This window comes from Brachyistius frenatus, unplaced genomic scaffold (assembly GCF_029030835.1).
Source record: "Brachyistius frenatus isolate BFR_SWC_R1_liver_20210118 unplaced genomic scaffold, ASM2903083v1 Contig_57, whole genome shotgun sequence".
NCBI lineage: Eukaryota > Metazoa > Chordata > Actinopteri > Embiotocidae > Brachyistius > Brachyistius frenatus.
Window position 1 is genome coordinate 47,809 of NW_027210656.1, and position 144,179 is coordinate 191,987.

At 41.2% G+C, this 144,179-nt stretch overlaps 4 protein-coding genes across 6 annotated transcripts; 2 read left to right on the plus strand and 2 right to left on the minus strand.

The window, feature by feature from the left end:
• Nucleotides 1-8,685: 8,685 nt before the first annotated feature.
• Nucleotides 8,686-54,887, plus strand: dok6 (docking protein 6). 2 transcript variants are annotated; one of them, XM_069705479.1, is made up of 9 exons: nucleotides 8,686-8,982; nucleotides 31,588-31,695; nucleotides 36,407-36,521; nucleotides 41,405-41,524; nucleotides 44,335-44,524; nucleotides 45,056-45,194; nucleotides 46,332-46,437; nucleotides 52,750-52,782; nucleotides 54,065-54,887. In XM_069705479.1, the coding sequence occupies exons 1-9, from the start codon at nucleotides 8,917-8,919 to the stop codon at nucleotides 54,217-54,219; spliced, it is 1,032 nt and encodes a 343-aa protein (XP_069561580.1). In that variant the 5' UTR covers nucleotides 8,686-8,916; the 3' UTR covers nucleotides 54,220-54,887. The 2 variants fall into 2 exon arrangements, with proteins under 2 accessions (XP_069561580.1, XP_069561581.1); XM_069705480.1 differs by lacking the exon at nucleotides 52,750-52,782 and having other exon boundaries at nucleotides 8,690-8,982.
• Nucleotides 54,888-56,957: 2,070 nt separating this feature from the next.
• On the minus strand, nucleotides 56,958-64,084 carry cd226 (CD226 molecule). Of its 2 annotated transcripts, none has more exons than XM_069705476.1 (7): nucleotides 63,354-64,084; nucleotides 62,288-62,611; nucleotides 61,661-62,068; nucleotides 61,042-61,147; nucleotides 60,758-60,812; nucleotides 59,898-60,037; nucleotides 56,958-57,326 (listed from the first exon to the last, which is right to left on the minus strand). In XM_069705476.1, the coding sequence occupies exons 1-7, from the start codon at nucleotides 63,415-63,417 to the stop codon at nucleotides 57,155-57,157; spliced, it is 1,269 nt and encodes a 422-aa protein (XP_069561577.1). In that variant the 5' UTR covers nucleotides 63,418-64,084; the 3' UTR covers nucleotides 56,958-57,154. The 2 variants fall into 2 exon arrangements, with proteins under 2 accessions (XP_069561577.1, XP_069561578.1); XM_069705477.1 differs by having other exon boundaries at nucleotides 56,964-57,326; nucleotides 61,042-61,144.
• A 100-nt stretch (nucleotides 64,085-64,184) lies between these two features.
• On the minus strand, nucleotides 64,185-95,782 carry rttn (rotatin). Its single transcript, XM_069705475.1, has 49 exons — nucleotides 95,639-95,782; nucleotides 95,174-95,361; nucleotides 94,384-94,558; nucleotides 94,092-94,178; nucleotides 93,896-93,986; nucleotides 93,491-93,605; nucleotides 91,695-91,845; nucleotides 91,121-91,289; nucleotides 90,299-90,489; nucleotides 89,919-90,034; nucleotides 88,850-89,017; nucleotides 88,551-88,763; nucleotides 88,297-88,409; nucleotides 88,062-88,188; nucleotides 87,608-87,733; nucleotides 86,906-87,022; nucleotides 86,228-86,367; nucleotides 85,420-85,591; nucleotides 85,233-85,332; nucleotides 84,298-84,383; nucleotides 83,505-83,622; nucleotides 82,858-82,954; nucleotides 82,697-82,762; nucleotides 82,383-82,574; nucleotides 81,149-81,391; nucleotides 80,333-80,489; nucleotides 79,030-79,196; nucleotides 78,390-78,609; nucleotides 77,235-77,363; nucleotides 76,921-77,031; nucleotides 76,210-76,368; nucleotides 75,658-75,735; nucleotides 74,757-74,955; nucleotides 74,525-74,622; nucleotides 74,340-74,427; nucleotides 73,797-73,998; nucleotides 73,320-73,410; nucleotides 72,869-73,019; nucleotides 72,470-72,607; nucleotides 71,499-71,701; nucleotides 71,227-71,332; nucleotides 70,922-71,019; nucleotides 70,581-70,658; nucleotides 70,016-70,142; nucleotides 67,129-67,322; nucleotides 65,913-66,186; nucleotides 64,852-64,955; nucleotides 64,483-64,552; nucleotides 64,185-64,352 (listed from the first exon to the last, which is right to left on the minus strand). Exons 1-49 carry the CDS (start codon nucleotides 95,667-95,669, stop codon nucleotides 64,273-64,275), a joined length of 6,714 nt encoding a protein of 2,237 aa, XP_069561576.1. The 5' UTR covers nucleotides 95,670-95,782; the 3' UTR covers nucleotides 64,185-64,272.
• Nucleotides 95,783-102,347: 6,565 nt separating this feature from the next.
• On the plus strand, nucleotides 102,348-109,604 carry LOC138624911 (suppressor of cytokine signaling 6). The gene is made up of 3 exons (XM_069705481.1): nucleotides 102,348-102,406; nucleotides 102,919-102,988; nucleotides 104,144-109,604. Exon 3 carries the CDS (start codon nucleotides 104,270-104,272, stop codon nucleotides 105,878-105,880), a length of 1,611 nt encoding a protein of 536 aa, XP_069561582.1. The 5' UTR covers nucleotides 102,348-102,406; nucleotides 102,919-102,988; nucleotides 104,144-104,269; the 3' UTR covers nucleotides 105,881-109,604.
• The last annotated feature ends 34,575 nt before the right edge of the window (nucleotides 109,605-144,179 follow it).

Consider the following 144,179-nt stretch of genomic DNA (forward strand, 5'->3'; position numbering starts at 1 on the left):
GCAACCCACTGAGACTGTTCATTGGACCCACCAGACAGAGGCGGATGCATTAGGAGTAAACTGACAGAGCGACAGCCATAGGCCCATTAGGACCAAGGAGATTGAGTGCCGTGAAGACAGATGGGATGAAAGACAAGCTTGCAGCTAGCAGGGTCTGCATGGTGCCACGAGTGTTTTCAGACTGTCGTTTAAAATAAGGAAGGCCATTAATAACCTCCTCACTGTGCTCTGCTCTGCTGCAGTCTGGCGCTTCTTGCAGAGCTAAATGTGGCGCTGCATGGCAGCAGACTGGCAGACTGTGTCAAAGAGACCATATATACCTGAGGAGAGGGAAAGAGAGTGGAGAGAGGCAGCCAGACAGAGTTTGTATGTGCTTTGTGCTGTATATGTGTGTGCATGTGCTGTATTTTTGGGTATTTTTTTTTTCTTTTACCCAGTTGTTTGTTTATGTGCTGTGTCTGCGCTGCCTGGCCCACTATAGTTGGATGAGAATCAGATAGCAGTGATGCAGTCAGGGAAGCCGTCAGCACCGAGGTGAAAAGTTATGGTTGCCAGTGGTAATGACTGTGTTCCTTCTTGTCATACCTTTACTTTGGCAGATGAACAAAACATAACATTTGACAGGGAGTGGGTTTTTTTACCCGCATGATCCAAAAATATTACATGTACATAGCCACACTATGAATGAGTTTTTGCAAAGATGGAGTGGGTACTTTGGTGGAGAAAAAAATAAGCTTTTGAGTGGCAAGGTGACTCATATAATTATTTAGTTATTTTAGGCCTCTATGCTTGTAAAACAAACCTCTGACAAATCTTAGACATTTGATTTATAATAACCATTCATTACCAAATGGCTCTCCTGTGACCAATCCACCCAACTTAACTGAAATTGGAAATTGTTTTACATGTATTGCTCAAATTGCAATAAAACTGGATTTCTGGACATCCATTTGTACATGTTTTCATGCTTCGTATTCTTATATGAAACATGTTTATAATGATGTCACCTTGAAACATAAAACAGGTTGTCCATTATTTATATCCTCACAAAAGCCAGAGCAGTACGTGACATGTTGGGGTGCAGGCAGTGTGACTCAAGTGTCAAACTAACGGCTGCCTGCATGTGAATGGCCATGGCATGCAGCTGTATATTTGCAACATAAGCCGCAGTGGCGCTTATTGAATCCCAGAACAAAACAGTGCCATTGGAGAGTGCTTTAGTTACAGCAGCTACACAATGTCAAAAACTCAGACTTGGCTGATGTGCTGTACCAGGTTAATTGCAGGGCACTTTAACAGATCAAATCCTGCCTGTCTTCCAATCCAACACAAATAAAAGAGGCTTTCCACAAGAAAAGGTTCCTTTGTTTGATAGAAAATTAAGAATTGTGAGCTTTTGCTGCAGCAAGATTATTTTGTTCATGTATACCCAGGTGAGTAAACCCAGTTAAGAACATCTGGCAGAGTTATTCTTTCCAAATTATGCTAAACACATATTTCCCATCTGCATATTTACATGTGCTGTCTGTCATGGTTTTCTTCTCTCATGTACACTGGCATCTCTGTCTCCACACAATGATGAGCATACATTCATCTTACTTCTGTCATGACAAGGCTACAGCTTTATTTTTAAGTGGTTCTTAGTTACTGAGGTGAAAAAAACCCTGCACATCAGATGATTTATTGTCAACAATTTGCACACATTCGACACCAAAACGGACATTTGTTCCTGTGTAAAGAGGTGTCAGTGAAGCAGTTTTATGCTCTGAATGCAGATGTGAGCCACATGTAGAAGTATTCCTAAAACAAGCACAAGGGAAATTTGTGCTTACGGTACCTCTCCAGGAGGGGCTGGCTGCCTCCCAGACTGCACTGCTGTTAAACGGCTCCTTCGAGCAAATAATGACAGTCTGCATCAAATCTGGCCATTTAAAAAACTCATTAATATGTTTCCTTTTGAGGAGCATAAGTCATATTTTGTGGAACAATTTTTAAGCCTGTATTTTTTCTCCAGATACTTCAAAAGCACAATCTTTAATAGCAATCTTAATTTTACAGCGGGTATTGTTACAAGTGAGCAGCTAAATGGGCCGAGGTTTCCTGTTTATTCTCCAGATGTGAGTCAAATGAGATTACATTAATAATAACAACAATAATAATATTGTTGCACGGGATGTGGCATCAATCTTCACACACAAAGCCATGGATAATAGAGGAAATGGACTGAGTTTCAAAGGCCCAATCTGACTACCTGTGAGTAAAACAAAAACTTGTTTGCAAAGAGAAGGAAAATAAAGTTTGAGAAAGATTTGGAACAGAAAGTAAGATCCCTGCCAGTACAACAAAAACAGTCTGAACAGCTATGCAGTCAAGTTGAGGGTCATGGCCAAACAATAAGGCCATGCATGGCAGATGGGCACACACACTCCTCTGCAGTCAGTCATAATACAAGAAAAAAGAAGTGGGAGAGTCTTAGGCCAAGGCTTAGAGGGCCCAGAGGTAGTGGGAGAGGATAACAGCATGAAGAGTGAAAACTGAGAAAACTCATTAAATAAAGCAACAACAACAACAGCTCATTGTAAACTACATCAAAAGGAATCCAAAAATAAGTTTGATTTCAAGTTTTTTCTGCAAGTCAGCAAAATTCCTTTTGTAGCAGCCTGCAGCACATTAAACACTGTGAGCAGTGGGCTACCATAATTCTGTGACAGTAGTGCACTACTATGTCTGTGTTGGGATCGTGGTCAAAGCTGCACAGAGTGCAAAATATAAAGAGTTGCAACGAATCAACCACCGAAGATGGGCCGCAAAGTCATGGACGGGGCTGTCCCTGCACTCTGACGTCATCGTTGACCTTTCATGTATTTATGGAGGAGGTTTGATTTCCACTCTTTTTCCATGCTCACACATGAGCCGTTGTGAAGCGGGCCCTGGAGGTAAAAGAGTAGCTTTGTTCCAACCTGGACGCTGAGTCCTGCAGTCCCATGTGCCTCTGCCAGTCCCGAAGAAGGAAGGGCCCACAAGCCACGGCCATTGAGGGAAGCACAAGGATAACCTGTTTTATATTAAACCTGTCAGATTAAATACGGAAGTCAATAACCTGCAGTGCTCAAGGCAAAGTTTTAGCCAAATCTGCCCCTCAGCTGCTCTGATAATACTTGTTATAACTGCTTTTAAACTGAGTTGTGGGACAGGAAAAACACCTCTTGTAAAGAAATGCATGGATCTGCACTTAAACAGTGATTCACTTAAACATTAAAGCAGATCCACAATGATAAAGAGCAAGCACAAGCAACAACAGGCCACAAAGCATCTTTATATATATGGATTTAAAACATAAATGACAAATCACTTCCTCTGTAACTGACTGATATTTGCTTTATGCTGCAATATAAATGATTTGTGACACAGCTTATGTTGCTTATTCATCACCTTATAAAATTATAGCACAAGGAGAGAGATCTCATTGTCATACAGATGAAACATGAAGACATTTAAACAGCCCTTTCAAAGTACTCCTAGCGCTGCAGACAATATTGCCCTCTACAGGGCATACACATTAGTCACGCTTGTCTGTCTCCACTCATTTCTTTTTTCAGTTGGGGAGGCTATGATGAGTTAAAGAAACTCAGCACCACATGAGCTGATGAATGTATAATTACAGAGTGTTTACAGAGCTTGAGGACCAGCGGCTGTGGGGTGGCACACTGAGGAGGGAGAGTGTGATCAGACCTGAAGACCTTGGATCACACCCTCTTGACATGAGCATCTGTCCTGCTGGGGTGTCCTCCAGCAAACATCCCCACTGGCTTAACGTGTGGTGCTTTGTAGTTGACCTTGACCTTTGACCTCACTGTGGAGGGCACAACTGATGAAGACATGGATAGAATTAATAAAACTGAGATTTAAAAAAAAAGGTGACCAAGAGTAAGAAAATGCACGACAAATATGATGTTGGCATTGTAACTTTAAATGAATTGATTAACATAAAAATAATAATGTTTTGAGAAAAATGATTAGTGACATGTTAGAATAACAACTCTAAAAAGTCTGCTATAATTCAATTCCAGTCTATAATTCATCATCATTCTTGTCTGAGTATGAAACACACAATCAAAATTAATGAGATAGTTGCATGAAGGACCCGGTCAGTGATCCAAGACCAGCCACTCCTTTACTTAGAAGGTTGATGAATCCGACTTTGGGTCCCTACATTAGCTGTGCAGTACCAACAACATCAACAAAAACAAAAAAGACAAAACAGGCGTCTCATCACTCTTGTGGGAGTGTATTGAGGCAGCTATTTTACTCCTCTATCTTCCATGAGTAGCTGAGTCTGATGAACTGTGGATTCAGCCTCCCCTGGTCGTTTTTCTCTAAGAAATGCCACAGCAGCAAAACGGCTAAGTCTCCAGAGATCCAGCCCAGAGTTCAGTCCCACTGTGACACAAGATGGACCCCAATTTAGGACACAAAGACTAGGTCAAATCAACAGGAGGAATGGTCCTTTCTGTCCCTGAGAGTGATCCATTCCTTTTCTATTCAGGTGTCCATGCCCTTGCCTCTCTTCTTCATTTTGTTTTGCATTCTCCCCTCTGCTTCATCCTCGTATGTCTTTTTCTACACTCACTTTATTTACCAGCGTTCTCTTTGTATTTCCATACATCCTCTCCCATTAACATAATGATCATTGGTGTACCTGCAGAGTTTATCTCCAAAGTTCATTTTCTGACTTGTGCACTCATTTACAATTATAATTCCTGTCTGAATGCAAATGCACTCTTTATTTTATTTCATTTGAGATGGCTGGAATTTAAAAGGAAAGGTGTATCTGATCACTTTGCAAATTAATTTGTAGAAGAAGACATGCTGCTGCAAATTAAATCTTATCCTGAGCTCTTCTATTTTTTTGGTTAATTTGGTAATGAGAGGATCCCTTGTAAGAGGCTTATATACTCTGCTCGAACACTCATCTGTGACTGAAGTAAGGGACCCTCTTGATTCGCCCACTCTCATGATTCACCTTCTATAGAAGGACAGAGAAGCCCTCCAACACTTCTTCCTCTAGCTGTTATGGAGTAAATCACAAATATGTCATGGCCTGCTCCTCTGGGACTACATACAACCTTTGCTGTCCAATACTGTGTGGCTGACCAACCTCCTCCTTGCTTGGCCAAGGACCCACTGAGCTCAGAACAACCTACCTCTCTTATTCTGAGAAACTAGCTTTTTTTTTTTTTCTCTTTCCACACTAGCTTTTCTCCTCCAGGCATTGACATTTAATCAAACCCAAATCCCATTGTGCCTATTAACATATCAGGCTGATACGAGTTGCTGTAAAAAGCTTGAGCACAAAAACCCGGAGCAGAACATTACCATAACTCTGCCTGTGTGATCTCTATTTTCTCTCCTCCGCCTACGTGCAAAAATGCTTACCTGGCAAACAACTAAGCAGTTTGCTTTCACGCTCCCTCTCTTCTTCTCATTCACCCTGCTTATCTTTTTAGAATGTGTTAATTATTTAGCTGTTTGTGCTTGTGAATGTTTGCCAAATAGCTGTGAGACAAACTAAGCATTTAATGAAAAAGGCAATTTTAATATTTCACCAGACCATCAAAACCATCTAAACTTTGCTTTTGCCTCGGCGGTGACTGAATAAACAATTCGGGGTAGTTTTTTGGGGGAATGCTTAGCACTTTAATGGATGATGTTGGTTTCTCTGCAAGCAGCTCAGTCTACCCCGTATTAATCATCATAGACGTGAAGGGAGTTGTGATGCGAAACGTGTATGAAAAATGGCAATGATTATGAGGTCAGTACCTGATAAGTTGCCATATTGAACTAGAGTTGTTTTCTCCAGCTCAGCACATATTTGGCTGCTTTGCTCCTGACCTTGGTGAAGGTCTCTGCTCTTGAGTGAGTCTCACCACATCTGACCCCGTTGGCAGCCGTTCATGTATGTCGGAGCCATATGTTGGTTTGTGTGGCAGCACTACACGCTGAGCATGCAGCCTCGCTACCTGAGACCAACATGAGGCCGAGCCGGTTGTTGGTCCTTGTAGCACGGCAGGCAATTACTTCCCCAAAACTAGGACAGTTCCTAGTAATGACAGTCACCAGAGCACAATGTTTAGTGCCATGAAAAGAAATTGTTGCTGTCAGCATTGTTTTCCTAGAGAGGGGATGACAAGGCAGCGGGAATGGAACAGGGCCATGTTGTACAAAGAGGATTATGAAGACAAAACAACTTTGACAAGTCTGAAATTTGAGGACACATCCAGGGAGATATGAAGACTATCAAAGTCAAGCTGTTTGTTGGAGGGGTGGCAGCTTGCTGTTCTGTGTGCCCCTGTGAATGTGATGAAAATACATTGAGTTTTACCTCCGGACTCAAAAGCTGACGCTTGACAGAATAGCACTCCTCAAAGTGGCAGCCATCAATGCCGCGCCGAACAAAGCCTCCCCTCAGCAGAGGATATTTCATTGCAGAGAAAAACAACAAATAAATAAATTAGTACGAGCAATAGGATAATGTGCGGAGAAACAATAGACAGGCTGCACTGGAACATTTGTGTCCTCATTTGTCAAATAAAATATCTTCTCTGTTGCTTGTTGGACTTGAAAGTGATAAAGAAAGAAAATCTGGAAAGATGTATTCTGGGATTAAAAGACTCGGAGCTTCACTTAATCATATTGTTATATGCACTGTATAACTCTTTACATAAGCCACCTCTCTTCTTCACAGTTTAAACAACAGAAGTAACAGCAGCCTGTCATAACAACGTACCTGAGCCATCTGCTGTCTAATACCAAGGATTTGACACTGCGATTGCACAACCCAAGCTACCCCTCTCACTACATCCTGATTTGGATTAGAGCTTTGGCAGGGATCAAAATTTGCTTCTGTGCTTTTTTTTTTTTTATTGCCAATCTGCAGCATTGTATCCACAACATACAAGCAGCACGCTGCGGTTGTATGCTTTGTACAGTCTGCTTTGCTTACATCTCATTTGATCCTTTTATAGGGCAACCGGACAATCTTGTTTTATTATTCAACAAATCAAACAACATCAATTCAAGGCCACCTAATCATGACAAAAGACAGCGCTAGCACACAGGCAATCTAAAAATGTATTTCCTTATTAGTGGGCTGTGTGGTGAAAAATATGGAAATTATATTCATACTCAGACAGGTAATAACCAAAAGGCAAGGTACAAAGTGTGTTGCCAATTAGCCTGAACACTGAGCTCTGTTGTATATTTGCATACTTTCTTTGAACATATTGTTTAGGGGAAAGAGCGGAGGACTGAATTTGAATGGTTACTTCAGGTTTCAAAAGTTACATACAAATTTACAAAACAAGAAGTAAATACATCGAGTGTTGTAAATGATCAAAGTGAGCACCTTGATTTTGACCTTGAGCACCAGCTTAACAGGAATTTAGTGGTCAAAAGGATGAACGACAAACTCCTGAGCTAATCTAAAGAATCCACGTTTGTATTGGTTGTACAGCAAAACATAAAAATATGTTGCTTTAACTGGTTCACTGCCGATATTTCAAATGACATGAGCGTGTAACATTATTATTGACCACTCAATGTCAACATTTACAAAACCGAGTGCCTTTAAAAATATAAGGTTTACAACAAACATATAATTGTATTATTAGTATTGGTCTGATAATTGTTGTAGATTTTTTTAACTGAGAGGCTAATCTATGAAATGGTAGGATCATTTTTTATCAAACAAAATTATGAAAAGTGGCAAATTTTTCACATCTGACAAGCTGGAAGCAGCAAAAACTGTAAATAAAAAGCTTGAATGATTATTAAATTAAGTCCAATTAAATCTCTGTCTTTGCTTAATCTATTAATCAACTAATTGTTTCAGATTTAAAAAAACAAAACAAAAGAACAACTATAATGAGAAGTTGGGAAATTTCAAAGTGGCAACATGTAAAAATATACAACAATGTATTCTGTCTTAATGACCCAATATCTTAATATGTTTGGTTCTACATAGCACCATTTCAACAGCTTACAAGTCAGCAATTTAATTCAACTGGCTGTGATCAGCAAAAACAAAACTGTTTTCATGCAATGCAGTTATAGGGCAAAAATCTAAAGTAATTAACATTAGTTGAAATAATAAACTCGTAATTAATCCACAAATTGAATGAATTCAACTGACTAAATTTAGCTTATTTATTTGTAGGTGAAATATTGTTATTTTTCTCATTTAAAAGTTACTTATACAAATATTTGATCATAGCCATATGACAATAATATTATGACCGAACTCGGTCCTCATAAAATGACTGAAATAATTAGAGTGAAATAATCAGTCCACCAATAAGACCAACGCCGGCTAATCCAGTAGACAACCTTTAACCTATAGGTTCAATTGATTCTTCGGGGAAATGAGTCATTGTAGTTATCAATCCAGGTGCACAGTGCTTTTTTAAAAAAAAATTTTTTTATAATAATAATATTATAAAAGAAAAAAAGAAAGAAAATATCCAAGTGCGAGGATATCTGAATGAGTCGGTGGCTTTTGAAAAAAAAAAAAGAAAAAAAAAAGTGCCCCCCTCCTCAGCAGATATCCCCCACCCCCTCGCTGTTCCGGGGATGGTGTGGTCCAGGAAGCGCGCCTCTGCTCTGCTCTCCTCTCCGGTTGAAGTGAATCAGCTGACGAATGGTATCTCCCTCCTCTCCCGGATGGATCGCGCCGCTGAAGCCGGCCAGCCTGAGCGCTAGCCGACACCGGAGCAGGTTGCCCACGGCTTCGCTCTCCCGCTGCTGGATGTCAGACGGACCGAGTCGCCTCAAAGTAAAAGACTTCGACACTCAAAAAGAGGTCACTTTATTTTATTTGCCCCCTCATTTCGGACAGGAAGCCGCCCGCTTCCCCTCACCATGGCTTCCAACTTCAACGACATAGTCAAGCAGGGATACGTGAGGATACGGAGTAAGAAACTGGGGGTGAGTACTGTTGCACTTGCTGTCTGGCGCGTTGGAGGAGAAATAGGCGGAGGAGGAGGTGGTGGAGGAGGAGGAGGAAAAGGAGGAGGAGGAGGAGGAGGAGGAGGAGTGGGGGAAGAGGAGTTCCAGTTGTTTGCAGTCAAGGGCAGCTGGATTAAGAAAGAGGCTTTTATTGCTCCATCGGCAGCCGTCCTGCTGCGAGCTCTTCAAGAGGAAAAACAGATTAGAGCAGCGCGAGCAGCAAGTTTCTCTTGGTGCCTCGTGCACAAACACTTCTGCACACGCTGAGATGTTGGTGAAGTCTGAATGATTGACAGCTGATGTCATGTGCATGTGGATAGAAATCATACCCCCTTTTTTGTTTCCAGTTTCTGAAGCCTGTAACTTTATTTTCTTTTAGAAAGTTAAGGCTGTAACTAGTTTCACGACTTTCAGGTAAAACATTTTTTTTTAACAGGTAACCAACTTTACAAATTTCATCCCATAACTTATAATAATAGGAAATAATAGAGATGTTATAGCAAAGACACAAATACTCCATACATGTATTGTGACATACTGGTGGGTCTAATAAGGTAACTTAAGTCCTTTTATTATTGTGGTATGATGACTGTAAGATGGACGACAGCAACGCCGAGTGTTGTTTGTAGCATTGGGGATTGTCAGTCGGCACAGCCTTACTATACTTTAATTCTCTTTCAGCCTCGACGAATTGTTCCCATAATTGTAAAGTCTCATTGAAGTGCAGCTGATTCAGCTCCTCAATGCCTAGATAATGGATTTCCATTGAGGTACAGTAGGGAGGAAAAAAAAAATGCCTCGACTGCTTAAATTGAAATGAATGATATATATTCAATTATGAGCGCCCTATTGTCTGACTCATAAAGCCATCTGCTTTTGTTCATACTTCCAGCTCATTACGCTAACAGAGCGGCCACACTTCCTGTCCTCTGATGAAGTGTGATGATGGGGGCTAATGATGTCTGTCTCTTCACATCATCACCTGGCTTCATCAACACTATTCTGCCGTTGTTTGCCGCTATTGAGGCTATTTTTGATTACTCTTGGAGATTTTGAGAGAAAGAGAAGCAGCCAGCGAGGGACGTGAACAAATGGAAGCACAAGACATCTCTTTGTTGCTGACATGCAAATTAGCTTGCTCATCTACAGTTGACTCTTGTTTATTTACTTGGTGCATATGCATTAAGGAGATGTGGATAGCCTGTGACTTTGCAAAGCCAGTGAGGACGCATGCTGTGTTGGCTGCGCTCGAGGTATGGATGGCATATCGCTGCCAGCTCCGCATCTCATCCTGCTGTTTGTGGAGAAAAAAAAAGAAAGAAGAAGCAGTTTGTGTCCTGATCGCCCACTCCCTCAGCCCTCCACCGCTCGCTTCCGTGTCATCATAGAAAAGTCATGCTGCGATAGCCTCAGAGGACCCCAGCGTGGGCAGGCAAAAAAGCATTTATCCGTCCACGCTGGGGTTAGTTATTCCAGGACAATTTTCATTTTGAATCGGACAGAACAAACCAACCAAACTGAGGATCAGACAGCCGTATGTCTGAATCAACAGGCACCGATACATCTCTGTGATTACCCTTCATTTGTTTCTGCAGGGGTAATCATCATCATTGCGAAACTGGATCATTTCATTTGTTATTTTTGAGTATTATGAGAGATAAAAATCCAAATTTGGGACACGTGTGGGCTGACCGGAAAGATACACGTATGGTTGGAGCGGGATGATTCACAGTTGGCTAAAATCCAAAGAAAGTGTTGTTTTGCAGCCCATTTGCATCATATTAACTTTATTTTATTTTTATCCTAATTTTTTCTTGTTATTGATGACTCAGCAGCTCAATAATGTTTACGGCTGTGGAGCCAGACTGGAGGCATCATTATTCTCATACAGTATGCTGTGGAGAGATTCAGACCAGAGGGGTAACTGAATACGCTCATATTCAGTAACATGGACAGGGAGATGCACCGACTTCTTTGCTTCTTTGGATTTTTTATCAATGATTTGCAGGAAAAAGTGCAACACAGCGATCCAGCCATCGATCCATCCTGTCACTGGGGTCTAATTTTAAAATATTTCAATACATCTGATTTGCAACCGGAGTTTTGTTACTGATATGAAACCAATATTTTTCTTGTTAACTTATTTTTGACCATTTTATTTAGTAAAAATGCCCTTTTTTTCTTTGATAAAATCATATTCTCAAATCTTTAGTCAAGTTTTGTCCCTCAAATTTAAAAGAAAAAAAAAGTTTAATATTTAATTGTTAAATATTCCCATTGCGAGATTACAGAACAGGTGACGTCTTCATCGTCCGTATTTTACTCGCCCAAACTGTCCAAAACTCAAAGATATTAAATTTATTATCGTACAAGACAAAGGAAAATTACAATCTTCACATTTAAGAAACCAGAACTAATGCATTCTAGGCATTTTCTGCTTGATCACCAACGTTTTTGTGGATACATTTTTCATCATGTCAAATCTATTCAGTGCAACAACCAAAATGCTTGAACATTGAATGTATCAACACTAGCAGCATTTCAGGAAAGTTCGTCAAATCAAAAATCCCCTCAAATTGGCAACATTTTAATCTAAATTAGGAGCTATTTGATTAAAAAAAAGAAGGAAACAATATGGATTTATGACTCGAGACTTGATGGCTTTGGTTCTCAGATTTTGCTCTTTTCTGAAGAAGTATTGAGGTTTCATGCCCGGCCTGTCACAGCAGCTGAATTCTGTGTGAACTGTTTCAACTCAGCTGGAGTTTTAGGCCAGAAAGGTCCTTGGTGCTTTCCTCCTCTTGTGATGGTTATTTAATGTTTTTCCGGTGCCTTAAAGGTCTCTCAAATATCACATATCAAGACTTTGCATCACAGCTGACCTTCTAATGCTCCCACATTGGTCTCTATTGTAATGCTGTGCCATTTAAAATGTATTATACATTATTTTTTATTAAAAAAAAAAAAGTAGTAGTTGAATGGTTCTCCTTATGTGATATGTATTAAAGTGGCCACAGCAACACCAACAGCTTTGGCTGAACTCATCAGCATCACTCACTATGATTGGCTCATTTCCAGACCCCATCATGTGTGAAGGTTGAGGCCACGAGGTCAGACCTGTGTTCTGCAGAGTGATCAAAATTACCGACTGGGGCACTTTCTCTACCCGTTTTTTTTTTTTTTTTTTTTTTGAGGGGGGACGTTTGTTTTCCTTTTTCACTGACATGAATGTCAGCGGTTTACTACATTTGCCAACTTCTTTGTCTCTTCGTTGGCTGAAGAGACAATGCAAGTGTTCTTGAATGCACAAGTAGTCTCTCTTTCCGTTGCTTTCTCACATTTCCCTCCTCTTCCTCACCTTGAAACCCATTCTTCTCACCTCTCGTCCTCCAGCTCTCACCTGCACTCCCCACATGTAACCGTGTCGCTCTCATCCTCTCTCCCCTACTTTATCTCCCTTCCTCTTTTCTTCTTCTATATCTGGCCATCTCCCTCACCGTGTCCCCCGTTTCTCTCTCACCTTTCTTCTCCTTCGCTGGTTTGTAGACAGCTGTGGGACCGAGCACAAAAGCATCCTATTCATCACCCCACATTGCACCCTCCATAACCCCAACAGGCTATCCCCCCCCCCCCCCCCACCGACAGTGCAAAGACACAAATACACACATACACAAACCAGCTTGGTTCAACGTTGAAGAGTTGGCACGCACATGCGCCCGACAAACAAGTAAACAATCTGCTGCCAGAGAACAGTGTGTGGATTCTCAATTAATTTTAATCCTCTGGCTTTGTACCGTTGAGTATTTTTTTTTTTTTTACTACATGAAGACAAACTACATGAAACAAGTGAAATGTCTCTGTGCAAAGAAAAACAAAATCCGGCTGTGTCTTGGAAAACAGCAGAAGTGATATTGGCGTCATCAATGCAGGCTCTTTGTTACCTTTCAGCAAAACCAGGCTGGTGCTATCAGTGGGATGGACTCCTCTTGAAAGGCTGAATAACGTGACCTTTTAGTAATTTGTGTGACAGTCTCAGTCCAGGTGCATGTTTCGCAGCTTTAGGATCACGGTGGTAAATAGAAAAGGTCACTTGTTGAATATTTTCTCCCCCGTCTCTCCAACTTTTCTTTGAGCCTTGACAAAATTGGTCAGTTTGAGTTCACTGTAGGTGAGTTTGTCTGCCATTTTCTCACAAACATGCTTTGACACTTCAAAGGAGCTGCAGGTCAGATGCTGGCTCACAGGTACAGTAGGTACGTAGTGTTTTAAGAGGAAAACAGAGGAATTCACACATGGACTTCACACTTAGATGGGTTTTTGTTAAAATGTTATTGATACAAAATGATACAGAATCATAATTCTTTGTTGCTAGGTGACAACAAATAACCCCTTTGATGTTACACATATTTTGAGCTGTTGTTATATATAAAAAGTATTGATTATAGCGCCTTTAAAAATAGGATCAGTCATATTTTATAAGGTAACACCACCATAGCCTTTACAAACCCTGATACGGAATTTAATTTGCTGCCAGTTAAAAGAACAAATCCCACATTTCCCCACCTCTCGCTCAACATCTTGTGAACTGTACTGATTTTCAAAATCAGTTAGTGAGCTGGAATAAATTCTTACGATTCGGAGGTGCTTTAGACCATCAGGGAGTCTACCGCCATTACAGTTGGTCTAACTTTCTCCTTTAAATTCAAGCACAACTAAAAGTAAAATCAACAAAGTAACATATTTTGTAAAAATATACAAATACAGCACATAATGTACTGTTAATGCGAGTCACAATAGAAAGGGACAACTCCACTGCCGTATGAGTGCAGTTTTGGGAGCGCTCTGGTCAAACTGCAACATTAAATGTCAAAGCAGAAAACACATTAAAAAGGCATTATTTCTGGTCCAGAATATGGAGGAGTAAAAATACAATCAGCCAAAAGTCTGGCTGTAAACAAATAATCAGTAAACCAATAATCGGGGCTGCAAGCTGAGAGTTTAAGGTATTCATCATCTTAACACAAGGATATCATTTGCAAAAAGACCACTACAGTCTTGTTGATAGGTTTGCAGAAGTGATTTGGGGCCTTGAAATTATTTTTTTATGAGTGTTGTGTATGAGTACAGTTAGTTTTGTTGCAAATAGCCCTTTGCAATTAAAGGACTTAGAACATAAACAACTCCTGCAGCTGAGTGTGTGTTAGATGTTCACCAGCTCTGGTCTTGTTGGGAGGTATTTTGCAGGTTTCAGTGTTTGACTAAAGAAGTACAAAACAAAGTTTCCCCCGCAAAGATTTGGCAGAAATTGACAGTGAGGAATAATTTGTTGTGACTGTTTGAACACATCAAATTACATGGAGTAATACTTCAATCAGCCATAATGGCTCAGTGGTTAGACACTAATCATGAATGTTTACTCATGGGATTAATATAAAATGCATGAATCTATTCGTCTTTGCACTATTGGGAAAGAAATTAGGGTTGTAAATACTCCAGTCGAAGTGGCACTTATTTGATTTATAAATCAATCAACTGAATAGGAACAACCTGACCTGTGTTTTTAAGCAACGTGACAAACATTCTCCAGTTTCAACTTCTCGGTTAGGATAATTGGACAGTTGATCGGTCAACACCAATGTGTTTGAAAACATCAGAGTTCTTAGTCATGCACATTCAGACCTATTGCTGTCCCACTGTCCCAGCGCTGGAGAATGGTCTTTAAACCAATCACAATGGTCTTGGGCGGCTCTAAGCACTGGTTACAGTGACAGCGCCATTGCAAAGCAGCTTTGGCGGGAACTTGTGTTTGTGGAACACTTTCCCGAAGGGCATAATGAATGGTTATAATAAAAGACCAAAAAGCAGTGAGCTGGCCGGTCTTATTGCTTGATCCAAATCTTCGTCAAACTTTTCCTCTTTCAGGGTGTGAGTTGCAGCCTGGATGTTGTTGATGTTGTTTCCCATTTGTGATGGGGATTTAAAAAAAGAAAAGACAAGGGAGGGGAGGGGAGGAGAATGTTGACTGAAATAGTCCACCATTGGCAGGTTTAAAGCAGCATTCTATATCCGGTGAGTCAGACTACTCTATAAGAAATTATGAAGAGCCTTTTTTTTGTTTGTTTGTTTGTTTTTCACATAGAGATTATTTTAATTGAGAATTAATTAATTGAAAATGAAAATAATTATTTCTTGCATTCCCGATTCTCATGTCTTGACCACATAAAGAAATGTAGATAAATTCCAATGTAACTTTAATGTTCATCCTCAACCAGTTTCAAGCAACACAGGGAACTTCCAAATCATCAAATGTATTCAATAAACATAATCTACCACTTTAAAACAGCCATTTCAGAACAAACAATATTTTCCTCAGCTTGGACTCCAACAATGTAGACTCTTATTGGGAAAAACATAACAATGGTGCATACCATTACATACTATTCATGACTGAAATTGGCATGAGTAAGATTTCTTCGGTGATTCTAAAACGCACATCTTTAGAAAGAGATACTAAAATGTTCAAAAGGCTTGGCTATGGAGACCTTTGGTGCCCGAGTCTGAGACTTAGCTGACTGCTTACACTACATAGTTACAAAGACATTAAAAGCTCAAATAAAGTAGGTTTTTGTCTTTTTGGTCATTAAATATAACCACAAAATCAAGAGTTATTACACTTTAAGTACTTTTTTGGACCCAGTGCTGCTCTCTTCCCGTCTGTGTACAGTAACTCCCTCCATTAGCCGTTATCAACAGTTTTTATCCCTCTTTTGTCTCTCTCAGCTGTTTTTGACTCACAAGTGGGTATTTGTGTCCAGCAACCAGTGGCCTTTATGAGGACGGCATGTATTGTGATGGTGTGTGGGTATGTTCCCCCTGTGTTGGCACACAGGCAACCACCCAAAGCAGAGGCAAAGGAGTGCAGAACAATGTGTCTATTGTCCAAGATGGCACAGCTATTTAAGATAGGATCTTGCCACTTCCATGCACTCACTATTAACAATGACAGGCTGTCCAGAATGGTGGATGTCAGGAGATTTTTCATCGCAGGAACTGTACTTGTCAGTGGAGCGTAGAAAATACACCGTCAGCTGTGTTAGACGTTCAGCAATTGAGACTTCCTAACAACACTGATAAATGTGACTGAGGTTGTGCAATGAAATCAGAATAGATATATATTAGTAAAACGCTTGTTTCTTACCATCACTGGCTAAAATGATCTGCATTCTGCTCTTCTGTGTTATTACTAACTATATAACTGAAGCAAATAGAGGATTTTGAATGTAGCTTTGTTCATGATTTTATTTGTGCCTTGTGGGCGATTGCATAGCTTACTCTTAGTTCCTCTTTTTGTGATGGATGTTTTTGGGCCTGGTGCATTAATTCACAGATATGCAGAGCTACACATTGTTTGGTCATTTCCTTTGGTGTTCATCAGCTTCCTCCATCAGACAAAGACCTGAAGACAAATCGCCAGCTCTTATTGGCCCTGATGAATTACATTTCCAGCAGGACATGGGGACAACAGCCCAACAGTCGTTATTCATGGTGAAAAATGAACCTCTATTATATAGTCACTTTCACAAATAAATCTCTGCCTTCACCTCACTCCAACATTTCACCTCATTGATTCCCGTTGTTCCTAATTATAAGAAAAGCTTTTTGTCGTGAACAGGGACAGATGTTGTTATTAGTAGTTAGTAATGTGCAAAACCCAGTTCATTAAGTAATGCACCATGAAAAGGCTTGTGGTTAATAAAGCCTCATTGTGTCAACACTCTCTTTTATTGTCCCTCGTATTTTTTCAGCCGTGGTGGTATTGCTCTGTATGAATGGCTGACAGTCTGTTGGACAGTCTGCCCACCACACTGGTCCAGACTGAAATATCTCTTCATTGAGTTCTATAACTATACGAATAGTCATGATAATTTGTACATTTGACATTCATAGTCCCCAGAGGGTGAGACGTACAAACTTTGGCGAGGCTCCTTTCTCATAGTACCACCATTCGATTCACATTTGTGGTTTTGAGTGAAATATTAGATGGCTTGCTATGAACTCTTTTATACTCATGTCCCCCATTAGGATGAATTGTAATCCTTTGAGTTTTTTCTCCAGCACCACCATTAAGTCAGAACTGTAATTTGTCCAATACTTTGAAGTACACTAATAAAATGACCTGAGATGGTGAATGGTGAACAGTTTGTACCTGCTAAATATAAATGCGATCTTCATGGGGTTGAGCACAGCCACAAAGCCATACAATATTAAAAATGCAATCAAGAAAAAGATAATACATTAGCACAAAATACAGTAGGTATTCAAACTAATGGTTTCCATTTCTCTCAGATTCCTGTTCTGTTCTGTTGGTTCATGTCTGTATTATACTGGACAGTCTTCTAAAACTTAAAAAATGGACAACATCAATAAAATATATCAAAGCCAAATCTCAGAGATGAATTATACCCACTTCTCTTCACAGTAAAGTCTATTTTAGACAAAATATATTTATTTTAGATGAGCATTACCACTTTCTTTCAAGTCAGCGAGTACTCTTAGGGAAAGACTATTTCTCTTTAAGACTATTTTAATACTGTACTTCTACTTCAATGAGATTTTTCTCCACCTGCCTGCAGTCATGAACAAATTGGATGTTCCCGCAGTCACAGTTTTCGTGAAGTTAGTTAGCAAAGGGTCTGTTTCCTTATAATGTTTTACAAGAGAGCCTGGTTTTGGTAGAGTTGTTTTGGATTTGAATCTCTTATTTTGTTGCTCAAAAAAGTATTTAAATAATATTCAAATGTTGTGATTTCAAAAGGTACGGGTATTTTTCTCCATATCTGCCTCTGTCTGATTGACATATTTCACCTCCCATGTCGGGCTTTGGCTTTACAGTTACATTGCACAGATACACTAGAGACTCACCTATAAAACAACAGGCCAAGAGGAATCTATCATAGCTCCATTAGCACTTCTGCTTCATCCTCCTCTCCTTCCCTTCCTCCCCTCATTAATCAACAGACCAGCCCCTTGGGGCCTCTACTCTGCAGCTAAGCTCACTTTCAGTTTGTGTGCCTGCGTACAGTATGTGGGCGATGTGTTTGTGTGCATTTGTATATGCGCACACGCTTGGGCGATTTCATGTGTGTGTGTGTGTGTGTGTGTGTGTGTGTGTGTGTGTGTGTGTGTGTGTGTGTGTGTGTGTGTGTGTGTGTGTGTGTGTGTGTGTGCAAATGATTTGTATCCAGAGCGATTGGCTTTCTGTATCAAAGTGCGCTATTTCATTTTGTTTTTTAAGAACCAGATACAAATTTGAGATTTTTCAGAGATTCTCTGAGATATCTGTGATCAGTCAGTCATCACTCTGAAAGTGTTGCCAAATTCAATTTAGTCGCGATGTGATCCGGAGAAATTGTCTCAAATCCCGATGAGTTGTCATGCCCAGAAGTCAAATGTGTACATGCAGTTTGAAACGGGAAGCAGATGAAATTATTCTTGGAAAAAGGCCCCGCCTACCTTTTATGTTTGAATCACAATCTATAAAGAGTTCTTCTCCTGCAGTTACCTTTCATCGGCCTGCTTGCCAAGCACATTCAGTGCAGCGCGCAGCCAAAGATAGCCTCCGCTGTGTGTCTATGTGCGTTAAGGGGCTTGTCTTTGTGTCTGTGTTCTTAATTCGCTCAATGCGGTGCATAGGTAAACATTATTATGCTCTTGCTTAACAAATAATTAAATATTGCACCTCATCTGCTTTAAATGCAGGCAAATTGCCTTGTTGAATAATGTAAATATGTCCAAGCTATCAACTGAGCAAGGCATTTTTATGTGGCACTAATTGTTAGACGCTCTATTATTAATGTGTTGTTGAGAAAGGGTTGACCTCAGAGTCTTGTGTAAGTGGGGGGAAAAAAAGCAAGCGGTTCATGTCGCCCGTCAGTGTGTGAGCTCTGTTTGTTTCTGTTTGTTTGAGGCTGAGTTTGTACACTCCACTCTCATTCCCTCCCTCTTTCTTTCTCAGGGGAGTTCTTTTAATAGTAAGAAGCTGATAGTTTACCTCTTGCTGAGCACTGGGGTGACAGTTTGGTACCTGCCCAGCTCGGCATGAAGCTCTACTTTCATTGCCCCCATTGCCTGCAAAAGCTGCCTGCATTTTAAACTTGCACTCCGTCCTAATGAGCCGAAATGACCTCAAGTCTAGGCTACAGCGATCTGATCCCCTTTCTATTAAACAGCTTTTAATATTTCCCTGAGAATTATTGTTCGGGGAATGAATTTTGGATAAGGTCTGCCAAGGGAAATGGAGCACACAATAGTAGCCTTGGCAGTGTCAGTTTGAGCGGATCATTTAACGGTCATAATGGAGGAAATAATGGCTCTTAAGAGTCATAAAACAATCGAAAACATGCGGTTATTGGACAAAGTTTGAAAGTGAAATATGAAAGAAAGAGAAGTTAATGGGGCAAACTTTTGACCCATCGTGAATTGTAAATACGCCAGCAGATTAGGATTTAGCTAATTTACCAAAGGGAAGTTAGAAGTTCAGTCCAGGCACTGGGGTCGACATTAACTGGTGTTACTGCTCCTCCCCGCTCAGACACATTACCTCCCTCCCTCCCTCTCACACCCGCCTCTTATGCTCCCAATTGTTCGCTCTCATTTCAGAGAAATGTCTGTTGGGCGAAGTGATAATTGCATTCCTCAATGATTTCATGCTGAGACACAGAGTGACACTGAATCACAGCCCACTTATTCCAAGGGAGTGTGTTCTTTTGGAGGAAATGAGACAAAAACAATATGACAAACTCCATCGGACCCTGTTCTTTTTGACTAGAGAAGTCCACATCTCCCTCGCGCTCGCGCCCTCACACGTGCATTCCCCCAGCGTCCTCTTTGATTCGCAGACCGAATGTGCCGGAGTCAAGTTAGTTCCAGCGAGCACAAATCTCTGCTTTCTGATTGTAAGGAAATGGTTGTTGCAGACACAGAGCCCGCTGCTTTCACAGCTAACCATATCAGAGAAGCAGCCCGAACATCAGTGAGCGAGTACCTCTTTAGAATTAATCCTCGGGGGGTGGAGAGAGAGAGAGGGGGGGAGAGGCGGGGGGGTGGGGGGGGGGTGACTGCACCAATGCATGAGGATTACTGCTTTTAGGGCTTCTGATGAAATTCAAATAACAAACGCTCGCACAAAATGTCCTGGAAAACACTCAGCGTTTCGTAATATCCTTCTAAACATGCAAATATTTGCTGGAACACTGCACAGTGGTTCTGTGCCTCATTCAATTTCACAGTCTTTATTGATATGATAATCAAGCGGTCAGCTAATGGTAATTAAGCTACCCAATTGTTGGAGTCATATGCAAGTTGTGGGCAAGAGCACCTTTCATCCTCTTACTTTATATTCTCTTCCCACAGAGGCTAGTCGGTCACTTCTGAGGCACTGGATTTGGTTTCCATGTAACAACCCCTCACCTGTTGGCCTAGATGCTAATTTTGCTGGTCTGGAAGCTGCCGGCAACGCGAGCACCAACATACTAAAGCGGAGAATGAGGCTTTGCCTACATTACAGCCAGACCTAAATGGAGTTTTGTGCATTCAGACCGTACTCTCCTTCATTTATGGATTTAGTTCAGTTTAATATTCCGCTTGGCTCGAGGATACACAGTGTTGGACAACTCATTCCAGTCTTATAAAAGAAAATAACACTGCACCGTATTGTTGCCCTCTGTCTGTGGTGGGCTCAGTGCGCTTGTCGGCGAGGGCATCCTGCCATAGTCAAATTCTTCTTTGTCTGTGTGTTATTGTCTGTGAAAGCTCCAGCCTTGTACATGGATTAAATGGAAATTGCAGTGTGTGTGTGTGTGTGTGTGTGTGTGTGTGTGTGTGTGTGTGTGTGTGTGTGTGTGTGTGTGTGTGTGTGTGTGTGTGTGTGTGTGTGTGTGTGCGCGCGCGCGCAGAGGATTGCTGACTAAAGCTGTAATACATAAAGAGGTTTGGGTGAGGGATGGTTTAAAGAGCACACAATCGTCATAATGAGGGCTAGAAGCAAAACTGTTCCGCCGTAAAAATGTTTTACACGTGCACGCAAGTCCACCGCAGCCTTGTAGCCAACTTCCTGCCAACCTCGGCGTCATTGAAATCGATAGCGGTGTAAAAATACCATAGTGAACAGTAAAGTAAGCAACATTATGAAACTGTATTGGTAGATTATGGGATTATGATTTCAGTGTAATCTTTTGTCCTCTCCTTTCCTGTAAAAACACTGTTTCCTCTACTTGTCTCCATGCCCAGTGCCCTTGAGTAAAAGCCGTTCTGTAAAACGACACGAGCAACGTGCCGCCCTTTTTATACAATTTCCCTAAAAAAATCCCCACTCTACTTCTCCTGGCTCCCTCATACCTGAGGGAGAAACTTCAATATTGACCCACATCTCCTTCAGAAGAATTTGGGTGCTATTTTTGTACTGTGCTTTAAAAAAAAAAAAAAAAAAAAAAATGTTCCGCGATGCGTGATGGCTGGATCCACACAGTGTGTGACATTTTAACTAATGTTAGTTCGCTCAAGGCTATAGTGCTCAGCATGGGTCAAACATCTCCCTTGTCTTCCCCACCGTAATAAGGAACAACAGCAGAAATACTCTCCCAATAACCAAATAACCAATGCAAATAACCAATGTTATTTGCATGTGAATTGGCCGGGACTTTATATGGTTGCTGGAGAAAGTTCCGGCCTGCAGCTTTCCAGATCTTGAAAAATGTATATTTCTTGAATCCTAATGGAGGACAGAAGCCAGTTGCCTCCTTGGCTCTGGCCTGCCGTTTTTCAGTTGCGGCCCTCACCACTTCACGGCCATTTAGACTTAAATTTATTCAGCTCTCGTTTGGACTCGTATTTTTGTCTCTTTATTTACTTTCTTATTTTCCCTTCTCTCTGGCTTTCTCCCCTTTTTTCCATTGCCTTCTCTTATTACTGTCCATTACATGGTCATTTAATACCGCCTGCCCCTGCGCTCTTTGTCATCTTGGGTAGACGGACCCTTTGCTTTTGGCAAGGAATCAGCTGGAACCTGTTGTCCATCATATTTCATGCCACGTTGTGACCGGGATCCAGTTTTCTGCTATGAATACTCGACTATGAATACTGTGTGTCATGCCACACAGTCACAGCCAAGGCCTTAACAAATGAAATAAGGGCTGCTAATACTATGATATTACATTTTGGGACCAGTTTGGCTCATGAATGTTTGATGAGAATGTCCAATCATGCATAGACAGAAGAAAGAGATGAGGAATGGGAGAGGAGAAATTTAGAAGAGAGAAGGGCAAGAGACAAATCAGACTTGGAGAGAAAGTGAGGAGGGGGAGAGTGTGTGTGTGTGTGTGTGTGTGTGTGTGTGTGTGTGTGTGTGTGTGTGTGTGTGTGTGTGTGTGTGTGTGTGTGTGTGTGTGTGTGTGTGTGTGTGTGTGTGTGTGTGTGTGTGTGTGTAGTGATTACTTGCTGCTGAGGTAGCACTGCATTACACATGAGGATTTGGAATGGCCCAGATAAAGTAATCTATGATTAACTGGGGCGCGGCTGGCTCGCCACCCTGCCAACAGCTGTAGTCGGGGGCGAATTACAAAATTATGGGATGTCCAAACATTTTAGATGCGGCGGGAAATATATTTCCATACAAGGCAGGAGTAGGCTGGATGGGATGAGAGTTATGTATGAAGTCAAAGGTGACTGCCGGCGGCAAGGGAAGAGAGTGACAGAGGGAGCGGTGGTGCAATTAACACAACATTTTTTTTTTTTTTTGTGACCGTCGCATTTGGCAGAGAATTGTGAAAATGGTGGAAGAGTCTTGGGAGGATTTGGGAAGGGGAGCCGCGGGCTGTGGTCGTGGCTGGAGGAGTGATCGCTGCAATGATTGCTGTAACAACTGTCCGACGGGATAACAAATCAAATTATAAAGATGGACATCCCAGCATAGACCCCGCCGCCTTCTGAAATTGATTGCAAGCACCAGGAGCTGATATTGCCGGGTCTGGTCTGTCATAGTCCATCAGGCGTCATTATCACCAAGGGAGCACTAAACCTTATGCAGAGCTGAATGAGGAGGAAGACTTCATCCACACTACTGGCAGGAATTTGACAGAAAACAACAACACAGACGGAGCCGTGCGTCACATGATGTTTTTAATGTGTTCTTTGTCATTTCAAGGTTAAACGTTTATCAGTTTCTTCAGAATACCGTTAAAAATAGCAAATTATTCAGCAGCCTAAGTACTAGCTTAATTCAGTGAGTTAACATCATGTCTGAGTGTTGCAGGACTACCTTGATTGAAGTGCTCTCATGTCTCATATTGCCTCCAAGTACAGCAGCAATCATCTTTAAATCAGAATTTGTAGGACATGAATCATCAAGAGGTTATAAACCTCCCACATCTGTCCCTTCTTTTTTTTTATCAAATATCTGAGGAGTAATAAATGCTTTCGTGCCTCTGAGGTATTGCGATTGTGTTTCAATATTCACCAGTTCTCCTAATCCAGCAGACAGCTATTTTTATTCTGCCTTGTGATTAGTCATTTAGCTGAAGCGAGCTGTCATAGGAAATCATTTTCATGTCTTTAGACAGTTCCTCACTTCATCCAAATGACGAGTGATTTTGCCTCTGGGGGGAATAGGGCCCATATTTTATTGAGAGGCAAGACAGTTCCTCAATAATGGCAGAAGTTTGATAATGCTCCGTGAAGTGAATGGACTTTGTGTTTGAGGCCACTTACAGAAAATGACTGTGGCTTCAAAGATGGCTCATTACTTTGTTCCATGAGGTGTCTGAGTCCTTAAATTCTCTAGCAGACCTCTCAGTCACGGTTGTATACTCTCGTGTTAGGAACCTAAGTTGAACTTTAAGATATTTATTGTCACATTAAATGTCACTCCATCATAAAACAAGGTTATTTTCTAAGTCGACACATCTGTTTTGAGCTTCCCTTTGAACCTTAGAGCCTTTTGAACATTCTACTTCCATCTGTCTCTCAGCGATCATACTTTGACTCATCCTTCCTGCAGTCCACCTCGTACAACAGTCTCTGCTGTCGTGGTCAAGCTCACAATGATGAACTAACTGCACCTTGCCAAGTACCTCCTGAACTGTTATCCTTGCCACGGACAGACCTCCCTAAAAGTGACTGGATTGTCCTTGAAATGTTCTCTCTGTTTTGCTGCTCTATTATACACAAGGCCTGGATGTGTGGTGATGTGCTCCTCATTTTTGATCGTGTAAAGATGCTCTATAGAACTCAAGAATTGTCTTTTTTTTCATTTTTTTCTTAAGAATGGATTCAACCTCTTGACTTTTCTCACATTTTTTAGTATGGAATATAACATTTATTTCATCTGCAGTCAGCCTATACCTAAAAATACGTGTTGAAAATGACTTACATTCTTTGCTCAAGGTCAGTCAAATTGAATCGGTGATGTGAGTGGAAAGCAATTTTCAAGCAATGCTATTTTCAGTGAACATAATTTCAGGCAGGACCACTCGACAGCCAATTCATTGTTGATTTCGCTGGTTGCTAAGAGTCATTCTAATCAAAGATCTTGAGCACTCTGAAGCAGATTCTTATCAACGGCTTACATGATATGACTCCATTTATTCTTTTCTGCATCCTTACATGAGAATACATGACTGATGTTGCCACCAGTGTTCTTCATGGAAGAAAGCGTACATGGATTAGGAGCTTAGCCCTTCTTTTTTACAGATACAGTCTTGCACTATAACTGAAGAGTTTGGTCTTTTTTTTTCCCATCTGACTTCAAAATATGTTGCTTTAGGACTCTTACATGGCTTTTTGTTCTGCCTCTAATACATGCAGCCTGGTTGTGGCTCTTGTTTCAAACATTGTTAACTCCATTAGGTCAAGGTCACTGTTATTTTGTTGCTCAGTTTGTTGGGACAAATGCACTCGGAAAAGTCATCACAATAACTTTAGTCATGCTAAAGTCATTTTGAACCTACAACAGTTTTAACTTTAAACTCATATATTTAAGTTGTCCATTTGTATGTGTCTATTTTGCAAAATGGAAAACACATTGTACAGTATTCCATATTATTGGAAAATGTAGATCATCTTGTCACACTTGTCCTGGTTAACAATGCAGGTACTATTTACTGTCACTTTTCCCAAAATATTCAGGGTTTAAAAAGCATTTATGCACATGCAGAATGACTCATTATTTAAAAACATGTTTTCTTCCTTAGTTTTTGCTTAAATAATTGAGACAGCACAAAGACAGATGCCCTCATCCCTCACTGCAAAGAAGGGTCAACCTCTAAGCGGTTGAATATGTTTTGGGTAATATTTAGTTGATGAGATGTAAATTAACACAAATGTACATACAAAAACATGCCGGACATTTTAAGATTTTTAACTGTTTTTAGATTAGCTTCTGGTTTTGGTCGGTTCAGTTAATGAAGAGGACAGTTGCACACATATTATGTAAAATCATGGGCAACTTCTGTTGAGAAAAATCATTTTGTTTAATACATCTTTCTCAGATCATCTTAATGAGATGTTAAATTTTAATGACCCTCAGGCCCTGTGGGTTCACCTCGCCACCCAGAACTTCACTGAATACACAATAAATTGACTGCTTTTAATCTTCATGAACGGCTTTTCATGTTTTCTGACCTTAGTAACCTGCTGGATTTGTTGTTCACTGAGAGACATTTTGACCAATGGATCATACAAATATGAATGAATGTCTCAGAGAGACTTGGCAATATTTAAGCCTTCTGACTATTAATGACATATCCCTCGCTTATTAAATTAGACTGAACAAGAACTGCCAATCAGCACTATGGGAAATGTTCAGACATCAGAGCTGTGTTTAATCTTTATGAGGACACCTGCTGATGTAGAAGACGCAGGCGATAATTGGAGCTACTGCTTCATATCGTTAAATTAAACAAATCCATTCAGAATTCAGTGTTTTCTCTGAAAACTGTAAGTGAATACCAGTAGAACCACTGTTACTCCAGGCATGTTTAATGTCATCCAAACATAGTTTTGCAAGACTTGGTGTAAATGCTGCTTTTGAAACTGCTGATCATCAAATTCTTCTTACATAACCTAAACTGAGTCGTCTAACTGAGTCTCCTTCAATATGCAAATCTATGCTTGTCTTTTTTCAATGGATGATTATTTCTTAAAACACAAAAAAATAACTTGTGGGGTTTCTCAACAACCTATTTTGGGACCAAGACTTTTCAGTCAACAGACATCCCCTGGTGGAGTCAACAGTGGACAGGCTATCTCTCGCTATACACTGATGACACGTTGCTATATGTGGCTGCATTTTCTGATGACAAACGTCCAACTGATATTCATTTTAGATGTATTTCAGTGCCTGGATGCCAACAGGCATGAAACCTCTGTATTATATGGGAATGCCACCACATCTGCTTTTTTAGGATTAAATTAAAAAAATAAATTAAAAAAAAAGCGAGGGTCGATTTATCTTCTTAAGCAACAGATACAGAGACAGATATACAGTTAGCAGGCTTCTCGAACAGGCTTGACTATTGCAAGAATTTCTGTTCTGGCTTAATCTTAAAAAATAAAAAGGCGCACTAATTAGGCATTTCACGCAGGTTCAAGCAGGAAGACAATTCATATTCAAATATCTCTCAGTTGATATTGAATAATTTCACTGGAATCTGTTTCTGGGCTTTTCTATGAACCAATGAGCATCTTCACAGAAGAATATTTAAACCAGATAATCTACTTTGTTTCTCACCGGCAGCACCGGCAGTTCTATGTACATGGTCCTCCTCTTAAAGGTTAATGTAAGTGACAAGGTGAAGCTAGAGTCTATTGAATAATTCATCATTCCTGCTCACTTGTGGTGTCTTTCCTAATTGAAATGAAATTGGATTGATTGGAGTAGATATAAAGAATAAAAACAAGAAGTACAATGACTTGTTAAAAGTAAGATTCAAAAGACTTAGTATAAAAAAAAAAAAAATAAAAATAAAAATCATGACATTGTTAGTTGTCATTGAGTTTCAGGAGCAGCACGAATTACTGAGGCTGTGGAAACGAGGCCGGCTGGCCAGCACGTTGCAGTGATCAAAGCCAAAGCTGGAATTGTTTTTTGGTCACATGCTTGCCATTTTGCCAAAATCTGTGTGTGAAAGTTTTACGACTTTGTGTAATTAACCAAATGTATACCGCAGGGTGGGAGGAGGCGGTACTGCTTTCACACAAGTGTAATCAGAGAACAATTCAAAGTAAAAACTAGGACAATTTATTTTCACCAGAACTGTTATTTCATTAATACATTTTTTTTTTTCCTGGAACTGGTGAATTCATCTCTGGTGCCAAACATTGTATTCTTCACTGTCCTGGAATAAAATGAGTCACACCAAACTAGCAGTGTCTCATTCACGTCTATGTAATTACAATCAGTGTAAGAGCGACTCTGAATAAGACCCACCAGCAGCCTGAGAAAAGAACTGCCTCGACAAAGCGACAACTGTGGAACAGGCAAAATTAAGCCCTCTCCATTCATACCCCCTAGTTCTTATTATGCAGAAGCTATCTCACTGAGCTTGCTTTTGTGCTGGTATAATTACTTAATCTGAGCACTCCTAGGGTGAATTACTTTGTGTGCAGCAAGCAGGCAGCATTGCTTTGACTCAAGTTCCCAAAGGGGAATTGAGGCTTGCTTTAATTTTACTGTTTTAAAGTTGCAAACATAGGAATGTCCATTGTCAAAAGGGATTCACATCGATGTGTTTTTCTGTCAAAGCAGCAGTTTTGTTTTATTTCTTATCGCCATAATTATGGACTTAAATACAGTATGTTCAATTTGGATGAAGATTTTTTTTTTTTATCACCCCTTTGTTTTGTTTTTTCCTTCTTTCAAGCATTTTATAGACAGTGTAGAAAATGATCCACAGTGCATTGGAGAGCGAGTAGACCCTTACTGTTGTTTGCTGTTTATAATGGGCCTGTGCTACACTTAACTAGAATGGAGGCCAATCAAGGCAGACTGATAAGGACCTAGGGATCCACTCTCGTCAATTACTGCAAAATGCCAAGTTCAACTCAGTGGGCCTTTTATGAAGTACACCAGCTGAGTAAACAAATTAATTGTACAGCCGTGGTTCCCCAAAGCAACCATGCAGCCCACGGCAATCATACATCAGACAGAGTGATAGCGACTGTCTCCCCCAGCAAGCAGAAGGGTCCTACTGTTAAAGATGGGCAACCACTTAGGACTCATTGGCTGTTGGTCTTCACACATATTCTGTCTCTCAACTGAGCTGTGCGGTTTCTATTGGCTTTGTAAAGACAGAGATTATGTTTTGGAATTCTGGCTTTTCCAAATGCCTTGCAAGCATTATAAATTGGAGCAAATGCCCAATAGCCTGTCCAACTAAAAAAAAAAGCAATAAACAGGCAAAAATAATAATCTCCGGAGTTCTCTGTATTGATTCATATTTAGAGACAGTAATAAATATCAGGGTTATAATCAAATGGCAACCAACTGTGACATCCCCCACTGGTTTGTGAACTGAAGCTGTGAAGCCTCGAATTCGGACTTTGATTGTCGCCTTCTTGCTCATTTGGAGCCAGATGTGACCATATTTGGACAAACTGGGGAAGAGTGAGTGGGTGATCCGACTTGGTTTTATTGGGCACGCAAGGATTCGTCCACTTACAGCAGAAACCTGTCAATTCAACAGAAAAAAATTCCGTTTTTTTTAGGCCTGATATCTAACTAATGATGGAATTTATTTCAGATGGACCACCAGAAAACTAATGAGGAGTGATTTTATTGAATGACATCATTATGACATTATGAAAAAAAATGTTTTGCAGTTTAAGGCAAAACGTTGGCCTCAATTTTCAGACCTGGAAGCTGCATCCACTTTCATATACAGTCTGCGGTTGCAAAAACAGATTGATTAATTTTTGTGTATTCATGCATGCGTGTACTCTGTGTTATTTTTATAATTAAAAAAAAAAAAAAAAGGAAATAAAATTGTACTGCACTACGTACTGTAAGTGTGGGTGTGACTTTTTTATGTTCCGCCTCATGATTGGATCTTGAAGTAGTCCGATATACAGCAATCCTGAATTGGTGTTATCCTAAGCTGGTCCTTTGGTATAATCAGCTGCACCAGAGAGGAAAACAGTGTGTGTCTCCACGTTTATGTGTGTCTGTGTGAGTACGCGTGCACATTGTATCACAGGAGAAAGAAAGAGTGTGTTTGTTCCCCAGCATCTAAAAATGGAATCACGTTACTCCAGGTCAAAACTAAGTTATACATTTCTTCGGTTTTTACAGTGACGTGTCCAAATCTCTCAGGAACACGAGGTTCTTTTTGTTGATTTTGAAGTGTTTTGAACACATCAGCTCTAATTTCAGGTTTTGGGACAATATTTGTGTCTGCGTGTTGTCTGAAATGCAGTTTTTATGCTGCCAGTTTCAGGCCGTATTTATAAATAAACACTGCACTGTGCCATGAAAAAAACGAAATGAATTCATAATTGAATTAAAGTGAAATATGCAGAATTTAAGATATCAATTAATAACTAAGAAAGATCTGTAAATAAATCAAGTGATCTTTTACTAACTTGATTTCCTCTCGTGAAATATTTTGATAAATATGTACATCATATTCCCTTTAGCATATGCTCAAAGTTGTTTTTTTTTTTGGGTGGGCATGGCTTTTATATTTAACATTCAGGACAAAACTGCGGGTGGGGATTCTGCCATTTATGAACACTGTGAGGGATCAAACCCAATTATTACATAATAATCTGTGCATGCGAAGAAGCAAATGGGGCATGAGGGAAAGTCTCCTGCTTTGGTTGGATTCAGTCTAAGGCTTGCTTTCTTGACGCTATTGATGTTTTTTGCATAGGTTAGAAATGTATTTGTCCCTCTATCAAATACTACATCTTCAATGTGAGTTTCAGTCTACAAAAATACAATGTGGACAATGAAGACTTTACCCCTGTGTGGAAGAGGCCTGTGCTCAGCTGGGAAAAGGTTATGTCACATCTATGCAGGATTTAGCAACATTTTAATCTGAATCTGATGACAGCTGGAGTTTTTTTTTTTTTTTTTCCTCTACTGCCAGTCAACATCAATTAAATCTGATGAAAACCACACCTTCACAAACCTGATGAAGCAGGTTAGCGGGAGTTCGGAGCGTTCAACGTGTGACAATCTAACCTTTGAAAGAAGAATAACACTTTCTTTCTCTTCACTTCAATAGCGATGCATTGCGCCTCAGCACCTCAGTGGCTAATATTAGAAAACTTCAAGTTGATGTTGCTATGTAACTGTGGTTTGATACTTACTTCTGCTGCTGTTACACTTTAGTTTTTACAATTATCTTATAATAGTCACTGTTTAGCTAAAGTTACCTTTCTATAAGTTGTATAAGTAATAACTGAGGATGCTTTTCCTGGATTTTTTTGTTTAAATTGTTGCTTAGTTTGTCATGAATATTTAATGTGATAACACAGAGACAATCCTTAAGACTTCAAGTGTCCTGGCACTGAGAGTAGATTGACATTTTTTATTTTTTTTATTTTATTTTTATTGAAGTCATTCTAAAATGTTTGATTTCAAGATTTGGCTTTGCGGAATTTTTTTGTTCTGGTCCCAGAACTACATTTTGACTTTTATTTGTCGATGTAAATCCCTCAACCATTACCATACAGATAGTTCGTCCATGGTAGCCTATTTTTGTACTGGCAAATACAAAACAATATTGTGCTCGTGCCTTCGAAAATGATTTCTTCAAAAAAGTCGAAAGAATTTCAACACACATTTAGATGTTTTCTAATCATGCATCTCATCAAAGTACTGAGAGTAGCAGGTTCTTTAATGTTGCAGGCGCATGTCTGAATGTCCTCTGAGTCCACAAAACGTAAGCGTCACAAATCCATGCATTCAATCAAAAGAAGAGTAATTGGAGACGCCACTGACCTAAATGAAACCTCAATGTGCTAAAACTCATAATAATGCACAATCAGCTATCATAAACACATTTATGAGCAAAATTCATGAAATACTGAGATTTGAATGAGATGTATTCCAAAAATATAATTGCAAAAAGTTTTTATTTTCATATTTTATTATATTTCATATAAAAGTATATTCCCTATTGCTTGTTTACTGAATTAATCAGTGTAAAAATCAGAATCATTGACAATATATAAGTGCTTTCTCATAATAAACTACATGAAAGAGCCCTGGGGCCAATCCATATTTTGATCAGTGGAAAAGCATACACACAGTTGATTTGAATGTGTTTATTTGCTTCGCTGTTTGGAAATTTTGCTGAGGTGGTGTTTAGTATAGTTACAGTAATAATATGGTTGGATCGTAGGATGGTAGTTCTGTTTGTTTTGGTACAGCAGGAATTTTTGTGTCTCGTGAATTTGATGTCAAGTTGATCTCTCCTGGTCTGTTATTGAGTGGTCACTGAGGTCGACCTCTCTGGACGGGGTTTGCGTTTTGCCGTGTTTCTGCAGTTACTGTAATGTATTTCTCTGCTCGCTGTCTGTTGTCAGATCTTCCGGAGGTGTTGGCTCGTGTTCAAGAAGGCCTCCAGCAAAGGACCCAGACGGCTAGAGAAGTACCCAGATGAGAAGGCAGCCTACTTCAGGAGCTTCCACAAGGTAAACAAATGACTGAGACACATCATTAACTTCATTCTTCTTTTATTCAATCCATGGTTTTATCTCCTTTGGAAGATGAGACGATTAGTCAATTATGTGATTCATGATGAACTGTAAATCAACCGGTAATTATTATGATAATCAGTCTGAGATAAGTGTTTTCATCATTGATTAATCTGCTAATTATTTTCAGGATTAATTTAGTATATAATATATGTCTGACATATTTTCCCAAGTTAGTTGGACCAGCCACCCAAATTTCCAATTTACTAAAAGGAAGCAAAAGTGGAAAAAAAAAAAAAAAAGTATTATATTTATAAATATAAATAATTCACATTTCAAACGCTGAAGTCTATGTTTAGCATATCCACTGCTAAAAATGTGTTAAACAAATAATCCACCTGTGAGGATTTTTTTGCTTTTCTTTGTCATCTATGATTACAAACAGTATATCTGTGAGTTTAGGACTGTTGGCAAAACTCAAAAACGATTTTCATTATGTCTCCCGTGGCTTTGGGAAGCTGTAATGGGCGTTTTTGAAATCATTTTTTGACATATTGTGGACCGAACAACTGACCGATAAAGTAGTTAGTAGATTAATCACAAACATTTGCAAAAGGGTTCTGAACAAATAGCTTACCAGGTAGTGGTAACTGGGAACAGATTCTCTAAAATATAAGTTTTAACAGTGCTTTACAACAAAAGCAAATAACACAAAGTATATGAAGATTGTCTGACGCTATATGTATTTTTTTTAATCAATATTTATTTTTTGTGTTCTGCACCATGCTTCAGTGAGCCAAGTCAAATGAGCATTTGTTTTAAAGCAGTGAGATTTAAGGATGCTGATGTCAGTCAGTTCATTGTTCGATCAAGCTAATGCAGCACGTATGACCACATCTCCGTGAAATTAAGAATCAATATTCATAATCTTGTGGTATGATTCTTAATGATTTGGTAACACTTTTACCTTTTGTCTAACGCTGTCATCAGACAGCCGTTTCCATTTGACAGCACTGAAGCACTGAACTACGATAACCAATATGATGAACTGTATCCTGAGGATATTCGTAGTCCTCAGAAGACCACGAAGCTTAAAGTTTGTTTACTCTCCGTCTTCTTGAACTCCAAAAGGAGATTAAACCTAGTGTCACTCCTCAGGGTGCAGCCTCTGGCCGAGCCTAAATGCTACTGACATCGACATGCAGAGCACAATTACCCGACAACAGCCAAGAGTTTCATCCTGCAGTTTGGCCAACTGCTGGAATTAATTAACTTCGGCTGATAAAATCTGACGCCATTGGTTGGCCCTGAAATGATAAGACAGGAAGTGTATGTTGGCTGAGGATGTGTTCTCTTTAAAGTACCTTTTCGAAACAAGTGTTCTGTTATAAGTGTGATATGAGCTGATTTGAAAGAAAAAAAGGTTCTCAAGGATTTGTTAAAATGTACTTCTTATTGTTTGAGATTCTGTAACTCATGGTGTTTTCTACACATTGCATTAAAGGAGAAAAGGTATTAAACTTATGGAATAAATGATATCATTGAGCACGAAGCTGTTTTTAACACAAGATAAGAACCTTGTTTTCATCTTCATATAAAAAGTTCTGTCCATCGGCCACAGATGACAGAGTTAAGGATCTATTAAGGCACATTTTGCAACTTTATCTTGTACTATAGGACCTTTTTCCTCCCTTTTGAAAGTAATAATCCAGAGTATAATGTCTCTATCCCTGCCTCTTAAATCCTTTGAAATACTCCAATTATAGCTCATTACCATGGTGAGTGGAAATGATGTTAAAGGAGTAGCACCGTGAACAATGTTTTATCATAATGAGAGAGATAACAGCAGATAACAGGGGACTGTGACATCAGGTTTCTTATGTGCCTGTGGTTTGAGAGACGACTTACTCTTTCTACTATCTTGTAGATTGGGGAGTTTTCATTTCTGCTGGAAATGAAGCACCCCCCCCCCCCCCCTCAGTTTCCCAGAATGCTTGTAAGCACGAGCTAGCTGGTGTTTTGATCCAGTTTGTCTGCACGCCGTGCTGCTACACTATGAGCCATGTATTGTGAATGAAGCGTCTCTCTGCCTACTACATCATGCTGTCACACGGGGCGTCCTGTGTTGCTGTAACCCCCCCTCCCAGAGGCATCTCATACACCCAGCGCTGGAGTGAGCGATGAGTGCGCACATGCACCAGTGCACCTGGTAATGCATCGCCACAAAGATCAAGAAAGGTCCCGTCTGAGGGCTTCATTCAACGCTACGGTGCTTTGGGAGAGGGAAATAGGCTGCACTGGTGGCTGATTTACACAATCAACACAAAGAGGATTGGTTTTTGTTTTTTTCCCCCCTCCCTCACTTTTTACTTTTTTCTTCCTCTCTCCATTTCCTTCTCCTCGCTCCCACTTTTTTTCTCTCTCTCTCTCTCTCTCTCTCTCCTTGTGCAGCTTTCTATGTCTGAGGAGCACTGGGCCACACGGTAGAACAGTCCCTGAATATTTTTTAGCAATTTCTTTTAACTCTCTGTAAAGTTGTTTTTCTGGGTGCTACACTTCCCGAGCTCCCGACAGAGACATCTAATATCAAAAGATGGAGCTGTATTTAAATGCCTAGAAACAATTTGTAGACGAGGTAGAAATAAATCAGTTAAGTAAGGGGGGGCCGGTCAGTTTGTTATCACACTGGCACAGTTGGTTGATCAAGCACTTTGGTCAAGATTGAAATATCTCAACAGCTATTGGATTGATTCCTTTTTAAATTCTGTCCAGAAATTCATGGTCTATAAGGACGAGGCTAACTCATGGTGAAAACTTGGTGACCCTATCAGTTTTCTTCTCACCCCCCAGGAGGTTGGCACTGTTTGTTCGGGTTTGCCAGAAGGAGCAGAGCCCAAAGGTACCACACTGAGGCAGCAAGTCAAGGCTAAACGAGGTTTTTCTTGTAAAAAGGTTGATTTACCAGAAATATAGCAGGCCAACAAATGCATAGGATGCAGGCTAAAGCGCCACCCTAAAGCACAAACAGAAAAACTCAACCGAACTCATGCAGACTCAGGTCCTTGCATACACTACCCATGGACACTGAAGGTGGATGATTTCCAAACATTCAGTCCAAACATTGTGAAACTTTTGGCCTCTAGTGGCATTTCTCAAAAGGAATTAGATGAAATTCTGTGAAATTTGGCACACAAACCTGTGTCATGATGCAAAATACTTCAGCTTGTCCAATACATGCAAAATACACTGCATATATACGACATTCTCATCAATCTCAACTGCTCTATGTATTTAGTGCTAATTAGCAAATGGCAACATGCTAACAGGCTGAACTAAGACAGTGAACATTATACCCGCCTAACATCAGCATGTTAGCGTTGTCATGGTGGGATATTAGTATGCAGCCTCACTGAGCTGGTTGGAGACTCTTTGTTTTCTTACACGCTGAATAAAGGAAAATAAAGATGAGGAGGTAAGAATAGGAGAGGAAATGAGGAATATGTCTCATCACAAATGATTCACTTTGCTCGGACTCGAGCGCTTCAGGCCGGGAATGCACCCAAATCTATCCCTCACGCACACACACACACACACACACACACACACGCACACACACACACAAAGACTAAAACAGGCACATTTACGCACTAAGCATAAACAAAGAAAAGGATGCGAGGCTGGTGGAATTCATGGCTCAGACATTCTCACTGTTGATGCTGACTTTGTGTCAGTTGTATGTATGAATTGCTTGCCTGAGGACAAATACATACTGCATACCATATTAAATATTTAGATTCTTTGAGAGGGGATAAGAAATAACAAATGAAACATATCTGCTATCTTCCGGTATTGTAGCCTGTGCTCCATTCTTTCATCTGGCATTGTTGTTGAAACGCTTATGAAAAACCCTCTGTTGAGCTCGAATGTTGAGCAGAGGCGATCTGACAGTAGAGGGGAAATTCATTACATGTGATGTTATCGAACAACGAAATCTGTAGTCCACATATGCTGCGCGTGTCATAAGGTCTGGTCTTTTAACCTTTAACAGTCAGGCTTTACTATACGGGCAGAGAGCCCAGCTAATTCATTCCCAACAGCCTGGCAAAGGGCCCACGGTTAGCACACAATGGCCTACAATAATGTAATGGGCCTTATCTACTAGGCAGAGTGAACGGAGGGAAGGCTGTTGAGCAAAATGGCCTGTAAATGCGGGTGATATTCAATTAAACGTAATCTTCTCTTCTTTTTTTCCCCCCACTGACGATCAATCTGCTGGTAAAGTGATTTAGATACTTATGATCGCACTGCTCTCTATTGACTAGAAGAGCTGTTTCAATGAGATGCACTTGAACAATGAATGTGCAGCGTATGCAGTATGAGCAGCAGGTCGCATTTATGAAAAAGGCTGCTTTTAAAATAACATGTGTATTACACACACTGCAGCCACATCATATTGTTGATGATTTCTTACTGTTTGAAGATGCTTTTTGTAATCAGCAGAATAACTACTGCTATTTATTTTTTTCCCCCCCTGAAGATCACCCCAAATTCTGTTTTACTCGACTCTTTATATGCTAAGCCTCCAACAACTTTTGCACTTTCAGCAAAGCCGTGCAAGATGGCAATTAAGCCTCGCTGCTGCTGTTGCAGCTAGAGGCTGTGTTCACTCAAGGTAATGTGCTGCTGCCACTCTCGCCTTCCTCTTTAGATCACTGAGCTCCATAACATCAAGAACATTACCCGGATGCCACGGGAGACAAAAAAGCATGCCGTGGCCATCATCTTCTGTGACGACACGTCCAAGACATTCGCCTGTGAATCAGGTATGTGCCTTCTCCTCCATGCAAAGTTAAGATTAGTCTTTTTCGGTCCCAGCACAGCAAGGGAGGGAGTATGTTTTTTTCTTCAAAAGACAACCCATAAAATGATAATACATATATATATATATATACACACAAAACTAATGTTTTCGCTCCCATCTTGTATGCACACAAAATGTTTATTTCTCAAATTCTTTTTACAGATTAGTTAAAATTCAGATAGTGAACACTTAACTTTTTTGCCAAGACAATCCATCCACTTGACAGGTGTGGCATATCACATGATGACCAAATATAAACTACAATTTTTTTTTATTTTTTTTTATTGTGACTGGTGCAAGGCACAAACTACACTGTGCAATAATAATAGTGTCTAATCAGCATCTTGATGCGCCACACCTGTCGGGTTGATGGATTATCTTGGCCAAGGTGAAGGCTCAGTAACACAGATTTGAACAAATTTGTGAAAAAAAAAAAACAATTTGAGAGAAATAAACATTTTGTGAGCAAAAAATAAGTCTTAGATCTTTTACGTCAACTCGTGACAATTGGGAGTCTTGAGTTTATATTTTTGTCGAGCTTATGTTCGTAAGTGTTGGACGAAGACTTAAGGTTTTTGAAAAGTTTGAACAGAGGTGGAGGTAGAACAACAAGTGAGAGGCTGAAGGAGAAAGAGAAATAGAAAGAATGAAATGAGGGCAGCGGTGGAGGATTGGACTTTAGCCAAGTGATGCTCATTTGCTGCTATATTAAGAAGTGGGAGGATCTGTTCCGAAATATTGATTTTCATAGTGCAGGTATGAAAACCGATTTTGGGCATAATTTGCGGTTTGTTTCAAACCAATTATGAACTGTAACAATAGAGATTGGCTTCTAATACGTGGAGAGGAAGCCGAGGAGGCACGCGATCTGCACGTGGCTGGTTGAGACGCAACTGTCTTTAAGTGCAAAGCTGGACATGGAGAAAAGGCGAGGGCACGATAAGGTGAATGCACCTTAATGCACTGCTGTTATCAGATAATAACCAATGTATCAGTCTTAACTCCAGCCTTGCAGGTGTGCATGTGTGTGCGCATGAGATTTAGAGAGGGTAGATTATTGAACTTCGAGCGGCGAACTCTCTCTTGTCTTGACTCCCTTTCCCATGAGCTTTCTTCCTCTGCGTTGGCTCGTTGCCCTCACACCACCATATGGATGTCTTTATCACCCTGTGTCCACTGACCTCCTGCAGTCCTTCACTTCCTGGAACACCTTCAGATGTTCACCCTTCACTCCACAGTACCTCATGTGAGCTTTTACATGATGACCATATCCACTATGAAGAAATACACACGATTAATCATTTAAATTACCTGTAAAAAGGTAAACATGAATGCTTTAAAGCTAACCTATACCACATTCTAATTTGACACGCTGCGACTTTTCACTACAGTGCAATGTTAGGGCAAACCGCAAGCGTCTTATGAAGACATTTTGGCTGTATAATTACGCCCAATAAAATCAGAAGTGTTGACTGTTGTTTTGAAAGAAAGTAAATGTAATTAGGCCTCATGAAGATGTCCTGATATTTCATTTTTTAGAAAAAAATCTTTATGATTCCTCCACCCAAGCAGTGTTATGTGTTTAGTTTGCTGTCAATGAACCAAGGAATGGAACAAAAGGATAAAATAATAATAAAATGTCTTTTTGACAGCTTTGGGTGCATCTGATAAATGTGCTTATGAAGAGAGATGAGAGTGACCTGGAGATTGGTGAGAGATATGAATACTATCCAGTGCGTCAATTCCTTAAATGTCACAGCTGAATTGGGTCTGAAAAAATTTAAATAGAACTGAATACACAACCCCATTTCCAAAAAGGTTAGGACACTGTGTAAAATGTAAATTCAAGAGAATGTGATGATTTGTAGATCAGGTTATACCGTACTTAATTTAAAATTGAGCAAAGACAAATATATGCTTACTTTGAATTTGATACCAGCAACACATTTCAAAAAAGTTGGGACAGGATCAACAAAAGACTGGAAACGTTGTGTAATTCTGAAAAAAAAAAAACACCTGGTGTAACATCTCACAACTGAAAAGGTTAACTGATCAGTACAATGATTGAGTATAAAAAAAATAAAAAAAGAAGCATTTTAGAGAGGTAGCGTCTCAGCAGTGAAGATGGGAATGGGTTCACCGCTGTAAAAGACCTCAGGGGCAAATAGTGCAATAATTTGAGAGTAATGTTCCTTCACGTAAAATTGCAAAGAATTTGGGGGTCGGTCACGATCAATGATACATAAACTCATTAAAACATTCAGAGAATCCGGAGAAATCTCTGTACGCAAGGGACAAAGCTGAGAACCAATATCGGATGGCCGTGATTGTCGGGCCCTCGTGCAGCACTGCATTAAAAACAGATGTGATTCTGTCGTGGAAATCATCGCCCGAGCTTAACGGCATTTCAAAATGAGCATACATTTTCAAAAAGCAATACAATTTCTCAGCTCCAACATTTGATATGTTGTCTTCGGGTCTATTTTCAATAAAATATAGGTTTAAATGATTTGCAAAACATCACATTCTCACTTCATTTACATTTTACCCAGTCGAAAGAGGGTGGTACATATTGTATTTGTTTGTAGAATGACACTCGCTGCTGCCCTGACTGTTCAATTCAGTTGTCACATATACTCACTCCAGTCACTCCAGCGAGCTAGGACTCTGCGAACCCAAAACCCCACTCCATATTTTTTCCATCACACACCTCCACGCACACACACGCACACGCACACGCACACACACACACACACACACACACACACACGCAGTGTTACCATGCTGCCTCTTTGGTGATGAGGTGTTTGTTTAGCCGATTTTCCACTCAGTGGCCTTAAAAAAGTGTGGGAGTTTAGAGGCACTTGAAGGCCATAGTAACTCTGAATGAGAAAAGCTGCATTTGGGGAAGTATGAGGAAAGGAGCTAAAGTGCAAAGCAGCTGCTGCCTATGAATTTGCGTTGGCTTTCTCTTATGTGTGAAAGAAGTGCTTCAGGCAGCAGCAGACCTTTCCTTCACCCCGCAAAGTAGAATAGATCTGTCCCTTCTACACTTTTTGCTAAGAGTGCATCTGACAAACACATCTTGCAGCCTGACTATGCCACCAATTACACAAGATAGATTATGTAAGTATATAGGACAAAGTGTATGAGCTATCCATGCACACAGACAATATTACTCAAGCCCGTGATGATTTTTGATGAACAGACACAGAGACATGCTGACATTCCCACACTTCCACATGTATTCCTATACACATGAATGGCCACAGTTACATATCCCAGAATTCCCCAGGGCCAGGGAGCTTCACAAAGATAAACAACTCTGGCGTCTCCCTCATTTCGCACTTCAGTGACTTTGACCAAAAGCTCACATAAGACAATTGGAAATCCTCTGCATTGTAAACACAATTTTTTTTCTGACTTAACAGGAAGAAAAAAAAATTGTATTTACAAACAACAGACGACCACACAGACTTCTAGATTTGATTCATGAAATGATTTGTCCCCCCTTAACCTCTAATTAAAAAAAAAATCTGTCTTACAATGAATGCTCTCCCTTTTTTTAAGTGCCAGCTGTTATGCATAAAGCAGACATAACTTCCCACTCCGGGATCAGTTCCTAAGACCAAGGCTGTCGCTTTGAAAGGAGTCATCGTCATAACTGTCCTGATTTAGTCCAGAATTTCTCAAAATTACTATTACAACAAATCCTTCAAGGAGTACTTATCTACTCTGTTGCTGATAGTTCAGAGAGACAATTGATACCACTGTGACACCATTAAACAGCTGGTAGGTGGGTTTTGTTTGAGCGCTCTTTTTCTTTTTAAGCAGCCCTCAAAAATCAGAAATTCTGTCCGTTTAAGCTGAAAAAGAATATTTCAGCATTGTAGGAAACGTCCACATTTTCTTGCCAAGAGTTTGATGTGAGGATCGATACTGCTGTCTTGCCTATTTACTCAATGCGATGTGGTAGCCAGTAGACTGTTAGCCGAGCTTAGCATAAAGACTGAAAACAGGGGGAAACATCTATCCTGGCTCTGTCTGAATGTAAAAAAAAAAAAAAGAAATCTACCCACCAGCAGCTCAATTAGGCAAATGAGATAAAAGTGTTCAATATTCTTCCTTTGGGTTATCAGTTTCCAGTCTTTTGATCTGAACTAACTTAACTGGCTGCTGGCTGTAGTTTCCTATTTAACATGAGAGTCGTACTGATCTTCACATCCAACTCGCAGCAAGAAAGCGAAAAAAGCATATTTGTAACCACTTGTTTAGGTGAAATATCCATTATTTAGTTTCCCGCATTCATTTCCTTTCCAGTTAACAAGCTAAAATAATTTCTTCAATTTGGAAAATAGCTTATTGATTGTCTGAATAGTGACTCTGGCCGTACTTATATTGTGCAGCCTTTGAACTGAGTATTGGTAAAGTCGGGAGGAGAAACCCGGCCTTCATCTGTCGTTCACCGTTGCTGAACCCACCACCTCTTTTAATCTGCACCGAATCGATCAGATTGATTTTTCTTACACTCTCCCCCCAGGTTAATGTTTGCTGTAATCATATTCTGTACATGATATATTTTATTCTGAAATTCCTTAGGGGGGGATTTATGTGCATATGTATGTGTAAACACACTAACGGCAACAGAGTTGTGGTTGTATTATCTGGACAGCATCTTTTATGATGTATGCAGTGGTGGATTTTGGAGGTGTGTGTGTGTGTGTGTGTGTGTGTGTGTGTGTGTGTGTGTGTGTGTGTGTGTGTGTGTGTGTGTGTGTGTGTGTGTGTGTGTGTGTGTGTGTGTTTGATGTTGGACATGCCTTAACGCTGTGCCGCTGTGTGCAGAGCTGGATGCAGAGGAATGGTGTAAGCTGCTGTGCGTGGAGTGCCTGGGCAGCCGTCTCAACGACATCAGCCTGGGAGAGCCAGACCTGTTAGCAGCGGGGGTGCAGCGGGAGCAGAACGGTGAGTGCCCAATTAGTCCCTGCTAACACAGACAGCCATTCAGGGTCAATCTCTCTCACTCCGCCCGCCACCAAGCAGGAAGCTATTGCAGTCCGGCCCTCTATGTGTTAAAGCAACTGAGACCTCAGAGGGTTAGGGGAGTGGAACAGCCACTGTCCAATTAGGCCTGGCTAATAAAGGCTCTTTTTTTTTTTTTGTCAATACGTGGTTCGAAGTCCCCCGTTACAGTCTTTGGTTACACTAGCTCAACTTCAGAAGTATGTTTGGATGTGTGTGTTGAATGAAACCTTTGTGTGTGTGTGTGTGTGTGTGTGTGTGTGTGTGTGTGTGTGTGTGTGTGTGTGTGTGTGTGTGTGTGTGTGTGTGTGTGTGTGTGTGTGTGTGTGTGTGTGTACAGGTCACAGGCTGTGGCCGGGGCTCTGTTCCAGGCCTAATGAGAAGTGCTGTGCATCACTGGCTTCCCTCATAATGAAGCTTGTCATAGAGATGGATGAGATTATGGCTCCTAAAGCCGTGTGAAATAAATGTGCCTCCCTATATATTCCACTCACAGGAAATGGAAAAGAGAGGAGACAACGTCGCTCTGCTATCACAGCAGAGCTCATTCTCTGTAATTTGTAAACTCACGGAGGAAATCGAAAAGGCAACAGGCAAAAAAAGAAACAGTTTAAAGTTGTAAAAGGGCGAGTAATTGAAAAGAATCTGCCATCATTTCAACCCATTTCATTTCACTGCAGCTGTAAAGTGAAAATGCACCCCTCAACGTAACTCATTTATTTAAGATATCAATTCACACGTTTTTGACGGAGCTGCGGTGAACCAATTGAACTGTAACAACACAATACCTTCTGTTGTGGCTGAAATCCTGCTGTTTGGCATTCATACAAAGGTTTCAGCCGTGTGTTATGGAGACAAGCTGAACTCGTACCTCTCTGCTGCCACTTTCAGTGAATGAAACAAAAGGCAATTTCAATTAGTAGCCCTCCCCAAACAGCAGGGGCCGATAATTAGATCAGAGTTCATTTTCACTGTCCCTAAAAATATGCCACACCGTGACATTGCCATTTTCTATCCACTGCAGACACGAGGCTTATTTTGAATCATTAAGCGTAATTAGTGAGAACTAATTTAGATCCGGGAGAACTCTCTCTCTCTCTCCCTGCCTCTCATGCTCGCTCTGTCTGCCTCAGAGAGATAGTCTAATGTGAATGAGCAGATTTGGGTCCTTGATCCCAGTCCACCTGATTAAATGGTTAAATAGACTTGCTGTAGTTGAAGTCAGGTGAAGTATTCTATTTTGGATGGAAACCACAACGTAAAACTGAGACATGGGTTGTAGCAACCTCAGTTTTACGTTGTGGCTGTATCACTGGTTGGACATACAAAAAAAAACCCATCCAAACACTGTTGTTTGTTTCTTTGTCCGTTTGTTTAATTCATTGCACTGTTGTTTAGTTTAGTTAAATTTAATATTACTCTATTCTTATTTGTATATAATGTGCATTTTTAAATAAAATGTATATTTTTTTACTACCTCTTATTTTTTATTTGTAAATTGTATTGCTTTGCCCTGTACATGCTGCTGTAGCGTAACAAATTCACTTTGATGGATTAATAAAGTATCTATCTATCTATCTATCTATCTATCTATCTATCTATCTATCTATCTATCTATCTATCTATCTATCTATCTATCTATCTATCTATATCTATCTATCTATCTATCGATCGATCGATCGATCGATCGATCGATCGATCGATCGATTTATCGATCTATCTATCAAACTCTTTTCATTTGTCTCTGCATTCACAGTCTTTCCATTTTTATATAAACATAAAAAATTGCAATGTGAAACCAAAACTAACCAGATCCGATGTACACGATGTGACAACAACGCAAACCTCGGTCTGGACCTTCGGGTGTATAAACGCCCTGAGTTTCACTGGAGAAAGAGAGGAGCTAAATGCACAACACAAGAAGCCGAAGGCTCGAGCAATCCAAAGCTTTACTTTAAAAGCCAGCGGTGTAACAGGTGGTTCAGCACAGACAAGAGGAGATGAGCACTGTTACACAAGGAAGCAGCTGTAACACAGGGAGCTGGCTGGGACATCTACAAAGGCCAAGTCAAAGAACACAAAAGTATGAACAGGAATGGAGCCAAACTGACACAAAGACAGGGGAACACACACAGGAGAGGAGGATAATCAGGGACAGATGAAACGAATCAGTGCATGGGGAACTAAACACACGAGCGGGGAAACACACAAGGACAGGAAGTGATGTAACCAGGAACAACAAACCGTGTGAGAATTACAAAATGCAACCGGAGACACGGGAGAAAAGGGAAACATCAGAAACACAAGGAGTCATGACATGGACCGTGACACACATAGCACACGGGGAAGAATAATCCATGACTGGATAAGAATGCTTTAAAGATTCAAACAAAGCTACACACCAGAGTATTCACTTCATATGACTTACTAATTGTCCACCTTTTTTACTTTTCTACAAATACGACAGAAAGGTTTCAAGCACACTTTTGTGAAGCTGCTGTGAATTATACTTTTAGTTGCCATTGTGGTTTCAACGGAACGTAACAACATCAGAGAAATTACTGCTCCAAGTTTTCTAACTATCTGCGCAGCTAAATACCACCAGAGGTCAGTGAGATTATGTTTTCTTTTCTCATGAATTACACGAACCACCTCTTCGACGCCGGCTGGCCAACGGAGTCTGTGCTCAGTTAAGCAGCGTTGTTCACTGTGAGATCCCACTGACCGGTGAGTGCACTTGTGAATTCTTTCAGAGCGCTTCAACGTGTACCTAATGCCCACGCCCAACCTGGACATCTACGGGGAGTGCACCATGCAGATCACCCACGAAAACATCTACCTGTGGGACATCCACAACGCTCGCCTCAAACTCGTCATGTGGCCTCTCAGCTCCCTGCGCAGATACGGCCGAGACTCCACCTGGTTCACTTTCGAGTCCGGAAGGTGTGTGTGGGCGCGCACGCGGGTGTAGTCTGCTCGTGTTGTTCTTGTGTGTGTGTGTGTGTGTGTGTGTGTGTGTGTGTGTGTGTGTGTGTGTGTGTGTGTGTGTGTGTGTGTGTGTGTGTGTGTGTGTGTGTGTGTGTTTGTGCGGTTGAAATGTTAGCAGTGGGAGGGAGAAACTTAGTTTTAGAACTGTTTACAGAAACTTTTGCAGACCCAAAACATCCCAGGATATCAACAGCCCTTCAGGCGATGATGTGACAGGTCCCTCTGTGAATGCGTGTCTTTCTTCGTGTACTGTATCTGCTGACGCATTTATGTGTGCGTGTGTGTGTGTGTGTGTGTGTGTGTGTGTGTGTGTGTGTGTGTGTGTGTGTGTGTGTGTGTGTGTGTGTGTGTGTGTGTGCGCGTGTGTTCGACTGTTGTAGCAGTGCGCCTCTGTAACTGAACATTCAACCGTGCATATTTGTAAATCAGCAATCCAAGAGTGAGCGCGGATCAAAGTGCATCTCTGTGTGTGTGTTCCTGGCGCAGGATGTGTGACACAGGAGAGGGTTTGTTCACGTTCCAGACGCGGGAGGGGGAGATGATCTACCAGCGGGTCCACTCGGCCACGCTGGCCATCGCCCAGCAGCACGAGAGGATGATGGAGGAGATGGAGAAGAGCTCCCAGGTACATTTGCGGTTGTTTATCTCTTAACCGCAGCTGCTCATGATAAGACCGGCGACTGTATGCTTGTCCTGCCAGCATTACAAACAGCTAATCACGAGCGCGAGTGTCAACACGCCATTGTTTTAGGAATAATTACAATACTTACGTAGCGTGCGTCGCTTTCATACACACTAAAATATCCCGTGTCAACTGACGCCAGAAAAAAAAAAAAAAACAGAGCACACACACTGTGTCCGTACACACACACACACACACACACACACACACACACACACACAGAAACACATTTTCATTTGAAAAATGCCTTGTTTCTCTCGTATTTCAATGGTTTCTTCATTGCCTGTTCGATTTAGGCTGATCAAACAAGCATTTCATCGAGGATGTTTACGGAATTATTTTTAGAAACCGGCGAAGGCAAGAAATCGTGATTTTCACACGAGTTGTCCACACGCACACACGTGCGAGAATACACATTTCTCTCAAGCTACCGCTGCCTGGTCTTTCCCTCAAGAGTGCTGCTTTGGACCAGGAGCCCTCCGACACCCCGTTGGTCTTGGCCTCAGTTCCCTCCTTCCATCACAACAGCCATCCATCCCTTCCTTCCTTCCTCCCCGCTATCATCTGTATTCTTTATTTATGTAGGCCTGCCTAGTGTTTGATGAGCCTTGACCATATGGCCGTGCTCTTGGACCCCACCATTCAGGAACATTTCCAAATGCAGCTACCCTCAGCTCTATGAATTGTCTGGAAAGCCACACAAAATTGACCATTCATGTCGCAGAATGGGTAAAACAACATGCTCACTACTGAGAACATGTTTATTTTTTGGTAAAATATCAACATACTGCACATATTTTAAGACGTTTTCTGACTCTTAGATGGAGCTCTTGGTTTCACATTGCAAGTAGAAATCTAAAACAGATCATCCGGTGGCAAAACAACATCATGATCCCAGATGAATGCTTAGTTCACCCATCAAACAGCCATTCAGGGCGGAAACATGCCATTCAACTTGTAATGTAGCGTACTATTCACTCGTTTTGTTTACCGACATACGCGGAGCAGTTCCCGCTGCTGTGACTGAGTGAGAATGACAGAAAAACTGAGAGACACTGAGCTTTCGCTGTCTTGTTTCAGATCCATTCCAGAGAGACGTTAACCAAGTCCATCTCCCTGCCACGCAGCGCCTACTGGCAGCACATCACGCGGCAGACCAGCGTGGGGGATCTCTACAGTTACCAAGGTACAAACAGCAAGTTGCTAATTATCATGTGCGTGGTGTTGCTATTTCTTTCACCCGCTTGTGAAGGGAAGACAAGGGCAGAAACAGGAACACAGCGAGCCAATATTGTACAGTGCTAATGAGGATTTATACAACAATTCTCAATTTACCAATAGTCAGCCCAAGGGACTTGATTTCCATTAATAACAATGTCATTCTGTAATTACACAGTGGCAAGAAAAACGAACTGAACCCTTTTGAAATATTGTAGCTTCGGTCCAGATTTGCCTTGAAATATGGTCAGATCTTCTTCTTAGTTACAATTATGACTAAACACAATTCAGTGTTTTAATAACACACGAATGATTGTATTGTTCTTGTCAATATTCAATAAAGTATTGAGACATTCACAGTGTAGGCTGGAAAAACATTGTACCTCTCGGCTAACGACATCAGCAAAAGTTGACTGGTGTCAGGAGTTTGATAATCTTCAGTCCAATCAATGGAGCACGATTGGCCGTGTGGATTAAAGCTATTAGAGACTTAAGATCAAGAGTAGTTGATTTTCATGAAGCCGGAAAGTGTTACAAAGTTATTGCCAAGAATTCAGATATTTATCAGTCCACAAACAAATTAAGTATAAATGGAAACACTCTTTCTGTAGCTACCCTCCCTGGAAGTGGGCGCCTGGTTAGACGACTCCAAAAGCACAACACAGACAAGCAACAAGTGAGGTAAAACAAGAACAACAAATAACAGCTGTAAACTGTTAAACAAAAAAGGACTTCATTTCCGTGTTTGAAGAGCGAAGCCAATGCAGAAGTGCCTTCAAATGCAATAAAATCAGAGCCGCTAAGGGCTGGCTCCAAAAAACATCTGGTTCCAATAGACTCCCATTCACAACTTCTCCAATGAAATACTCAATAAATCAAGTCAATTAGCTGATTTTTTTTTTTTTTTTTTACACTTTCAGGGGGTCCTTCTAAATATAATTACATAATTAATTAGGTATTTGGCCTAAGATACAGGTAGGTTTGGGGGAGTGCCTGGTTTGATTGACATGGCTGGGGTGCAGTCAGGTTTCTGGTATAGCTGGGCAGCGGTTAACAGATCTGTTTATGACTCTAACATACACAGACCGTGCTGCAAGGTTGCATGGAGCGTGGTGTCCGTGGGCGGGGCACAACGGAGGACGCCACTGCTCTTCAAGAAGAACATCGCTGTACGCGTAAAGTTGACCAATGAGCACCTCGAAACTTCGTAAATGTTCAATGCCTCGTGAAACTGAGGTTAAATTGTTTGGAAAGAACACACAGCGCTATTTATGACATAAAACAAGCAATGGATACCCACAGGTGAGGTACAGTGCGTGGGGATCATTGCGACATCACGAACAGCTTTTCTGTTTCTGGGCCGGGACAGCTCGCCGTCGTCGTGGAGAAAGCACATTCCCAAGTTTTATCAAGGTATCTTAGACGATAAAGTCAGGGAGGCTTTCCAGCTGAGGCTCAGTGGAATCAGAGCGATGCAGCTGGACAATGACATCAAAGTAAATCTTCTGCAGCGAGGCCGACGAGGAGAGCCTGCCCCCGTCTGAGCCCAGACTTTAACCCGACGGAGATTCTGTAGGACGACCGCAAGTCCTACCAACACACCAGACAAACCGCAAATACGGCTGAACTGGATCAGTTCTGGAAGAAAGGCTTATTGTTTCCTTGATGACCAAAAGCAGACACACAAACAGACAGAGCTATAATCTAGAAACGACATGACGCAAGACGACAAGTTACTTGCGAGTGTGGTCTCGCAAGGAAACAAACGGGTTCATGTTCCTGACGGAGGGAGAGTCGCCCTACACACATCAAAAATCTAAAATGCAGCAAGTGGTTTACAGCATCCAAACTCAGCTGTGCTACTTGTGTACTTAATGTACATGTCTACTTGTGAGTGAGAGAGAGAGAGAGAGAGAGAGAGTGTGTGTGTGTGTGTGTGTGTGTGTGTGTGTGTGTGTGTGTGTGTGTGTGTGTGTGTGTGTGTGTGTGTGTGTGTGTGTGTGTGTGTGTGTGTGTGTGTGTGTGTGTGTGTGTGTGTTTCCGTCTAGATGTAGACCAGAGGCAGAAAGGTGATTAGTGAGCTGATGCGATTATGCTCTGTCCATGGTATTAGTTGATTAGTAGACTTATCTGAGGATTATGGGCCTTTTGGCTTTCACTGATAGAGCAAAACAGAAAGCCAGGCAAAGATGAAAGTCCCTCTGACGTCATCATTTTCTTTAAAGAAGCTACGGCTGTGTTTTTTTTTTTCTTCTTTTTCTTTTTTCATTATCATTTAATTGTGGCCCGATAAGCTTAAAAGCAAAAAAAACAGGAGAACCTCCTTTCCCAACGTCAACATGTTATTCCACATATACACTAAACGGAGAAGGCTCCACCTCGGGGTCATTATTTATAAGCTCAGTCTCTGCAAAGTCTCCTTTTCAAACTCTTCCTCTCCAAACTCCGGTGAGCAGAGGAGCTTCCCCCTCATCCATCAACCTGGCGTCGCCACTGGTCCTCCCACACTCCCGCCGTGCGTCCGTCCGGTTCGGGAACAACCCTCAACCTTCTGCTGCTCGTACACATTCAGCGCTGCCATTATCCTCCCCTCCTTTCCCATGAATAAATTGAATGCATCGGTGTGTCCGAGGACGGCGGTTGAAGAAGGTCTCGTCGCACAAGCGGGGACGACAAGGTGATTCTGGGGAGTGATGGGAGTTAACGTCCTGTTGTGACACGCGGTGGCTTCGGCCTGTGAAAGGCGCGCGGGCGGCCGGTGATGCCTCTTCGCGTGACCGCGTGCCGTTCCGAGACGAGCGCAGAGACGTCGATTCCTCGTCGGCAGGAGGTCTCCACCTTTCTGGAAGAAAAAAAAAGTCGTATGCTGCGTTCAAAGGGAGTCCTATTTATTTACCGGAACTGGAAGAGTCCAGATTAACACCCCCCACCCCCTTCCTCCCCCTCCCCTCCAATGCGGTATTCACGAAGTCGTAACTCTACCTTTTCGATTAGCCCAAAGTTCACGAGTTATGACGCGTTTTCTGACGTTTACCGTGGAAATTCATTTTCCCTTTCTTGCATTAAATTGCCCATTCTGTTAGCTTGCTAAATTGTTCCCCTCTGCGGCTTCTGGGTGCCGTCTACATTGCTGCTGCCGGGCGCTGGCGTTTTTACGACTTGAACCTGTTGAAAACCGAGCGGTCCTCTGTTGTAACCAGGAGCTCACGAGTTCCATTCGAACGCGGCATTTGACGTGTCATGCGCGCACACAGGGAGGTCCTCGCCGGTGGCATTTGGGCTGGGTACTAAACTTCAATACTTTGACGCTGTCTAGTCTTTCCCCGGTAAACCGCGACAGTGGACCTCACTTAAGTGGGCCGCGGCCCTCGTTAGCGCACCCGAGCTTTTTCCCTCATGCCGGCTGGAACGAACGTCCACTGGAGGGCTTCTTTGTGCGCAGCTGGCTTGATGGCATCTGCTGACAGCATGTGAGGCGTTTAGGGAACGTTGGTAAACTACAGTATCGAGAAATAACTACAACGCGAGACATTTAGGGAATATCTGCAAGTTGCTGCTCGATAGAAATCAACCCGGGCTACACTCTCACCCTCTAAAGATTTGTATCGGAATATGTTATGCATATATGACATCGGATATTACCTATTTTTCTCCTACAGCTGTCAATGTTTGGTCACGTTTCAGCTGTTTTTCCAAATACTTTGTAATCTGTTTGAAACCATTTATCAATGAGCTGACTCACCACTCTGATTGATTTCTAACAGGTTTTTGACACGTGGGAAGGTGTTAGGTGGTAGACTCAATATGTAAATACATTTGAATTGTTTTTAATCAAGTCATTACTTCAATTTTGTCATATTTGACGAGCTATTTTGCAACCATTTGCATTTAACATTTGTGATTAACACTGGGAAAATGACAAAATACACTTAAAATACATGTACATACATATTGACACAGTCAGTTGACATAAATGCAGGTTATGTTTGTTTGTTTGTTTTTTTAGTAATAATTGTACCTACCATTAGTTCCCAAAATAACAATTTGGATCTGAATAGAGGCAAGAAATCAGGTTTTTGGACTGTGATGGCTGGCTGTGTTTGCTCGCTGGCTGTATCACTGTGTACATGATGAATATCCAATCAGCACAGTCAATTTGCTGAGTCATGCTCGGGTTGCTTTCAAATACCCTTCGGGTGCGGGGGAATAATTAAGGAACATAGTCTCTTTAGCCCGTTGAGGTTTAGTCACCTATTTATTTATTTCTTTTCCTCAGTTGACAGGGGACCTGGCAGTGGAGGAGTGCAACTCTTTCATTTGAATATGTTGCACATCTGCTTTTTGTTTACCTGGAAATGCCTCAAAAATACCTCCCTGAAGCCTCGTTTGCTATAATTGAAAATAATAATTGTTAAATGTGTTTCATTTAAAAAAATAAAAATAAATAAATATATATATATATATATATATATTTAGATGTGGCCTAAAATTCAGCCCCCAAAGAATTGAGCTTTTTGATAAAGCCTAAGCTATATGGTTTAATCTCCAGAGACCACAGTATATACTAAGACAATGCATCTACTTTCTGCTGTCTTCCACATCTCCTCTCCTAATGTTATTCACTCTTTTGCATTTCAGTGAAACTGCTGTGTTCTCTTGAGTTTGCTGATGCATTGAAATAAGTGCACTTTAAAGTTTTCGAGTTGAAAGCAAGGCGCCGCGCCTGTCGGAAAGGGTTCAATTACCAACTTTAATATTGGAATGGAGAAGGGACTTGCATATTTTCGTGTACCCATTTTTGTGTTTTTTTTTGTTTTTTTTTTTGGTCCGTTTCACATGCACTCTCTCTTCCTCTCCCAAGCACTCTGTGTTTTATTGTGCTCCACAGTTAAGTGCCTTAGAAATAGCCATTATAATACTTTTTTTTTTTTTTTTAAATGGAGCTCTGTTCATAGTTTGATCGGCCGGGAGTGATGCGAGCGGATCTTACCGAGAGGTAGCAAGTATCAAAGGTGCCGGGGCAAGATGACAGAGGAGCAGGATGATAACGCTGCCTTATCTGCAACAGGCAACATGGAATATTGTAGCTGTAGATGCAAAAAAAAAAAAAAAACTGAACCCCATGAAATATTCATGCAGGTAAAACTCAGTTCAACTGTTTCAGGCTCTTCCTGGTGGATGCCTGGAAAGTTTCTAATCTCAGTCATCAGCGCACTGCAGCTGAATCCAAATTTAAATGAACTGACCCAACGTTTAAGGTGCATTAGATTGATGTTTTCTTTTTTTTACCTGCAGCGCATTGTTGCTCCGATGTCTTCTTCACGACACAGACATGCATGTCAGCAGTCTCGCATAATCTGGAGTTTGAGGCACATTCAGCCTCCATTTCTCTGGTTACAGCTGTTACTGGGATGCCATCTGCGTTGGTGCACTTTGAAGAAGGAAGGTGCAGACAGGTGTGTGTGTGTGTGTGTGTGTGTGTGTGTGTGTGTGTGTGTGTGTGTGTGTGTGTGTGTGTGTGTGTGTGTGTGTGTGTGTGTGTGTGCGTGCGTGCACGTGTGTGTCAACATGCGTGCATGAATAGCCGCTTGTGTACCCGGGTCCGCTATTCTCCCTCTGTCAGGGTGTGTGATTGCCCTCCCTGCCTGTCCTGTCTGCTCCGGCCCAGCAGCTGCCACCCCGGGCCAGATAGGATGACATGACCTTCCCTGGTAATGAAAAGGCACTGACAAATCACTGTCTGCTTCTCGTAGGGATCGGAGAGAAAGAGGAATGCTGACACCATCATCTCTCTCTCTCTCTCTCTCTCTCTCTCTCTCTCTGCCTCTCTCTGTTTTTTTATATTATTTTTTATTATTATTATTTTTGGGGAAAAGTTGGTCTGCATTTGTGTTTCCTGTCTGAAAGCGTGGCTCTCGTCAGGGCCCTGGCACCACAAAACAAACGCCACTGTTTATGACTGAGGAGATGATGAGATCTGCTTCGCCCTCCCTCTGTCTGCACTGGGCTCCCTGCCTCCTTTTTTTTTTTTTTTTTTTTTTTTTTTTTTCCCAGCCTAAATTGGCCTTGGTTGAGGAGAGGGATTGTCTTGGCAAAGATGTGAAAAGGATATGCCTGGTTGCGCACCAGTCGTTTCAGCAATCAATTAAGTACAACGCGGAGAGAAGAGAAAGTGTCCCTCTTCTTTTTTTTTTTTCACCTGCACAATTTTTATTCTTGGACTGAGAAGCATTTTTAAAACGTGGAAGCTAGCGCCTTATCGTATTTTTCTTTATTTCAAGGAGTGGTGGAGGGGAAAGACTAGCAGGCAGAGGTGTGTATGTATGACTCACCTGTTCTGGCTGACGTTATTTTGGCCTCATCCTCAACCTCATCCTCATCCTCACACCGGTCCCTCTGTGTTTCTCCCTGAAAGCTGCTTCACACAGGAAAAAAAAAAAAGCTTTTACTGTGTTTTTTTTTTCCCTTCTCGGTGTCTTCCTTTACTTGTGCACCGTGTCTCTTCACACATTTCTTTTTTTAGGTTTTTTTTTTTTTGTTCTTTAACCAGACTTCTCTCTCTGCGGCTCTGACACGCTCTCACGCAGCCACTTGACATTGATTGCCAGGCTGACTGGGTCATGTTTTATATTCCACGTCGTGGTGAGCTTGCAGTGTCTCTCGCGGTCTGAGCCCTGAGCCCTGTTCCCTTTGGTGGCACATTGACTCGCGCTGCTGGCCCCACACACACACACACACACACACACACACACACACACACACACACACACATCGACTATATTATGAATGATTTGCACTGCTTAAAATCCTATTTGCTAATAAGCATTTCAGCACAAACAACAGTAGCAAAAAAAAAAAAAAAAAAAGATCTCTTTGTCAATTTCATCCGTATGGCCCTGGAAGAAACAATCCAATTTTAATTTCTTAATCAAATTTCAATTAACCTCTGCAGGTGAATTGATCCAAAACGTCTGGAATCTATCGACGTGCGCCTCCTGGCCCCGCTGCGTCCCGTATGCGCCGTAGGTTAGAGTTGACTGCAGTGCTGTTTGGGTTTTGCACCTCCTGAAATATTGATCACTGGCCACTTCCTCCTTGTTTGGTGCATGATCAGCAGGCTGCCAGCCACTTTATCCTCAACCTACCTCTGCGTGCACATTTCCAAACAGCATTCTAATGTATTATTAATGGTCTCACAGTTGCACAAGAACAGCCCCCCACCCACAAGTATCCATTACTCCCTCTTCAGTGCACTTAACCAACATGAACTGCAGAGCAAATTGGTCCAATTAATTTAAATGAAGGTGGAGAGCAGGAAGGAGAGACGGAAGAAGAAGAAGAAGAAGAAGACGAGCCTGTGAAATAAAGTTGTTTTTCTCAGATGAAATGTTGCTTTTAAAAGATTGTTTTACCCGAAGTGAAGAATGCTGGGGTTATTACTGTGCGCGGTAACTTAGCAACAGTTGTATCACAAGTATAGTGTAAGAAACAATGTTGCATTGTTTCAGTTAAATAAAACGCGCCTTATTTTATTCCTGTAAAAAAAAAAAAAATTCTCCACCGACTATTTTCCACCTTTTTTTTCCCCGGCACAGGACCCGGCCTGACGATGACCTTTATCCCTCGAGCGCAGACGTTCCCCAGCTTTCTGTCCGACCAGCGCGAGCAGGAGGAGAGCCGGCACCACGAAGAGGCGCCGTCGCCCTCTAGTGGCTGTGAATCGAGTTGCAGCCAGAGAGCCCTTCAATGACAGGGAATTTGCTCTACCGACACCGGACACTTTTCCCCACCCGCCGTAGAGAGGATGTAGAAATATGTATAGTGACATGTGTAACATATCATTTCCCGGTGATACTTACAAACAAATAGTGTCAACTGTAGAGCGAGTGGAACATGAAAAGGATCTCGAGGAGGATCGTATCAGTTCTTGTGTGTTGTGTGACAGCAGAGGTAGCTTCAAAGATTGCACCAAACTTTTTTTTTTTTTTTTTTTTTTTAGTGTAGTAGGAAAGTCCTTTATGTTGTTATTATCCTGTTAAAGCCAGCATGATTACCTTCTTTTTTTTTTTTTTTTAAAGCTATTACTGCACTACACCTTACAGGAAGTGTAAGGTACTAAACCACCGAGGTCCACTGTAAAACAATGTTTTAAAAAAAAAAAAAGAAAAAAAGAAGGCTTTCCTTCACCGAAAATTGATGAAATCGCATCAGGCTCGTTCCAACAATGTGCAGCCTCAGCAGCCAATTCAAGAACAACTTCCAGCGGTTTTGACACGTAATCCTCCCACACTTACTTTGCTTCCTCTCAAGAAAGTGAAATTGATCAACGCCTCACACAAGAACAGCTCGACGCTTGACGGCGGTGATGAATCAGCCGAAGCCCTTGATCGGTTACAACCGGCGAAAAGGGGGGTGGGGTGGAGGGAGGAGAGAAAAAGAAAAAGAAAAGAAAAGAAAAAAGTCATTCGGAAATGTGCTTCAAGGATACGGGAGCGGACTGTCGCGTCAGAAATGATGAAACGCAACCTTCTCGCAGCCTCGGCTTTAAACTGCCAACCTTACCTTTCACTAGAGCGATTTGATTTTTTTTTTTTAATAGCTTCCTTGCTCTGCTCCGGCCTCCAGACACAGGGAGGAACCGATAACTCTGTTCATTAGCAGGAGGTGGAGAGAGGGTGACCTGATGGTGGTGGGTGGTGGTGGTGGTGGTGGGGGGGGGGGGGAGTTATGCAAAGCAGAGATAAATTTGGCATTACGGTTCAAGATGGGCACTGATGATAAAACATCGTGGAGAAAGTTTTCAAATTCAATTAAAAAAAAAAAAATGGAATCCCATATTTCATTTGAGAAAAAAAAAAAAATGCGCTCAGTACATTTGACAAAGAACTCAGAAAAGGTCAAGTTTGATATTTTTGGGAAATATGCTTATTTGCTCGATTCTTGATTGGAGTTAAATTAGGAGTCTTGAATCTTGTCAGGAACCCCCCCCCCCTCCACCCCCCCCCCCCAAAAAAAATAAATAAATATATATTTTACAAAATGTTGAAAATAATAAAACGACATTAAAAATCGAGCAACTTCCCGACAAAACTACAATAACGACTTTATTTATTTATTTATTTTTTTAAAAGAGCGTCAAGATGCCCTCCGGTTTTCTTTCCCGCTCACCACCGACGAGCACCGGCTGGAAGGCAGCGACGTCGCGGTCACCGAACGAGCAGCGAGCAGCAGCAGACCCAGAAATGATGCTCACGGACGCCTTTCCGTATCCCCGAGCAACGAGCAAGAAGTGCCTTCTGACGGACCGCGGTCGGTTCCGGATCGAACCAAAAGCAGCGACCTTCGGGGGCTTTCTGGTTTCACCCGTCGCCGACGGAACGGTCCCGGTCCGTCCCTTGGAAACGGTCCGCGCGGAGAGAGAGGAGAGTCTCGCGTCCTCTCGCCCCCCGCCCCCCGGCGCCCCCGGTTCCCTCGCGGTTCTCGGCCGGAGAACGTGCGTTGCGGTAAGTTCCGCCGCCGGTTGCGTCGGTCCTTTTTGCGGTGTCCGCGGCAGCCGCCCGCGCGCTCCGCCCGCAGCGTGCCGCCAAGATTTCCCGTCGCCGCGCGTTTGCGTCCGCCGTGTTTCGTATCGTCGTAGGTTCACGCGTCAAACAGCACTTTGAATACACGAGTGGAGGACTGCAGTTTTCACTGAGTGTACATATGTCGTGTTTTTTGATGATTTAAAAAAAACAAAAAAAACAAAAAAACAAACAAACAACAACAACAAAAAAAAGGTTAATAAATTGAATGTTCTATCACGCCTCGGCGTTTTTCTTGACGTCGGCGGGCGCGTTTCGGGTCGGGGGGGGTTCTCGTTGAGAGTTGCGTCAGAAGACCGGTACTTTATGAAGCTGGACTCGCCCCAAAAAATAAAAGTCCACTTTTCACGGCTCCGAGGAGTTTTACAAACATGGCTCCTTTAGAAGAAGCGTGCGTTGGTCGCCTTTCACGCTCCGTGACACGCTTCCCCTTCTCCACGCCAAACAGAGACGCACAAGAGAACTCGCGAGTTCACTGGAAACAGCGACCCTTGCTTCAGTTGCATTGTATTGGTATTGTATTAAAAAAAAAATAATAATAATAATAATAATAAAAAATTAAAAAAAACCTGTTCGTTCGTTAAATAGGATTCTCCAAAAGACGGGCAAATGTGAGACTTAGAAGTCCCGCCTGTTAAGAGGACCCGATTCTAAAGGACTGAGACCATCAGGATTTATTGAAAAGAAAAAGAACAAAAAGATCGACTTTGTATTCAAAAGGGAGAAGTTGAGCCTTTTTTTTTTTTGTGGACGGGGATTTTTTTTTGGAGCCGGTATCAAGGGAGGAGGAGGAGGAGGGGAGGGGAGGGAGGAGGAGGGGAGGAGGTGAGGGGAGGTCTCGGCGTCGCGCTTACTTCCGCTTCGCCGCGGAACGACGCGGTTTCCGCAGCGGGTCTCCCCACTTGGCACGCGACAGGAAATTCAAGGAGGTGGAGGCTGCGTGTGGCATTGGCTTTTATTTTCTGTCACATTGGGTCATTTACCTTTCACACACACACACACACACACACACACACACACACACACACACACACACACACACACACACACACACGGGTTTCAGTATTTTCTCGGTCACACGCGGCACCGCGAGCGTCCTCGCGGTCAAACGTCCTCCGCCGTCGCGTCGGGCCCGAGCGAGATGAGAGAACGGAGGCCGAACCTTTTTTTGGACGCCCAAAACGACCGTCCCTTCACGTCCCGCGCGTTTCTCCCTCCCGTCCTCGTTTCCGAGCGGACCGGGCTTCGCGGTCCGTCACCGCCTCCGCCACCGTTTCTATGGAGACAAATGAGGTAGATTACACAAACGGCACGGCGACAGGGAGCGCCGTCAACCTGGGAAAGGTTCCCGGAAAAAAAAAAAAAAAAAAGGAGGCTCGGAAAAATGCGGGAAAAAAATAAATAATGGACACAATTTGGTAAAAGTTTTTGACCAGCTCGTTCACAGAAAAGGACTTTTTTTTGTTTGTTTTTTTTAACAAAAGGTTTTATGAAATGGAACACAAACACTCCTCGATGAACAGCAGACAAAAGTACAATGGGCTCTCGGCCGCGGCGCGGGACGAGCTAATTCAAGTCGAGGGAGAGCGACGGTCTCAAGCGAGCGACTGCTTTTCTTCCCCGTTAGATGATTAGTCAGGCTCTGAATGGAAACCAGGAGGAATGAAAGTAAAAAAAAATAGGGCAGTTCCACAGGCTATTGTCAGTGGTTTTACTCGGGGGGGGTTAGAGAAGCCAACGGGACGATTCTGCGGGCTTTTTGTCCGCTCTCCTGCGCGGCGGGTGTTTATCCCGTCAAATATTTGCTTCGCCCAAAACAAATATTTCCTCGACGGTAAATTATTATGCAGCGCGTACGACGTTTGATTGGCGGGAGGGGCGAGGCCGCGGCAAACGAAACACCCCCCCCCCCGTCGAGCCGTCCCGACTCTGAAGAAGAGAGCCTCGGCTTGTTGACGAAAACGGCGGCGGGGGACGTGAACCCGCGGTCCAGAGAGAACCGCCGCGTCTGATTAAAACGAGTTCCCGACGAGTTCGTTGTAAATCCGCGCTCGTCGCCGTGTGCCCATTTCTGCTCGGGCGCGCTTCGCTTTGCGGAAGGCTTTGAGGGCCCGGCGACAGCTGTGACAGACGTACGGTGGGTACGGGAAGTATTCAGACCCCTTTACGTGTTTCACTCTTTGTTTCATTGCAGCCATTTGCTAAAATCAAAAGAGTTCATTTTATTTCTCATTAATGTACACTCAGCACCCCGTCTTGACAGAAAAAAAACAGAAATGTAGAAATTTGTGGAAATTTATTCAAAAAGAAAAACAAATATGACATGGTCATAAGTATTCAGACCCTTTGCTGTGACACTCATATTTAACTCACATGCTGTCCATTTCTTCTGATCCTCCTTGAGATGGTTCTACTCCTTCATTGGAGTCCAGCTGTGTTGAATTAAACTGATTGGACTTGATTAGGAAAGGCACACACCTGTCTATATAAGACCTTACAGCTCACAGTGCATGTCAGAGCAAATGAGAATCATGAGGTCGAAGGAACTGTCCAAGGAGCTCAGAGACAGAATTGTGGCAAGGCACAGATCTGGCCAAGGTTACAAAATAATTTCTGCAGCACTCAAGGTTCCTAAGAGCACAGTGGCCTCCATAATCCTTAAATGGGAGAAGTTTGGGACGACCAGAACTCTTCCTAGACCTGGCCGTCCAGCCAAACTGAGCAATCGTGGGAGAAGAGCCTTGGTGAGAGAGGTAAAGAAGAACCCAAAGATCACTGTGGCTGAGCTCCAGAGATGCAGTAGGGAGATGGGAGAAAGTTCCACAAAGTCAACTATCACTGCAGCCCTCCACCAGTCGGGGCTTTATGGCAGAGTGGCCCGACGGAAGCCTCTCCTCAGTGCAAGACATATGAAAGCCTGCATAGAGTTTGCCAAAAAACACATGAAGGACTCCCAGACTATGAGAAATAAGATTCTCTGGTCTGATGAGACCAAGATTGAACTTTTTGGTGTTAATTCTAAGCGGTATGTGGAGAAAACCAGGCACTGCTCATCACCTGCCCAATACAATCCCAACAGTGAAACATGGTGGTGGCAGCATCATGCTATGGGGGTGTTTTTCAGCTGCAGGGACAGGACGACTGGTTGCAATTGAAGGAAAGATGAATGCGGCCAAGTACAGAGATATCCTGGAAGAAAACCTCTTCCAGAGTGCTCTGGACCTCAGACTGGGCCGAAGGTTCACCTTCCAACAAGACAATGACCCGAAGCACACAGCTAAAATAACAAAGGGTGCAGCTTCGGAACAACTCTGTGACCATTCTTGACCGGCCCAGCCAGAGCCCTGACCTAAACCCAATTGAGCATCTCTGGAGAGACCTGAAAATGTCTGTCCACCAACGTTCACCATCCAACCTGACGGAACTGGAGAGGATCTGCAAGGAAGAATGGCAGAGGATCCCCAAATCCAGGTGTGAAAAGCTTGTTGCATCATTCCCAAGAAGACTCATGGCTGTACTAGCTCAAAAGGGTGCTTCTACTCAATACTGAGCAAAGGGTCTGAATACTTATGACCATGTGATATTTCAGGTTTTCTTTTTGAATAAATTTGCACAAATTTCTACATTTCTGTTTTTTTCTGTCAAGATGGGGTGCTGAGTGTACATTAATGAGAAATAAAATGAACTTTTTTGATTTTAGCAAATGGCTGCAATGAAACAAAGAGTGAAAAATTTAAAGGGGTCTGAATACTTTCCGTACCCACTGTACACACATATATATATATATATATATATATAAATTATTTTTTTTAAAAAGCACTCGCATTATGCAGTGCATCATATTTACGTGGGTTCATTTATCACGAGGCTGACGTTGGGCTTTGAGTGATCGGTGCGCAGGTTGGCATAGATCGGGCAAGTTCTCGTCTGCCTGGACTTCTTTGCGATCCTGGGACGCCACACGGAGACGTTCTCGTAGTAGTTGAGCTGTGAGGGATGAAGGAAGTGTTAGTAGTCTTCGGGCTGTTAGGCAAAGACATGCGATGATGGCGTGAAGCCGCTCGGCAAAATGCGATAAAATACCCATCCGGCCGGGTCTGAAATATGCTTTTTAATGAACTAAAAATCACGCGATTACGACACATAACTCATCCTGAATCAGAAAAGGTGCAGTAAGTAATGTGAATTTAGAAACTATTTGCAAAATGTGCTGTAATTAAATCATTTTATGTATTTTATTTGTATTTAATAATCAAACTGTTTGTAGGGAATTAGGAATATCCTTTTTTTTTTTTCTTCTCAATATTATAATTACATTATCAGGAAAGACGTGTCCCCATCTAAGAAAACACCGTGACACTGTGTCTATAACCAGCAATGAAGCTAGAATATATATATATAAAAAATAAAAAAATAAAAAAGATAAGATATAACACAGTAATAATAACATTTTCACGAGCTGCTCTTCTCCATCGTCCAACCACCGCCACCCTGCCGGTTATGTTAAGGCAGCATCGGTTAAAGTCAGCGAGCAGAATCCGGTCAGCTGATGACGACGACGACGGGACGTGGCCGTGTCAAGCGAGATTAATCGTCGCGCGTGACGGCGTTGTAACGAAGTGCGCGTCCGATGAGAAGGTGAGGAAGAGTCCTGAAAGCGTCGAGTGTGAAGATGAGAGTGGACAAAATGAATAACCCGACATCTACCTGTGCCTGAGACGGGTGCAGCTTCACTCGGTACTCCTCTCTCCTGTTCTTCTTTCTGTGGCCATCGTCAGGCGAAAGACAACAAAAAAAACAAAAACAAAAAATCACACCGGATCTCCATAATGTAATGTAAGTGAACGCCCAAATCGCATTTTCTTATCAATACGTTCCTTGTGAAACAGCACCAGCGCACGTTCAGTGAGCCGTTATTCAACGCACAACGGTAATGGATATTTATCAGAATGAGGTTTTAGTTCTCTGAAAACACGGCGGGGTCTCCTTACCCGCGCCTCACTGCCAGTACGAGGATGACGACGAGTAGAATAAATCCAGCAGCTCCGGCCCCGATGTAGATGTACATCATGTATAACGACAGGCTGAATCCACCTGCTTAGGAAAAGAGAACAACAACAACAAAAAAAAACAACTGAAATAAAACGAGGACCAAACCAGCCTGAACTCAAGAGCTTTCTCGTTCATTTGCGATGATAAAAGCAGTTTCACTTATGTTTGTGGTGACATATATTTGTTTCGTGACACGTACATCACACTAACAGCCTGCGCGACAATAACACGCCCGCCACACAAACCCACAATCACACACACAAACCCACACACACACACACACACACACACACACACACACACCAACCCACACACAGAGCTCAGTGTTCAACAGCAGTGAGACCCCGTGTCGCGGGAATTTGCCCTTTCAGCACATTTGATTCCGTGTCGTGGCGCCGAAAGCACGAGGCCCGACGCCACGCGCTTTGTTGCGGTTTTCTGCGTTCGTTGCTCCGCTGCGATCTGCGAAGCACCTCCGCGTCCCCGACTCATTTCAAACACGAGAAACTGCTCGCCACGCGGGCGTACGTCTCGGCGTACGACGTCCGTTTTCCGCACCTGGAGCGGCGACGGTGAGCTGCACCGTGGTGGTCTTCGTTCCCGCGTCCGTGCTGAACGTGCAGCGGTAGAAGCCGCCGTCTTCCCGCAGCACGCCGGTCAGGTGCAGGCTGATGTCGACGCCGTCGTCGCAGCCGACCCGGCCCCTGTCGCTGTAGTCCTCGCCCACCAGGCCCCCCTCCACCTTCTTGCACACTCCGATGATGCCCCAGGGCTGGCCGTGCAGCATCCGCTCCAAGATGACCTGGTGGACGGTGCCGTTGTGCCGGCGGTTGCATTTGATGGTCAGGTTGCCGTTCTGCTCCGCCACCAGGCGCGTGTCGGCCACGGCCCCCCGCGGCGGGGGCGGCGGGGGCTCCGTGTCGCCGCCGACGCCGCCGTCGTCGTCGTCGTCCTCCGGCGGATCGTCTGCAAGAACAGAGAGGAGGCGCTCGTCAAAAGAAAGAAACCGACACGTGGAAATGACAGAAACAGTAAACTGTTCCAAGTTTCATTTCCACCGTCACTTCGTTCTTAAGTCGCAGAGCGGCCCGGGGGGGGGGGGGGAGGGGGGGGCGCGTCCCATCATTTCTTTTTTTTTCAGAACTCAAGAATTTCCACCTGGCTTCTTCCCGCCGTGGTATTTACCTAAATCCTCCACCTGAATGTTCCTGGTCCAGGGTCCCTGAGGGAAAGTCTGAACAGAGCAGTGGTAAAGGCCGATGTCCTGATGAGTGACGTTCTTCATGGAAATACTTCCGTCCATCGGCGTCGTCTTCAGAAACTCCACTCTCTCTCGGTAACGGCGAGAAAAAAACACTCCGTACTCGGGATGGAAAACTGCCACCGGATCCTTGTCTGGTACTTTAGTCCAGGACACCATGCTGAGGTTGCCGTCCCAGGGGCACGAGCAGCCGAGAATCATCCCCTCCTCCAGTCGGACCGTGACGACGTCTTTCTGCTGGACTGCAACTGGACGGAGGGATTACGTCTGTTAACGCCTTCGCCCCGACACAATGTCTATCATTACTTCCACAGAATTACAAATTCATTCTTAAGATTAAACTCGGGGGTGGGGGTGGGGAAGAAAGAAAGCAAATCTAAATTTCACGAGTTTGACACTATTGATTATATTTTGATAGATTGGTTTTTTTACATTTGTTTTTATACCTCCTCAGTGTGGCATAAAAGACCATGTTTTTTTTTTCCTCCCAAATCTCCCCTACTTGAAGACTTACACAGCTATTCACAGCTTTGAGGCCATCCCCGGGGTAACGGTAATTAGGCTAATTTCAGCCCGTACGCATGAACACAATTGACAATAGTTGGTGAGGAAGCATCCAAAGTTTTCAAAGGCTTTTATCCGAGCTGAATGACAGCTGATTTCCAGTCTAGTGAAGCCCCCGGGAGAACTGAGGCAGGGTTAGAATAATGTCTTACAAAACTTAGGAAAACAAGCTTTCCCATCATCTCACAATTCACTAAAATAGGATGCTTATTTTGAATTACCGATTATAAGATATAAACATATCAACTTATTAAAACTACATCACAAATAGATTTAGGTCAATTCGTTTTCACAATAAACTGGAAGACATCAGAGGACATCGCTTTCAACCCGGTCAGTAAAAGTGCTGCCATATGAAACAATACCATTCAAGGAATAAAAAAAATAAAAAATATATATATATATATATATATTTCAACTACATACCTTTAAGAAAAGGGAGAAAAATGAGTACCACGAAGTACCAGTAGTCCTTCTGTACAGCTTCCATCTTGCCCCACCGACGGAGAATGAAAGCTGCATTGATGAGACGAGTGGAGAGGCACCCGAGCTGCACTTCCTGTTAGCTCTCTGGCTACAGACAAACACTTGAGCTACTGGTCCACACTTCACGGTAGCCCACTGTTGGCTAATTCCACACAGAGGCACTTTATAACAAGGACTGAGAATGGACGGCAAGCCTATGACATAATAGTGCAATAATAGAGCATTGGTGGTTTTTTTTGTTTTTTTTACAATTAAGTTTTATTAATACAAAATGAAAACTGAGCACTTTTTTGTTGTTGTTGTTGAAGTATTACATTTCAGACTGCAAATCTTAACCCTCCTGTTGTCTTTGGGTCAAAACGACCCTCAGCTGTGTTCAACCAAGTTCTCTTTTATTTTCATATTTTTTGGGGGATCATTGGTGACGAGGAGGCTGTGAGGGTTTCTTTAAAGAATGACGACCAATGATCCCCCCCAAAAAAATATAAAAATATAGAAATAAAATCGAACTTGGTTGAACACAGCCGCGGGTCATTTTGCCCCGAGGACAACACGAGGGTTAAACCGAAGCTGGATTCAGTGCGTGAGAAGATGTGCGCTTCCTCTCAACACAAGGTTTTCTGCGGAAAGATCTGGTGGTTTACAGCAACGAGCTCAAAGGCAGAATGGTGCAAACGCAGCTTGGCGTCACCGTCACCGCACGAGCCGTGTTCAAAGACACAACTGGTCAGAACGCCGCTCTCTCAGAGTTGAACGGAAATCACAACATACTGAGCTGAACTCACTTTAATAATATCCACGTGAAATAATATTTGTTGGATTTAAAACATGATAGAAAACATTATAAATAATACTACATTCAGCTATTGAGCAGCTGGGAAAGGTTTTCGAGGCACTTGAGCAGGTAGCTGCTCGTAGGTTCCTGCTTGTTCTCTGCATCTGCAGTTCGGGAAAAAAAAAAATTGAAACAAACCACAAATGTTAACAATGGAACAAGGACAACCTTATGTTCAAATGGAGTGCCAGGACAGATGCTAATATGCTTTCATCAAAGTGAATATATGCATACCCTTCTTAGAGATGGCGTGTGCCTCCTCAATTCTCAATCGAACGGAGGGACACTTCAAAGTAGTCTTGGCCTTTGAGAGCAAATTAGAAAAACAGATTAAAGGGAGAATTTTTGGTGGGGGTTTTTTTGTGTTTATATTCAGGAGATTCAAAAAGTAGTCGTCTGTACTGCATGTGAGAGAACGGTGAAGCTTTCAAACAGAATTATCTGCTCAACTTACGGGCACAGAACAAAGCCGAGAGAGGACACCGCAGGATTTCATTTGACATGTATCACCAATAACTCCCAACACCAGCCAATAAACGCACACAAGTACTAAAATCAAGTTTTAGTACTTGTGTGTGCGTGCGTGTGTGTGTGTGTGCGTACCCTCTGATTGTTATGGACCAGCGCCCAGAGTGCAGCAGCTCCCATGCAGCGGGTTTCCATCTCTTTACTTTCCAGACAGCGTAGCAACACTTTCACTGCTTTGTCTGGAAGAGAGACATGCAGATAATCAGCGGAGTTCATCAATCATAAAATATGCAATGATTTGCAGAAAAAAGAAAAAAAAATATATATATACAGTATATATATATTTTTTTGTATTCAAAATGACAAGAGCAATAACCTTTAGAAGGATTCTTGTTATCACACTGCTGTTAACCAAATATGTACTTAACAGAGAATTCGGGGAAAATCCAGGTAAGATATTAGCATATAAATTATTCACATAGACAACACAACATTATTATATCTTAAGGTGCAAATACAGTAACTGATAAACTGAACACTGGAATAAAGTTTCACCAGGCTGTCATTATCTCGCCCGTATTTTCAGAATAAATGTCACAGCGAGGTCTGGGGCATTTATTCTAAATTGTTGCTCATGTGGTTGATATCGGATGAGGCAATGAGAGGGTTTTTTTTTCTTTCTTTCTGCAAGCTGATTGACTGACTGAGATCGTATTGTTTACACAGCATGTGAAAGAAATGTGACCTTTACACAGGAAACACAAAGTTTCCTGTGCACCTGGTCCCACAACTAACACCCACAGCTCGTATTGTACGAAAGCGCGTGCAATGGGGCGTGTGGTGGGCACGGCCGGTCTTCCACTCTCAGCAGCTTTCATCGTCTCACGTGTCAGAATCATTCATCTTCATACATCTGCGGTGTCTGTCCTACATTCTTAACACGAGATGCAATTCGTTCTACAACGTAACAGATCAACATAAAATGTACACTGAATTTCTATCATGAACAACAAAAATCTGGGGGGAGGGTGGGGTGTGTGTTAGCTGTCAATAATAACCGGTGTGCACTGTGGACGCACCAAACACGGGCAAATCTGCCTTTTTGTGCTGGTCCTGTTGTACTTCGCTGCTTTGGCACTTTCACATCTCCCTGGCTCAGATTAATAACTTCTATTTCTGCTCGGCCCCCTCCGTACCGTTGGCCATGACGTGTGACTTGTTGGCAGGGCAGAAGCAGAGGTTGTGAAGGGTGAGCAGCGCGTGTCGTCGATGCGGTGCCAAGTCTGCCAGCAGGTTCAGGGCTCCGGTCACCCGGAGAATACTTTGCTGGCCGTCCTCAGCGAACGAGAGGCTGACCAGCAGTCTCAGCCACAGGCCCAGGAGGTTCCCCCCACCACCGCCTGCGGGTGTGGCTTTCACACCAGCAGCTTTGGGTAACAGCACTGACAGGAAGGCTTGAACAAAATTGTTCTGAGAATCACAGGAAATGAAGCAGACGAGACGAGGATGAAGGTTTTAGTGTCATTTGAACAGATCATTAAGCGCTGCCCTCCCTCGTTTAGAAAATGGTCCCCCAGTCAGCGAAATGAGGGTGCGAGGGACAGATTGCGGACAGGGTAGGCACAATAATAGTTCGGTGTCACTTTGTAACTCACTGATGTTATTGGGGCCCGAGCACCGAGCATCGGTGCGAAAGCCCTGTTGTTTTTCGTAAAAAATGTTCTTATTCTTAGTCGTTCTTCTTCTCCTTACGTAAAGTGATTTGCCTTTTTGGAGGCTTTATCATGTTCAAAAACTCATGAAAGTGGATACACGCATGTAAAATTTACGAAAAAATTTCGTATTCTAGTGGAGTCGCCAAATGGCTCGAGAGCGCCCCCTAAAGAGATGCCCCGGCGGCCACATTTACCTAAATTCACGAAACGTGTCACATGCATCCGACGTGGTGAGACGATACATGTGATATGTGTTTTGCGGGTGGGCGTGGCCAAACGGCTCCCCCGCCGTGTCACAGGAAGTTGATGTTTAAGGTCAACAGATGCTTGAAACCTCACAAAACGTGTGACATACAGTACATCCGGCGTGGTGAGACCACACATTATATACCTGTTTTGCGAGAAGCGGGGATACGCGGTCCCTCGCACGCCGCACGTCGGGGAGACGGCTCCGGGGAGGCGGCGTGCGGGAGTGCGAGGGCCCGTACATCACTGCTTGCAGTTTTAATATTGTTAAATTGTTTTTCAACTTCAAAATAAACTTCAAATAACTGATGTCCCTCCATCCTGAATCCTTTACTTCTCACAGAAGAATAACCGATTACTACGCTGCGTCTAACTGTTTTCACCTTTCCCTTTGATTTGGCACTTGTCTTTCCCTCTAAATTCGTGAACACAATCTCTCGTCATTGCGTACCTTTTGCAGGAGGCATCTGCAGTCCCGGGACATGGCCAGGTTAGCCAGGAGAGAGAAAGCTAGAGTCTGGATGGGGCTGTTGTCTGGGGCAAGCCCCGAGGTCAGCTTCATGACAGAGTGCATCAGAGAGCTACCGGAGGAGCCTTTAGATCCTGGTATCACACCAGGTCCACCGCCACAAAGAGAACTGCATGCTGGGAGCGGGAAAAAACAAAACCAAACCAACAAAAGTACCAGTTTAATTAAGCTGTTGTTTAAATTGTTTTATAAACAAAAAAAAAGCAAGGTGTCACAGGTTTCAGAAATAAAATATTGTGGATGCTGTTTAAGGCATTTAACCATCAACATATCTTACAAGCCAACAAATACACATCCATGTACCAAACCTAAACTGTAAAATGTGTCTTGGTTGGAGCGCCTCAGTGCTGTAATTAGAGCCCAGCAGATCATGGTTGGACTTCTATTTTTAAAGAATACTCCCCTATTTTCCAACTTCAGCTCCGTGTCTTTAAAGGAGGACGACATATTTTACAGTTTTAGTTTATAAATCTCTGCATATGTGAACCAAGTTGTATTAATAAGCCTTTTGTGGCTCCAGAAGGAGCAGCACTAAACCTGATCGACTGCCTCAGGGATGTCAAGTTGGTTAAGGCTGAAAAGTAAGTTGAAACATTACTACATCTGGAGGGTGTGTGGAATAAACTGGGCTTACTGGACCTCTGCGACCCGTCGACTCTTCTTGAGACTGATGTTAACAGGCTAAATTACCCGCTACTAAGACAACACACTTAAATCTCGTGAGTTGCATTGTGAAACTATTTTTCTTGTTGTTGGAACTGCTTGCTTCTTTCGGTTTACCTTAAAGCTGACTAACCAGCCAGCCAGCAACCACCAATAGCTGCAAAAATAAAGACTGACCCGTTGGGCTGCACGGCTGTCTGCAGACTACACCAAAACATCTCTACGCCGCTGCAGCTTGTTTGGATGTAAAAACTGTCTGGCCAAATGACGAGAAGTTAAACTCACGTACAATTAATGGAGCAATAAAGACTTAACCGCTGAGAAGAACATTAAGAGCCAAAAAATTTTTTTTAAAAAGTGCTCAAGATTAATACAAAGTTCAAAAGCAAGGAGTTTCACAGGTTGAGTCAGAGAACTTTAAAAACACCTGCAAAAGTTTTTCTTCTTTTAACTGACTTTTAATATTTATTCGCCATGAAAGGACTCTGACTGATGAGGACAACCGTGCTCTTGGGAGGGAGGGGAATTATTTAGTTTAAGGCTACGGCTACAATGTATTCTACAACAAGGCCATTCAGAAATGTAAACACTTGTAATATCATGCCAATACGTGGTGCAAATAAAATATCTGATTCAGCACCACATTCACATCAGTAAAACTGACATGACTAATTGCCACAGGTGCACACTACGTGCAAAATATAAAAACTACCAAGCTTAAATCAGAGAGCACTGACAAGACATAGTCTGACATTGATTGACGTTGCTTATTGGAGAACATGACAGCTTGTTGGTTATGCTCATCATGGAATGATAAAATGCAGCAACAGGCTTATGCTGATGTTAGCCTGAGGCTATCTCAACATCTGTCAAGAAACCTGGTGTATCATGAAATTGACCATGAGGTCTGCCTTATAACAGATCTATTTCTCTGATGAGAGTTTCAACTGCTGCCTCAAATCTCATAAATTATTTCTCAGTCATGCAACATATAGGACACATCATCCCCTGTAAGAGTAGAGAGTATTTTCATTGGTTTTACTTTCTGTGTGTCTGTGGAAGCAACGTTTGGGGCTGCTACAAAAATATCTGTGGAAAAGATGTGTGGCACAGATGAAAACAACAATCTGACTTGAACTAGCAGAGCTAACAAAGCTTTGGATGAAGGAGGTAGACTGGAGATGAAAGATCCAGGAGGAATGTAGCAGTCTCAGGAGACTGAATGGTAGCCTGAGGGTGCATGGTGTAATACTAAGCCTGGCTGCATGCAGCCTGAACACAACCTGCTGTTCTGTTAACCTTTAGGGAAATACTGCGCCTGACTTCACTGATTTCTGATGCCTCGCAGCTTGAGCTTACAGGGGGTCTAAAGCGAGTGAGTTTAGATCAGAGCGTGCACACGCATCCACTGAGGAACCGGTGCCAATCAAATAGAGATGCACATGCTGACACATACATACCCGCACGCACACGCACACGCACACGCACACACACACACACACACACACACACACAGAGGAATGTTCATAAGTGTTGCACATAAAACTTTCTTTCTCTCGCTGATGAAACTGATTTCTCTTGCACAACTATGCCAGCCACTCATGTATGCATACACACACACACAAACAGATCAAAGGGACCACGAGCCGTTTATCAAAGTAAAATTTCACAACTGTTTCCTCCCTGTGAATCTTTGTCTTCCTCTGCTCGAGCAGTGTTTAATTTTTTTTTTAATTTTTTTTTTTTTCCTCCAGTCCTTTTGGTGTTGTGATCTCCAAATATACGGTTCTTACATTTGCATGATGGAATACCAATATCATCAGTCAACACAGAGAAGCTCTGTTCTTCCCCACATCCTATCCCACTGGTTTGAAACTGGTTGCCATACATACAGTGAGACAGCCACGCAGCCTGATCTCTGGGTCCTGACACTGTGTCCATTGTGACTGCAAGGCAAGCAGTCACTGGTCTTATTACAGTGAGACACAATGTTGTTCAGTGGTCATTGGACAGGACAATGGGACTCTTAGAGCGAAGTGTGTATGACTCAGTCGGATTGCTGACCGCAGACAGAGGCGATGGGCAGGCACGGGCCAGGCACAGTGCCTGCACAAACACATAAACGTACAGACACACACATACAGACCCGTTGTGCAGTTGGCCGTATAGACACACAGAAGCTCCAGCACCGCCTCCATGGCGGGGTCGTCCAACAGGAGCCAAGGCCAAAGAGCATAGAGTGCCAGTGTCAGGCGAGCATCTGTGGCCGCCACCTACACACACACGCAAATCGATCATACACACACCAACACATGCATTTTCACGGGGAAAAAGGCCCCCATGCACAGGATTACAGATGCATACAACAGCACTAACACAGGTGGCAGTAATCAGCATGAAATGCCTCAATGTCTTTCCAAGTGTGCAGGAAAAACACGCAGGGAGGAGACTACAGCACGGTAAACACTACAGTCGAGGCTTCCTGGCTTTTTAGTCCGAGGTAACCACCAGTGACTGAAAGGCCACTTAGAAAATGAAAACCAGCTAATATGCTGCATAAGTAATGCCAATAAGGAGCTAAACTTGCTGAGATGTTAGCAGGGCCACGCACATTTAGGCAAATCTCATTTACAGGCACAGCACTGGTACTCTGAGGTTCCATTAAAAGCCAATTAGCAGTGGGGAATTAAAAGGCAGGCACAGAGGCTCACTTTGCATTCATCGTTATGGTAAAGAGCACTCTGCAGGATCTCCACAGTCAGCTTGACTTCCTTTAAATAGCCTTCTTCCTGTTGATATGGAAAAAAACAAAAACAAAGACCAACATGTTTAATTGTCCCAAGTTAAAAACACCCTTTACTGCACTCATTACAGGCTTGACAAGAAGAGTAAGTGGACTTCTTGCTGAGAGCTACAATACATATTCATAATATTGATCCAAAAAACTCATTCATGTTACATTCAGTTTGGTATTCTATCCAACAGGGGGGGAAAAAAACACAGGCAACATAGAAATGCTGAGATTGGAAATTTCCAGCCAGTTTCTGCTCACCTTTTTGCGGTGAGCTGCCTTGCCAGGTCGGACTGACTCCAGGTGGAGCTGAGAGTGAGTTTGCTTCATTTGCTCCACACAGCTGTCAATTAAACCAGCTGGAACACAAGGCAGTCAAAGGTTCAGGTTGAAATTATACAGATTTAATTTACCTAACATTTGACAAATGGTTTGGTAAAAATGACCTTCGGGGAGCATCATGGGACGAGGTATAAAAATGTGCCTCAGCACAAAGAAACTACAGCAAGTGCCAAGACTAAATGACAGGTGACAGTCTAACTCAAGCTTGAAGTTTAGAAAATTACCTTTGACTGCATAGTTTTGAGCTGTGGGACTGCAGGCTAGCAGTGTCATCAGAGCTCTGGCTGTAAGCTTCTTTAAAGGGTCCTGAAGAGTCCTCTTCTCAAAACTCTGACATCAACAGTCAAAGAGGGAAAGAGTGATCATGAGCACATACAGTGTGGATCGTAAACAGATTATTACATTTTGTCAATGATAAGTTCCAAGGATCCTGAGATTAGCCCCGCCTCCGATGACCTCCGAGACACTACAATGTATCGGCAACCCCTCCACCTACCTGCAGTAAGAGTTCACACAGCTGGCTGGCCGAGGGACCATTTAGGATGTCTGACAGAGGGGTGCCATGTTCAGAGTTTGAGGTTGTGACTTCCTCACTCCGGCTCTTTGTCTCCTCTGTGAAAATGGTACAGAGAAACTGCAGAGCCACTGTGTGGAGAGGACGGTCTGCAAACTTGTCATTCACACACACTGACAATGTTCCTGCAGACATACAGGGGAAACAAAAGTGTGAGTTGTTCAGAGGATGGCTTTCTTTTAATGAATGACACTGAAATACACACTGAATCACAGGGAGACAAAATGGCAAATCCATAGTTTAAACCTCTTGACAGCGAGATATTTGTCCATGACTGAGACAGCATGCACTGGTGAAGAACACACTAATCATGTGGATGTGAATGCAGACACCCAGACACCATAAACATGTACTGTCAGACAAAAATACACACACAATGGCTCTACATTCATCTTTTACTGACTTCCCTGCTGTGTCATTAATCACAGAGGAAGATGAGTAGGAGGAGTAGAGGTAGTATAAGGACAGGATGCAATTATCTTACCCTAGCATCTGTTCAGGAAAGTTAATACAAACAGTAATGATGCAACGTCCATGACAAAATGATGGATTTTTTTTTCCTTTACCAAAATGAAGGCTGCACAATTATACCTAAAATGCTAATCCTGAATATTTAGTCAGTTACTGCAATCAGCATAATTACCCTAATTTACAATTATCAGTCTTTTATGATGTAAGGCCTCATTTCATCAAGTAAGATCTTGTCTCTTAAACCTCAGTGAGCTGTCTAAATTAAATGGAATACCTCAATTTTACTAAAAAGACAATAATATATCATTGTGAGATGTGAGAAGTGATCCATAATATATGATTAAACATCTACTTATGCCGTCTAAACTGGAATAATTACTTTTTCTGCATTTACTTGCTCACAGAGCAGAGTATTTGTGTACCTGCAAATGTCCGCCAGCGTCTCCCCAGCGCAGCAGAAACAGATGGGTGCGCTGCTGAGCTGTCCCTCCTCACCAGAGTAGCCAGGAGCATAAACACGTCTACCCAGCACACGCGAACCACGTCCTGGGTACCTGCATCTGAGGAGGGAAAGAGTGAGTCATAATTTTATGACACGAGACAGCCACAAAGCCACACACAGCTCGCACTATGAGCCATACCGCAGAGAGTTAGACAAATGTCTACACAGAATTTGCATTTGAGGGTTTATCAAAACATATCAGTACCGATGACATCGGGTACGTTAAAGTCTTTACTAATCATATACTGTCTACTATTTTTACCACTATTTATTTCCTAAAAATGACCCCCTCATTTTGAATTTAACAGAAGGTGCAGACCTAATCCTTCGGTATCCAGCATAAGCACCGCCACCAGAGTAGATAACAGCTGCTTCAGGAAGTCCATCTGGCCAATCAGCTCCTCGCTCGCCGTTACACATGACTGCAGCAGTTTGGAGAAGCTGGACAGGAACTGAAGTATGGTACTGAGCTAGAAAGACGCACACATACAGCGTTATTTAACCACATTGCAGGCAAAAACATTTATGGAACAGTTAAGATTAGAGAAAAAAGTATATGGTTAAAAATAGCGACAAAGCTGCAGAAACAATGCTTTGCTTTGAGTACAAGCTTGTTAAGTATTCCACCCACCCTGAAATCCGGAGGTGCCCTGAGATAACCTGGAGCTGCACTAAAACTGGCACTGTACTGTAGTCGCCTACATATTTTGTAATAATAACAAAACAAAGTTGAAAAACTCTTCAAAAGTGTCGATCGTTGCGTTTCTCACCTGACTCTTGATGTCTTCTCTTTCTCCTGGAAGGACGTTGGGTGTCTTCAGCTCAGTCACACATTTTTCAATGAGTCCAATATCCACCAGACTGAGAAGGGAAATAAACATGATGGAAAATAAGTGGGTTTACAAGAAACTAGCTGGAGGGGACTAGAGCTACAATTAACTTGAATTCTCTATTGAATAAAATATACACACATTTACTCACATAATCTTTGATTATTATAAATAATGACAAAAATATGGTGCATGGGCAAATTTCTGATTTTGTGTTTACACTGACAAAAACTCCCCGTCATCAGAAACGGTTTGATATTCTAATTGGTTTTCAGAACTATGAATTATTATCTTACCTTTATATTACTATTTGCTTGACCAACTAAACGCTGAATATAATAATGTCCAGCTGTTTTCATGATAGCACTTAAGTAGGGAGGTAGTGGTGTGATGTTGCCTGAGCATGTGGCCTCCTACCTGGCCAGGACGTGGAGGAGCCGGTTATGTCGGATGGCAGTGAGTGTGAAATCTGTCAGGATGGCCAGCAGGTTGGCCAGCAGGCCGCAGTGGGCCATCAGAAGGTCAGGAGTTACCATGACAACAGGTTCCGCGGCCGAAGGCTCGCCCTGTCGGGAGTCCTGCGAGGTGACTGAGTTGCTGGTGTCTGTATCACTCTGGCCTAAGGGACACATCAATAGACAGCTAATAGACACCTCTCCGATGTTTCCCACACTGCGCGAATCAAATCTCTATCTGTCACAAGCCATTCTCTGACCACATAATCAAAAGCATTAAACCAAATGCCAGAGAACAGTGTTTTACTTTCAGGATTGTATATTTAAGAGACTAACATTAATACACAAATGCCAGGAATGGTTTTAGTTTATAATCGTCATTGAGCAAATTCAGGTTCACTGTGTCCAAAGGAAAATACTGTGAAGATTTATGTGGTATAAAGAACTAAACATGCAGTGATAGTGAATGCACATGTGCACACACAGGCATTTCACTCTGTTGTACCTTGAGCCATCAGTCTGCTGGCAGGGGTTTCTTCTGTGATGCTCAATGGGGAGGGAGCCTTCGGGGTGTGGAGCCCTGAACCTCTTACCTATAACGGACAACGTGAGGATGAGGGTTCGTTTGACTTAAATGCAGCCGTTCATTTGTTGGGTTTGCATATCAGAAGATACAAGGGCATTGCTGACCACAGTGCTAGAAGTGGAGAGGGAGCTGGAGGGTCTGCTAGAGTTGATGGTGGGTGCTGGTGGGTCACATCTCCAAAACAACAGAGAATTCTCAGAATCTAGAAAAGTAACATGACATATGGGTCGAAAAATAAGGTTCACATTATCAGAGCTTTGATGGATTTCTCTTTCTGTCATCCATCATTCAGACAGTAATTAAAAACACGGTACATGAAAAAAAATGAGCACTTACCCACTGAAGTGCTCCCCTGAGGACCAGGGTCACTGCTGGTGCCAGCATATGGTTGGAGGTGGAAAGTGTACCTGCCACGGTAACAACTGGTGGCACAGAGAGCCACATGCTGGAAATATTGACAGTGGTAGAGCAGAGCCTGTAGCGCTGGAAGACCCACCAAAGACACGCCAGACACTTCATCATGGACACATGGGTGCTGGAGGAGGACAAGGTAAATGTAGAACGCATGCATGTCAACATCCAAATTATATTATAACACTATGACCTCTATTGAAATTTCACTGTAAAATTAAGAGAGATGAAAAACCAGAGAAGAGTTGAGGGTAGTTGTTACGTTGCTGCAGTGATATAAAACAGCATTTGATTCATTTCATGAATGTCACTTCATATCTACAGGATGACATTTTGTGTCCTAGTTGTTTTTTTTCTTCTGTTAAGTAGCTCCTGCACAGCAAGTCACCAAGACCAATTGTTTTTATCTTATTTTTACATGGCTTGTTTTGTACGTTGCATTTTTACCTACATCAGATTAAATAAACATGCTTTGCTTTCATAAGATAAGAACGAATAGGTTTTTATCTTTTTTAAAAAAAAATTTTACTTCTGACATGCAGCTCCCTTCACGAGTAATGGCATCCTAAATTAAGATGCTTTTGGTGCTTTGATAGAGATTTAAACTTAATTATTTTGGATGTGAGTGCTGGATGCCTGAGCTCCAGTACGGCTTCAGTTCTAGCAACACGCCTGAACCCTGCAGGGCTCAACAAGAGAGAAGAGGCGGGTTAGGAATGGAAAGGAGGGAGAGCAGGGGATATAAACAGAAGAACAGAAAGAGAGGGAGAGAGAAAACAGTTCATGGTCTTTAAAAGCTTTTTAACTGTCTGGCAGATCTGCTGACCTGCCAGTGGGAGTCCTTGGCCTCCTCTGCATTGGCAGGCATAGGCATCACCAGCAAGTTCTGCAGGATAAATGCAGCCTGGACACACAAGCCAGAGAAAAAAACAGACACAGACAGACGCAGACACACACACACACACACACACACACACACACACACACACACACACACACACACACACACACACACACACACACACACACACACACACACACACACACACTAAGTCAAGTTACACTGGATCAGCAACAGCGCCATCTGCCTGTATTTGGATGATAATACATAGAGGTCCAGCTTCATTTTCTGACCAGTGATTAGCTTAAAGTGACATTTGCCTTGTTATTTACTGGTGTGACTTATTTTATTTGATTCTATTTAATTATGTAATTTTGTTGATCATCTCTGTATTAATAAAAAATAAACGTTCTATATTTTGAGCGATGACTCATCCAAAAAGGTTACCTACTGTGTAGAAGTAGAGTAAACCACAAAAAAGGTTTCTGGGGTTGCAACAAACAATTACAGAGCAGAGCTGCAGCTCTAACATTGTACCTCTCTGCGGACCATGCTGCTCTCCTGCTGATCCAGAAGGATGTTGAGCAACGTGCCCCACAGACCCCCGCTGATGTTCTGACAGCTGGCACACAAAGCCTGGCACCCGCTGGGCATCGTGGACAGAGCTGCACCTAAACCCAAACTGGAAAACCTCACCTGATATGAGAGGGGAGATGCGCATTCGGATGGATGTTTGAGAAAAGAGAGAGAAATTGGAAGAGTAAGACAAGAAGGCGATAAGCTATGGGATGCACAGTGGTATGCATCTGCAGATTAAAAAGTGATGGATTCCAAACAACATACTGACGATGTGGGCCACCGATAGCTACCGACATCGATAGCAATTGTAACCGTAAATGTGGCCATGTGGGATATTCAGAATACCAGACTGGGATTCAGATTGATGATGACAAAAGACAACGGAGTCGCGAAGACTGACTTGTGTAGGAACTTATTTTTGGAGACAGACAGAGAATTTGATTTGACGAGCTGTCATGTGCTTCTTTATGTCTGGGATGTTCTTTTGCAACTGTTATGGGTTTCATTTTGTCCCAAAAGCCAAACATCTAAAACTTCATTTCGTGACAGAAAGAGTTTATAAAGTGAAGCAGTAAAATGAATAAAAAATAAATAAAAATAAAAAAAACCCTCCTCTAAGTGCTAATTTGTAGAAACACATAGAAACTACAAACTAGGGATTGTATTCACCTCTTGATCTCGGTCCACCCACAGCGGGATCAGCCAGGCCAAACCCAACTGAGAAGCACTAGCCTCCTCAGCAGCTGCCTCGTTCCCCAAAGACCACTGGGAAATCAAGTCCTGGTGCAGAACAAATGCAGAGGAAAACATAGTTTTGGTTTAAATTCCAAAATGGTTTAATACTGTGTAGTACTGTGCTAAATTTAATGACAGTAGACTCTCACTAGTGAAAGCTATTTATAGCCATATGGTTATGGTCAGTTCTGTAAGCATTCTTTGCACCTAGTGCCCTCAAACAAACAAAAAAGGACGGTGACACTTACCTTTTCCTTGTTTTGGGCCATCATCTCATGGGACAGGTGAAGCAAGCAGATGATAGCATTCTTGGTCACACCTTTCCCCATGAAAGACAAGGAGTTACCTCCCCACTCGACATAGAATGAGGAGATCACCTGTGTAAATGACACAGATTAAATTGGCATTATTGCATTACAAATACTGCAGTTCAGTGTGTATCCAATCAGCACTTTCAAATCATACAAAGATGTAGCTAAAGTGTAAAAAATAATCATTATCAGTATTTGGTACGTAGTTGTTATCACATGCTGCTTCTGGTATGTGCGATTGTCCCCTGAACACCAAAGTCAGTTGACTAAACAAAGAGTGCTTGATTCCGAGTTAACCGTATGCTTGTCATGCAGCCCAAGGAATCTAAATGAAAGTTAAATACAGCAGAGACTAATTATTTTTCTTTGGTGTGCCATCAGGATGTGAGACTGCACAGGAGGAGCAGATGAAAAGAGAGGAGCCCAAGGCCTGCTGAGCTTTAGGGCCCTACATTGCTAGGAGTGTCAGGTGAGAGGTGGGTCCGAACGTTTCAAAGGCGGGCCTGAAAGAGTTCGGTATCTGATCGTTACCAGACAGATGGAATCAGCCCCCAGAAGTCCTGACTGTAAAACAAATGTAACCTACAATCTTCTTTTAATGCTAATTCATGTGAATGAAAGCTGCACAATAAAACAAACGAAATGTAGAGAAATATGTATCGTGTAAACAGGATAGCCTATTCCACAGGGGCCTTCATTCCCAGGCAAAAACAACAGTTTGGACACCTCTGTGCTGAGGACTGCTGTGCAAGCTGGTCTGCACTGTTTTACGCCATTGTTTTATGGGCTGTTGAACAGCTAAACAGATGGAAAAGGCAAGGTTGATTAATCTCATCAGCATCTTCACACTGTGGCATATCCAATCACTGAGATTTTTATCCATTGCAATTCATGTCCCGTAACCACAGTTTGCTCAATTTTAATTAATTCCTCAGAAAGAACCATGTTTCTCCTTTTATTCCTTTCTGGAGACATTCTCATATCAGATGAGAGGGGAGGAGGCTTGTATGTGTCCATGGAACAGATGAACATATGTGCATGTACTGAAACAGAACTTCACATGCAAACACGAGGCCATGCACAAACACACACCTCGAGCAACCCACTGAGATACTTTGAGCAGAGGGAGCGGGGCTCCAGGTCAGGGCAGTGGGAGCTCCAGCCAGGCTGGGCAGTCAGGCTGACCATGCCCTGCAGTGTCCTCTCCAGACTGGGAAGGCCATAGAAGCGCGGGGCGTCAGATACCCGCAGGCTCTGAAGCAAACGGACTGCCAGCTGGCTCTTGAAGGGGCCTGCTAATGCCAAACAAAGCCTGGACAGACAGGAGAGGAGAGAGCGAAGAAGAGCAGGCAGGCAGAGAAAGGGAGTGAATAAAGATTTAGAATGGTTGACTATTCCTGCTGATGATAATTATCAACTTTCTAACCCTACAAGTTGGCTGCAAGTGAGTGCACATTTTCCTGCCTCACACAGTTATAAGAAGTACTTCTTTCATTCATTTTTAATGACAAAAAATGGAATTCATTAGTTGTGTAGAAAATATTTGAACATATCTCCAGCAGAGGAAAGGTCCTCAAAGCCAACTGTGTCTCTGTGACTTCAAGATACAGTCAATGCAGAAGAAGCATATACTTTGCCAGTGGACAGCCAGAAGTTTGTCAAGTCAACTTTATTTATGTAGCAAAGTTGCAATTCAAAGTGCTTCACAATTGTGTGTATGAAATCAACCTACCTGTCAGTGGTGCGTGTGAGACAAAGTAGTAAGGTGTTAAAGAAGCTGGTGAGCTCTCTCTGCAGCCTCTGGCTGACATGGTTCTTCAGTTCCTCCGGCTCTCCCGGGCTCTGAGTTGAGCTGTGGGTCTCAACACCGAGCAGTAAATTAAGGAGAGACGCCGTCTCCTGGAAGATTGAAGTAAAAGGAGACCAAGGATTTTTGTTTTTATGTTATTATTTTAAATTCATACTTGTCTGTTTTTACCTAATGTTGCTCTGTTTTCAGTTTGTTCTCTAAACTGCCAACATAGTTTACAATGCATCCTTTCCTTTCCCCCCCCCCCCCCCAGAGGGTTTATTAACTTTAGTGATATCATTATGATATGATGACAGTAAAACACAAGTTGCGTAATTTATCTGCCAACCTCTCTAAATTCAGACAACCTCATCCCCGGAGATAAAAGGTAGCAGAGGGTGAGAAGTGTATGCGAGCGAGCACCTCCTTCTCTCTTTCAAAAAACTCTGTTCTGGCAGTACGAAGCAGCAGCGTTTCCTACAGAGCAGTGCACACGGAGTGGGTAGCTAATGCAACAGTATGAAGCGACAGATGTTCCCGAAACAGCTCAGTAATTACAGAAAAGTCGGAGCGGAGCAGTGCAGCTCACCCCTACCAGGCATCCAGTCTGAGTCTGCTTCAGCTGCCAGGGGAGGACTTATTGTTTACACACACATTAATGAAAAAGCCAAGGTGAGACTGATTAGATCCTAAAAGTAGCTCTCCTCGCTAAAACAGTGTCTCTCCTCAGGCAATGATATGAATTCAACTTTTGTTTTAAGAGCTCAGGAAATGATCTCTGCCACAGATCTGAGGTGGAAAGCTGTGATACTACTTTTCTGTCGGTGTGACGGAGTAATATGTTCAGTTTGTTTGACGGCGTGTGTGATTTATTCAGGCTTGCATGGCACGAATACATTATAGCCCTCTGTTTTGGGGAGGAGGGAGCAAACCCAGATTGCTAGCTAAGGGAGATACATACACAAATTTTACAAACACGAACACATCAAATGCATACTACAGTAGTACACATTAATAAGATAAGTATAGTACATATTGATAAAATGGACACTAATGTACTGGGAAATCTATGTTCAGATACAAGGAATTGAAGCGATGCCAATGCGTCCATACCACATCCACAATGTAACTTATACCACATTGTGTCAAAAGAATTGGATCTATCACTTTGGGTCTAAATTCTCAAAAGAAATACTGCCCTGTGCTTTACTTCCATGCTTGTGCAGAAAGTGTAAATGATCTGTACCTGGTTGAGAAGCAGCTCCAGTATCCAGCGTAGGTCTTTGTCCTCTGGGTCAGACACAGACTCTGTGCACATCCATTTGAAGAAGGCATTCAGAAATGCAACAATTCCCACCAGCAACCTTTCATCCTCAACACAAGCTGGACGCACCTGGAGAAACCTGCAGGGAGGAAGAGATGGGGGCCGTGACTACAGGAGGAGGAGAACATGGCTGGAACAATAACATATTCTAAACAGCTGAAGTGTTATCTGCTCTTTTTTTTTTCTTTTTTTTTTAACCATATTCTTGTCTATTTTACTCTCATTCTGTTGTAAAAAAAAAATGTCACACAGCAAAAATATAAACTGCACAAACGAATAACAAGTTCAAGACACATGCCACTAGACAGGTGAAACCTAAAGTGTTAAAAAAAAACCTGATGGAATCAGTCGAATCCAAAAAAAAAAATTTAAACCGACAAACTTGAATGTACTTTTGTGGAGGCTTGCATTTCAATGTATTCAATATTAAAAGTATTAAATTCCTTTATAGTCCTTTTAATTTTTCATCTTAAGGATGTGAAATTAGTTTGTTTTTGTTTTTTAGATGATAATAATAATAAAGATTCTAATAAAGATATATGTCACCAGATAATTTGAATTTAAATTTGAGGGACAATATGAAGCAGATAATAGACATACAGTTCCATCAAGAGTGCAAAATTTAATTTGCAAAGACTATTGTCAAAAAATACAAGTTCCTTATACTTGTTTAGGCAATCTTTAATACTCATAAAATCTTCCAAATATAGATAAAAGACGGATGTGCATGCGGTATACCTGGTCACTGCTGACTGCCAACTGAGGGAGCGGAGGATGTCTCTGCAGCTGTGGGTGGGAGTGTGAGGGAGAGCCAGCCTGTCAATCAACAAGTAGAGGCTGAGCCTGGACAGGGCAGAGGCCACAGAGCTGTGTCCTGCTGCAGTGATGATGGCCTGGATGCAGTCCTGCAGGGCCGTGGGGGGGTGCACTGCCTGCAGTGACACAACCTGTGCTTCTGACATCTTTAAGTCAGGATGAAAGCTGCGGGGAACAAAAATGGAAATGGTTAAAAAATATATATATATTCTAAATCAAATTACATGACTAGTGGTGTGCCGACAAGTGTGTTGCATAAGCGGAACCCACGGAAGCATAGTAATGAGTGTGTTAACAAACATATTTGATTGCCAATCCGGAGGGATGAGACACAAACTGAATTATGTCGTGACGATATCTAACAAAGATTGTTGCATTTTGAGCTTCGTAGTGAGAAGCCACAATATTTTAGGTTGAGCACTTCTCTATATTGTGGTATTTAGCATATGGTAAGTACAAACAAGACTCCGGTCAATTCTCATTGACGAATCCATCTTAAACAAGTACACTTCTCCCAATCATAGCGCTGAACAAAATGTAGTTTTAGATGGATTGATCCATTGGTAGTGTGCTTCAAACGTCTGTGCTGTAATCAAGCTGTTCAAAACTGTGAGAGACATTCCCATTTGTTTGAATTAGGTCACATTAGAGGTAAATGAAGATAGATGAAACACAAGACGCCAAGAGTCTGAATCTAATTCTTCACTAAAACTCCCCACAAGAGAGACTGTTGTTACCAGAGCAATATGTGGCAGACTCTTTCTTTGAAAAAAAAAATATATATATCCTGCCAGCAAACTTTTGTTGTGGTCAGTTTCTTCAACATCTACTTCTTTAGACCAAACTAACTATACTGCAGGGTTATTTAAACACAAAGTAAACTGCCAGAGTATCGACAGCGCTAAACTTGAACAGATTAATGGGCATATATGAAAATTCAAACTATAATCCCTCAAATGCCTTTTGCAGTAAGGGGCTGCATACTTTTGATTGACACAAACTTTGATCTACCTTGATCTAACTCTATTTGTTATTTAATCACAATTGTTATACAAGATAAAATGACAACAGACTTTGGTGTTCCAATTTTTTTTTTTTTTTTTTAAATTAGACTATGCAATGTCTCGCATTAAGTTGGAAAACACAACAATCTTACTCATTGACATCACTGATAACGCCACGCAGCTCCTCAAGGAGGTTATCTATCCCAGAGTGCCACGCAGTGTTCCAGGCCACCTGCAGGGCTTGGCGGGCAGAGCTGAGGGTCTGGAGGTCAGAGGAAGGAGCCAGGATGCAGCAATACGGGCTAACAGCGTGGTGAGTTGCCGCCTGAAACGGGATGTTGTACCTTGAAGAAACATGAGGCATTGATTACAAAATGTAATATTGTTTGAAAAGTGCTTTGATGAGGACAAAAAAAGACGACAACATTGAACAAGAGAATGTTAAATTGTCCGTTGTCGGCCTTACCTGCGTACTACTGTCAACGGCAGGGAGAACTGTGTGAGGGTCACGTTTGTGTTGGATTTGTTCGACCTGATGACACAAACGAGCAGTACAACAAAATATTAAATGGAGGCACACTAACGTGAAAAGTATAGAAAGCCCAAATAGAGGAAAAATAAACTCACCATATCTCAATGCTGGCGATCTCATCAAATAACAGTAAACTCATCAGGACAGCAACCTCACTTCCGCTGCCTTTATTCTCCTTCAGTATCAAGGATGCTACGATGGAGACACAACACAGGCAATTTACATAATAAACAAACCATAAACTTTATCACTCAAGCTCATGAATAAATGAAAATGAATTTTAAACATGGAATTCCAAGTGGCAAACACTTGTAGACTAATTTCTAAATTAAAGCTTGGAAAACCTTGTAATGTATAAACATCTTCTATCTTTTGCATAAACATCCTGATATATCTCTATTTTCTGTCCAAATCAGACTGATAACATCATAAGAATATACAGGAAGTAACCATGAACCTGAAAATATTCTCTAATCTAAATGAGTGACTGACAATTTAGCTGCATGCAACAACTATTTTAATTGCTATAAACATTCCCAACTACCATTAAGATGAAGCTCTCGACAGTGTGCTTGTGTTGAGCTGAGCTCCATAGCAACAAGTTGCATCATATCAATATGCCACTTGCTGCAGAGTGACAACATGTTTTAAAGCTACGCATCAGTGGATGACTTGAGAATGTGCCCCTGAGCTACACGACACGTGTATAGCTGTTACTTAATGAGTTGTCTTGTGAACGTACCCCTGAGCAGTGTGAGGAGCAGGAGGTTGCGCTGCGCCAGGCTGTGCCTCAGAGACGGATCAGCATACACCAGCTTTCTCAAGATGCATACACAAGGCTCCAGCAGACAATCCAAGCTCTGGGGACAACAGCAACCTACTCACTTGATGTTTAATTGCAGGGAAAAACACAAGCGCGCGCATGCACGCACGCACGCGCGCACGCACGCACGCACGCACACACACACACACACACACACCTTCTTTCTGCCTTCTCCTGTTCTGTGTCTCATATGCAAACGCAAAAGAATATTCTTACTGTCAGTTCACATAAGCTAAAAGCTAAATTTGTGACTGCGCAGTTTGCAGGCAAAGGGGAATTGGGACAAACACGACCTGCAGACATCCTCCTTACACACTTGTTAGCTGAGACAAGTCATTCTCCGTAACCCTGTTACTCCACCTCTATGTAGCAAGAAATGTGGGACGATTACCCCTGGCAGTTTGTGATTCCAGGCCTGGGAATGATCAGCAGACTGCGGTGACTCGAGGGTAAAAATCACTGCTGACCGGGGCCTGTCTGACACTATTAATACAGGCCATTTCATCCCTCTATCATCCACGCCTCAGTGGGTTTCCTGCACATCCACTGGCAACACATGTACTCACATAAGCCCACAAAAACAAGGACAAGTATGCGAACGGGAGCACATGGTACCGCATTCATGAAATACAGGATTTGTTTTGTTTGGCTTTGAAATCAATATATTCAGTAGGCACCTATTTATCATTTTGCCAAAGCTGTTGGTTTTTACCTTGTTGCCATTTACACTCTCCATAATGAAAGAAATGACTTTATCTGCTACCCCGAGGTTTTTCAGCACAGGGTGCATTGATGTGTCTGAGGGGAAGAAAGAACATTTCAATATACAGTACAAAAATAAACATTTGCATAATTGTTGGCTATTTTCTTTTTCCCGTTTGTCTAAAACATATGGTAGTGGGAGGGCACAAACACAGCTGCACTCGCTGCAAATTGCAGTTTTCACAAGGGGAAAGCTCTCACTTCTCACAAACTTTTAAAAATGTATTTATATTTTATTAAGCATATAGAAGTTCATATACAACTCTGATTAGAACAAGTACAGCACTTAAATCAGGAGTTACATGGAGGTGAATTTTCAGCAAGTGCCTTTTGCCTGTAGATTTTTCAGTGTTACTGTCCCATTCTTAGGTTTGCTGGCACTTGTGGGGTAAAACTATGAAAACAGAGAGGACTAATTTAAAAATACAGGAGCTGGAAGGGGCCCTAAATGTAACCGCAGTCAGAGTTTCCAATTAAAATATGCTTGTCTGTACAAGCTCTGATCTGATATAGAGAGAAATTTACAAAGGTAGACCAAGAGAGTGGTTTAAAAGTATTACCCGTGGATTGTACCGGGCACAGGTCTGCTTTGTTCTGTCCTCTGCATGGCTTCACACCCCATCAGGAGCGTTTCAGATGAAAAGTTTTGTCTAACTTCCTGATCTGGTCTTTTTTTTTCTTGATTTTTGAGCTTCTATCAGGTAAACATTGAAATAAATAATTTAAAAAAATTTAAAAAAATATCCTACTTTGTTTTGCTGTAGCCTACAGACAAAGTTAATATAGTTGGCTTTGTTTTAGTTTAAGATTCAGCTTGGAAACATATCAAAATAACACATTAGCCGAGTTCATAATACGGATTATTACATTTAACAGACAGCTCACCTTGGAGCACTACAGACAGCTGTTCTGCAGCCGATCTTCTCAGGGAGATGTCAACAGTGTCCGAGTACAGGATACAATACAGCTTCTCCACTGACTCCACCTGGGCACCATTAAGCACGTTAAGTAAGTACCTATTTCTGTCTGTGCGCAAGTTTCTTTTGTTCTTTCTGTGCATGAAGACGTATACCTTCAGGACGGACTTGTTGCTGGTATCCAGTGTGATGTCTAAAGGGTTTCTGAGACAGTAGAGGTTGGAGAGTGAGGCGATCACTGGTTGATCCAGGTCTGGTCTGACTGCGTTTGCTGCATCATTGCAGGTCAGGTGGGGCAGGATTTGTTGCACTGCTACTATTCTCACACTGTTAATAACAAGTAATAATACAATTTACACAACTCTGTAGTTGAGAATGTTGTTGAAAATAATACAATGTATTAAAAACATCAAATAACTTTGCATGTGATAAAGCAAGACAGAGACATGCTTGAAAATGTTACCAGGCTTTTATGTTTTTTTCAAACAGCAATTGGTTGTCAAAATATATCTGGCAGGGCAGACAAATCTATTAGCTGCTGCCAAAATTTACCAGGGCTTCTGTGGGTGTTAATTTCCATCTCTATCAATATTCATAGACTGGGATTGGATGGGAAGCTATTTTACACAGGCCTCAAAGAGCATTTAGATGAGTTGATGAGTACATCATCTGACAGGAACATGGGTAATATGGGTAATATGTCCACCACAAGTATTGTAGAGCAAAACATTCGGGCTCTCAGGAGCTTATCTGGTGAACAAAAAACCCTGAGACCCAATGTCAAAACCATCAAACGGCTTCACACAAAGAAAGAAACAGAAGATGAAGTATACACATCACAGAAATATACACACATCTCCAATATGCACACACATTTGGGCAGGCGCATAATGCCCAAAATAAAACAGAGAGGGAAAAAAACCACAAACATTGACAAAAGAAGGACCCAAGGCCCTGACTCACGTGGGTTGTTTCGTGAAAAGCAGTCTGAGCGCTGCTTTGAGCTTCGCTGTACTTGGGAACACGTCGTCTCTTGTCACGTCCGACATGTCACTTATCAACAGGACACAGTTTCCCAGTGAGTCTTCGGTGCTGGCGTAACCCTAACACACACAGACACACACACACAATTCTCAGACTGCCTTGGCATACAATGGAGCAAACAATGGGGAATTCCAGCTTAGCAGTGTGACAGTAGCTAAAATATGCATTGCTTTGATTACGGGTGGTTTCATTTCATCTCTTGTTGACATCTCCGATTGGCCTCCTTGAATTAAATCACACTTGACAGCCTAGTCAAAATCTCATGTATATTCATGAAGAATTTCCTGGCTTTCTGTTGCCTGAAACTGAACAATTAATACAAGTTTTGTTTTGTTTTTTCTAGCCAAAAAGGAAACAATATAACATAGAATATGTAAATGAGAGAATAACTACATTTTTCTCACTGGCAGCTCAATATGCAGTCTTTGCGGTCCAAGAGCGCTAATATTGCACTTTTGATCGCAGTTGTTTTGCTTGTGGAGAACAAACACCGCTTCCTCCCCTCCATAAATATAATGTAATGAGTTCCAAACATGATTCTGCTTTATGAGCTCTGCAGTGCAAATAACTGCGCAGCCTCTAGAAAGAGCACAACACCTGTAATATGGGCATGACCGGGTAAAGTGCCTCATTGAATCTGTCCCAGGTTGATGCTGTCATCATCAATTGTCCCTTGAGCAGGAATAGCAGGATATCCTTGGCAGGAACATTCACCTATAGATCACAGGCAAAGTGCTGAAGTCACAAAGTCACTACTGATAAGAAATCAACTAGGAAGGAATGTAAGTGACAGATTTTTAAATGTCTAAATTACAGGACAGTTTAGTATGACCTTAGACTGATGTACAGTAAAAAAAAACCAACTAAAAAAAACACACACAGCACACACAAATGCCTCTACTTTTAATGTCATGACTAGGGGGACTAGGGTTCCAAGTTCTTACTTCGTAAACAACAACAGTAACACAGTGAGATTCAGATTCTGTATGAAATATATCTACTTTTAGTGATGTTTATTGTTGCTGTGCACAAGTTACGCTGCGTAACGGTAATATTTAATCAACAATTCAGAATGTTGCTATTATCTCAATGTAATTTCTTTTCATCATATAAAAAATTATACCAACATTATCATGAGATTAAAACACAGACCTAAACTGACATATAAAAGACTGAATGAAGAATGGCCGAGCTCAAAGGTCTAAAAGTCACACGTTTATATATATATATATATATATATATATATTTTATTTTTTTTATTTTTTTTTTCTTAAGTAAAAGAAGTGCAAGAACATCTACCTTTTCTGCAGAGTCCTGGAGTCCAAAAGTGCTTATTTCATAGAGCACCCTGTGGTGGAGAAGGAAGTTGACGCCAGTGCACGACCCTGTTGCCTGTCGTGACATATTCTGGATGCCAAGGCAGTCCTGGGGATATATGTAATCACACCAGAGCATATCATAAATTATCGCTTACCCCTCACTCCTACTCGCATACAAGCATTTCAGTTCACTTTAAATGTAGCTATGCTCTTCAGACAGTGATTGGTAAAATGAAAAGAAAGGCTGATTTCAAATGTCAAGTGGGGGTTTCATGGCACACTGTCAAAGAGCTGTGACTCAGCCTACGTATTTACACAGGGATGTTCCACCAAACAGGCCCACAGTGAAGCTGCATCAGACTGCTATACTTCTGCCATGAATCCTTTACACTCATTTAGACAATGACTGACTACATAAGATGGCTTGCTCTGACCTTGACCAGGTTTAAAGTGAATTCATATGTTTCCGTCTTGACAGGCAGCAAAGGATGGGACAGCAGCTTGAGGAAGAGTTTTTGGCTCTCAGTTTGGAGGAGGGGACTGGGCTGATCGAATTTCCACCTGATGAAGGACAACCAAAATGTAATCTGGCAAAAAAATACTTGATATATAAATGCAGCAGCACGTGTGAAGGATTTTACATCACATAAACTAAGATCATCATCTTACAGGTATGAGCAAATGTGAACACATTCTTTGATGATGGGCAAGTGCTGGTGAAATGGAAGGCCATCTATGGCTTGGTCTGCCAGCTCCAGTAACTCCAACCAGTTCTTTTTCCCCTTGAGGAAGGAACACATCAATTGAGAACTGTGGTATGGGTTAGAGGCTTGCAGATTTTCCTATAACTATACTGTAAATCTCCATGTCTGTAAAAGATGACCGGTATCTCTACTTGAGCTCATGTGTCGTGCAGCTCATACCTCAGCTTGTGCTTCTTTGAGAAAGTTGCATGTGGATTCCATCCAGAGGGCAGCTCGGGTCAACCTCCTGTAGAGGTCATGGCTGTCTGAGTTCACCTGCTCCAAGTAGGCCACTGCGGTCTCTTGCATGCTGGGTAATAAACTTCCCAATGATGTGTCCAAGCATAAGTGGAAAATAGCTGTTGCCGTGCTCTCTGGGAGATTATCACTCGCCTGTGCAGGGTTCAAAGGAACATTAACTTTCAAATGGAACATAATCAATATATTGATGTGATTGGATCACACAAGCGCACACACACCTTCTCAGGAGGGAGGATGATCTGTAGGAGTTTAATGGTGAATATGGCAGTGCCTATGTAGGCCATTCTGTGGTGAAGCTGAGAACTGTGGGGAGTGTCTGCTGAACAGCTCTGGTGATAGCTCAGAATATCCCCCAGCAGCTCCATGCAGGCTTGCAGCTTCTCCTTCTAAAATACACACAGACAGAAATGTAGACAAAAGCACGCATGCCACACAAACACACCAACACATGCACATGTATTCAGATCGCGTGCATGTTCACACACTCAGACACAGCCACTGGCTGGGAGCCAAGAGAAATATTGTTCGTTCCAGGGGTTAGGAATTGAATGTAATCAGATTTCAGGGTTATTTTGGGACAAGATACAGATCCACCCTATCTCTGTATGAATAAATTGGAACAATCTATTCTCAGCTACTTTGTTCTGGGTGTAGAAACTGCACAATAGAAGGTAAATACCAGCAGGGGGCAGTACATGCCCTGTGCATTGCTGAGGCTGGTATGAACACTTCGGTCCATTCCCATAGGAAAAACCTAGAGGTCTGGCACACAGAAGCTGCTCTCCACATAAAGATGACAAAATAGTTCGCAGGTTGCAAGGCTCTGGGCATGTATTAAACAGCAGAGGGCCACAGGGGCCTGGGCTTGACAAGTGTGTAAATCCCCCTGCAGAGAAACATACCCTTTAAACAGCCAGGGAGGATAACAAATGATTCTGCATGGTAAAAAAAAAAAAAAAAACACACCTGTTTAACACAATCTACTGTATTGTGTGCACTTCATACACATAATAAATGAAGACATTTACTAACCCAGCAATTCTGTGCTTGGATAAACACGTGAAGTTTGCATGCATGTGTAAGAAGCTCTTTGTATCCAGCAGAAAGCCTTTGTAACCTTATATAATTCATTCAGCTCAATCACATGCCCACAATTCTCCTTGACAGTTGAGTGCCGTATGCTTGTGTGTCTGTGGTAAATTGTCTGGTGGCCAACCCAGTTCCCCTTTTCAGTGAAGTGTATCCATTCATCTACATAAGAGGCTGTCATGAGTTGTGTTGACTTGCCAGCTCCATCCCCACCAGGCTGCGTTCATCCCAGACCAGCTCGCAAACACTGTCCCTGAGCAGGAGGACAGAGTCACACAGCAGCTCCAGAACACCATGGAACACATGCGAACCTTCTGAGAAACAGGAGGGGAAGAGGGAAACAGAGCAGGAGCAGAAAATATTTTTTGACAAGATCAAATAGCTGATAGAATCCAGTCAAAGTAGAAAAACAGGAAGGGGATATTTACAGTATCTCACAGTTACTGAAGCTATAAAAAAAAAATTTTAAAAAAGGAAGCAAAACAGATGGAGATTATGGATTTATGTATTTAAAAATGTTCTTTTTACCCTCCCAATTTCACTAAACAACAAAACAAAAACAACACATTGGTTCCTACCTGTCTTAAGCAGTGGTATGGCATGCTCCATAGTCATAACGGTGAACTGAGCCAAAGTAAGTTGCCGTAACTGCAGCTCCAGGACATCTTCAACACCCAGGTCAGGAAGCTCCAAGGGGGCCACATCTGTAGGTGAATGGGGAATCTGTCTGGGGGCCTGCACAGCTGCTCCACCTCTGTGCGAGCTGCCACTGGATGAATCACAGACAAGAGAGGGAGACAACTGTAAATTCATGATCTGTTCTTGAACCATTCAAATACAAGGAGTGACGTATCAGCTGTATAGGGATGGATCATAAAACTGAATATGCCATCACGGGAATCAAAACTGATTTTTAAGCACTACAGACCAGCCGCTAGGGGGCTCCTAGCATTGTTCATATTTAAGAAGGACAAAATCCTTCACAGTCTGTCATTCCTTACATTGTTTTATCTTCCTTGTGTGAGTTGCTCGTGTCTGTAGTAATTTTGTCATTATCAAAGCCACAGAAAACCCCACTGTGCACAAAATTCCAAAGAGCCAGTAAGTATAGGACTCGCTTCTAAGATCTGATGAACAGCATCGACAACAACGCTGAATCATATCAAAATGTTATTTCTACCAGCAGGGCAGACTGACTAACATAATATAATTTATGCCTCTGAAGTGTGACAGACTCAAACCGAAGGAATCTCTCCTTTCACTGCCAACATCATTACTAACAACATCCACAGAAATCTCAGACAAGAAGAGACATGCAGAAGGAGATGCCATTTATTTACCTTCAATGTCCCTTTTTCTGTTTAAAATGTATAGTTATGTAGTTTCCTACATGCACACACCTGTTAGAGGCTGTATCTCCGTCTTGACCATCTCCCCTGGCTCTCTGGCCTGTGCGTCCCACCACAGAAGGCCGAGGAGAGCACTCTGCCCCGGGAGAGGAGGCCTGTGATCGCTGGGTTCCCAAAACCTCCTGGGTGTAAGAGAAGGACGAGTTCTGGGACACTGGATCTGCACAGCCACAAAAAAAAAAAGTAGAAAACAGAGCATACTCGGCTATTTGTGGCACATTAAGCCTTTATGATAGAGTGGAAAGATTAATATAGAGATGTTACAATATCCCCCTTGTCTGAAATTAATCAGTCGGATTAGATAGCAATACCATTTTTTTACAACAGGTTGAATTAGAGGAAAGATATGGATGATTAGCACATAAAACTGTTGCAGTTTTAGTGAAAGTCTGTAATCAGCCCAAGTGCAACCTGCTGATAGATATCAGTTGGTAATGTAAACATATGGGCACAAACAGGACAAGCAAGCAAATATAATTGACAACCACTGAAATCACTTCATACCAGCATTTAAAAACACCTGTAAAAAGATCTACAGATGAGGCGACCTAGTAAAACATGCTACCTTGTTTTGCAGAGTAGAAGCTTGGATCTTGATGAAAGCGCAGTCTCTTCCTCAGCCCCACGCAAAGCTGCCGCAGGCAGGAAAGAGCCTGCAAGTGGAGGTAGCTCGCCTCACCTTTACCCGAACCCATCCTCAAGAGGGACAGAAGGTTCTGGAAACAGATATCAGAGGTGTTGTATTACTTTGAAGCTGGATTATGGATGAACAACTACTAATATCCTATTTGGATTGTCTTCCAAGTAGGCAAATATATTGGACAATATACAGAGCCAAGTTGAGACAAACAATCTCCAAAGACTTTGTATAAATAAGACTGAAACTCAGACAGTGATAGAAAAGTTGTAATAAAGTAAAAAAAAAACTAGAAGGGAAAGTAGAATTTAATTATTGAAACAGCCCATTTGTTCCAAGTCCAGATTTCTTGCCCTTGTAGCTCATGATGTCATCTCTCTCAATTCAAGCCCTTTAATTTTGCCTAATTGCGCCAGTAACTCAAAGGAGCAGCAAGTAAAGCCACAAGTAGAAAAGTACTTTCCTGTGATGATTCCTTTCTGATGATGAGACTGCTGGGTGACAGCATGCTAATGCCACCTGGAGACCAATGTAATTTGATGCACCACTTTATTAACAAAATGTTCATAGTGGCTCATCAGGGCAAAATTATGTCTCCTCCAACACTGTCTCTGCCAATGAAATGTAGAGCTCGGAAGCAGATGCACTTTGTTACAGACAGGATAATGGTGGATGCATCAAAAAGTGTAGCTCACTTCCATAGAGACGGAGAGAGAGTATTTCTCGTGAATGTAAAAAGTGTGAGTTCATTCAGGCTTCAGGATGGTGACCCCGTGCATCAGCTGTTGATATTCCTCAAAAGCCGGCATGACAAGGCCGACAGCTGTTCAAAGCCTGCGGACGACTGTGTCCAGTTATACAGAAACTCTGCTACTGAATAAGGCCTTAGAGGAAACAAGTAAAATGTTCTGACAAGGACTTTCACACCCCGTAAGAGGTACATTATGACCAAACTATATCCTCAAAGCAATCTAGTACCTACTCAAGCAAAGTAAGCCTCCAGAGACCTCCACAGCCTCCTGCAAGATCAGGGACACAGAGTTATAAATTGATGTTTTGTCCAAGGTCACTATTTGACAGGTTATTCATTTGACAGTTGGAGTGACCATCCTACGAATCCATTATGAGTCGGTCATGTGAGCAACTCAAAACAAAACACTCCACATAATTGATGTGAATAAAGAATACTAGTTGTCTAGAAACCAGGAGAAGATAAACAAGCCCCAGCATTCTTAATCAACATCTTTATCTCTTTGGACAGCAAGAGTGAAACAACCCTTTTAAAGTTAAGACAGTGTCAATTATCCATCGCACACAGAGACTTGTCTTGAATATAAGCACTTCACCTGACGCTTACAAAAAAATTAAACTGATAAAAATCAGAGCCTTCAAAGAAAATGTGATGGCACCGACATCCACTCTAATGCCCTGCAACAAGATGCTGAAATTGTAAATCCTCAACACCAGTTTTTCATGACATATTTGAGATCAGTATAACCATAAATTATTCAAAAGAAATCCATGGTATCAGAAGATGATTAAAATATGAGTCATTCTAACATATTCTCTTATAATGCAATAATGGCAACTGCAGCTACAATAGCACACACCCGCCCATACGGGTCCCTCCGTGTTCTACAAATAAACCTGCAGAGGTAAGCAGAAATGTATGCACATTTACAATAGTACTACTATTGTGCAAGACCGTGGTAATGTAGTGGTACCTTCACAATACTGGGCCTTTGCAGGAAGATCTCAGCAGGAAAGTCTTGCATTATGACATCACACAGCAGTTCACACGTTGTCCGCACCAAATTGGGATTGCTGCTCCCTAGAGAGCTATTTAAAAAGAATTAAAGCAGATATACCGTATTTAATGCTCTGTATTTCTACATCATACATGCTTGTCAAGTTGATTAAACTGAAAAGGTTTAGTGATAAGAAAAACAACTAAATACAATCTGTCCTGTCAGTGGAGTTGGGTATTAAACCAAATCTTTTTATTTATTCAGAAACTGTTGCATAACAAAAAAATAATAATAAATTATATTGACTCGTAATTTAGTTTTACAGCGAATTTAACGACAGATATAATATAGTATTAGTTACAGAAATGTATTGTCTCTCACCTCTCATTGGACGAAAGTATGTGTCTGTCTGTGTTTGTCAAAGTCAGCCATGGAAACACAGAAAACTTCAGACACCTCACAGATTCGTGCACTAAACCACACAGAGGAAAAATGGTAAAAGAAGCCATATATAGAAAAAAAAATATCAAGCATATCCATAAGACAAAAGTAACGGCTAATTTCTCGCAAAGTGCACCTGCTATCTTCTGAGGTGGTACATCTGTATTTCTTGGCATACTCTTGAGGAAAAAACCCATTTTAGGCAAATTGTCTTCAATTGGAGCTGCAGAGGAAACATTAGATTTGTTAATGAAATAACATTTTCCATCGTGCAAATATTTAATCAATACGCCATAAGAGGACAACACACATCATCGCATGCCACCTGTCTCTAATGTAAGACTGTGAACATTTAGGGTTTTGTAAATGACAGATTCTAAACACAAACAAATATTTGGCTTAACTTGCACCACCTGTTGGAGTTGTACCATGTGGTCCATGCGAGGAGACAACTGTTTGACGAGGGAGTAGCTCAGGTAGCTGGAACAGCTGGTCCAGGGTTCCATCGATGACAGCTCGCAGTCTGGGCTCCATATTAGGAGATAGTTGGATAAGAAAGTCCACTGCACCAACGTCTCTCAGCATCTGGGCTGCACTAGGATGCTGTGAAGACAAAAGCGACAACATAAATAGTCACAAGTTTTGGTGTGATTTACCGTGTGGTATTGTAAAAGTACTTACTTATCATGAGAGATGCTATTAAAAAATATCACTGGACAAATCTCAACACATTTATGCCGCTGGTAATAGTTAATACAAGTGCAGTGTGTTTGTGATGTGGAGGAAACTTTAGGCTGCCATGAAACTATGGACACAATTTTTGTAATATTATAATATGCCAGAAGTGTTGTCTTTTCCAGGTTTTTAAGATTGCATTAGGAAAGTGATGCAATTTCTGAATTTAGCACTGTTCTGGCTTTTCTATCATTTGTCATTACCAATTCAATCAGAACAACCACATTAATAACAATGATTTATCTAAAAAATCTTGTAGTGTCAACATTTTGTTTAAGCACCAATAGTCACCCCTGCAATATTTTTTTGCAATATTGAGGTATTTTCTAAAAACAATATTGTGAAATCTAATTTTGTCCGTATCATCTAAGCCCGACTCCTTCAACTGACTGGTTAAAGTTTGGTTAGCCTGTTTAAAGAAAGGCTGAAGCCAAGATCAAAATTATATTTAAAGCTTATCATCTCATGCATGTGTATATCTACCTTTGATAAAGTTGAAAGCAACCCGAGGACCTCCTCCTTCAATGGCACCTCGGGGAAATTGAACCACTCCAGTAGATACACAAACAGCATCTTCTCTTGGACAATGTCACAGACGGAAATCAGGGAATGGTCCAGCTTACACAAGATGCTCTTCAGTGCTCGACCTCGTATCTCCACCAGAGAGTGGCCTAAAGGTTTGGAGAAAACAAAGTGTTACGTTGAAACAGCGGAGGAAGCGAAGTTTTAGCAAACTAATCTTATGGGACGACAGCGACGCTTCACTGAGTTGGAGGTTCCTTGGATAATGCTGGGCAGGTTTAGTAATATTATTCTGAACAAAAGCAACTACTGAAAGTAATTTAGAGTCAACTTATAGACAGTTGCTGTTGTGAGTTAGCATGCGAGCGGCTAAAGGGTTTGTTCACCTAAGTTCAGCTAAGGTCTCCATACTTCGGTTCTGCCTACCTATTTTCCTTATAAGGGCAGATAACTCCATGCCGGGTGTGTTGTTATAGTGCGTTTCCTTGTGTAAAACCGAGTTATAAAAGCTGAGGTATCGACCGAGGGTCGTCTGTCTCGTGAGAAGTTTCCTGCCAGTGTCATGTCAACAACGTCTGCCCGGGTTTGTTTTCAACGACCGCGCCAACGTCACTCCACTTCCTGTACAAGTCCGGACCAGGGTGCGTTCAAGAGAAGCAAACTGTGTAGGAAAACGGAGTATACTGCCATAGACTTGTATGAAGAAAAAAAAAAAAATGCGCGACAGGAATAACGGTGCATTGCCACAGGGATATTATAGGCTACAGTAGATGCAACAGTATGAGCTCCTCATGGAAAAGTAGTCTTATATGACTTGATCATAACTTTTGTAAGATAAGGGGAATTCGTTAAGCTCCATTTTAAATACAACTGCAAATGTGCAATGAAACCAAAAATGATCGGAGTCCACGTTGCAGATGCATTAATAGACTGCAAACACAAACTGCAATAGCGAATCCAAACAAAGACAAAAGGGATGTTATCGTCATCAGGGGTTGTCCCCTGGCATTACATCAAATCCACTTTGTAGCAGTGCAATAGATAAAACTTGAGGTATTATTTTATACACCAGCAATGACACCAACAGTCCTTAAACCTTATCAGCACAAGGACCAAACATCAATTTGGCAAGGACCCTCAAATAGATGCTCAAAAGATCACAGTTGGTCAGATTATGTCCCAAGAAATCCTGTCTCTAGCTGGCATTTCTGTCAACAGAGTTTGTCACATGACCCATGTGATGTGCCATTTTGTTGCATACCACTCTCATCTGATCTTTTGAAATGTAAATACGCTGAAGCAAATTGTCTCTCCTGCATCATCAGTGTTTCAAGGCATGGTTCAAAAAAATCATTGAAGCCTTCTGAATTGCTAACATATTGAATAAAGTTTTGACAGCAGCCACATTATCCTGTCATTAAATTAATCTTTTCAAACATTGATGTTCTCAAAAATCAAAGCTGATGTGCATTGCCTCTTAACACAAGTTTCATACCCTGTGTGTAAATGAATTCAGTTGTGCAAGAACTCACACTTGAGATGTGACACAGGTATGATCAGTCAACAGGGTGATAATTAACAAACTTAGCAAATGATAATTTGATATCATGCTAGTATTAATAATATACAAGTATTTTGAGGCTTTTGAGAATTCCAGAGGGATTCAAGATCATAATTAATTTGGCAGCATGCTATATGTTCAACTGTCACCTTGATGCTTTAAAACTTTGAGGGGGTGAAAAGAAAATTATGATTTCTGCTTTCATGATAGTTTTATTGCACCACATTTAGGCAAATTTTATTGACATCTCTTTCCAGCCTCTGCTTTTGCGCCTTCAAATTTAGTCTTTGACAACATCACATATCTACAAGCGTTCCAGAGCTTCATATATCGTAGATATTTTTTTTTAATAGTTTCACTATTAATCTAAATAGAAAATCATTTTATACACACATCCATTCAATTTTGAAGGACATTGTTATCCTTGGATACCCTTGCATCTTGACCAGAATTCAAAAATAAAGGTTTGTGGGTTGGAACAGAGCTTGTCTGCACACCATGAGTCATATTGATGGACCTGCCAGAGGGTCCATTGACCTGTGGAGGTTAAAACATTTATTCCAGTTCTCACAGCCTCTGATACCAGAGATGGGACTGAGCTTTTGTGAATGCTTTTGACATTCTACAAATGTACAATGAAAATACAGAGTGAGAGTTCTGACAGCCAAAAAGCTGAGGAGGCTGGAAAAAAAATACATCGCCCCAGGTCAGACGAGAAGTTTTCGGTAGCTGTTCAGTCTTCTCCAAAGTGCACATCGAATCACTGTTTGACAACCACTGTGTGTCTTGGATCATTTGTTAGCACTGGCTGCAGACAGGAAGCAAAAGTTTACTTTAAATAAATAACAAGGTGTATGTTATTCAGCTGTGTATATTTGTTATGAGTGTATGATGTTCCCTCAGATTTATGTGAATCTTCCATCATGTCTTAAAAACTGCACACATCCCATCATTCATAGCCCTTGTAAATGTTTTTTGACTGTAGCTTTATAAGTACATGTTTAGTTTCAAGGTATGTTTTGTGTTTTGTGTACTTTCAAGTTTAAGGATTTTTAACATTGTAAGTCTTAAACAGTTACTTGTTATCTGTCAGTAATTTCTCATCAGGCTAAATTACTCTTATGCCAGAAACCACCTCAGGCTATTCATGAATGTGAGTCTGATCTCTGAGTGGAAATCATGCCAATTTAAATACTTTGAAGCCAGATTTACTCTCAAAGCATCTCAGTCTCTGCACTCTCACCATGGTTAAAGCTGATCATGAGTCATTATCCTGTGCCTGACCATACTGGCCAACATGAGTGGCCAACACCACTATACTGCTGATGTCCTTTTCAATTTGGAGCCACGACTACATCCTTTTAGAGATCAGTATAAGTACAATGAAGATATAGACAACCTTAAAACACTGAGCAAAAGCACAACACATTATGGACTGTATGAAACATTTGGCATAATGAGGCAAGATTTAATTACATATTTCCCTTCTTAAGCGATAGCTACCACAACATTTTTCATATTTTCTACAGATCTGTCTCTTGATGTAAAATTCCTCACCTTCCTGATATCTCAAAATATAGTCCTGAGGTGATACAACTAATTTTACCGTTAAGAAATGAAATAATAATTTTCACATTTGCAACCAATGCAGTCATTAGAAGCAAAATATAATATAATAATAAGTCAACCACAATAAAAGCATAGATTTTCCAGCTTCTGTGTTTTACAAGAAAGAAATATGAAATATAATGCAAAATTATAATATATTAGGCAACTTTATGACATCTATAACCTTTTTAGACTTACTGTCATGCTGCTGACCAAGGAGGAGGAGGTTTGATTACGGGTAAAGTTAACATTTAATCACTAATATCCACAAAGATCCATAGTAGTCTATTCTACATTTGTCATAATTGACATAGACTGTACCCTGTTCAGGATAAAGCGGGTATAGATAATGGATGGATGGATGAGAAGAAAAATCAAGCCCTGAAAAAGTAGAAGAATCCTCAGTAGGCTACAAAAATAACTTAAGGTGAGTAGAAATTGAAATCTACTCTTTACTCTAACAAAAACGCCAAGTACCCTTCCTTCAGCGAAAAGGGGAAAAAAAAACATAGCCATCCCTTTTTTCTAACCCTTTTCTTCCTTTAATAATTTGTGAGAAAGCTGAATGAAAAGCTTTGTAAGTGTATCTCCAAATGTTTAGCATGAGCATGCTTGGGACTTAAAGCATTAGATTTTGGCTTTTCATGCATGAAACAAGGTCACCTCATGCTAATTAACCAGATCATCATTGTAACTGCCCAAAATTCAACACCCCATATGGCAACAAAATAAAAGGAGTAACTAGCAGCATTAATGATGTGAAATTCAGGGTGATGTTATAACAGACCTGAAGAGCCTGAGCAAGCATGAACAATTTATTCATTGTTTTAACCAAGCAGCTGTTTGGACCAAGCTCGATAGCTGAGTCATTACATTGTACATGGACACAGCTGGTGTAACAGTAATTACTGCACATCTTTTAGGACCTATTAAAACTTCTGGGTGGGAAAAGGTGATGCGACAGGCTGACCCAGCCACTGTGAAAAAAAGAAATCTGCTAAAATCATAGTAAGACACGAAAACAATGAGGCCGGGGTGTGGAAATCATCCTTACCATAAATGTTCAGATTGTATTTTGAGGCAAACACTTCTTATATTATTCCACTGCCACTCCTGAAACAAAACTCAAGTGGTCCCGCTGGCCCCGTCACTGTTTGACATGCCTGCTGTACCCGTCTTCCGCTCCGCTGCAAGTGTTGAGGATATGAAGGTGGGCACCGAGGGGGCCATCGACAATTCCCCATCGGCAGCGGAGTCAAGACAAAAGGCCTGAGCCAAAGTGAAGCAAGTGCAAGACATATTGTGGAAATAATTTATGGCTGATACAGCGTTCATTTAAATTTAAGATGAAACACGAGGAGCTTCCCCACATGTAGGGGTATCTCATTAAACAGTGTGGCCTACACCATGCGTACAATGCTCCATCTTGACTTGCAAGTCAGTGTTTTGAGTCGTGCTTACACATAATATTCAAATTCTTTTGGAAACATTGATCTTGTGTATGAGAGAGAAATGGTCCTGAGGCACTCTTAAGTTGTGCTGTGTGTGATTTCATACCATCGTGCAGATACTCAATTCCCATCAAACTATTAGAGCAAGATTTCATTTATGTAAATTCCTAACAGACTGCTATTAGCAACTGTTTGATCTGTTTATCCTGACAAAACAGACTTATTCCCACAGCTGAACATATACTTGTTTTTACTGTCTGGCAACAAATATCAACCGCACTAAAGTTTGTTTGTCAGGTCTAATTTAGCTTGTAGAAACATTGCATCCTTGCTTCCCGATGTCCTTGGTATTATGTGTAAAAGCTGCCACCCCTCCTTTCTCCCCCACTGCCAGCCCTCCCTTCCTGTGCCAACACATCAAGTGAAGGCAGCCTGATCAACCCTAATAGGGCCTGGTAATTAGAGTCTTTGCATAGAGCCTGTCTGCACGCAGCTGCCCTAAGCAGGTTGGGAAAGGACTGCCATACACTTGACAGTGTGGAAAAAACAATGTAATGTTCGGTATATGGACCAAATTAGCCTGGCAGTGGTAAACACAATTTACTTTAAAACAATACTGACACTAATTAGGCAACCAATGTATCATTTCAGAGTTCAAGTTTTAGTTGCTGTATCAAATACTTGGAAATACTTTGAGGACCAACTTGATGTTTCATGAATACAAATTAGAAAAAAAATCTTCTTGCATAAAAGCTAAGCGCAGCTGGCATTATGTGAAAAAAGAGTAGTGGTTGATATTTCTACTGTTATATGATGTCTCTAGTAGAACATGGAATCCTGATTATTATGGTTCACAGAGGGAGCATTATATTGTATAATATAAATCCCATGCAAACAAGAAAGAAAAAATTATAAAGAAAGCTCAAATTCTTTTCTACATGTATTACCTATAAACCTATAAATAAAAACACATGTCAATCATTATTTAATGTTGACATTTTAACTTTACAAGCAGCAGCATATTATACATTGCTAGTGTAATCACACTGTCTACAGAACTTTCCTGAACAAAACACACACTTTGCATGAAAACATTGAACTACAAAGTAGTGATTTATGACAACAATGAAAAACAAAAGCAACTTCAAGAAGGATGCATCTCTTGTTGCATTAAATCTTCCCATGTTGTGGTCCTTTTAAGAAAAGCCTAAATAGCTTGGATCATGCATTTTAAATTCACAGTCCGTGGGAGGGTGGCGGCACCTTTTAAAAAATATACTTCAGTCATTTGTTAAAGTGCAAAATCACTTCAGAGACTGCAGTTAATACTTTCATGTGGCACAGAAAGCTGTTTAATGTCTCTGCTATTATGATTGACCTGAATAGGGAACTTTCTGCAGCAGCCACTCGTTATTCCAAGTTTTCATATTTCTCTCATTAAAAAGTCTATCGTTCCCACTCTTTTTTTCTGCAGCGTTAAATTTCCTTTTCCAAAGCAGCATTTCTTTTAATGTTGATGTAAATGTTCAGAATCGTGACATCATGTTTGATATAACTAACATTACATTTGTTTCAGATCAGCCTAATAATGTTAGTGTGGTTAATTGCAGACTGCAGGTTGACAGTGAGGCATCTTTACTTCTGTTTTTGTACCTAAACCAAAGTATAAAGCATTTACATAGCTGTATTTGGTACCTCCTTGTATGTGTAAATATATTTGACCAAGTTTTATACGTGGGAGCTACCTGTCTCAGCCACATCGTTCTACTTTTGGCCATTGAGCAGTGAAAGTAAAATGTTTTTCCTAAAATGCATTCATTAATCGGTTATAATTATACTTTTTTTTTTTTTTAAGCGGAGAGATTAAGTTCATATTTGTTTAAATTATAGGCCATTGCAGGGAACACAAGGGGGGGGGGGGGGGGGAAGAAAAGGCAATTTTAAATAACAAGTATTTTTTGCTGTTTGTAAAACATCTATTTTGCTGCAACTCAAATCATTTAAAGAGCATGCAGGTCTAAATAACTGGAATTCTTGGTTCATTCATTTAATCTTTTTATTTTTTTGTATTTTTAATCCTTGATTTGGTGTTGACTATGCACATGAATCCTCCGACTCAGAGGTCGCGACGTCTGCCTCCGGGATGTGAAAACTTGCCGGAGCTGCTGAGTCTGATTCGCTGCCTCTGAATCTGAATCTGCTCCCACAATTCAACAGGCAACAAAGGAAGAAAGGAAGAAGAGGCCGTGAGCTACCGAGCGTTAGCCGACCTTATTGTGTCTTCACAGTCCGCCACACGAACCCGTGAGAAGTGCAAAACTCCGGCCGCGCAAACGCTTTACATTTGTTTCGTTTTTTAGTGCTGAAGCCGACTGAAGGGAAGGAAACGGTGAATGTTTTCTACAGGAAATGTAGTGAGAGATAAGTCGGCCAGCATTTAGCCGAGCTAACGGTAGCCGACGCTCGTCAAGGAGCGAGGCTTTTTTTTTTTTTTTTTTTTTTTTTTTCCATGAACGAGATAAACGACAACACCTTTGGGTTGTTTCGCCCAGTAATACGAGCAGAAGCGAGCAGGTAAGAGACGATATGGTGCACATTTAAAAAAAAACCCAAACCAACACATTTATACCACAGCAATTTACTACAAAAGTACATGTGCTAACAGAGTAACTGGTCGTTAGCAATTTGGTATTAGCATACAAGCAACATAACTATTTGTCAATTTGGCAAGTGATGTTTACATAACTTAACTGTTTTTAATCTTCCTAATGTTGTTAAAGTGTTGTAGTTGCTCAGTAATTGTGCGATTCTGTTCAAAGATATTGACGTGAAAGTGGGGGGGAAAAAGTTTAAAGCTAAGATGCGCAGCTGAAGCTAAAGGCATGCTTGTTGTTTCCGTGGGCCTTTTCAGGTTCAGTACAAAACCTGTGGTTTATTTATCACCCGGCGCGTCACGGAAGTATGTAGGTTCAAGCACATGTATGTTTTCTCTTCTTCTTCTTCTTCTTCTTTTTGGGGTGAAAAGTCGTGTGTTTATTAATCAGCACCGCAGACGTCTGTAAACGAGCTGGCTTTGTTTTTCGTAGCATCAAATGAAAGGTGGTGGAAGTGGACCTTGACCCATCCGACTGAGTCACCATTTTCCTGCACATAATGGTGAGTAATCAGATTGCAGCTGTCTTGATTATCAAGCAGCTTTATTTAGGTGCTCTTAAGCGGCACATGTCTCCGGATAGATGCTCGGGAGTCTTTTGTCTGGCACAGTTGCGATGGCTTTTTGACAGATGGCGTTAGTGTTTCGTTTTCGTAAAATCCTGACTTTTAGTCAATGTGGTCAGTGAATACTTGGGACATCAAAACCGCTGACTGGTTGAAGCATTAAGTGTAATTAATACAACAGGCCAATTATAAACTTCTGGTTTTATTCAGTTTGATTGATTGATTGATTTAACGGGGTCATTTTGACAAACTTAATTTGTGGTGGAACCTGTGAACTGTACTGAGTTAATCATAGAGACGCTCCTAATATTTTGTATAGTACAGTATATTCACTCCTGAAGGGGATCTTCGTTGCTGGGCGGTTTAACGCTTCACTTGTCAGTGGTTTTAATGTTGTGGTTGGCCGGTACTTTTGACTTCTGCAGCCACATCCTTGCTTTACAGTTTATGGTCCTCAGTGAATAATGCAGCAAAGCAGTCATCCTAAATACAAAGAAAAAAACAACTAGGGCGATCTCTGGATCATAGACTTAAAGCAGTCGAGGATTACAAATGATTTGCAACCTGATATTAAATGTATTTATTTTATTTTTAAGTATTTAACTTGTCACATTTAATCTTTACCCCTAAAAATGAATGTTAATGGCCACAATGCATATTTGTACAGATCAGCTTGCATGTAATTTTTTTTTTTACAGCAATTTAATCTTAAAAGTCAGCACTTCAACATCCTAACCATTGTTTACTTTTCAATTTATTGTACTGGGTGTTCTGACTTCAGCGATCAAACACTTGGTTAATGAAAAGAAAAAATGATCTTACTATTTTAATAATCAATTTATTGTTTTTGTTTTTAAAAACAAAACTGCCAAACCTTGGACACCAAAAATCGCTGTCATGATCCCTGGAAATGTGGCTGTAATGTGCTGTATTGTTGCTATAATAAATCATTGTATATGGATATCTTTATGAATTTAGCATTATGTTGTCGATGGGCATAAGTTAATATCATGAACATATCGTGTACAAACTTTTGTAAGTATTTTTGTTACCAAACTGCTGACATCTTGTGTATCTTTGTTCTTTCTGCAGGGTTTGATGGCTCCACTGTATGCATGACTTGTTTCGTGTGGCCCGATGGGAGGACATTGTGGATAGTACTTTCATCAGGATACAAGGAGAGCCATCCCATGCCCCCACTTTGGAGGGCCAGTCAGAATGAAGAAGATAAGCCTTAAGACCATCCGCAAGTCCCTCAGCATAAAGGGCAAAGAGGAGGGTGACTTTGTCATGCTACAGCAGCCCTCAGTGACTACAGAGTTTTCTAAGGAAGACTCACTTTTTGGTGGCTGCTACACCAAAGAGCTTTCTGGCTGTGACCTTGGTGCAGAAGAGGAGAAAGTGGGCCAGAATAAGGGCCGCTCAAAGAGTGAAAGCCTGATGGGATCATTAAAGAGGAGGCTGTCTGCCAAGCAGAAGGCAAAAGTGAAAGGAGGCTCCTCTGCCATAGGCTCAGTGGATGATGATGACACCTTCTCATCTTCTTCTGTGCCTATCAGCTTCAATGAGGTGAAAGCCCAGAGACCCCTTAGATCTGCTTCCTTACGGAGTCACCATTATAGCCCCTCACCATGGCCTCTGCGGTCAGTCAACTCTGATGACGCGTGTATCAAGATGGAGGTAAAGGTTAAAGCCATGGTTCACTCTCCTAGCCCGAGTCCCAACTTAAATGGTGTCCGAAAAGGATTTCATGATTTCCAGATGGAAGGGCTCTTTCAGGACCAGGCGGAGTCCTTCAAGAATCTCCAGCAACCACAAAATGGGGAGCTGCATCTAAATATTGATGAAAATGACGTGCCTGTGGTGCTGGGGTTGACGCCCCAGGACTACATCCAGTACACAATGCCTTTAGATGAGGGAATGTATCCGGAAGGGTCCCACTCCTTCTGCCTGGACAGCTCCTCTCCTATGGAGGTGGTGGCAGAGGCAGACAATGGGTCCCTCCACACGGACCAGGGACAGGAGGAACACGAACTAGTTAGCGGGATGCCTCCGGACCTCTTCATGGAAACCTCAGTTAATAGTATTCTTATTGGTTCTGCTGGTGTGATGCTCCAAAGCTCCAGAGTAGAGGTCCCGCCTCCCCTCTCTCCACTCCTGCCACCCATGATAAGTAATGGGCATATCCCCAGGACTTTTTCGGGCTTCAGTTCTTCAGACAGCCAGGTAGCTGAGAGGGTAAGACACCACCTCAACTTTGACCCAAATTCAGCTCCTGGAGTTAGTCGGGTGTACGACTCAGTCCAGAGCAGCGGGCCCATGGTCGTGACCAGCCTGACTGAAGAGCTGAAAAAGCTTGCGAGGCAGGGGTGGTACTGGGGTCCCATCACACGCTGGGAGGCAGAGGAGAAGCTGATCAACTTGGCTGATGGTTCATTTCTGGTCAGAGACAGCTCAGATGATAGGTACCTGCTCAGCCTGAGTTTCAGGTCACAGAACAAAACTCTCCACACCCGCATTGAACACTCCAATGGACGCTTCAGCTTCTATGAGCAGCCTGATGTGGAGGGACACACGTCAATTGTTGACTTAATCGAACACTCTATCAAAGACTCAGAGAATGGAGCTTTTTGCTATTCCAGGTCTCGCTTACCAGGGTCTGCAACCTACCCCGTCAGACTAACCAACCCGGTATCTCGGTTTATGCAAGTGCGCTCCCTGCAGTACCTTTGCCGCTTTGTCATTAGGCAATACACAAGGATAGACCTGATCCAAAAACTGCCCTTACCTAACAAAATGAAAGATTATCTGCAGGAAAAGCACTACTGAGGACACAGAGACAGGACAGTGGTAGCAATTTGCACTTTTGTGTTCAGTTAAGAGATTTAAACAAGGTTTACAGACAACCACAGTTTTGAGATGATTGGTTCTGATGGCTCTTGATTTGTGTCCCTGTCGCTGTTTAGTCCTCCATTCCACTGTTCTGGTTTTAGATAGCTCTACTTCCAGAAATATAGGCCAGCACATAATCTATTGCAAAAATATAGCAGAGGTATACAGCCAAGTAATCTTAGATGAATACATTAAGTGCACATGTTAGACACTTGTGATGTATGGTGTAGTATCCAGCTGTGCAAGTAGAGCAGATTTTCATAAATGTCCTATCTGCATTGAAGTTGGGCCAGTGTAGGACAAATAATATTCCACTATTAATTTGAGAACTTTTCATTTTTATTTTTTTTTATCCACTAAATTGTACATTTCAAAGACGATTTCAAGATACTGCTACATTGGAGTTTAAGGTCTCTGCAGACTGACCAATTTTGGATCATCTGTTGCATTTAAATTGTTTTTCACCTCGAGCAGACTGCTAATTAAAGCGGCATTCTGCATTCATGCTTTGCAGTTAGTCTAATAGTAAAGTAAGGCTTCATCGTACAAACGGTGACAACTGACCTCTGATTTTTATTTATTTTTGGGGTCATTTTTACAACTATTATTGCTCACTCAGTTGACACTATTTCTTCCTAAAGTATTATTCGGGTCTTTAATGCTGACTTACTACAAATACTTTTGTCCTTTAGTATTAAAATGGTGCTGGCTTAATTTTTAAGTTTGTCATGTTTGTTACTTCCAGCTATACTAGTGTACAAACATGAGCATGGATATCTATTGAAGAAAAGTCCTTACATTTAAATGAAGCTCCATATCCATAAAGTTGCTTTGATAGCAAAGGATTTACAACACAAAAATAAATTGTGCAGCAAAAGAGATCCAGAATTTGCCAGTCTGTCAGAGGCTTTAACAGTAGCTTTAAATTGTATGGCTGCATGTGGCCATTATACATTGTGCAAGCTTAAAGGTACTTCTAATGCTGGATTATAATGTTGTGCTGTTTGTAGAAACGGCATCAAATAAATGTATAAACCTTTTGGAAAATATGTTAATATTAAACGTGAAATTTCTCTGCATTAGGAATGTTACAAAAACTGCACCGCAGCTCAGGCCTAACAACTTTGTCACTATCTGTAATGCTTGTATGTGCATGTAGTAAAAGGCTTTAAGACTGTCAATTAAAGGCACTGTAGAGTTACTCTAAATGAGAGGAGATGTCACGGTTAAAGGGGGAGACATTTTGGCTTGTGTTGTTAAAGCGCAACTCTTGAGTAAAAGGCTGTTAAATGCACAGTTGCATTCACCTTACGCGGTTTACACGTAAAGAAAATTGCCCTCAATTATTGTAAAACTGCTCTGCAGTCCATTGACCCGAATCTGTACATAGAGAAGGCTGTTCTCTTAGTCCCTTCATGCCAGCGACCCGCTGGACCCAGATCAAAGGAATCCCAAAAATGGTGTGAGCTTGGGCAAATGGATTTGGGAGAGCCAGGGTTAAGTCCTGCTTGCCATCTCGGAGTGATGCCAGGGTTTCAGCATATGACAAAAAGTTCAATCACAGCTGCTTGGCATCATTAGTGTTATATGGGTTTTTAAAAGCATACATTTTATGCCATTGCTTATCCACATTGTCCCCACAGAGCTGCACTACCCCACAGATTATCTCTCTACTGGGCTGTTCGTGCCGGAGTAAAGGGAAGAGCACACAGTATTCTACGCAAGTGCTTTATATGGATACTTGACAGGGAATCGTGTTTTCACATTATGAATGAGCATCTTTTTTGACATCAGCGTCCTTAAAAAGTATTTGGAAAATGGTCTCTCGGGCAACTTTGGTAGGCCGTTAGCGCATAGTTCTAGTTTTAGTGAGCTGGAAATGTTGGTGTCTGAGGAAGTTACCATGAGTCTAGCACAGCAGAAATTAGATAGGAACTTTGGATGGTCTTGCATGTTTAAAGACTTTAGCATTTTAAAGCTTTGAGTTGTATAGGAATGAAGGATTTAGGTTGTGTGTTTGGCTGTGTAGAGAGAGGGGTTTTTCTGTCACAAACATTGGCTGGACATTCTGTGTACAAGAAATGTATGTTTTTCTTTTGAGAATCCTCGAGTGATATTCTGTTTTGTTTTGTGACATTTGCCATCTGGGGATGGGGCTGTACTAAAGGAATGTACGCTTGTTTGAGGCATCCATTTTTTTTTTTTTTTTATCTGCCTGCAGACCAGTTTCAGAAAGCATTGCAAACAGACAAACTACAGTGACACATTATTTGCACTTGAACATTCTACTCTCCGTTGACAAGCTCGGATCCTCTCCTGCCTAGAGTTTCTCCCTCAGATGGCAGGTTTTTAAAAAAAAATTTTTTTTTTAAGAAATCGAGTCACACACTTGTCCGTATGTGTTCATATAACTGTTAGATTAAATCGAGGTTGTTTTGTGTTTGTCATATCTGTGGGATATAAAGGGCAAGGCACCAGCATCATTTCAAAGCCTCTGCTAATGCTAATTGGCTGTCAAGAATTGGGATCATGGCAAGAATGTGGATGTACTTTTTTCTTTTGTGTGTATGTGTGTTTCAGTTGAAATGTGAAAGTAAAATGATGTCTTTTTTTTTAAATTTTTTTTTTTTTTAAATACAATGTTCTTTTAATTGTATTTCCATTTTAATTTGCAGTTTGTTATACAATTTTGACAAGCAGGAGCCAGTTTCATACGGTATGCTGCTGTAACTTCTCTAAACACTAGTTTATTATCAAGGATTATTGCCTTCAACGTTTGATTCCAGAGGTTGATGCTTGTTTTGAATTAACACCAGCTGTTTAGCACTTAACAAGCGCCAACTTTATATATTTTTTTTTCTTTTGTGCATCTCGGTGAGTGAAGGTAATTGTTTACAGCATTATGTTTGGACATGCCCCTCCCCTTTTTGTTTACCCTCTCTCACAAGAACATCTTGGTACAATTTGAAAACTCCGTTTTTCTTGATGTGTTATACACATTCGTGCTGCTTATGGATATGATTGCCTTTCTTGTATTTAACAATGGGGGAAATAGAATGTCACCAATGTAGATGTATGTACACGTAATGACTTTGGTTATCATCTTGGGAGAGCGAAGCAGATTTAACAACCGTAGTCAGTTGAAAAGAGAATTAGTAGCGATTAGTCAACCCTCTGTAGAAATACCAGTTCACTCCAGTTTACATTGGTTGTCAACTGTCAACTTTCCAAAGTAGATGGTCTTTTGTATTTTTCTTTTGGAAAAAAAAATCAACAGTGATTTATTGCACATTTTGGATACAGTTCAAGAGTTTTTTGTATCTGCCAATTATAAATTATAAATAAAACTATATTCTAAAAAAAAAAAAAAAAAAAAAATAGCTTTGTTTATAAGACTTTTACACTGTGTGAGGGTGGATGTGTGTCTGAAATAATGTCACAATATTTCAGGGTTCCTGTGATAACAATATTCTTTACAGTAAGATAAAATACTGAACATTTTCTTGATTTCTAGAACAAAACAAGTGTTCTAGTTTTATATGTCTGCATAAATGTAACCGTTTTTTGGGAATACTCAGTAAAACTTTTTATTTTTTTGCAACCAAACCCCTTTCACACTACTGAAGTTGTTTCACTTTTTGAAACGATATCCTCCATCGTGGAGCTGATTTCAGCCATGCTTCTTGATGTTGTGTAAGTTACACACATATATTGTACATTATGACTTTACACTATGAAACGATATGATGTCATTTTGTCAACCAGTCTGAATATTATCACAATGTGCAGCCTTTTTTTATATTGAATATTATAACTCATTGTGAACGACACACTATGACACACCATTAGTGTATACTCTCGTATGAAATGAAATTAGCTTTATTGTCATCAGTCTCATGAATCGTACATACACAGTTCGTATTATACCATAGCTTGGACCCAGTGATGGACTCGGTCATGCTTGCAGCAGTGTTAATAGGTAAAACCACAGGTCTCGAGATTCTTTCCAAAGTGGCTACAAATTGGCAGCTTATCCCAGAGCTCCGGTTCCCTAATTTACAAAGACAATCCGGGCGGCCTTTAAATGCAAACAAGTGAAGCAGAGACTCGATAAAGAGTATCGGCAATGCAACCATCCTCGCTTTAACTTCACTTGAAGTCGACTCTGGAGAAACAGAGTGAGTTCTTGTGTCGTAGAGGGAGAGAAGAAGATGGGGAGGGTGGGGTAACGGTGTCAGGTTTGGACTTGGATCTGTTGAAACATGGTTCGCATGATGATGAGGAGGTAGGCTTTGTTAACTCCCCTGTCTGACAGGCCTCTCCAGGCATCCGAGGTGAAGATGCACAACTGTTTACTCTCTCTGCCCGGTTCACAATGATTTATTCATGGCACACGATGGTGGTCGCATGTCATAGAGATGCCTCCATCATAAAAGGACTCATCTCTGCGTTCCACTTTTTATTTATTTATTTATTTTTTTTTATTTGCAGCTTTGGCAAACTGTTTGTGTTCAGAATTTAGTGAGAGAAGTTTTACTTTGCTCGGCGAGTGCAACTTGTCATGATGTAACAGTGCATCTCAGTAGTTTTGGATTTGTCTGAAAACACAGTATTCGCCCTGCTCTCAACCCAGTATGTTGCATGCTTACCCAGAGTGCTTCACTTTGGTGTGATCGTTTTGAAGGAAAGCTGTCACTCGATATGTGTTGCTTTTTCAGCAAACACTTAAATCAGGGGCTTCTAACCAGTAGATCTACCGGGTAGATCGCGGCGCTCTCAGAGAAACAAAGGTTGAAGACCCTTGATTTAAATGATACAGGTGAACAATTTTGACACGTTAATGTAAATTTCAGTAAATTTTGGCCCTTCTTCAAGTTTTCTTTCCTCAGCAATGCAATGCATGAAATGCAACACACACAATTTGGTCAATTTTAGAGTCCTCTGTGTCCCAACAGATTATAGAGCCCATCTGCTAATTGATATTGAAATTATGTACATTAACAAGTGTATGCATAACGTCTTGTGTTCATCTGTCAGTTTGTTTTGGATACAATTTGAACATAGGAAGCGCCTCGTTGGTGTAGAGAGACTGCAGTTAAATTAAAAGGAGTAGCTGAATATTTAAGGAAATACATTTATTGGCTTTGTTGACTGACTGATTGGTTTTTCGTCAGAACTGCAATATACGTGTGACTTCTAATCTGTCCCATTGTTTTGAATGCGATATCACAAGAACACCTCGAGGGAATTTCTTCAAACTTGGCACAAATGTTCACTTTGACTCAAGGATGACCTGATCACATGTTGGGGGTTGAAGGTCACCAATGTCATAATTATCAAATTCACTCATTGGAAAATTATGACAAAACTTTACATATATGCCTAATTGGACAAAAAAAAAAAAAAAAAAAAAAACCGTTAAAGCTGCTGTAAGAATTTTTTACTGGAGACATTTGTTGACTTGTTTTTTGACTAGTGTTAGACCTTGTACTCAGGTAAAAGCATGACTGTGTGCCTTTTTTGATTTTTAGGTGGTGAAACTTTTAAGTCTTCAGTGCAAAAGTTGAGCGTGTTTGCAGCGTTTGCATTTCTTTCAGTCCATAATGTCGACACAAAAGTGCTCATTTGTGAGCAAATTTCCTCTCAGTGTGGTTCTTAGTTTGAAACTGTTTACTCTGGAGAATCCATCCATCACATGTCTGCTGTTTCAGATTGATGATCCGCTCCCACCATCTGGTGCGCTGCATGGTGCACCCATTTTTCACCTACAAACAGGGATGATGTTGACAACTTGAATTAGCCAGCAAACATATATATCGCTTTAAATTGTCATGCCAGGAATACATCGGTGAGCCTAGCTAGTAATGATAAAGCCGAGGTTACCTGCTGGCAACAGATGTCTTTCAGCCCAGAGTGAAAGGTTCAGCTCTATTAATGCTTGTGATCTCATGCCAGCAGTGCCACACACCACGGAGACCCTCTCTCTCTCTCCATCTATCATACATTAGATGTCTCTGAACCCCAATTAGCCCTGTTAGAATTGGGACTGCCTTCATCATTAGCAGGTCCCCACTGAAACAACAGCTCATCGTTGTAGTCATTGTGATCATTCTTCACAGTTTCCGATGTATTCGTGGAGAGTGTGTTTGTTGAAGTTCAGTAGTAGGTAGCCACCACGTTTGTGCATCTCACACCGTTGTGATGTATGCCTCCACATCAAAACGCCTTTCATCGTGGTTCATTTCCAAAAACCAATATCTCCCCCCACACTGAGAGCAAAGATAGAATCTCACAAAGTGGTTCAGACTGTGTACATTGACTTCCCGGCTTCAGCTACTCTTTCAGGGAAAAGCAGAAATTCAATGCTTCTTGAGAAGCGAGCATGCTCAATGACCAGAAAATGGCCGTTCCAGATGGCCTCAGCTCCAGGGTGTCAGCAAAGAAGAGGCTGGCCTCTTTGATATTTGATTGATAATCTGTCAAGAAAATGAATTCCTTTTGTGAGACCCTTTCATGCTTCACATTTCATACGATTACAATATGATTTCCCTCTAACTATGACGCTTATCTTTGTGATTTTATTTAAAAGCAGGGGGAAATGCAAATTAGCTACCCGAGCTACCTGTAAACTATCTTTCAGAAAGACTTCCCCGTACTTACAAGTGGAATTTGCGCACAGCCATCGAATGATAATAACATGCAGGAATTGTGTGTGTATGAGTGTGTTTATGTGCATGTGTGCTTCTGCCAAGTGTATAGCTTCCAGCACAGACTGATGGCCAAGGGGAGTCGTAAGATGGTCATAATTATGTCATTAAAAAGAGTGACATCTGGAACTTGGGGGCCATCGAGTAACACCTCCTTCCCTCCTTTGCCCCTCTGTGACACCGACAATCCACTCTCATTCCCTCCCAACAATCTGCCCATCCCTCACATTGGAGCACATGGTGTGTGTGTGCATGTGGCAGGGTGGTGGGGAGGAGGCGGGTGAGGTAGGGATTGGGGGTGGGGTGAACAGGTGGCAGCCCTCAGAAAATGGATTGGGAATGTTTTGAATGGGAAACTTGCCTCCATTGCTCACGGAGTACCTGGGTGTCTGCCCTTCACCAACGGTCCAAGAGGCACAGCGAGTATGGGAGAGATGAAATGAGAACAGGTGGTGGTTTGTCGTTTAACGAGGAATGGAGTTCCCCCGCAGGTCTGCGACAGCGCAGCCAATAAAGCGGTATGTACTGCGCCTTCTCAACAGGCTCCCTACCCTACTGCTCGCAGGTCTCAGTGAGCCTCACAACGTATCCAAAACAAAAGAGCTTCACTGGTAAAGCTTGACATGTAAAGGCTACCACAGTGCTGGTTTAATTGAGTGTGGCAGTTAACAAATAGAAACATTTACCTGGGACAAAAAAAAAAAGTGCACTGCCAGAAGAAAATGAACAATGTGTTGATAACACCTGATTCTAATCTGTTTTTGGTCAGGGGCCAGGCTGCTATCATTTTGTACTTTGATTGAATTGCAGTCATACATCCCACTCTTTGAACTGCCACTGTCCCACAAGTGCTTCATGCTCCCTCAGCTGAGCTGTTGCATGATAATTAACAGCTCCCCCACCTCTGAGTGTGTATTGCTCTGCAGCCACGTCCTGCTAATATTCTCCCTCCAACCCTGATGTGCTGGCTACAGTAGCTCAAGGCCTTCTGAGCCCCTGATGCTACGATGAGCTCTGTCTCTCTGCACAACACACCTCAGGTACATGCAGTAGCATCTGCTTTGTAACTTTTAAACTGAGCCATTGTAGCTACAAGAAAAAAACAACCTAATTCGTTTTGCGCATGCTGCCATCAGTTCTTTGTTTGATAACATTTACCAGACAATTAAGCCAGAGTTGTAATTTCTCTTCCTAGATATGATATTTTCTCAAGTAAAATGGCTATCCATCTTTTCTTTTAGTCTACGTGACTGTGAGGCTTAAACACTTCATCTCCATAGTCACAGCTCCAAGGCGGTTAATGTGATCTAATCACTGAGATGTATGCTAATTGTACTGTTTGACATCACTGGCTGATATTCATCATAATAGCAAAATCTAAATAAATTCTTTCTGGAGAAAAACTGAAACCATCAGTGCGTTTTTATTCGTTCCCAGAACTCTTTTTTTTTTTTAAATTATCTTTTCAGTAGAAAATTCTCGATCTATTGTATGCTGCCCTAAACTGTTTATAATCTTCCTAAATGTTTATGTATATATACAGTAAGTTTAGAATTTCTCATCCACTATGGTATGATGTAATCCCATCATGCTGACATTGGCAACCCTAAAGGTTTGAAATTTTGTAAACTTTAAACCTTAATTGCATTATCTTTGGTGTCATGCACTGCAACACAGTCGTACATTAAAAGCTACCTCTGGAAATAGGAAAGGAGAATGAATTAGGTGAGAAACGGATTTGTTATGGCAGCCTCGGCTCCCTCAGTTCTGTAATCTGTTGAAGTAAAACAAGTTTTTTCCCAAAATGTCTTTGATACCATCGCAGGTGATTTGAAATATCCTACAGGACATCCTTGGTGTACTTGTATTGGCTTTATAAAACTTAAGATGGTTCTGAAAACTATCCTACTTTTATTTTAATGCCTCCAATAGTTACTCATCATAAGTTAATGTGTTTTTTAGGCCTTCTTTTAGCATTACTCTACGACTGGCAAGGCTGGTCTATTGGTTGGTCTATTGGTCACTTTGATCTGAAGTGACTCGGCAACTACTGGATGGATTACCATGAAATTTTAAAAAGACATTTATGGTCTCCGGAGGGTGATTTAATCATCAATCATCATATCTCAAATTCCATTAACCTCCATTATATCAGGATTTTGTGAGAGAAAAAAGAGAAGCTTTTGGCAACATTATCAACAATCTGCATGTCAAAGAGTAAGGGGAAACATATTGTTTTTGTGATTTGGATGCAGCAACCCTTTAAAAAAAAAAAAAAAAGTGTTTATCCTATGTATACAGTATCCCCTCTGATGGAGAAGATCAGAGGAGCGGACACTATCTCTAACGCTGAGCTCAATCTAAACCTGCACATAGGTGTTGCTGGCTTGAAAGTGGACCTGGAGGGAAGTCTTTTAAAATGTGATCCAAACTGAAGGAATTGTGAGTGAAATTGGCTGGAGCACGACTTGGAGATGTGCAGCATGAGAGTATCTCTCCCCCTGACTTTTTGTTGTTTACATCTCATGTTTGGATATTAATCAGAAGTGAAGTGTAAACATTTTTCAAGCGCTAGCTTGTGATTTTGATTTAATCAAACTTAGAAAGCTTAATGGGTGAACACTATTTATTCCCTGAATGCCAACCATGACTCGGGTCATTCGAGTTGGGCTAACTCAGTCTCCTCTCTAGTTTATCAGCTAATCTTACTGACGTCGTCTCCAGTCAGCCATTTATTGAGTCTGTCTCTCTGTCAGTCTGTCCTTCCCGGCTTCCCTGCAGCCCTGTAGCCTCTGCTTGAGATCCTTCAATCCTATTAGGTTTTGTAGGTATGCCTTTGCCCAATGTCACCCCGAAGCAAGTCAAATGGAGAATTGTTGCCCTGAATCTGTCTTCTTCTCTTCTTCCAGAGACAAACAGCAGCCCGAGAGAAGGTCAAGTCCCCCTAATACACCTTCACCGTCACCATATAAAGGGTTTAATGTAAGTAAATGAAATACTCATTCATAATTCAGGATTAAGTTTTTAATGGGTGTCTCTGAGTCTTGTAATACAGTGCTCCCTCAATTGTTTCCAGTTTGTAAATAATGTAATGCTGTCTTGAGTAAAAGTGGCCATGGGCCATGCAATAGTAATGAACTGTGGGAGCGGGCTCAAGCAGAACTGAAATAATTCTGTTTGAGCAGGACGGTTAAATATCCACAGCTGTCATTAGAAAGATCCATGGGGATGGGCTCGGATAACACAATGTGTTCCTTTATATATTCATCTCACAAACTGTCAAGTGCTTTAAAGACTTGCTAGTTTGTTTAACGTCAGGGTGCAAATGGAGAGAAAATGGTTTGATTGGAAGCATCATTTGCTAATGGCAGGCTCGGAGACATCTTTATTTAAGTCTATAGTTGTGCAAAAAGAGAAGACTGAGAGAGTATTTTTGCTGTTTATGACTCAGCACTTACCAACCTCAGTAAAATATTTAATTACAATACACATACAGTTAAAAAAGCTCATGTCTATGGCACGACAGTAAATACTTGATAGTTATTAATTAGAACAACATTTAATATTGTAATATTTTTTACGTCTTTTTTGCTGAGGTCTCAAAGGTCGAAGCAGCCTCTTGAATCAAAATCAAAATCCTCTACATTTAATGATTGAGCATGATGAGGAAAATGAATGTTCCTGAAAAGGGCACCATGGTGTTTCCCATTTGAATGAGAGCCTTTAGAGACATCAAGTGGTCTTTGTGGTGTGAGGTAATTTCTGAGGAGGAAAGGAAAACACACACACACACACACACACACACACACACACACACACACACACACACACACACACACACACACACACACACACACACACACACACACACACACACACACACACACACACACACACACACACACACACACACACACACACACACACACACAAGCACCCTCTCAGCTGATTTGGGTGTGTTTTGTGATGCATCCCCTGAATGAAGTGAACAATTACGTGCATGCTGTGTTTATGCAACTTAATTCCAGGAGAGACATAAAAAAAATAAAAAAAAACAAAACAAAAAAACATCAGTTCAGTGTGTCGTTTTAAGTATAAGTCGCTTTAGCCCATGCATGTCCGCTCCTCCTACTGAAGTGTGCCATTCAGCTCTAAGTATAAGAATCCTTCCAAATCCCCTCGAGAAAAACAGCAGCTTAAAGTAAGGTTAATGTTCACCATACTTGCTTTCTCCACTCTGTGGAAGATTACGGTGGAGGATGTTACTCAGTTTTATCATACAAGCTGTGAGCCATAAGGATATGAGGGGAATGGACTGCAGGTCGCGACCTCTATATGCAATACTGGGAACTGGGAAACCTTTTTATTCTGACTTGTACAATTTTTTATATTTGAACCAGTATTTGCTTTATTAGACAATCATAGTCATATTATGAATATGGTAAATAAAAACAGTGGAAAGGATTTCCTGTCAGTTTGAGTTTATTATTGAAAACAAAAATATTATTATAAAATTATAGGTTTAGTTGCATTTTTTTAAATGTATATTATCATCCACAACAAAAAGGTATCAGTCTGTCATGACTTTTGCATTTTCCTATGTGACCCATAGATGTCCTTGTTCAGCAAGTGATTCTGTTCTGATTGTGTTCTAAAAACAAGTTACCTCTGTTTCTGAGCACAGTGAAAATAAAACATCCATTCTCTTCAGTAAGAGAATATACTGACGTGATACCACATGCTTGTCTGAAATAAAGTATTTCTGGTTGGTTATGTATCACTTTTCTTCTGTTCATGTCAAAAAATGTTTAATCACAATCCCTGGTCTCTATGTTTTAGGTGAATCAATCCAGACTGCCTTTAATTAATTTAACTTTCAGATGTAGTTATTTATTGGGATAATTCAGCAGATTGCTATTAAGACCTTTTATAAGCATAACGTTCAACAGTTTCAGTATTATTGGGCTTGAAATCTGTCATACGATCTTAAATGTCTCTCCAAATGCTCTTGGACTGTTTTACAAGCCTCTGATGTGTTTTTTTTTTAACTGTCCAAAGTTATTAAGAAGATAATTAAAAAAAAATGTCCCCTGCGATTCAACATGAAAAACAATGAAGATTTAAAACTCCCTTTTTGGAACAGATCACAAGTTACCTGTGGCGCTATCATTTCATGTCTGCGCAGTTGTTTTGGTGTATTTCAGAAATCATTTTCTACCCTCAAATATGCACATTTTATATATGAATCCTCTGCCAGGGCTGCAATATCTATAAACCCACATTTAGAGGAGTAAATATGCAGTATGTAAGGCTTTTGGAACTATGAATCACAAAGGTAAAAGACTGTCAGCTCCGGTGCTGCAGTGCCTAGATCTTAACGAGTGAGGAGACAAGAGGAATGTGGAGCAGACGTGGGTGGTATTTAAAACTACATATAAATAAATAAAAGGTGAAAATAAATAAATAAGTCCTACCTACATCGCTGAGCTGATAGCTATCTCTTGCGAGATGAATCCAAATAGAGCAAAAGCTGCTTAATTTTCTTGGTTTACCCTTGAATCTTCATGTGCCTCAACTCAGCACTGATAGATTTATATTTCACGCATGTTAACATATTTTTAACCTGCTAGAATTATCACTACACAGAGTTTGATTACACCTGTGACTCATACAGGAGCACGTTTATGTACAATGTGCCTCATTCATGCAGAGAGGAGAGTTTCTGAGTGGTATCACCTTCACAGACATTTAAGTTGCCATTCTTTCATCACTTTAGAGAATGGATACCATGAATGCCGACCATAAAGGAGCACTTTTTGTCTTATTATTCAAATTGAGCTTTCAAAAGTGTAAAAGGACCCCAAGAGGATGGAGTTTCAAAGCGACTAATTCCTGCCACTCCTAAAGGAACAGGAAAGAGCCATTTCATTGTTCCGTTTTTCAGGAGTTACAGTCTTTTTTCCTCAGAAGTGGAAACGTGATATTCACATGTACAGTTCAAGTGAATGTGCTGCACTGAAAGGTGATAGTTAAAGCAGCTGGTGGAACAACCTCCTCAGAAACAGGAGCCAAATTAGTGCCATTGAAAGCAACAATAAGGATTATGACACTTCCTCAATACTATTCATCCAACTGCTGCAGTGTCATTTACATCAGTAAAAACTAGGAGTTTACCTGTACACTGCAGCAGTATATAAGTAGTGTTGGTATGCACATGGGTAATGACTAATTAACTGGAAGAAAAAGGTTAAAGATAGTCAGCTAGGTCTATTTTTTTCTGCCTCACTCGCTCCTCTTTGTGTCTCATTCGAGGGCCATGATGGACAGAGACTAGCTGTAAATGTCCACTCCATAGACGGACACGCACCCATTCAAAGTCTTGTCCAGCTTTGGGTTCTGAGGTTTCCTTTCATCCACCACCTCCCTCCTGCCCTCCCTCCTTTTTCAACCGATCCACCCAGTGCACATGTGCCTCTGAATTTCACCCACATCCTTCACTGAGTCTCCAATAAATCTTTTACCCCACTGGATGAGGTGTGGTCCTACAGAGAAGTGAAACAGAGGGGGGTGTAGCATGTTTGCATCCACAACTCTGTACTTCTTTTGTGCCGACCTTCGATTCAAGCTATCCCCTAGTTGTCAGCTGCAATTAAATATCTTTTAAAGCAGCTATATTTACATGGCGTTTTATTGTCTTTAGCTCATTGTTGTTGTTGTTGTTGTTGTTGCTGGACTGCAACTTGTTAGTTCACTCTCACTGTTCCTATTGGCTCATTTCTAGCCACACCAGGCAGGTGTTAACGTCCAGTGATCCGTGCTACCTACCCTGCACCAAATGGCAGACAAGGTTAGATATTGTTTGCACATTGTGGAGCGTAGCATTCAGCTGAAGAACCATGCATATCCCTCAAGGGCTGGTGGTGACCAAAGGCAGAGCTAAAACGGGGAAATTAGAATCATGAGTCCAAACTAATGTTAATGTTGCTTAACTAAGTAATCGTAGGCAATCCCAGTCTGTTCTCATTCCCAGGGTGTTAAATACTGCTGTTTTGTCAAAGCCATTGGCATCACAGACAAAGCACAAGGTGCCTTTTGGCGTTGACCACCATGACCACCTGTGTCAAGGAAAGAGGTCATAAAATGTGACGATTTGAGTGATGAATAAAGGAGGTCAGTGGTGGTTAAATTTAAAAAAAACACAGGACTTATACCCAGCAGATCAGTGTTCGAGTCTGTGAGTAAGCAAAAGTCAACATTGAAATCTTTTCAGTAAGTCATTTACGTAATGTATTTAAAGTAATTTAGTATGTAGTTCTCCTTACATAAAATTACTTATTTTAACCCAAACATGATCTTTTACTCAGTCTAACCAAGCAGTTTTGGTGCCATACCCCAACCAAATTGCAACCTTGTCACATTTAAACCAAACCTCAATATTTTCCAAAGCTACATGTAATTTAATTTTCACAAGTCAACCCAAATTAAAAGTTGTGTCAATTTAATTTTCTTACTTCAAAATAACTATTTGTTTGTCTTTAATCCATTTTTTTCTCCGTGTGAAACACAAACATACATGTGGAACTTTGTCTGCAAGCTCCAGAAGAAAGCCTGCATGTGAAATATTGATTACACCCCATCATTCATTCCTGGCTGGTCAAACTGACAGTGTTACAACCATCCTCTGCCTCCTTTGGGGAACCTCCCGTTTTGGTTGCTCACTTCCTCGCAGCAGGGCAGAATGCAGGGTCAGCAACACAGCAGTGCCCATGGAGCTGGCAGAGGTTCAAAGTCTTGCTCAGGGACACTTCAGCAGCACTCAGGCCACACCAGGGCATGGACCTTGGTTCCCCACCCTCAGGACAGTCTCTTTGTTCACTATGTCACCTGCTGCGGCATAGTACAGGCACCGCTGGTTTACTCACTGCAAGAGAGACCACATCTACATTTTAGAAATATTACTTTATAGTTATACTTTAATTAGAACGATAACATAAATTATTTAAATGACACAACTCATTCAAAGTCACTACATAGCCAACCAGTGTTCAGAATATACAGAAGAGAACCAATCAAGGTCTTTAAAGTCTTTACTGGGGGCGTGAGGAATATATGACGTGAAAATGTGAAATACTTGCCTGTGAACATCACAAATATTCATAATGGTAATGCGAATTTGCAAAAGTAAAAAAAAAAAGAAAAAAAAAAGGTTCAAACAGATTCACGTCAGCTTATTCTTCAGATAAATTATGGATTCAACATCATCCAGTGAAGATGATCTTGTCCTAAACCTTGTCCAGTTCCACAAAATGTGATTGGTTGATGCCTTTAGTCGCTGAGTGAAAGCTCGGAAATATCATCCTCCTTCTGCAAAAAGAAAAAGAAACAAGTTAAAGATGATTTTTTTTTTATTCTTGATTAAAGTTTTTCCTTGTATGGACAAACATACTTTATTACTTGCTTCATCAATTTATCATTTGATTTTCTGTATTAAATCATCATGCATAATCATTCATGATTCCTAAAACTATTTTAGTAGAAGCTTATGCAATCTGCAATTCACCTGTTTAAAATATTTAGGCCTATTTAGCGTACATTTAATTCAAGTGAAAAAGTTTTGTGAACATTTTGAACCTCAACATCTCAAATTCATTCATATTACAGAAAGGAACTTTTTATTACAAAATCTCAGTATAGAAAATAAATAAAAGCATTTGAAATATCTGACAAATTTCTAATGATCCAATATTTTAGTGCATCCAAATTTTCTTTTTGGATCACTCCTGGTGACATTTTATGAATTTTATTTTTCGTAGTTGATTTTGAGCTGGAGCTTACAGAAGAATATCCACCAACTGACTGTGTCTTTGTACTAGTGCAAGTTTCCCAGCAGGAGTGATATGCACAGAGCTCGGCTCTTTATTTGTTCAGGTATGGTGATAGACACCCAGTGAGAGCAAAGCAGAAGAGGAAAATAATAGGCCATATTCATCCAACTGACACTCGGCTCCATGGGGATAGAAAATAGTGACCTAACTATAGGAGAATATGTAGAATATCACCCTGTTGTTATGCAGTAATGTACGCTCATTGAATCATGAATCAGACATGATGATGTCTATAGAAAGGCATAATTAGAAGAGAGCCCTTCCAAATAAATTCAAAAGTATGTTTTAATGTTCTTCTAATGGGCATTTACTGCTTGCTTATTTTTTATTTTGTAGTAAAATAGTCTTTTACATGTTTTCAATGTTGTATATCAGCTTGAGAAAAGAAAGCAGTTTATTTCTGTAGTTGGATATTTAGTCAGATATTTCTGTTTCAAAAAAATCCATGACATACTGTAAAAAAAGCAGCTAAAAGCACATCAAACAAAAGCAACAACTTTCTACCTCCCTCTTCCTTCCTGTTACTCATCTTTGTCACTAACAACCCTGCTAATCCTTTGACCTGTGCAGAGCTACGTCAGTCTCTGTGCCGCAGGAATCCAAGGTATTCTCCACGGTACCAGCTGGTGCACCACTTGTGCCTGTTTGATCCTTTGGCAGGTTCCCCATCCTATTTAAGGTGTATTTTTAGGATTTTAGAAAAATGTGGAAGTGATGTTGCCCACAGTAATGTTGGGATGATGTGTCATCTTGCTTCTGCTAGGTGTCATGTCAGTTCTTATTAGTTTCTCTCAAAATGTTTGCAGAGTCAAGCGGGGTCAAGGGAAGGATATGCCTGGTCCTGCTATGTGTGTTATTTGTGGCATGTTCCTGGTTACACCATGGTGGGTGGTCTATATTAAGATGAGGAGGTGGTTTGCAACCTCAATATTAAACAATTACCTTCACTTGACTTGATACTATGTCTTTTCTACAGACCTAGATAAAAGGACTGATACCACTCTAATATCTGTCCATGAAGGACACAGCCGGCATTCACTTTGCTTAGGGTAAAAACTAAAAATGGCAAAAAAGCTCCCTGACTGTCCAGAGCTAACCTGTAATGCCCCACATCTAGAGCTCGATTAGCACTCCGATATCGCCAAGATAGCTGTTCCCACATTTCAAGTGTTCATGTGAGCTAACCACCAGCTGGCTCTTGCTTCACATGAAGTGTAAAGACACAAGATTGGTATCAGTGTTCCTGCCTAACTCAGCCAGGAAGCAAAGAAGCAGATTTCCCCAAAGTTCCAGCTATCCTTTTCAGATCCAGATTATGTGCCCCCTAATTTTTTTTAGGATTCAATAGCAATGCATTGGAAAGTGTTACATTCTATTTTCATTTGTGTTTTGATTACTCATAAAATTTAGAAAACAAAGGCACTTGCCTTTATATTTATATTTGTATATTTGTGTCAGACTGCTACACACAGTTCCCCTCTTTCTCTGTTTAGGCTATTTGGCTTCTTCCATCTGGAGAGCTGTGTTGTAGCAGCAGCTAATAGAGCCGCTCAGCTTTAGAAGTCATGTTGAATTGTTGTTAATTGTGGTGTTAACCTCACTGTGAGGTGTCAATGACCTATCTCAGCTCCAGCCGTGAAAACAGTGTGACATTACTGAGTTTGTAAGTTACTAAGAGCTTCTGAAAGTTACTATTTCAAAGTAACTTTAGCATCAGCTGATGAGCCACAAGTGATTAATATCAATGTAAGCCTTTTTTTTTTTTTTTTTTTTTTACCAAAAAAAGAACACTCGTGAAATATGTCTCACAAAACAGGAGATGGACATAAGTTAAATAGTAAGGTAGAATTACTAACCCATGGTTGTAACTGTGACCTCTGATCTTTGATCAGAAAATTCTAATGAGTTTATCCTTGGGACCCAGTGGATGTTTGTGCCAAGTTTGTAGAAATTCCTTCCAGGCGTTCCTAAGATATTTAATTTATAATAGAGGAGGGAGGGAGGACACAGTGACCTTGACTTTTGATCTTTGATCACCAAAATCTAATCAGTTCATTCTTGGGACAAAGTGAAGTTTTGTGTCAAGTCTGAGGATATTTCCTCAAGCCATTTTTGATATGTCATGTTCACAAGAATGGGACAGATGTGAGGTCACAGTGACCTTACTTTTGATCAACAAAATCTAATCAGTTCTTCTTTGATACCAAGCGAACCTGCCGAGTTTAAAGAGATTCTTTCAAGGCATCCTTGGGATGGATGGACAACCTGAAAACATAACAGCCATAACCAGAGGCATAAAAAAATAGCAACATGATAGGCAATATAGCCTAATAGAAAACGTCACCAACCGGCTATCTGACTGCATGCCATTTATATAAAAATGTCAATGTATGTATGATATGTTTTCCCTCATATATCCAGCAGTATGTGAATGTGAAATAGATCCACACAGGCAGAACAGTCATGATAGAGGATCCTGACTGGCAGACAAGCACACAGTGTCTCTCACTCAAATGAAGGTGTGTCACTTGCTGCAAACCTGCCGGGGTGGAAGGTTTTAAAATATTGTCTTGTGCGGTGAGTCAGTCAAGACCACATCCTGCGGTGGTGCAAAATGTGAAGTTAAAATAACACCATCAGAAAGGACAGAATTTAAATTTTGGAATCTGTAAATGTTGAACAATCATGAGTCAGCTACTTTGAATTCTGACACCTTTTCACTTGACCTGAAAAATTTCCAATGTTGTTATTTGGCAATAGCAACTCAATTGATTTGAATATGTCTGACAAACACCTAGAAATCGGGTCTTTTTCGCTCTGATAATTTAATACAGTGGAAGTCCACATTCCAATCACTCTATACAGATAGTGAAGATCGATAGAGTGTATGCCACTGTCTGTCTTCCTCCTCTTCTTTCCCTCGTTTTCTCCTTCACTGTCTTGCTCTCTTCCACTGTTCTTGCTCTCTCTCTTTCAAACGCGCTGCTTTGGAATTCTTCCTGTGCTCCTGCTGTGGTATTGTGGCACCTCATTCACATTACCTGGTGTCATAGTCTTGACTTCCCTTCCCTTTGTTAATCGGCAGTAAACAACATGGCTGTCTGGGGACATATTTTTACCCCAGCAGAGAAAGACAAAAAAAGAAAAGAGAAGAAAAAACAACAAACAACAACAACAACAACAACAACAACAACAACAACAGATGATTAAAGATGATGCCTTTCACACTCCACACTGTGCACACTGATAAAAGGTGCTCAGATATCCCAGTGACAGGTCAAAGCAACACACACAACTAATTGATGCTGCCTCACAATCTCACTGAGGCATCAGAAACATTTGGCACTTTCAAATCAATAAGCATGCATATTTAGTCTCGTGGATGTAAACCAGAATTCATTCCTGTTATAATACTTTTAGTCAAACAATCACTTCCATTTAGTACCTGCCTTAAAACAATGAAAAGGAGGTCAGGTATTATTATTAATTTCCGCTTGATATTGTCAGAATTCATTCCTCTCAGTTCAGCAAATATTTTGTTTTGCTCAAGGCAATATGTACTGTCAAACCAGACTCCTTTTCCAATTTTGTGAACCCTTGTATTAAAAATTTGGCTTTTAATTTCATAAGATTTTGATATCTGTTATCTAGATTTTGAGTCAATTTGAGGCCAGCATCATTTATAAACCTGCAGAAAAACATTACCTACACAGATTAACAACTTGAAGGACAGAGTGTTGGTATTTGAAATCTAAATGGTCCTGCTAATGATTCATGATCATGGTATGGGTCATTTAATACAAATTGCTGAAGTAAAACCTCTAAAAAAGAAATAGATCCACAAGTAAAAACCCTCTTCCATCCTGTTACAAAATAAAACACAAATCTGAACATTAAATCCTTCCAAGTATACTTCAGTGTGATGCGTGTCGCATAAAAAAATTGTTTGCTTCTCTCAGATAAAGATAAACAAAACTCTGATAAGTCTAGTTATCAAATCTCAAATTGGACAATCATAAAGACTAATCCCAATATAAATATGTTTCTTGACAGAAAACCCAACAGCACATCCTTTCCATGCAGCTGAAATGTGTGTGTGTGTGTGTGTGTGTGTGTGTGTGTGTGTGTGTGTGTGTGTGTGTGTGTGTGTGTGTGTGTGTGTGTGTGTGTGTGTGTGTGTGTGTGTGTGTGTGTGTGTGTGTGTGTGAGAGTGTTGTGAGAGCCCTTTCAGCTGATTAAATATGTGAATATTTAAAAATGACAATTCTCGACACAGCTGCAGATAGTCGGCAGGTCTGTTCCCGTGGGAACCGCCAAGCTGTTCCTCCTGCATTCAGCACCACGCGCCGTGCTGCACGAGGAGGCTCCAGCGCCATTGGAGGGGACTCCATGTCATTTGTAGAATCAGATTTCCCCCCATAAATACAGAGCAGTAGGCAAGCTCAGTGTACAAAAAAGATGAACCCAGAGGGCTGTGGAGTGTTTGGCTTTCACTTAGCTTCGCCCTCCCCTCTCTGGCTCCACCATTTGCCTCTGTTTGACTGTGGCGATTGTGGCAAAGCGGCCTTGGCGAGCTCCGCTGTGATCATCTGTGGAGCATGGCAAACAGTTAGTCTCCATGCAAACATGTCATTTTTATCAATTGTGTTAAGAGTCGGATGCAAGAGATAGAAGATGGTAGAGCAAAGGAAGAAAGTGCATGATATCAACAAGAGAGTTCAGGGACATCGTCCTTCTTCTCAAAGGCCCCTCACATAGGCAATGTAAAGATTCTATGTTTTTGTGCAAACACCTTTACACGACTTCATTTAACCTTCCTGTCCTTTTGGCCATTTATTTGCCTGAGCAGTTGCAGAAAATGACTATTGTGCCAAGGTTGCCTTTGCTGTCTTCTTCTATTACAAGAACAAAAAAAATAGAGTTCTTGCCCCGAGCACTTGATTTGTAACTCCAAAGTAAGAAAATGACAGATGTCATTTACATTACAACAAATATAGCCTAGATACTTACCTGATCATGGATGGCATGAAGAAAGGCTAACTATGTCAGAGTCTAAAATTTCCACTTCTCTACATTGATGTTCCTCCATGTGTACTGTAAACACAGTGTTATGTCATTTTGATGCACACAAATAAGCATGAATGTGCACAATGTGACCAACACAGTAGTTAAAGGATATTACCAGATTAATCCAAACACTGTTATAACTAAAAAGAAAAAAAACATTTTGACCATTACATAGTTAATCAGTTTCACCAATTTAAAAAAAAAATAAAAAATTATTATTATTATTTTTTTAATAATAATGACTACCTTTAAGTATCTATCATTTATGTAGTATTTCCATATTTGTTGAGCTGCATTTGCTCATTTCTGGGCAACAAGAGTAATTCTCCACTTATATTTGTTGCTTTTTTTTATGTTTTACTATGTCCATATTTTTGGACACTTATATATGTACACATGCAAATGCATGAACAGATGGTAAAACCACAGTTGTCTTCTAATTCCAAATCATATTTTTGTTTTTATATTAATGGCTTAATGCAACAGCGTGTTCCAGTGGTATTCAATTATTGTGGCGCTGTGTGTGTTTGTGTGTGTCTAATTAGTACACCCGAATTATTTAATCCATAGCTGTAATCTGATACAGTATGAAAAGTATTTTGTGCGACCTTAAACAGTTGTGCTGCACAGATAATAATCTTAATAAATTATGTTGATCATTAATAAACACAATGTTATAAAAATAATCTTGGAACAGCTTCAAATTTGGGAAAATATGCTTATTTACTGTCTTGATGGTAAATTTTGCATCGCATTGAATACAGGAAACAGCAAGTCCTTGCTCTGTGCAAAGGTAACAAAACATGCCGAACAACAGATGGAAAGCTCATGAATTAACACATTATGCAACAATTTGTGGTTTTAGGTGGTGTACTTGATGCAGTAATTTAGTAACTCCCTGAAAAAAACCAAAGTGTCAACTTCACATTTCACGTTCTCCTACACGTTCACACAGTGGTGGTCTAATATAGCGTATTCGCCCGCTCACTAAAAGTCATTTGCACATTGAAGGCTGATATTTCAGCTTGTGAGTGGGTTCCCTACCTTTGAGGCTCAATGGAGTCTTGTTTCAGAGTCCTCAGCTCTCCCACCGCTCACACACATTCCCCGCTGAGCCCATCTGCAAGCTCAGCCTCCCCACCCCTCCAACCCCTCCACTTGCGTCAGGCGTGCCCCTGAATCACCCCACTCACTCTCTGCTTGAGTGTATCTCAGAGCTCTGCCATCCCCCTGCATCACACTTCAAACACACACATCCACGCTGCTGTACAGCCATACACACACACACACACACACACACACACACACACACACACACACACACACACACACACACACACACACACACACACACACACACACACACACACACACACACACACACACACACACACACACACACACAGGAGAGACTAGAGAGAGGAAAGAGGTCAGTGGATCTCCTCAAACACATAGAACCTCTTGAGGAACACTGTCTAGTTTACACTGCACTCAATTACCTGTATTTGATTATTGGCTTCGCTGGTGATCGGCTTGTGTAAATGCGATACGTGGGAGACACCGTAGCCTCAGACTTTTACTCCCAGCTCGCCTTTCTCTTCTTTTTTCTTAGCCACCACCCATATTATCCCATATTACTCTGGGTTGATCTAATCTTTTCCTCATTTTCATCTTTTTGCATGCTACCTAGCGACAACCATCCACGTTTTCCTATCTCTTGCTTCACTTCTTTTCATCCTCCTGTTACCGCCTCTTTCTATTTTCCTCCCTCCTATGCCACCTCCAATATCTGGCACATAATCTGGCGCACACTCAAGGAGCTAGTAGAAATATGAACGGAAAATACATCATAGATATGACGTAAGTAGTCTCTAAAATATTCCTTGCACTTACCCACATATATTTCTTTCTTTGTATGTTAAAAAGTGACACACTGTAGTTATTAATAAAACACAGTATTGTACAGAAATAGCACCTCTTAAACCACACTTATGTATATGGTTGAATGCACTGAAGAACCTTTTAGTAATAGGGTTTTCATCACACAGCTACACGTCTTTTCATAATGAGCAGGCAGTGTTTAGTCCATAGTAAATGTTCTGTTCTCCAGACTTTAGCCAGGGTTTCCATGGTTTGTAGATTTGTAGTTGTCATCCTACGAATATATAGTGAGAAGGGGATGAAACATGGGTTAAAAATTTGCAGTGGGAAAGTGCAGTATTGTGCTTTATCTTTATAAAAGTTGTTAATGCTATACCAGCTGCCAGCACTGATATTGTAAATCCAGACTGAAATTTGTCAATTTGTTAAATAACCTTTAAATCTGCACAAACATAATTGCACTGCAGGGCTTATTAAAAAAAAAAAAAATTAAAAAAAATCATTCTATTATTGTCTTGACATGATATTTTTAAGAAAGTAATGCATGACAGTAAGATCATTACTATTTCCATCATATTAGGATCAAAAGTGTAGAAACTGTTACAACTGTAACTAAAATAATAAATTGTGGTTGTATGGCCCTGCCAATCAGTCAAGTCACAGTTTACATCTGTTAGTCTCAACTCATAATGTATGTGGTGACTTTGATTGTCTGATGTGTTCACATGCTTGGCCAATAAATGTTCAACAGAAGACAATGGTGCAAATGTAGATGTTACTGCAATTAAGCTACACATTCTAAAACATGGATGCCTCACATATCCTCAATCTGATAGCACAAAAGATCTATACAATCAGCACACTTTCAAGGCTGACACACAAGATCAGTGTCACTACTTCAGAATCTGACCAAATGTAAAATATGGTCACAATCTCTATTTCTTTTTCTGAGTTATGGTGTTGCATAACGGCCAGAAGTGTTTTTGCAGAACATCATGATGTCTGCAAAAGTTGACCCATGACCTTTTGAACATAAAATATCATCATTTTATTATTATATTCTTCTGGACATATGTATGAAAAGTTGTCACCAGTAGCATATATGGATTCTTGAGTTATTGCAACAAATATATTTTGTGAGGTTGCCGTGTCTTTTGACCTTTGGCCATTAAAATCGAATCAGTTCATCCTCAGGACCAAGTGAATGTTTGTGGCAAGTTTGAAGAAATCCCTTCAAGGCGTTCCTGAGATATTGTATTTACAACAGGGGATGGACGTGAAGTCCTAGTTACCTTGGCCTATGAACTTTGACCACCAAAATGGAATCAGTTCATTATAGAGTCCAAATGAACGTTTGTGCCAGATTTAAAGAAATTCCCGTTCATAACACGTTCACAAGAGGGGATGAGCACATTTAACCAGTTCATCCTTAAGTCAGAGTAAACATTTGTGCTAAGTTTGGGGAAATTCCCTCAGGGTGTTCCTGAGTTATTGTGTTCAAAAGGCTGAGACAGACGTATGGATGAACAACTCAAAAACAAAATGCCTCTGGCTACGACTGTTGCTGGGGAAGAGACAAAAGAATACATCTGTACACAGCGCAACACCTTATAGATTTAAGTTTTGAAAAGGGACACTTTGATGTTGCAATCAGGTTACCAAACATCAAAGTCACCCGTAACATTTTCCATAAAACGACGCATAAATTAAGTGACAACATTTTAATTTCAGAAATACAATGAATGTAAAACAACACATTGTTTTAATGTCACAGACACATTAAATGATTGGCAACCCACATCAGACATCAAAATAATTGAAACATTCACAAGAATCCTGCAAATTGTCATTCTTCTTAATATACGATTCATTGGTAAGGAAAAGGGTAAGCAAAGTGTACAACATCTTCTTGCTCATGAATTATAATCTATTTGAAAGCTACACAGTAACGCAAACGATGCTGGGAATCTTCCGGATCCTCAGAATATTTTCATACCAAATGAAACTGTATTGCTGAATCGTTAGATAGTTTGTGCCCCATGCTTTATTAAAATCCTGCAAAATGGTGGTAAAAAAAAAAAATGCATTGTGCAAGGAAAGAAGTGAAAATTCATTTTTAGTCATAGCAAAAAGTTCATTATCAATTATTTATCAGCAGACTGAGGTATATTTATTTAAACTCATCCGCCCTCACATCACCTATATGTGCATCCATTCCTAAATCAGTCTGATGTTGTATGTCGTTTTCCATCACTGTGAGTTCACATATTTGCTTCACCTCAGTGTGGAGCAAAGTTCATCTAATTAGTTTCAGACCCAGCTGAGCTCCCCTCTGACAGGGGTGTGGCACCATCACAGACAAAATATCATCCTAGCTATATTCTGTGGTGGAATAAGAAAAAAAAAAATGAGCCACTATCACACATCACATTCCTGACAGACCCGGCACCCACAGGCTTCCACCCCTACCCTCGTTTTTTTTTTTTTTTTTTTTTTTTCTCTTCTTGTCTTCTCCACCCTCTGTATGTCTTTGTGTCTGTCACTCCGTCGCCCCCTTTCTTCCCTCCAAACCTTCTTCTTCCTTCCTTCCTTTCCCTCCCTCTCCCTCTGTCACCTGCCTTCACCACCTACACAGCAGTCTGCTGTACATAGCAGCTCTGAGATAACAGCGCAGCCGGACAGTCAGACACCTCATTTATCAGCTCATTCTCTAGTTATTCGTTGTAGAGTCGCAGCAACCGGCAACAGGCTTCTTGATCAGTTTACACACAAATTAGGGAATGCTGTCTGTTGTAGACAGCTCATCACCAAAAGGTTTTGGCTTACATTAATACACAGACAAAGACATGTTCCACTAGTGCATGTAATTTCAAAAAAGAAAGCTATGGTCTGGTTTGAAGTCTTCTGCACATCAAAGTGATTCACTGGTGCATCACATTACCGTTATTGTAAAGAAATGTTAATGGATCACTTCACTTTTCATTATCGGATTTGAAAGCTACAGGAATATGTATGAAAACAAAGGATGTTGGGAAATCATGGAAAGTAATTTCTGTTCTCTGCCTCCCAGTCTTCTCTTGATATTCAGATAAAGTGAGTTATTAGTCATCAGGGAGACTGGGAGAGTGTTTGCATGGTGTTCTCTATCAGTATGCAAATCTTTCAGTTTAGAAGACCCATGGTGTCATTACTATAACCTCTTATGTAAAGAACAGCTGCTTGTTTCTCATATTCCTCTTTCTATGGAATAATACAAAATTGGGTGGCCGTGCAATTACTGGCAATAATGTGTGTGGAAATAATGTGAGCTGTGCAAATCAACCTCTCTGATTCTTGGCTGAATTGGCAGAGTTACAAATTCACACAATGCTGTTCTCCACTGAAATTCTTTTGCTGCACTAGCTGTCTTCAAAATGCTTTTATTTTTCCAAAGGAATGCATGCCAGACTACATTTGTCTCTTTTGATAAACTCAGTTTATGTCTCATGATCTGTCATACAGAAAAAAAAACGTTATAAGGAGTTTACTTGAATTGTCAGACTTGATAACTCAACCAAGTCTCTTTTTAATATTACTAACTTAATCACAGAAATTCCTCAGTTGACTTTAGTGTAAAATGGTTTCAGATTCTGTGTTGTCATTCTGAATGTCACTGGATTTAAATTAATTGTTTGTGTTTTATTGTATAAATACAGGGTCAGTTCACATATATATTTTTTAATCATTATTGTACTGCTTAGAATACCAAAGATATGTATGTGTTCAGATAAGAATAAGCATGCTATTGAGTAGTTTGTCAACCAGGGAGCACTTTAGATTTAATCAAAATCAAAATTTTCTCTGTATATAATCCATTTATTGAATCTATATTGTTATTGGATTTTTTTTAAACTCCCAAATATAAAATAACAGTGAACTAACCCTTCACAGTAATGACGCTTCCCATCTACAAGTCTCCCTCCAGTCCATAGTAAAGTAATTAAACGGGTAGAAAACTGGCAACCTTAAATAGTATGAAAAATGAGTTTGAATTTCCTTAAGAAAAAAAACAACATTTAAAGATTACAACTTTAAGATAATGAAAAACCATATCAAGTCAAACAGGGCATTTAATTCTTAGTTTTATCTGAACCCCTCAAAATGAAGTATTCTGACATGGAGTTCAGTGGACAGCTTCCTGCAGAAGGTGCACATATATTTTAATTTGAGTGGATTACTCTCTCACGATCTGAGTTTTAATTGGGTGGATCGAATGTTGTTTGTTGCATTTAAACGTCTCTACTTTGCTCCAGACTTGTTTTCAATGTTATGGTGCAGTCACAGGTTTTATGCATGGCTCGTTCCAGAGCTAAAGCTAATGTCAAGTGTTGAATAGATGTTTATGGTCTATGTTGCCTGGCCATCCTCACACTGAAGGTTGCCCAAATTTAAGTTACAACCCATTCAGTGGTCTTTGTTGGGTGACAGATTGGTTAAACAGGAGCGACCTGCACCTGCCACACACTCTGATTGTACACCCCAGCACCCTCAGTCATGTGTGTCGACTTCTCCCGCACCCTCAGTCCCACCCTCTACTAAACCGCCTTGTCCATCTATCCATCTGATTGACAGGTTATGAGCCAATCCCTGCATAAATGACTCTGACACACCGGGAATCCAGACCAGCTGGGTTCAATCAATCTCACTTAAACTGTTCTCCATCGCAACCACGCTCTCTAATACTGAGACAGCAGAGAGGGCAGTTCCACTGTAATGTCATCACATCTCTCTGGAAGGGCTGGGGTGATCACTCTCCTGCAGATTAAAGGGGAAGAGGAGGGTAAAGCGGATTTGTATGTGAGGGGTAAAGGTGGGAAAAGAGAACAGTAAATGTGCTTTTTATTTTTGTGTTTGGATTGTGAAAGCAATCATGAACTACCCATTACAAAATGGAAGGGTGATACAGTAGGTGCAGTGTCAGACATCAGTTAGGTGCGAGGAAAAACTCATAACAGCAGATGTAGTTCTGTTAATAGTGGCGATAAAACTGAACGGACACAGCCATCTGTGTCTGGGCTGAGCAGTGCTGCACTGAGAGACCCCTAAGGCTTAAGTCATAACAAAAAACTGTGAGGACAAACATTTGTAAAGAATCATTCAGAGTGTATTGACATTGGTTCCTCTGTCAAGGCATCGCTCCCTTTGTTCTGGCGTCATGGGGAAAGTAAATTTACCCACAAACCCTCAGTGGTGAACAAGTGAACTTTCATTATGGCAGATTCTGTCGACCCACAAATAACTTCACTCAAGAGACAGAATGATTGATACTCTTCATCATCTCTGCCTCCCTCCCCAGCCTCCTTAATTCAATTCCAAATAACTGCAAAGCTGTGTCACCCATACCAAGGAACTCACCAATGGAGCAACATTATTGATCCACAAACACCACAGAACCTTATGCATTTTTCCCAGGCCGAATGAAAGAGAGAAAAAAAACACAACACACCTCCATCCTTGCAACACTTTCTCAGAGATCAAAACAGAGAGAAAGGGGTTGTATACTAGCAGGAAAATTCAATCAGAAACCAATTACACCTGAGATGGAAATGGGCACATTTGAAACTTGTATTTCACATTTCACTGAGGAAACATCATCCCAGATAAATGTTCTTAATTTCAGTCTCTAATTATAATGAGTCTGACCCCGCCTTTACAGCAAACAGCTTCCCAGCCTTCATTTCACTGTCCTCTTCCTGCAAGGTACTACCAGTCAGCATCCTTCCCAACTCCTGAATAGTCATCATTTTTTCTAGCCACAGCGGTATAATCAGCCCCAATCAGGAAGCCCCCGGACTCCGAATGAAGCGCTTTTAAAGCAGAAAAGCCCAACAGCTACAGTCTCATCTCTCTGTTTTCAGGACGGGAGGGGACGGCGCGCTACACCCGAATAGCACAACAGAGTTGATGGTTCCTCACAAACCCTCAAGTCTGTGTACATTTCAGTAGGGTTTCAAATTTATCACATCAAAGACGCAGCAAATTGCTACATAATTCAGTTTAGAAAAATTCTGCCAACTGCACAAAAAAAAGGTGAGATGGGGAGGGGGGAAATACTGTCTTAATTTCAGATGAAAATTAAGCATTTATTGAGCAAGATTATTCAAAGCATTTGTGTCCATGAGGATAAAAGTTTTCATGGAGGTTTTTGGTTTAGTTTTGCCTCCCCTCTCTGTGCGATGACCGCCTGATTTCATCTACTGCTCAGCAGAGATGACAGTTCCCACGATGCTTTGCTCAAACAGCTCGGCTCAGCAACCAGGAAAAACCAAGCCAAGACTCCGAAGACACACCCAGGAATACAACATCTGGCTTAGTCTCGGTTTCCTTATCTGTCCCACCGTATTCATCCACACAGACATCCACCCTACAATTTAGATTTTGGTTTTAAATTCTATCTCCCCTGACATTGGGGTACAAACTTAGTTTATGATGGAGCAATGTGTGATTTAATATTACTGGATGACATAATGCATTTAACAATGCACTCGGGTAAATATTATCAGTGAAGAATGGCTCATAAAGTGTCATCAGTCTGCGGTAGGGACGCACAAGTGTGAGATTACTTGACGTCAGAGATGAGTAACTGACCTGATTAGACCACTTTGATAAACACTGAGAGGATTGTCTCTCACACTCACCTCCTCTCTCTGTCTCGCTCGTTAGCTGCCTGGATGGTGCTGCATGAGAACATTTGCTTATATTTGAAATCAGCCCCACCTTCACACAGATTGAATTAGTGCCAGAAGAAGAAAATAGCCCGATTATAAACAACAGATGCACTGCATTTTCACACAGTCCTTCTGGAATCGTCTAATTTCTAACCTCGGCGTTTGTACATCCCACCATCTCTTAAGGCCCCTAACATACTGTAGGATGATGGTGAATGTAGATGAAAAATACATTATTCATATTCCCACAAAGCCATCCAAAGTCTGCCTCACCCATGCACAGAAAGCCAAAGAAAGACAAAGCTCGGCTACACATTTTATTATCAGTTTTATTGATTTTCTCCTCTTTTTGGGGAGGGGTGGGGATGTCTGCAACTGTATTGTACCCTGAATCTTTTTTTTACACCTCTAAAATAAGTTATGTGTAGCAAGACAAAGTCTGACTTAGGCAGCCAATATTTTTCCACCTTTTCTTTTAAAGGGATGCACTTGAATAACAATGAGGAAAAAATGGAGAAAAATGTAAAACAGAGAAACACAGGAAAAAACAAAACATTATCTCCTCCTTCCATCCCAATATGATTTATGACTTAGCTGGAAAATTACATGTAATGATTCAGCATGTTGATCAAGGGTTTGTACAACAGTGCGTGATCCAGAAATATTGCAGTGAAACCCAGAATAGACAGCAATGCAGATCAATTACTCCAGCAGCTCACACATTGTGCATTCTGGCATTCTACCGACGGCTTCGGGCCTGTAGCCTCACTACATCACAGCAAAATCACCCCGCTACATGCAAGTAAAATATGCATCCTAGTCTGACACACTTTTACTGTCTTAAAATAGAAAAAGGAAATCAATTCTATGCATTTGCAAAGACATCTCAGGTGGGAAGAGAAGGGAATTTTCCAACCTCTCTGTCATATTTCAATATCACTGTGTGATTCACAGGAAAGAACCACCAGGAGGACATGTAAATAATTAAGTAGTGACTTGGTGACGTGGGGTTGTATCTACAGAATGAGCAATTACTTTTTCCCTCCTGAGACGGGAGGCTGTTTATGGTGTTGGGTCAAAGGGCAGGACAAGCTTCATAGGGCAAACTAGCATCAGATCCCTCCATTACTGATTTATCATACAGCTTGATATGAGATGGGGAAACCTGTGTCAGGCAGTGTGATCCTTTTACACATAGCAAAGGGCACTCCTCATAAGACAACACAGAGAAGTTCATGTGTAAGATCTTCATGATATATCCAACCCTTGTTTGTTAAAACCGTGAAATATCATTGACCTTAAAGTCAATTAAGCTTTAATCTTTCGACAACTGAGACTGCTTTAATAGGGGACTTGTAAATGATGTATGCTCACAACTGTTTCCTTTCTTTCATTCTTTTAACCCGCCTCTTTCATGTTGACACTCACACAGCTGAGTACAGGCAGGAGGTAGAAAAGGTCACTTGTTTATCTCTGGTGAGTGGAGTTGATGGAGAGGAATGACATTTACATTTGGACAGGTCAAAGGAATGTAGGTGAGGCTGATTTTGGAACATGGCAACATCCCTCCATTCATCCATTGACAAGTGTTTGAACGTTTTCGGTGGATAATTTTGAAATGTTGATCTGTGTGCTAACATGAACAGATTATGCTGTTTGTTTGTGTGCCATTTACAGTAAGTGCAAGGACAGAGTTGGAAAAATCAGCAACAATTCTCCGCCAAAACAAAGCCAGAAAGCAGTCGGTGGGTTTTTAGCTGGTAATGTAAACATAGTCACAATGTTACATAAATGTTTGCACAAATTCAGCGCCTAAAATGGGTGAAAAGTAATCCAGACATATGGTGCCATTTAATCCATCTCGTTATAGCAAACCTTGTAAAATCTGGCATCTGTTTCTTTAATAGGCTTAAGGAGGAAAGACCTTGCCCCAACCATATCCACCCACCTCCCCCCACTCACCTCAGGTGTTTTATGCATGTCAATGTGTCTGCAGCGACAACGATCTGCTGCCTTAATCAGAAGCAAATCTTGTTTTCAATAATTAAGTGACAGACAAAAAGGAGAGAAACCTCATTTTCTTATGAGACTTGACATTGCTGCAAAATCAATATAATGAATGTCTATTGGCAAGCCTGTTTGGCTCCACCGGGAAGATGTTAATGTAGAATTAAAAAACATGTCAGAACTATTACATGTTCTCACTTCAAATCCATATTGGCTGTCAGGATTCTCACTAATAAACAAACTGCAGGAGTGTTAATTCAGTTTATTTGAGAAATGTGATGCCTTTGCTTATGACAGTGATATTTCACACACCATGAAACCTTTACTTGACATTACCTGACATGCTATTCTTTGCTTTGCTTGTCTCCCTGCAGTTGTCTGTTCCTTTATTCCATTGAGCTCCACAGTATCTACTGCACTTTTGCCCACAATGACAGGGCTCAGTGTAGATAACCCATGGTGACAGAAACCCTTGGAATCCACTGTGTGAGACACATCATAAATGCTTATGCATCTTTGGGGTATATCAACTCCTGATTAATGCAGTCGTCTCACAGCATGCTGACATGAGTGCATTGGGCCCGGAGACGACATCCTGGAAAAGAAGTAGTGATAAAGAACTAATTAAAGGTGGTAAAGGGTGAATATGATTTTGGGGATCTGTCAGTAATTGGGCACATGAAAGATACTGGCAGGGTGCAGAAGCTGCGCTGCTCTCTCTTATTAGGCTCTAATGCGAAAGTTAATGTATTTCAATCTGGCGCCCAGGCGCCTCGAGGAGGGCTGTGGCATGGCCTCCTCTTGCCCCTCACAGGGTGGGAGCTCCACAGAAATGGCTGGAAGTGGTTGGAGCATTGCTTCCTGCCCCAAAGTTTTAATTTGGAGCAACAGCTAAGAGACAAAGACCCAACATAGGGGGAAAAGATATCATTCTGCAACAAAGAGCTGGAAAAACGATGTAAACCTCATACATTTACTGTGGGGTTTCCTTTAAGGTGCGCTAAGCACCTTCAGAAAGCGTTCACTCTCAGCTGAGGTCAAAGTGAAAATAAAGAGGGATACAAAACCGGAAGAGGAAAAGAAGTAGGGTCCGGTATACGAGCTAGCTACCGTGAGAAGATAAAAGTTGTTTTTGTACTTCAAAGTGGATGTTAGTTATAAATGAAAGCGGTGCCGTGTTTCGGTATTTTCTTGTTCACAAGAAAGTTACTGAGGACCAGAATTTGACGTGTTTTGATGACTCGCCTCCGGTGAGTCTATTTCCGGTTTCTATGCTACCTTAAACGAGTTGCAGCTCTACAGAAAAAAACCCAACAATCATAGAGACGCGTAGTACCTATGTTGGAGTCCAGCATGTAGAAATTACTGTGTGAAAGATTGAAATGTGGAGTTTTGTTGCTTAAGAAGCTTGTGTCTGGCGGAATTTCATGTTAGTCGCTGACAACAATTTTATGTTCTGTTTTTAATGAACACGTGAATCCGAAATAGGATAACTGCACGCTATCTGCATATTTTTTTTTTAAATATTGACATCAATTGACAATCAAAATGCACAATATGCAGGTTGAATTTTTTTTGTGTACAAGAGGACGACTGAGGATTTCCAGTGCGTGGGAAGCCTGATGTGGGCGCTGCTGCTGGCTGTGGAGGACGAGGGGAGCCGCTATGTGGAGATGGACGCACCGGATTCTCCGCTTGGATTACAGGTAAATTTCACCACATATATAATGGGTCTTTTAACTGAGCAAAATTTCAGAAAACGATTAAACATGCATCAAAAGTAAAATTAAGTGACGACTAAAAAAGATGTATTGATTGATCTCAAAATGTAACATTTGCAGGTTTTCACAGAAACTAAACGATGGAAAACAATTGTTTGTGTGCTTTTGGTATCATAATAACAACTCTCAGTGAATGGGAACATTTTTTTATTTGTTTTATTTTAAAGTTGTATTTCTTTTTTTTAAGTAGCTATATTCTCATCTAACTCACAGCTCCAAAGAAATTGTAAGAATATTTTACGCACCTGTTGAACTAATCCTTTACCCAAAAATAACCATTATAATTGCCGAAATAGAGAAAATGATTAATTCTCTTACTGAGGCTGACTTGCCAACTGGTAGTTAATCTCTATAAAATATCTTTTAGTCATCATTGTTCTTATATAATTGTACAAAATAAGCGTGAACACCTCTGTAACCTGATGGGTTTAGTGGTTGATACCCTACTTACTTCTGCCATATTTCATAAATGTTCACATTGTTTACATAATCAGACACATTTAAGTGCAAGTCGTGGGAATACGGTGACTACATACAGTAGCAACATATAAGCATGTGGTAATATACTGTAGAAGCTGCTGTATTGACAACTCTCAATATCATCCACATCTTCCATCATTTCCACTGGGAAAGACTGTATGTGGAGGTGCCAAGAAGTTTGTCATGAGGAGTATGTATACATTTCATATACTGCTGCCTGACAATATGCCAATTGTTTAAAAAAACAAAAAACAGCTGCACTGTAGCTGATTGAAATTCACCAGTGAAAGCAGAATATTTGTGCACCACGTTGCAGCAGCCCGAAATTCTCTTATATAAAAACCCATTGCCTAATTAACTGTCGTGCTTGAATTAATGAAGTGGGATAAAAAAATATCTTTAAAGAGGCAATGCAGTATTCAGACTTGAAAAGGATAACATGCATGGCTTCTTTTTCTCTGACATGGTTTGCTCCCATCTAACAAGTTCTGCTGGTCCTGCAGATATCTTGTTAACCTAAAAAAGTGGACTGTTGAGTGTCAGTAAACCTTTTTCAGTGATATTTCCAACAGTGACTAAGAAAAGCAAGACCAGAGTAAATGCTCAACATTTATTATTTTTATTATGCCAAACAGCTGCTTTTGTCTTAACTGAAGCTCAAACTATTATGGCTACTGGCAGCTTTTATGGGTTCTTGAAATGCCCTGAAATCTTATTAGCTTCCCAGTGTGGTTTTTTTCCTCCATCCTGTGGTTTATTTTTTCTCTTCCCTGACCAAGACACAGATAGTAAGTTTACAAAGTTCCAGCAAATTCATTTATTGTTTAATCGCTCCCCGAGGAGACAGGTGTCAGCCTGAATCTTGTCGGCTCTTGCATAATGAGTAAAAATGATGGAGCTGGGTTGGATGCTACAAAGGTCACCCGATCACGCCCTTTTACAGATACAAATGGAATTAATGAAAGCAGTTTGTCTGGACCCCTCAACATGCTCTCCCCCCTCTATATGTTGCACTCCGTCAGCCCCTCATTATTCTCTCTCCTTCTCTGTCCTTGTCACACCGTATTCACTGTCAACGTCTCTCCTTACCAGAACCTCTAACTGTGCAACTTTTACAATCACAGCGAGCACATTGCTATATCTATAAGCTGTTTCAGCAGTGTCTCCGTCCCTCTTTCCCAGCTGAGTCTCATAAAAACATTTTAATAAAGCTAGACAACATCTTGGAAGGGACAAAGATTTTATTAATGGGTTTTGTATACTAGGAAACAAAAGAGAACAATAAAACGTCCCACCGAAATGGAACATGATTGGATTATTTCCTGCAAATGTATTCTCAGAGTGGGGTAAGATATTGCATCCTCTAATATAAACAAGAATTCAGCAAAGTTTGAACTGTTTGGTGGAAAACTGCAGATGGGTAAAGAACAAAGGCAGCAAACAGCTTTGAGGCAGTGGAGAGGGCATGACAGCTCAAACATTGTATTTCCTGCCCAGAGTTTTTCATCTAATCTATTGCATTCTTAAGGGTGTAGCAAACGAGGCTCTGGGAAGTGTCTGACATGGATAGTGAGCACATCAGGGTCGGTGTAGCACAGAGACTCGCAATTCAGTGCTTATCGTATTTCATTCTGGTCCAGCATGAAAGGAATGTACACCTAGCATAGCATGAGTTTTTTTTCTTAGCATGTGGTAGCCTTCCTCCACAGATCAAACGATTGTGTCCAAACCTGGGCAGAGGGAAGCCTGGAGGCCATGCCACCCTCAAGCTGTTTGCGAGGTAGGCGTCAGATGCTGAGGTTTTCTCAATGGACTCTGCATTGTTGTCATCTAAGCACGATGAATATGTGCTGTCATACAGAGGATTATTTCAACTGAAAAAAAAAAAAGAAATAGGGGTGGGGGTTGTCTGAGTAAAGGTTTTTCACTGGGTGTTTAAAGATTTTGAAAAAAGAAAAAGCCTAACGACTCTAAAGAGTTGAATCATCCAGTCGATATTCTGGGATTTCACCTGGGGGGTCCTCCGCTGTTGTGTTTTGCACTACTGACTCACAGTGTGTGTATGGAACACTGCTAAGTTTAGACTTGTGTATGTTTTCTCCACAAACGAATCTAGTTCATAATTGGCAGATGCAAGGGGTGAAATATCGACTGTGTTTGTGTGTGCGTGCAAATGTAGCTGTGTGACTGCCTGCATGTGCGTTTGTTTGTTTTTGGCTGCCATCCTGGTTTCATCTCAGTGTGCTACCAAGGAGACATAAGCCACTTCCATCTGCCTCATGTTCCAAGTTTCTTTGTGTTCCTAATAAAAGACAGGATGGCGAGTTTAAATCTAATTTTTTTATCACCACATCGGTCTGTAATTAAAGGATAAAGAGAATATAAGAAGGGAACTTTTTCTCAACTTCGCTGACTGACAACTCATAGCAGAACAGAACATCATAAGTGGCCGTATCTTGACTACTGTATAGACCTGCCATAGTTCAGATGTGTCAAATAAGACAACATTAATTTAATACCGAGTAAAAATGTTCGCTATTTGGATGTTGTAATTTCAGTAAGTGTGCCACACTTGTATAATATCTGTCCTGCAGTCAATCAGACCGATTGATCAGATAAGTGTGTGAACATCATGGTCCTGTGGTCCCATGAAAATACTTTTGCAGCTTGTGAAGCAAATGTCGAGATAGAAGTCAGAAACATAATAAACCAACATACTCTTACATTTTTTGCTCTGATTGGTGAATGCGCTTTTCCTTTTTACAAAAGCAATGAATAAAACCCCAATACGGAAAGCTGTTTGAATGTAACAATAACAATGGAAGAAAATCATTTTTTTAAGTGGTACACAAGGTATGAGGCAGAATAACGTGTAGTGTGGCGATAAGTTGGACTTTAAACCTGCAGATTCCACATGGCATGGGTCTGCAATACCGCATTTGCAACGCTGTTTTAGTCAGTCCTCTGCACAGCTTCATACTTCACAGGGAACGTTTTAGAAGACACATTTTAAACACATTTCTTCTACTTGAAAAACCACGGCAGTAGATGTTGACGTAGTGATGTGCTATGTGATTGTGAGTCTGCACAGTGTTTTATTTTGAAAATTGACTGAATTCTTTATGCTGTTCTTGTGTCTGGCTTGATCTGCTCTGTGCAGCATGACAGGGATTCCATCCAAAATAAACTGGCTTCTTTTGTGACGCCTCTGAAATCTGCTGCATCTGGTGGAATCTGAAACTTTGTCTGTAGTCCAAACTCAATCAACTGTCAGATAATTAAATTGATATCATAAATGTGCAACAAGTTGTGAACTGTTGGCTTGAACGACTACTATTTGAGTAGGAAAATCTTTAGGCGGGAACAGCCCCAGGAATGGCTGAGGTCCCTGATCAGATAAACAAACAAAAACATATGCATAAATTCAGGATTAAAGTGTCTCTGTCTTTCTAATTAAGATGCGCATTCAGCATGGAAAAAACACTTAATGCGCTAAAAAGGAAACACTGCACATCAAAATGCCGTTAACACGTCAGAGACACAACCTCAGTATTCATTCTGCGTTTACATCTCGTCTCTGTTGAGAAACGCTTCAGCTGCAATTGATCAGAGCAGAATTTATCTGGAAGATTTGCAGTGTTTGGAGGAAAACCTGAAACTCTTCTCAACCTTAACAACTCTCTTGCCGGTGGCTCTCCACAGACACATGTAACTGGATGCTACAGGTTAAAACATAACTCGTGCTTGTTTATAGTATATAAGACAGAATTGGGAAATGCATAATTACCAGCTTTCCTACCTTCAATTCAAGCCGCCAAGGAGGGAATAACATAACCAAAATATATGTTTGTTTGGTTGTACCAAAAACCTTAATAGAATTATTGTTTATTGTAGGGAGCAGAGAACTGAAAGCCCAGACCTATACACAAAATCACATTTTATTGGGATGAGAGTCAAAAGGCATTTTGCTAAAATTAGGAGGTTACAAAATGAAAGAGGAGAAAATGAGGCACTGACTGTCACAGAGTTATATCTAACAATGTAATGGTATTTCAGGGTAGAAAAAGTGGGGCAGTGATCACAAAATGGGGCCTCTTATAAAAAGAGATTGCTGATAGAATACCCATATCCACTGGGAATACTGGGATGAAGATAAGCGAAACCATTTATTATTTAGCAGCTAAAAGGGAGTTTAAGCCTGGGAGGGGGCATTTGTAGCACTGATAAATATTTTGAAAGTTCAAATGATTGACAATCACATTTTGGAACCTTGAAGAAGATTGGAAATATAGAAGTACTTGGCTAAATGTGTTCTTGGCCCGTTATCATGTGGACAATATAGTGCACAGTGAGTATACCAAAAAAGAAGTGTTAATTGGACTGAAGTCCATTTAACATTTTTGGCCTTTTCGATGTTTGTAAATGCCACTTCAGTGCCTCAGTTCAAATAGCACAAAATTTGGCAGGCATGTTTGAACTGCCTTGAAAAAAACAGTAAAGCCAGGTTAGTGTTGATTTTTCATTGATTTTTCCAGCCCATAGTGGTAATAGGGTCTGAAATGGACCAAATTTAACCTACAGAATGTCTTTTTTTGAAGCTTTTTGGCCTCATTAAGGCCCTTCTTGTTGTGAAGATGTAGCTGCAGCCTTTTTTAATAGTTTTACCTGAAATTAGCTTTGAGGTTAAATAATCATTAAGATCAGTTTGGATTGGACCCAGT

Excerpts from the sequence above, each read along its gene's own strand:
- cd226 (XM_069705476.1), bottom strand. The coding sequence starts at position 63,417 with ATGGAAGCTGTACAGAAGGACTACTGGTACTTCGTGGTACTCATTTTT. Across the intron at positions 62,612-63,353 it reads TTTTCTCCCTTTTCTTAAAG|TTGCAGTCCAGCAGAAAGAC; the intron begins GTATGTAGTTGA and ends CCCTCCGTCCAG. Across the intron at positions 61,148-61,660 it reads GCTCACCGTCGCCGCTCCAG|CAGGTGGATTCAGCCTGTCG; the intron begins GTGCGGAAAACG and ends TCTTTTCCTAAG.
- LOC138624911 (XM_069705481.1), top strand. The coding sequence starts at position 104,270 with ATGAAGAAGATAAGCCTTAAGACCATCCGCAAGTCCCTCAGCATAAAG.
- dok6 (XM_069705479.1), top strand. The coding sequence starts at position 8,917 with ATGGCTTCCAACTTCAACGACATAGTCAAGCAGGGATACGTGAGGATA. Across the intron at positions 8,983-31,587 it reads TACGGAGTAAGAAACTGGGG|ATCTTCCGGAGGTGTTGGCT; the intron begins GTGAGTACTGTT and ends GTCTGTTGTCAG. Across the intron at positions 44,525-45,055 it reads TTCACTTTCGAGTCCGGAAG|GATGTGTGACACAGGAGAGG; the intron begins GTGTGTGTGGGC and ends TTCCTGGCGCAG.
- rttn (XM_069705475.1), bottom strand. The coding sequence starts at position 95,669 with ATGGAGTTATCTGCCCTTATAAGGAAAATAG. Across the intron at positions 95,362-95,638 it reads TGCCCTTATAAGGAAAATAG|GCCACTCTCTGGTGGAGATA; the intron begins GTAGGCAGAACC and ends CCAAACCTTTAG. Across the intron at positions 78,610-79,029 it reads CTCACACGCACCACTGACAG|GCTTTGTTTGGCATTAGCAG; the intron begins GTAGGTTGATTT and ends CTGTCTGTCCAG.